Below are 144179 nucleotides of genomic sequence, written 5' to 3' on the forward strand. Positions count from 1 at the left end.
TAGGGCTAAATCATCCATGAAAAGCCTCTTTCCAAAACTAAGCTTCAAATTCCGTAATACTACTTCAGAGATTGAGACGGCTGCAATCCTAGCTTTGGGAGATTCACCAGCAGACACATGGGAGAAGCCTTTAATTCGGAGGACATTGTCTCTTTCAAAACTTTTCACGCCCAAAATGAAGAGAACTTCATCTTTACCTGTTACCCCAATTGCACACTCGAATCCGGAGTCTATGCATGGAGGCAACACAATTGATGATTATGTTGTAAGTATTTACCCTGTGTCGCCTCAAATCATATTATTTTCTCTCATCTGTATAGTTTCTCTGTGTATAGAAAAGATGAATCATGCTATATACTTTTTGTGTCTGCAAGGTGTTCGACAAAATGTCACAATGGCAACTGAAATTTGCATTTTGTTTAGGTGAGTCTTTTGACTGAAAATGGAAACACCAAGGATGATTTGAGGCTCGCCACTGATGATGCTCTGTTCACCCAGGTATATGGCAAGCACTCATCCAGAAGTCACTTTGTTTTTACCCTGCGAATATCTGGAGTAAATGTGGTACATTTCTGAATTTTGTTTGTTTCCATAGAAAATCTCATCTCCCTCTAATATGCACATTCCATATGCTGATTTACTTCACTTGTTAGAACACCGAGCAACAAGTACAGGGCGTGTTGAACCTCATTGATCTGGCTGGCAGTGAAAGACTCTCAAGGAGTAACTGGGGACCGACTGAAAGAGACTCAGGTCTCTGTCTCTGCCTCGCTCTTGCTCTCTATAATAACTAAAAAAGAGAGTATTTCTTTACAGATTATTTTTATTCTTTTGATTTGGTTAGATGTGTTTATTGTTTTGTTTTGTGTATTTTATTTATTTATTTATTTATTTAAGGAGCAGCAGGATTGGATAATTATGAAATTTGATTCATCTTTTATTTTTTTTCTTTTTTTTCAATCACAAAGTTATTGTAATGATAATGATTGATAAATGACAATGATGATTGATAATGATTTACAAAACACTCATAGGTTGTTAGCATTGCCTTGAATCACACCAATCTTTTGTAAAAAAGTGACAGTTTTGAGCTTCTGCTTCCAAGCTAACCACACAATGGATTTAGCTCTAGGAGGGGATACATTATGCCACATCATGTTGGCAATAACTCCAAAATCATTTGGTTGTATATTGTTTTCACACCATCTGTACATTGAGAATACACTGAAGCACCCAGAATTTTCTGCCATCCACCTTAAATCGTCATCGTTATCATCTTTAAGAGCATAGGCATTGGTTATCAGATTAACAAGTCTAGCAACCTCTTCTTTTTCCCAATCTCTCAGCTCTCTTGTAAACCCCCTCATCCCACTCTAACAGACCCTTTTGAGTTCAAGGACTTCCTTAACAGATCTCTACCTATCAAGTCAAATTCTAAAAAGTCTAGGGAACACTTCCTTTAAACAACTAGCCCTAATCCACCTATCCTCCCAGAACAGAGTCCTAGCCCCATTCCCAATCAATATGTGAGTATAGCTAACATAGAAATTATGAAGATCAGGTTTAGAAACTACCACTACTAGTATATCCTTCTAGATTGTAGATTGAACATAGTATACTATTTATTTATTTATTTATTTTTATTTTTATTTTTTTAAGAAAATTGTTGTCCATTATTTTATTATGATAAGATAAAAGCCATTCCACTCATTTCTTCTAGCATGTCCAAAACTTCTCTACTTTGAAAGGTTCATGAAACACTTGAATGATTTTAATTTGAGAAAAAAAAAAATACTTGAATATAGAATGATTAACATGTTCTATTCTGATTATGATATTCATATTTTAACCAATATAGTCCTTGAAGTGAATGAATTGTTGTTGATGCTACACACATTTATGAATAGCAATGAGGAATCATTATATATATTTTTTATTATTATTTTTTGTGAGAAAATTGTTGTCCATTATTTTAATGCTTGTATACTTGTAATGTTTTCTTGGCCTAATAATGTGATTAGAGAAAATACAACATTGAATTTTGCCCCTTTTTTTTGTTGAATCCAAATACACAACTAAAGAAGAACTTTGAAACATCCCACCCTTTTTACTAGTTTAGCAACCATCATACAAACCCAAATTCATATCTTCAGAATGTGTTAGGCATATGTAACCCATAGAATCACTGTTGTTTATGGTCTTAGGAGTCTTGACAAGTACCCATTTTCGCACCATACTTCACAAAACATGTAGAAAAATGAATAGCAAAACATGTAATTTTCGCTTTAAAGTTGTAAAAGAACTTACAGTTTGTCTTAGTGTTCTTATCTAGCGAATATTTATTTTCATATTAGTTGTAAAACAAGTTGCTTCCTTTTTTTTATTTTTTTTTGTTCTATGTTTTGTGTTTCTTAGGATACGCATCTTATGGATCATCATTGCCTTTTTCTTGCACGAATTTGATTTGAAACTAAATATGGTATAAAATAGCAAGTCTAGAAGTTATCAAAGCAGGTTTAGGTAGTGCCTTTTTATGTTACTATATATAACTCTATACAAGGGGTTAAAGAATTTTGGAGTTTGCTTCTCACAATGTATCTAATGATGGACAATTTCCATGTCCATGTATGAGATGTGTGAATTCATACGTGACCCTAGAAGCTGTACATGATCACATGGTATCCTATGGAATTAGTCCGAGTTATAATTGTTGGTATCATCACGGGGAAACTATCCAAATGATGTATTTATCATATATTATCATTTTCTAAATTTATGCAAACTCATGTGAATTTTATTGTATAAATAAGGCGACAAATGGATCTAGTGGCATTTCGGACCAAGCTTCTCCACAAACACATTAGAGATCCTCTTTTAGGAGTCATGAAATGCAACCTTTTAATAGGGGTATTAACTAGAAATTTACAGCTCAAATTGGTGAATCTTTTGACTACACTGCGATGTGTACTGTTTTCAAAATAATAAAGACGAAATAACTAACAAATATAGGACAATTGAAGATGTTATGTTAAGACATTTTATGGGAAGAACTTGGTGTAAGATGTTATGGGAAGAAATTTTAACACTAGTCTCAAATTTCAGTAGCGTAATAATTGAGCCACATCTACTATGTAATCACCACTTAAGGCAAAACAAAAGCAATACTAATGTACTAAAAAATGAAGAGAAGGTTGGAGGAGATGAACAAGTTCACATCTTCATTTCATTATTATGTTTGGTATGCAATTAGGTGCTAAGCTTTCCTCTGTTCTTTCTTTACACTACCATTGAGATTATGCTCATTTTTCTTTCAATTCCTAGATGATGAAGAACAAGAAACCAGCTAAGCTCCCAATGAGGCTACTAGGCATTGTTTTTTTCTTTTTCTTTTTTCTCTATGCAAAAACCTATGTTAGTTAAACCTATGTTATGTAACAACTGTATTAATTTGTTTTCTATCCAAACTCGGATCGGATAGATGTTAGTTGTTGCTGTAAAGTGAGAAAATTAGAAAGATTAATAACAGAGGATGAAATGATTGATAACCATAGAGATGTGGACAGCAAAGTAGGTTTATTTTCTGTAAGGTTGTCATAGGTGTTTTCTATTAATTAGATGGTTTTATATATATTCTATCAACATAATTGTTGAATTAATCATTGAGAAATGAGTTATAATTGATAATGTAAATAGAGTCTTAATGCTCAATATTTGGTACATCATACATATGTTTTTAAAAAATAAAATGAGATTAAGAAAAAATGTTCAGTGAGTGGAGGGAGGAGGTACGCAGGGGATAGGGAATGAAAAATTGTTTTGAAAATAATATTTTTTCTTTAGATTTTGAAATTGAAAATTGTTGTCTTTTTTTTTGGAAACTAAAACAGTTCTCAGATGTGTTTTTTCATTTATAGTTTTAAAAATTCTTAAAAAAAAAAACTGGGCCCTAGAAGATTTGAGTCCTAATATTGTTCCAGAGACATATTTTAGATCTTGTGATGGATGTAAACCTCCTTCCGAACAAATTGTCCTACAATTGGCATTTGATTAAGTGCAACTTTGGATCTTGTGACCATTCTGGTTGAATAAGTTGGTATGATTCCTTTTATTTATTTTTTTGTTAGTGCACATCATCCAATAGTGATTTCCCTATAAGCCATGCTAGTCAACTTTCAAATCCGTTCCTTAGTTTGCCGCTTGAATTTGGAAAATGTGAATCATATGGTGCTGCAGAACCCGGGACATGCGAAGGTATTTTTCATGTTTTAATCCTTTTTATTTTCTGATTACACTGAGAAGTTTGAATGGTCATGACCGCTGGACACATTGAAGTATTGCTAAAGTTTTGTTCATTTTTTTACCTTTCAAGTCACTTTGGGTATATAGAATTACCATTTCCAGTATATCATCCTTCCCATGCGAGCGAACTAAAGCGGTTGTTGAGCCTGGTTTGCTTTAAGTGCTTGAAGTTGAGAAGTGGGAAGGTAATGGATATGTTTATAGAAGGCTTCACGTAAAATCTATTTGTCATAAGTAATTAAATCCTTTTGCTTTCTTGATTGAGAGGGTAGCAGATTATTGTGTTGTGTTATGGAAAGTGTAAGTTTCTGCCACTGCATCCTCAGAAGTCATGCTCTGCCACTAATATTAACTTCAATACTGTTTACTCCTCTTAGGACTGCCAACATTGCTTTATACTTGTCTTTATAAGTTTCTATTACTTTTTTGGGGTTTATTAGTTTGCATGCTTCTATTACACTTCGTGCCATATCCACTGGAGCTTGTTGCACAGAATCCTGCTTTCTTTGTGTCTTTTCATTGCTCCTTGATATTTGATTTCCTCTCTTATGTGGTGAAACATAATGTCACTAAGATATATGCCTATGCTAGTTGCTCATACTATTGTTTTGTGCTTGGACCAGTTTATGCAGATGGAAGTATTTGTCTGGATATTCTACAAAATCAGTGGAGTCCAATATATGATATAGCTGCTATACTGACATCTATCCAGGTATGATGGAGTGTATATATGGTTCAAAAATATCTATTGCTAGGAATGGTCAGATGATATTGCTCGTAGTAAAAAATCACCCTTTGATTTTGATTTAAAGATACTAGTTTCGAATGATTAGTGAAATGGTAAACTGAAGCTGTTACAGTTAATTTGCTTGAAAAAGAGTTATTCAAAAGAACTTTTTCTGTCAATTTTTTGGTGGAGTATGACAGACTCGTGTTTGTTGATTTTGAGAAAAAAGGGCGTCAAGCCTGAAACCAATTTAGAGTATGCTAGCACAAAACATATCTCCTTTGGCTCTTGTGCTATTTATTTTTTTCTTTATGGTTTCCACTTTCCTCTATGTAGGTAATATAAAATATGAGAAATCTAGAATGAAATACAAAAATATTTGAGAGCAGCAAAATAAAGTTGATTGGTTTGTGCATACCTATCTATCCACTTTATTTAACAGAACTTTTACTTTTCTTTTTTAAACAAATTTTCATAAGGTAGCAGAATTGAACCCATGTTGGCCACTCCATGCATACTATCCGTTGGATTTAGTGTGGCAAAATAGCGGCCAACCTTTCATTAATTGTTAACAGGCTCATAGATATAACATAACAACTTGGGGCACGTGTTTATGCGTGGTGTGTATTAAATTCATACTGTGCAATCATTTTACTAATAAATAAATGAGCAAAACTGGCAAATGCATGTAATAAACTCAGCAGTTTGTCAATTGTTCAAGCATGACTCTACCATACCAAATAGATATAACTTCTAGGAATGTTTTGATTCCACAAAGCTACTGGTCACTAGTTCAGGTATGATGTTTTTTGATTTTTCCCATTTTTCTCATTGCAGTCATTGCTCTGTGATCCAAACCCAAACCCAAGCCCAAATGCAGGTTTCCCCTTTTTCTCATTTCAGTGAATGCTCTGTGATCCAAATGCAAACTCACCTGCAAATTCAGAAGCAGCATTGTTGTTTTGTGAGAACAAGCGTGAATACAACCGGAGGGTGCGTGAAATTGTTGAGCAGAGCTGGACAGAAGACTAAATCTCTCTTGCTTTGGGTGTTATAGGACGTAATTAAGCTGCTTCAAATCACTAATCTTCCTCGTTGTAGGTGGCTGGTCTGATTTTCTCTGGTGTTTGTGTATCATTGCTGTATTAATTACAAATGTAATAGAAAGTATTATGTTTACAGGTTGTAATTTAAATTATTGACGTTAGTTATTCATGTATTATGTATGTGATTTAAATCATGGTTATTCATGTATTATGTTGAATGCTTTAATGGTTGATAATATATTTTAGTGTTGATGGATTATATTGTTTATACAGGGTACATGTAATATAAATGAATACAGGTTTACAATTTTTTTTTTTTTTAAAAAACAGAAAATTATTTGGCCACCAAATGTTTTGGTAGCCAAATAGGTAATCAAAAGTTTTGGCTACTAATAATTTAGTAGCAAAAACATAACTCAAAACGTTTTTGCCACCAAATAATTAGTAGCTAAAAAATTTGAGAATGAGAGAAATAAACTATTGGCTACTAAATTTTTTAGTCACGGAAAAAATGGTATCATTTGGCGACTAAAACTTTTGGTGGCAAAAAGTAAAGAAATGAATCTTAATAGGTTTTTGGCTACGAACAGTTTTAGTCGGCAAAAGTCACCACGCCTAAGGTAGAACTTTTAGTGACTAAATGGTTAGTAGTCAAAAGTTTAACAAAATGAAAAATGATATTTTTGGTGACTAAATTCTTTAGTCCCTAAATGTAGTAATGTTGTCACTAAAACTTATTCCCGACAAAAATTTTAGTCGCTGAAAATTTAATTTATTTTATTTCAACACTTTTGGCGACTAAATATTTAGTCGCCAAAACATACCCTTTCCCGACTACTCAGAGTTTGGTAGCCGAATGTTCACTTTTGGCGACTAATATTTTAGTCGTCAAAAGATAACCTTTGCCGACTAACCAGAGTTTAGTAGCCAAAACGTTCACTTTCAGCGACCAAAAATAGTTTAGTCGCCAATACTATCGCCGACAGCGTATAGGCGACTAGTTTGGCGACAAAATATTTTAGTCGCTAATTGTTTCGGCGACCAAAAATGGGGCTTTTGGCGACCAATATTTTGGTCGCCAAAAGTGGCATTTCCTGTAGTGAATTTTGACGATGCATTAAATATTTTGGAATTTTTATTTATATATACAAATTATGTATAGTTAGCATTGCCCATACTCTAAAATTATTATTAGTCCATACGTTTTTTTGCACTTTTGTGTTCAATTTCCAACTATTTATGTGAATGTTAATTTGAAGGGTTTGGCCTGGTGAATAAGATTTAGGATCTAGAGGTTTTTTGTTTCTAAGATCTTAAGTTTGATTCCTCTCGTCAGCAAAAATTATTAGGGCCACAGATTGTAGGGCATAAATCTTATTTCAAAAGGTTTGTTCGTGTTGTAAGGATTTAAGCACAAGCTGGCTTAATTACGTGAATGTTCGTGATTAATTCTTTATTTAAAAATACTTTAAACGAAATAGGTGAGGGGAAAAAATATCTCGCCACCTAACTAAGGGTTATTTTGAGAATTGACTATTTTAATTTTTTATTTATTTATTTTTATAACAAGATGTGCAAAAAAATAAAATAAATAATTGACTTTTTCATTGTAATTTTTTTTAAAGGTATTTTAACGTGTTGCCAAAACATGCTTAAATTTATAAAGGAAAAAAAAATATTTACTTTTGAGAGAAATATCTTTTCTCCACCTTTAGGCAAACAGTACCTAAAGAATTTCTTTTTTGGACTCAATTAAAAAATATTTATAAATGATAAATTTTATAAATATTAATAATTAAAATTATATATATTTTTAAAATATATATAATTACTTTATGAAAGTACTACTGAGGGTTTCTTTTGAAAAATGACATTTTAAAGAAATTTTTGACATTTTAATTAAAATATAAGTATGCAAAAACAGATTTGTTTAGAAATAATTTCGAAAAATGTGTAAAAAGGAAAGTGAATACATTTCTTTTCTGAACCTTTCATTTGACTTTTTACCTTCTAGTTTTTCTAATAACTTTTATAACTAATTTAATTGAATAAATTATACCAATAATTTCTATATTTTGCTTATTATATCATTTAATCTCTACACTTTTAATTTATCTTAATTTGAGCTGTGATTTTAGAATTTATATTAATTTGGTCCAATTAATAATCTAATATCGTTACTATTTTCGATGAAGAATTATCTCTCAATTAATTAAAATTAGCTCACTGAATTAAATAAATGTATTATTTTATTTTTAAAAATATAATAGATATCCGTTATGCACATATTTTTTATTAAAAAAAATGTAAGAATAGTAATTAATAAGATTAAATTAAAATAAAATTATAATTTTAAACTTAAAATCGAACTAATTAAAATGATAAGTACTAAAATAACATAAAAAGTAAAGTAGGAAAAACGTAATTTACCCAATTTATTGTGAAACCATCCGTGAATAGTATTTTTTCAAAATTTTTCTGATCGGACTAGAGAGTCTATGCGTTGAACTTTTCTCAAAGAAGAAAAAATCTAAAATATGGAAAGTACGAAGACATGCCTCGCAAGCTTAAAAGTCTTTTGGACTCCCCCAAAAAAAAAACGTAGTACGAAATGAATACATTTCGTGGGCCTTTTTACTGCGAAATGAATACATAGTATGAAATAAGTTTAACGGAAGTTACACGTTAGAGCATCTCAATTGTTTATTTCTTTTTTCATTAAACTTGAATAAAAAATATGTTATTTTTTAATTTGGTACGACTTCTTCTAACAGTGAGTATCAAATTTGTCGAACAAAATATATGTAAAATTGAGAAAAGGGTCGACTGGTGGGTCGACCAGCCGATCGACCTGTAAGACTAATTTTTTTTTTAAGCCTGTTTGAACCTTTCGACTTGTTTGAACCTACCTATTTGAAAGGGAACCGGTCGACCGGTTGGTCCACCGGCCGGACAACCGACTGGTTGACCGGTTGGTCTCCCCAAGCGGTAAAACACAGTAAAATAGTGAAATGTGGAGCCTGTTCTCACTTTGATGAATTTTTTGTTCTATTCTCATTTTGATACCAATTTGCTAAAACCATTGGAGCTCCAAAAAAGTGACTTTTTCACCAAATTTCAAATATGATGCAAGGTTTGATGAACCGTTAGAGATGGTCTTACCCACTTTATATTTGGTTATTTCTTATTTTATTTTAATTTTTTTCTCATCTTAACTTTTCATTTTTTAAGTTTTTTTCAATTTTTTCAATTTACTTTAAAAACTAATTTATACATAAAATTAGACAGAAAATAACACATTAACAATCACGTGATATTAAAAATATTTCATTATTGTAGACACCCCATTTTTGACCGTCCTCAAGACTTGGACGTCACTGTTTGAACACACGGTGATCTTCCATGATTGTGCTCGTTTGGAGTTCCCGGAGGTCTCGGCCCGCGCGCCCTGCCTCAGGATCTCCGAACTTGACCGTTTAGTGTCTGGTTTTGCACCGAACACTTGTGTCTTGCCTTGAAAGGGCAGGGAATGCCTTATGAGGCATCCCCACACACCACCGGCAGTGGCTGGAGGCCACCGGCTGGTCCTTCTCTTCCATCGGCACTTTAGTTTGCCGGTCGGCACACTTTATTGCCGGTCGGCATAATATTTTGCCGGTCGGCACTGTTTTTTGCCGGAATAGCTTTTTTGGGCAGCCGATCACTGTTCATCCACTTTATGGAGATATTTTGTGCCAGCTGTGATAGCTGGCACCAACTCTCTCCCCTTCCATACACGTGTATGGAGGGATTTCCCTCTAGCCAAGCTTGTTGAATAAGCTTTGCAAGAGGGATCCTTATAAGAGAGGGGCTTTCCTCTTGGTTCTAGGTTAGAAAAACAGAAGCAAAAACCAGCCTTTAGAGATATAGATACATATTATCTCTATACCTCTCTCCCTCTCCCTTCTTGTGTGTGTTTCTTGACCCAAAAGGTGTGTTTTACCTTACTTTTGCACCATTACACACACCATTACACCTTACTCCGAGATTGGGGGACTTGGAGGAGTTGTTTCTTGAGTTTTGGACTGGTTTTGATCAAAAGAAGGAGGCTAGACCATTTGTTCTTCAAGAGTTCTTCAAGGGTGAGCATCTTCCCTTTTATTCCCCAAACTTGCATTGGTTTTCTACCTATTTTGTTTACTGTTTTAGCTCTTGTGTATAACATAAAAAAGGCTCAAATTTTCCTGCTCTAGCACTTTCATTAAGATCATTTTGTGGTTTGAGTGCAAACTCACCCTCATAGGCCTTGTTTGGTCCATTTTGGTACCTTTTTGATAAGGTTTTGTTCACTTCAGCATTTTGGTCTCTTGACCACTGAAAATCAGTGTATTCTAGTGTTAAAAAATGGATGGTTTGAAGTCTTGCATAGGGGAGGGACACCCCTCTCCCTTCATGGTTTGTTTCCTTGCTTTTTGGGCTCAAAAGGGTAGCATGTGTGCTTGATGTCTCTTGGCTTCATTTCAGCATTTTTTTAGGCATCTTAGGTCATATATAACCTCTGTTTTTGGTCGGATTTGGGCCTCTTTATATGCTTGTAATACTTGCTTTGTATCACTCCATCTTGCTTAGAAATACATCTCATGGTTAGGCCATGATCCTTGTGTAAGTTGGCTTAGTTCCATGAAGTTTCTAGTGTTGTTTTTCCATGCTTAAGGTTTGTTGGTTATCCATTTAGTTATGCTTGACATGTGTGTTAAGGTTGCTTTGTATTTTGGCTTAAAACTTCCAACCTGAATGGCCAATTGGAAAGATCATATTGCTGGTTAAAGCGAGTTTGATCACCAAGCAGGTGGAGTTCTGGGTGCTGAAGGTCCCGTCAACATACAATCTAATCTTGGAGAGGTATTGGTTACATGCAATGCAAGCAGTAGCGTCGACTTATCACCAGGTCATGCACTTTCCTGGACCAACTGGGCAAATAGAAGAAGTCTGGAGAGACCAAGTCATATTGAAACAATGCTTCGCCATGGTCAACGGTAGCCTAGTAAGGTTTTGTACAGCTGATAGAAGGACCATAAAGTAAGGAGGTCCTGGAAGATATGGGAAGAAAAGCCGAAGAAAATTCAGTTGAAGACTTGGTGAAGGATCAGATTAACGAGAGTGACCCGAACAAATTCTTTCTCTTGGGCTCATCATTGTCCAACACAAAGTGGTTGGACTATGTCAACTTTTTGGTCTCCAATACTGAGGTCTTTGCGTGGACGCCTTACGATATGCCTGGTGTCGACCCAAGCTTCATTTGTCATCAGTTAAACGTCTTTCCCAACGCCCAACCAGTCATATAGAGAACACGGCACTCAGCATTGCACCATGCTGAGGTATTGGCAGAGGAGGTCAAAAACTTGCTAGAGGTTGGGGCAATTGAAGAAGTGCAATACCCCAGATGGATCTCTAACACGGTGGTAGTGCCGAAAAAAAATGAAAAATGACAAGTATACGTCGATTACAAGACGGCCAACTGTACTTTTCCTAATGATAACTTTCTGCTCCCAAGGATTGACCAGCTGGTGGATCTTATCGCCGGTCACCGGAGATTTAGCTTCCTTGAAGCATACCACAACTACCACCAAATCGCCATGTACGAACCGGACAGAGAGATCACATCCTTCACCACACCGAGAGGCTTATATTGTTACAAGGTTATGCCATTTGGTCTTAAGAACGTCGGGGGCAACTTTCCAAAGGATGGTGACCAAAATGTTTGCTTCTCTTTTCGACCACACTATGGAAGCCTATATTGACGACATTGTAGTGAAGAGCAAAGATGAGTCCCAACACCTCTCTGACCTAGCTAAAATGTTTGCAATCCTCAAGTACCATTAATTGCGCTTAAACGCTTCTAAGTATGCTTTCGGTGTGGGTACAAGAAAGTTTTCGGGCTTTTTAGTAACAAACCAGGGTATAGAAGATGACCCTTCACAAATCAAGGCAATCCAAGAGTTGGAGCGACCAAATTCCACAGAGGATGTGCAGTATCTCGTCAAAATGGCAGCTGCACTAAACAGATTTATTAACTGGTCATTAGATCGCTGCAAGCCTTTCTTCAAAAGTTTGAAGGACAAGTTTTTCTAGGATGTAGAATGCGACCGCGCTTTAATGGACTTGAAGGCCTATCTCTCTTCCACCCCAATCCTGGTCAACCCACAGCCCGACGAAGAGCTCTATCTATACTTGGCTGTTTTTCAACATGCAGTATGCGCGGTGCTTGTCCAAGCTGAGGGAATTCAACATCTCCCCATCTTCTATGTTAATAAGACACTACTCCCAACCGAATCAAAGTAATTGCCGGTAGAAAAATTGGCTCTAGCTCTTATGATGGCCTCCAGAAAATTGGCACACTATTTCCATGCCCACACAATCGTGGTGCTGACCGGATTTCCACTCAAGGTGCTCTTCGAGAAAGCGGATTTCATGGGTAGAATTTTGAAGTGGGCGGTAGAGCTAGGGTAATATGACATCAAGTTCCAACTGTGCACAGCCATCAAGGCACAAGCCCTGGTCAACTTTGTGGTAGAATTTTCCCCTGGCACTCACCTTGTTTATCTTATTGATTTGGCTAGTACAGATTTGGTACAGCCCACAGTTTCGATGACACAAAAAAGGATGAGGAACAAGCAATAGAACGGAAAGACAGTATTGGACTAGCAGAGGAAGAGCCGGTCGATTTACCGAATGAAAAGATAGGTGAAAATGCAGGAAAGTAGCTGGCAGAGCCGATCAGTGCCCTAGATTTGAGAAAATCTCAAAACCCCTTTGACTATTGGAAATTGTTTATTGGTAAGATATGGAAGCTCTTCGTTGATGGAGCCTTCAACAGATATAGCGCCGAACTGGGGGTCGTGTTGACCTCGCTGGATGGAACCATTGAGCATGCTATCATGCTTGGATTTCCATCATCCAACAATGAAGCAGAATACGAAGCCCTCCTTGCCGGCCTAAAGAGCGCTCTATGAATGGAGGCATCAAAGCTTATGGTATTCAGCGACTCTAAACTGGTGGCCAATCAAGTCTCTGCGAAATATGAGGCCAAGGATGAAAGGATGTCCAAGTATGAAGCGCTGGTACGCGTCGGGGTCAAAAGGTTTGCCGCAATAAGAATGGAAGAAATCAATCGTGAAGAGAATAGTCAAGTTGATGAATTGGCCGGCCTAGCATCCATACAAACCACCTTTCTCAATCCTTTGATGATAGAATTCTTGCCCCGACCAAGCATCGAGGAAACAGAGGCGCCTGAGGTACTTTGCGCTGACTTGGAACTTTCTTGGATGGATCCAATCATCACCTTCCTAAAAGATCGAGTCCTACCCACCAAGAAGAAGAATGCCAACAAGATAAGGGCCAAGTCTGAGTAGTTCTGGCTCTCTCTATCTAACGCCTTATACAAGAAATCCTTCACTAGACCATAGCCAAAATGCATCCACCCTAGCAAGGTTAATGCCTTCCTTTTTAAAATTCATGAAGACGTGTGCGGCAGCCACATTGGGGGAAGATCATTAGTGTATCGAGCAATTTTCCAAGGCTATTGGCGGTCGTGCATGCAGGCCAACGCGTAGAAATATGTCCGCAGATACGAGAAGTGTCAAAAATTTGCTCACCAGATCCACCAGCCAGCCAAAGAGTTGTTCTCCTTAACCAGTCCTTGGCCATTCGCATTATGGGGGCTGGACATTATGGGACCGCTTCCAACTGCGCTGGGCAATCGTAAATTTTTCATTGCTGCTACTGACTACTTTACCAAATGGGTTGAGGCCAAGCCATTGGCCATCATCAAGGAGAAGGATGTCAAGAAGTTTGTTTGGCAGAATGTAATTACTTCGTTTGGTATCCCAAAGGCCCTCATCTCGGATAACGATAGACAGTTTGATAGGAAACTATTCCGTGAGTTTTACAAAGAGTTAAAGATTGAGTTCTACAATTCAACACCAGCCTACCCTCAATCAAATGGTCAAGCTAAAGCTTCAAACAAGACTATCTTGGACGGGCTGAAGAAACGGCTGGAGAAAGCCAGAGGGAGGCTGTAGACACCCCATTTTTGACAGCCCATAAGACTTGGGCGTTACTGATGGTTTACTTGGTGGAGAAAGGTGTGCAGGGCAAAGGTTCAGTTTCTTCGGCAAGAAGAGAGACAAATCTCAACTTCACACCCCATTTTGGACCAAAGTTATTTTGGACGGTTTTTAGACCATAAAACCCTTTCTTTCAAAACATTTTTGAAATAAAGTTTCTACAATGTTTCGAGGCTCACATTTTGTCAAATGATGCGCTTTTCGATAAACCGAGCAAAGACAAAGTGGAAATTAATAAAAGAGAGATGAAATCTTTGAAAAATCTTTCAAAACACCTTACTTAGGGGTTTGAAGTTGAAGAAAAGAGGAGAAGAGGAGAGAAACCAAGTTGGAGGAGAAGACAGACATGAATCCGGGTAGAAGCGAGTCGAGCAGCCCTCGCTGAATCGGCCTTATCTGTCTGTACACTTGGAGTTTAGCTATCGGGCCACCACCATCGGAAAGCTTACTTCCGGGGCTTCATTTTGCACTCAAGAATCTCTTAAAGACAAGTCCGGGTGGGGGAGATATGATCCGTTGAAGTTGGGCATCATCCCGGTTGGATCGAATCTGCGCGGCTTCACCAAAAAGGGCATAACTTTTTTCACAGGAGGAATTTTAATGCAAGATTTGTGCCATTGGAAAGCTAACTTCTGGGGCTTCAATCTGGACATCCACCGGCACTTTTGGACCTCATCAGCCACTCATTGGCACTCTATTTATCCGACCGGCTAGTATAAATTGCAGGTCGGCAATATATTGTGCCGACCGGCCATTTATTTTGCTGATGACTCCTTTCATGGCTGATATGACCCTTTTGCACCCCTCAAGCATGGTTCATGCCAGCTATGCCAGCTATTCTCCATTCAAACCCTCTATCCGAGATTTTGCCTTTTGGGGGGAAACTTGATTTGTTTTCCCCCCCTTTTTTCCCCCCTCTTTTCCACCCCTTTTGCTTATATATACAGCCCCTCCCCTTCAAATTTTAGGGTTACAAAATTTGTTTTGAGAGCCTTGCATCAATTCTCCCTCTCTCTTTACTCTAAGCCTCAAAACACCAAGTCCTACACCCTTTTCTTCATCACCACCTAGCACCACACTACCACTTCCATTCCAGCAGCTTGGAGGTCTTCTCAGAGGCTAGGAGGCAGTTTTTCTTGGTCCAAGAAGCAACCAAGGGTTGGTCTTCAAGGGTAAGTGTCAATTCCCTCTTTTTGAGCTTAATTTTGCAACATTTTTCTAGCTAGTTTGCTTGCTGTTTTGAGCTCCGGCCAAAACTGAAAGTACCCTTTATTTGAGCTCTATTTCATGTTTCATTAAGGGACTTTTGTCATTTGAGGTCCCCATCTTGCACTTGCTTCATTATCCCCCTTGTGTGCCATAATCTTGCATAGTATTTTTGGCCTGTGTGTGATCTGTTTTGGAGCATGATGTAAACTGTAAGTGAGCTTATTTTGAGCCCCTATTCAACATTGAAGAAGGGCTCATCACTGTTTGAGACCTCCATGTGCCACTTGTCATTATATCCCTCTTTGGTCCCCATTTTTGCATGATTTATTAGCCCATTATGCTTCTGTTTTTGGTCATTTTACAGAACTGAAAACAGTCTTATTTTGACCCGATATTCATGTTTCATTAAGGGTCTTTGGCTGTTTGATGAATGTTTTGTATACTTTGTGTTTTGACCTCTTTTGGGCCCTATCTTGCATGGCATTTTGAGCATACTTGTGTACTGATTTAGGCTTGGCCATCAACTGTAAAATATCATATTTTTGGCCATCAACTGTAAAAATGGCCCCTAATCTGTTTGGGGTCAGCAGCTGTGAGTTGTTTCATTATCTCACATTTAGGGCCATTTTTGCATGCTATTTTTGCCCTATTTGTGTTTGCTGTTTGGCCATGCTTTAAACTGTAAAAATGCTTGTTTTGGAGCTGCCTAGCTTCTGTATTCATACTTCATGTTCAAATTATGCTTGCATTGCATAGCTATAGGCCATTTCATGCACCAAAATTCATGTTTCGGGACTCGTTCCATGCATTAGGTATCATTTTGCCATGATTCAGGGCTGTTTTGCATCTCATTTTGCCTCTGAAAATTGCATGATCATATTCCATATTCCATGTTTTGCCATGTCTTGTTAGAGTGGCATTCCGTGCCGTAGGTTCGGTCCTCGGTTTGCGTGCACACGTGCATGCACTTCGAGTTGTCTCATTTTCATCTTATGGCCACTGATGTGGGTGTGGCTGAGGTCCACTCACATTGGTGTAAGTCCATCTTGCATTGTGTATGCCATGTTTCAATGCGTTGTGCATGTTATGTTGTTAGCATTGTGTGTGCCATATAGTTGCATTGCATGCTTGTATGTTTGCTTGCATGCTTAGGTCGCATGTGCATTGTTGTGCATTGCCTCGCCTCTTGATCAACCATGATTGAGGTTGGGTCCCTTGTATGTTTTGTGTGTATTGCATTTGACATTGAAATGCATACTTGACTCTTTGGCCATCATGCATCGAAATGCGTGATTGGTGGCCCGAGGGTCGAGGGCCATGCTCCCTTGAGTCCATTACATGATAGAGAGTGTGTCCATGCATACATTTGCCTAAAAATTTCATGCCATACACTGCTTGCCCTCTGCTGCTGCCAATTGCAGGTTCTGCAGGAAGATTTGGCCGGTCGGTTAAATACAGTGCCGACCGGCAATCCATAAATGGCCGATAACTTCATCAGCGGCCGATGACCATTTCCCATGGCCGGTGGCCATCCCTCCCAGCCGGTGGTATTCCCCAACATCCAGAGAGCATGCCCTTAGACTTTGGCAGTCCTCAGAGGAGCAGGGCAGTGAAAAACAGAGGCAACAGTGCTATGGCAGCGAGTTTCCGGGCAATATGGGTCAAGCATGCATCATTCGCGCATCCCAAGGCGGGGGCCGTGGCCACATTCCCTTTGCATTTAATTTGTTAGTTAAATAGGAATTCTGTAATAATTAATTAAGTAGTTAGTTATTTATTCGAACTGTAATATTTATTCGGTCCCTTTGAGTGAGGGCGTATTTGTAATAAGTGTGGGTGCGTGTGTGCATGTCTTCCAATCCCCACTCCTTTCTCCCTTTTGCTTACCTGCTTTGATGGTTAGTATTAGGACATGTTTAATTTAGCATACCTTATGCTATGCATGCGTGCATCCATACATTTGTCTTACATGCACCGGGCTTGGCGCATCATACTAACTGCATTTGTATTTCAAATTCAAAGTTGAATACTTGTTAGCTGTTGCATCTCATATGCCATATTTAGAATATCCGAGCCTACTATAGTTACATTTTGCATGTGTTGTATTAGGCATTCTTGTATAATTAGGATCATGCATGGATTTCTAATTAGCTTCTGTTTTGGCTTGGAGTACTCGGTGAGTTTTATGCTTTAGCATATCGCATGCGTGTGAATGTTGCCATGATAGCATGATTACCATGAGGCTAGCTGCTTATGTGATATAACTGCTTGAATGCCTGTGGATGGAGGTCAAATTACCTAAATTGGAATAATGCATTAAAACTGTGAGTTTTAAGCCCACTAGATAGTGGAAAAACCATCTTTTCTAAAGCCCACTTGAGGGTGGCAAAACCTGCATTTTAGCCTACTTGTGAGTAGCAAATCATTTTCAAAACAAACATGCTATGTCTCGTTCCAATTTAAGCGATTTGGTCTATACTTGTTTGCTGTGCGCATAACATAGTAATTCTAGGCTAATAACCGGAATAAGAACACATAACGTTGTCAAAACGGGATATCATGGTTAGTAGAGGCCGATCTTCGAATCGGGCGAGAGGGGGTGCTCATAGCTGACCTTCCCCAATCGTACCCAAGTTCCCGACCCAAGGCAACTTTGGTGATGACGGACACGTGGCCTTTGGCACCGAGTCAGGGTTTCCTAAATTCCCCCAAAATAAAATATTTAGGTGGCGACTCTGTATCTGGCAAAGCAGTCCATGTTTGGCACTTCTTTTTCTAAAAATCTGTTTTCTCAAAACGATTTTCGGATTTGGACTCTTTGGTTCAAGATTAAGAACCGTGACAATTAATCGAGTCCGAACTGTAGCGCGGGGTCCCTCGCGGACGTGCTACAGAGGCAGGCCGAGGAATTCTCCAACGAACTCTGGACATATTGAACCACCCCGAGACATTCAACCGAGAAAACTCCATTTGCCCTGGCTTATGGCATGGAGGCCGTCATATCCTTGGAGATCGGCATGCCGACCATCCGATCTGAAAACTTTGAACCTGACTTGAACAGTGAGGCTATCACCCTGGAGTTAGACCTAACTAAAGAAAGAAGAGAAAGGGTGCTAATTCACATGGCGGCCTACCAACAAGAGCTCTCCAAGAAATATAACAAGATTGTACATCTACGTCTATTCAAAGTTGGAGATTGGGTCTTGAGAAAGGTGATGGGCAACACGTTGGTCCCTGGAGAAGGCAAGTTGGGTGCAAACTGCGAAGGGCCATACAAGATAATTAGCCTCGCTGGCAAAGGGGCATACCATCTGGAGGACTTGGACGACAAAGCCATACTAAGGCCATAGACTGCGGCCAACCACAAGTTGTTTTACTTTTGAAATGTAATCTTTCTCCCTTTTTTATTTAAAACTTGGTCTTTTGGCTCTACATGTAATGTTTGATATGCAATGGGAAAAAAACCACTTCTTTCTCTTGCATTATGTGTTTTTGTATTAAATTATTAAGCTACTGAGTGCTAGGGGCAATTCGGCCATAGCTGTGATGGTCTACCGTAGAGAAAATTAAGGCTCAAGACCGGGCTGACTTTGCTCAAACTAGGTTGACTTTTCCTGCTGTGCAAACAGTTGGTGCCATCCCCAACCTTGTTCGCTTGTTCTGAGTTGATTTTGCTCATATTTTCCTGAGCTGATTTTGCTCACCTCCTTCGAGCTGAGTTTGCTCACATTAATAGAAAGTTGGTGTTCTACCTAACTTCTGTGTTTGAACCAAGCTGATTTCGCTTGCAAAAAAAGGGTTATGCCCTCCTGGATGATTTTTCCCCGCCAAGGAAAAAGTTGGCGTTCTGTCCAACTTTTGCTATAAAATCGAGCTGACTTTGCTCGTTAACCTAAGCTGACTTTGCTCGCCAAAAAATGAGTTTGCAATTTGTCTAATTCATGGATTGTTTTTGCCCATAGACCGGGCTGAATTTGCTTGCCGGGGAGACAGTTATGCTTACCCAATTTTGAAAGGGAATTTTACATGTGTGCAAATTCAAAAGTTGAACTGATCAGTTTTAAATCATTCAAACAAGGTAGACCAATTGAAGACACATGCACATGATGAGCAAAAAGATGGTGATTTTCATTACTGTAGAAGTTTGATTACAAAAGGTGGGGTCGCCAGCCCGATTACACAAAAAAAAAAAAAAAAACGCCTAGTCTATGTTCATGGTATCCTCCTGCTTGGCCAGATCTTCCTCGGTCTCATTCACCGCAGCCTCCTCTTCGACAATAGGGCTCAGATCGGATTCTAGCTTGGCAATGTTGCCACCCGGCAACTCTTCTTCTTCATTGACTGGCTGTCGACTCTCGTCAGCTGGTGGATGGAATATTGCCTCACCCGTGCTAGCTGCTGTTACTTCCTTGATCAACCTCTGCTGCACGCCAGCTGCGTAAGGTTGCATATACTGTGGGATGAATGCAAGTGTGGGGTTTTTGGCAAAGTCTGAATCTGGTGTATGACCAAGTTTTTCAACTGCAGCCTTCCAACCGCACTGGAAAAAGATATCCTTGGTCCCCTCCACCTGCTGTGCATAGACCCTCTCACCATCAGCAAAACCACGGCCTTCAGCCTCGTCAACTTTTTTCTTTAGCTGGGCTTTGTGAACAGCGTGATGCTTCTGCAACTTGACTAGATACTGTAGACACCCCATTTTTGACCGACCTTAAGACTCAGACGTCACCGATTGAGCGCTTGGTGATGTTGCATATCGTGCTCATTCAGAGGTTTCAGAGTCTCGGCTGCGAGCCTTGCCTCCGGACTTCCGGACCCTTTCATGTTTTGCCTCGGTTTGCGAACCAGGCTCTATTTTATCTGTTTTCTCTTCCCAAAGGGAGGAAGAGGTCTTGTAAATCATCTCTTAGTGGCCGTAGGCTACGTTTCGTGGTCGTAGGCCATTTTGCCCGTTTGGAGTCCGGTTTCTAGTTTTTCGGAGCCGTTGGCCGTGTGCCTCGGTTCGGGACCGCTTAACCACCTCCGCTTGATCCGGTTTTTGGCGTGCATCTTATTTGCTCCCTTTTGAGGGACACTATGGCCCGAAAAACCAACTTCATGGTCGAACAACACCTCCGGTGCCTAACAATCAGTTTTCGGGGCCTCGGGCTGCGCGTTTCGGCCCCCGAACCTTCATTTTGCATTGGTTTGGGTTCATTTTTGGCAGGGACCTCTGTTTCACTGTTAAGGAGGGCGTAGAAGGGTGGGAGGCCAGTAATTGTTCTGACAACCAGTTTTATTCCTCCATCGCCCTCCATCGCCCGTTTTTCTCACTTGAAAGCCAATGTTGACCACCCTAAGGCCACTTTTTCTTGCCCCAAACCACATATTTGTGTTGTACACACCTGGGAGGCCACCAATATCACATGGCCGGCCAGTAATTCTATGTGACCCTTTTGAACCCCTCCTAAAAGTGACCTTTTCTCTCTCCTGGTTCACTTTCTCCAGTTTTTGACCACATGGTTATGTTGTGCACACATGGGAGGCCACCAATCTGGGGTGGCCAGCCACTAATCATGATTGACCCTTTTGACCCTTGGCCGACCAGCCATGGGGAGAGCCGGCCGGCCACCTAAACCCTAGAAAAGCAGCCGACCATGATCCTCTCTCCAGGTACTTTACAGATATGCATTCTGTTTCCCCCCAGATTTTGTATCCGGGGGGCTGCACTTTTGGGGGGAAACTTGAATTCTTTCCCCCCCATTTTCCCCCCTTTTTCTCCCCTCTTTTGTCTATATAAAAGCAGCTCCAGCTCCTATCTGAGGGTTACAAAAATTTGCTCTAAGCCTCTTGCATTGATCCTCCCTCTCCTTCTCTTCCAAGCACCAAATCCTTCAAAACCTACACCATTTTACACTACACCTCATAGCACAAGGCCTCCATACTCCATGCCAGTAGCTTGAAGATGTTTTCTAGAGCTAAGGAGCCACCAAACTTGGTCCAAGAGTTGTCAAAGCTTTGTCTACAAGGGTGAGTCTTCATTCTCCTCTTTTTGGCTCTATTTTTGCATACAATCTAAGCTATACTTTCTTGCATATTTGGGCTCCGACCCTAACTGAAAATAGCATTATTTTGAGCTCATTTTCATGTTTTTTTAAGGGCCTCTCCCTGTTTGAGGCTTCCTTTTTATACTTGCTTCTTTACCTCTCTTGTATGCCTATTTCTTGCATAGTATTTTAGGCCTATTTTTAAATTGTTTTGAGCTTTGATATAAACTGTAAAGTGGCTTATTTTGAGCCCTTATTCAACATTGTTGAAGGGCTCTTCACTGTTTGAGGCTTCCTTTTGTTACTTGCCTCTTTATCCCTCTTTTGGCCTCATTTTTGCATGTTTTGTTAGCCCCTTGTGCTTATATTTTTGGGCTCTGGTCCGAACTGTAAATAGCCTTATTTTGACTCTCTCTTCATGTTTGATCAAGGGTCCTTTTCTGTTTGAGGCTTCCTTTTTGCTCTTTGTGTTTGAACCTCTTTTTAGGCCTTATTTTGCATAGTACTTTAAGCTTGCATGTGCACTGTTTTGGGTTTGGTTACTAACTGTAAAATGCCATGTTTTGGGCCTGTATTGAACTTTTTTGAAGGGTCCTCCTCGGTTTGAGGCCAGAAACCATCACTTGCTTTTTTGTCTCCCTTTTGGCCCATTTCTTGCACATTGTTTTATGCCTGTTTGTGTTTAGATCTGTGGCTTGTTTTGAACTGTAAAGTACATCATTTTGTGCCCATCTTCAACTTTGTTGAAGGGCTCTTGGCCATTTAGGGCCAGCAGCTGCTACTTGCTTCATTATCTCTCTTTTGGGGCCATTTTTGCATGCTAGTTTAGGCCTATTTGTGTCCATTGTTTGGCCTTGATTAAAACTGTAAATATACTTGTTTTGGGACTGTCTTGATTCTGTCTTCACACTTCATGTTCAAATAATGCATGCTTTGCATAGCCATAGGTCATTCCATGTACCTAATTTCATGTTTCGAGTCTCATTTCATGCATCGGGTGCCATGCTTCCATGTTTCGGGATCATTTTGCATCACATTTCAGTGCTAAAACTTGCATGTTTTTATGCCATATTTCGTGCCTTGCCATGCCTTGTTAGAGTGGCATTTGTGCCTTAGGATTGGTCCTCGGTTTGCGTGCATGTGTGCACGCATTTCGAGTGTCTCATTTTTCATCTCATGGCCTCTTATGTGAGTGTGGCTGAGGTCTACTCATGTTGGTGTAAGTCCATTATGCATTGTGTATGCCATTTCATTTCATAGCATTGTGTATGCTAGGTTGTATGATAGCGCATTGTGTATGCCATGTTATCTCGTGCATCGTGTATGCCATTTCATAGCATTGTGTATGTTAGGTTGTATCTTAGTTGCATTCATGCATGTCATGCATATTGCATTGTGCTTGGGATAGGAGTTATCCCGAGCACGGGAAACAAGAGACGTTTCGTACTTCGAGTGACGGAACGTGTCTCAATTCCCAGTCACCGACACTCTGGATTATCCATGATGGAGTTTAGGTTTTGTTGTGTTTATATGTGCATTCATTTCATATTGAGTTGTGCAATTCAACTCCTCGGCCATCATGCATCGAGATGCGTGATTGGTGGCACGAGGATCGAAGAATGCATACATTTGTGAAAATACATTGCCATGCTCCTTTCTTACTCTCTGTTGCAGCAAATCAAGAATCAGCAGTCTTCTGGGACTTGGCGCGCTTTCCAAAAAGTTATTGCAAAACAGAGGCTAATTGGGGCATCACAGTGGATTTCCGTGCAAAGGCAACCCGGATATGCATTATTCATCATCTGAAGAAGAGTCAAGGTAGTCCCTGGCTTGCATGCCAGTTTATTGTTTTCTTAATTAATTTGGTAATTAATTAGGATTTTTGTACATATTTGGACTGTACTATTTATTTGGGACTGTATATTATTCTATTCGGACCCTCTGCGCGAGGGCACAACTGTAATAAGTGTGTGTGTGTGTGTGATGTATGCCTTCCAACCCCACGTCTTTCTCCCTTTTATTTACCCGCTTATGATGGTTAGATTAGGGCATGTTTCAATTAGCATACAGTATGATAGCATGTTTGAATTCATTCATTTGTTTTGCATGCACCGGGCTCGGTGCATCATACTAACTGCATCGTATTTTCAATTCCAAGTTGAATACATGCTAGCTATAGCATTTCATATGCCATGTTTAGAATAGCCGAGCCTGCTATAGTTGCATTTTTGCATGTGTTGCATTAAGCATTTCTGTATAGGTAGGATCATGCATGGATTTCTAACCTAGCTTCTGTTTTGGCTTGGAGCACTCGGTAAGTTTTATGCTTTAGCATCCTTGCATGTGTGTGAGTGACTGCCGTGAATAGCATGCTTACCATGAGGCTATGTGCTTATATGATATAACTGCCTGAATGCCTGTGGGTGAAGGTTGGGTTATTTGGATTGGAACAATTCATTCACTGTGTGTTTTAAGCCCAGTAGATAGTGGCAAAATCATGTTTTCTAAGCCCACTTGAGGGTGGTAAATCCACATCTTAGCCTACTTGCGGGTAGTACCATCAAACCATTTTCAAACAAACGAGCATGAAATGTTTTGTTCCAATTCAGGCGACCCAGTCTATACTTGTATGCTGTGCGCATCACATAGTAATCTAGGCTAATAACCAGAATAAGAACACATAATGTTTTCAAAAATAGATATCATGGTTAGTAGAGGCCGATCTTTGATCGGACGAGCGGGGGTGCTCACGAAGTGACCTTTCCCAATCGTACCCAAGTTCCCGAGCCGAGGCAACTTTGGTGATGACGGACACGTGGCCTTAGGCAAACGAGTCAGGGTTTCCTAAATTTCCCCAAAATAAACCATTTAGGTGGTGACTCTATATCTGGCAAAGTAGTCCATGTTTGGCACTTCTTTCAAAATCTATTTTCTCAAAATGATTTGCCGGATTTGGACTCTTTGGTTCGGACTTAGAACCGTGACAATTTGAGAGTCCTGAACTGTAGTGAGCCCAATATCGAACGGAACGGGGGGACTCGTTCATCCCCGGGGCGTTTGGGGGACGTCTACAGATACCTCGCCTTCTTGGCTTGGACATCCTTTTTCTTATCTTCCTCGGCCTTGGAAACTCTTTCGGCCAGTTCGTCCCACTCGGCCATCACTGCCTCATGTGCATCCTTAAATTTATCCAGCTCGACAGTCTTGTTGTCCGCGATGGCATCTTGCAAGCTTTGCCGGACAGTGATCATGCGCTCGTAGGCCAAGTAATTTTTTTGCATGGCCTGCAACAAAGCCAAAGTCAAAATGTTGAAACCGAGCAATAACTTGTAAGAAAATGGTACATCTACTTACCAGAACAATGGACTTGGCAGCCGACCTTAGAACTTCTTGGTCGAAAAGCTTTTCATGCTTCTTCATATCTATTGGCAAGAGCAGACCCTTGGTCATGTTAACACCAATGGAATAATCATTGTCAGCGTAGACCGAGTCAGTCGTCGTCACTTCTCGGCCTTTGTACTTCAGCTTGGGCGATTAGATTTGAGGGGCAGTGAAGCAACTGGGTTGCTTGGACAGGGTTTGTTCAGTCTGCTCTCCCTGATCAGCGGAAGGAAGCTCGGTGGAATGTTCATCGACTAATGTTTCCTCGGTCGGCATCCGTCTCTGCCTCTTCTTGGACTAACCATCACCTTGTTCGCTCGCGAGAGCCAGCACTGGGCCAACTTGTCGAACAGCCTACTGGGGAGACTGCCCCTCTGCCATGTTAGACGACGGAGAATAGATTGGTTCGCCAGTGATCATGGATTTAATAGCGCGGATTTTAGCTCTTTCTTCCTCAACAGTTAAAGGAATAAGTCTGATCGCCAGAAGATTTGGAGTCGACTCTGGAGAGGGGGCATATAGGAAATCGGTGACCCCGTTTTTCTGCAATGTCGTCTGCCGGTAGTTCGGCTTGTATCCGAGTAATTTATGAGACTTACATTCTTCGATCGGATGTCGCAAAGCAACCCTGATAGCCTCTTGGTTGGCGTGAGAATAGTCGTCCGTCAAGATTTTGTAATCTGCAAAAATAAAAGAAGCGTTAGATCGGCAAAGATAGAGCAAATACAAAATTAAAAGCGTGCTGAGCTATTCCCAGTGCTTCCAAAGTTTTTCCATATGTACCAGCCCGATATGGACGCTTTGGTGTCTTCGTAATGGCCAGACACCCATAGGAAGTCATCATCGTTCAACGCTTTATCTAGGTTACCCTCTATAAGCTTTGCTCGACCTTTCTAACTTCAGGTACTAGCAGAAGCCCCCTTTATTCTAACTAAGTGTGTACTGGTAGAATATCTCGGCAAGGTCGAGGTTTAGACCGAGTATCTGGTTCAGCGCGGCCACGTTGTTTATTATTTTGTAAGTGTTGTTGGAGACCTGGGTTGGGTACAATCTAGTCTGCCTAAAAGACTCGCAGACTAAGGGCTGGACCGGGAAACAGAGGCCGCCCTCGACTATAGATACCACGGTGAAGGGGCAAGCATCCAATTTTCCCCATGGAGTGTCTTCTTTTTTGGCCAACTCTAAATGGACGTCGTTTGGAATGTTGAATTCCTTATGGAACTTGGCCATGGCCCCAGGTGAGCTAACCATAAAACGGTACTTGCCCATTTTTCCTGGCTCTATTTCATTATTCAATCTATATTATTGCCCAGCGGATAACTGCTTGGTCTGTGAGCGTCACCAATTTCCAAGGATGAGGTGTGGCTGGTTGGCCCTAGTTCGGTTGGCATAACAGAAATCAAGTGCAAGTGTTAGCATGGTATATTCTACACAGCTTTAAGATTAAAGAGGGTTTTGGTCTGGCCATCAGGGTGAAACTTGGTATCTCGGTTTGAGACCTAGGAGTATTAGGCCGATTTGGGCATTAGTCTGGGGTATTCGATTTCCTATCTCGGTTCAATGCCTCCACAACCCTTATGCAGTCACCGCCCATTGGCAGATCCACAAATTAGTTTCAGCCTTGCTCAATCATGTTTTTGGATCTAAAAGTGGGATTCTGCTCATACATTGAAACTAAGGGGAACGAGGGACATGATGGCTGCATCTGTTTCTTTGATTTCAGTCCTACCTAATGTCTACAAATACCTACTAGTTCTACCCCAAAGAAGGGGCACTGGTAGGGTATCAACAGTCGCAGACAAGAGGAACACGAAGAACAACAATAAGAAAGAGATAAAAGTGAGAAGCAGTTACAGATTTGGGTGCCAAATCAAGACCCAATCAGCCTAGACCTTTGTTGTGATGTTCGTGAAGGCAAAAAATGTTGGGAATGACATCAACAGAAGCAATGGCAGCAACGACGGTGGGCTAGAAAGAAGATGAACAATGATGGGGGTTTTTTGTCTTCTTGTGCGTATATATGGGAGGGAAAGCAACGAGGCGACAATCTTTTGAATTTTCGGCATAAGGATGACATCTATGGGGTTGCACGGAGCGAATGAAAGAACGCCACATGGCATAGAGGTAACAGACAGTTAGTACGAATGATGGGCTATCAGTGCGGTTGATTGATGGATTATGATACTACTAGCATAAGTCTCGACGACCGACCAAAACGAATAGCTCGGTTCGAAATGATAATCCCAATTACGCTCAGCTCGGATGGGATTAAGGGGCAATTGAGAGGGATATTTGTGCCGAACAATGGGCCGAACTATGCTAGTATGGATTCTAGTGTTGGGTAGTGTAGGTTGAGCCTGGGTGCATTGTGAGGCCGAGTTAGGTCCACACTGGGTATGGTGGCACACATGTGCTTAGCCGAGCTAGGATCACGCGAAACAGGGTATTTGATTATGTCCGCACGGATGCACTGGGCAGAGCTATGGACGGTTTAGACTGTAGATGTGGAGACTGAGGTGGCCCATGAGATCGCTGTGTGAGGCCGAAATGCCGAACAGCGCGCCCCGCATTCAGTCGGTTCTGATAGACCAATTTGGTTTTGCTCGGTAATAACTATTCAACGTAATGTTTATGTTTCACCAAGTAATAGCTCGGTACAATATTTCACATGGACCAATGATGAAGAGAGAAGAATCTACTCATGGTATGCGCCAATACCATTTGGCAATGCGACAAACACTAGTTGGAGGTTTTGGCCTCTACACGTGTAAGAAATGTAGAGGGGAGCACACCCGCTTGTCCAGAGAAGAATAGCAAAGGTAGTGCACACACAATCTCTGAGGCTGGCCATGCAGCCTTGAAAAGGAGGAGCATGCAGATGTTGGTGGTAAGCAATCAAAAACTCTCTCTCTCTCTCTCTCTCTCTCTCTATAGTGCTCGCGCTTCTCTCTTCTCCCAGAAAGCTAATTTGACCGTCGGAGGGGTTTTCTGGCAAATCCACCCGCCGAGTAGCTCGCCTTTGTTCTGTTTACAGTGCGACAGAGTTCCAACGGAGTGATACGAGCTTGGTAGCAAGGAGGTATGGAGCGAGGCGAATAGTTCTCTCCCTTACAATTTGCAAGTGATATGATTATTGGTGATTAAAGAAGATATAAGAGAGAGTGATGTCTTAGATATCTGAAGCCACATTATTGGGCTTGAGAAGTGGGTTTAATTTTTAGACTTGTATAACAATATTCATTTTTTATATTATGTGGCAGTTAACGTGACATTTTTCGTCTAATTTTGAAGAGAAATTAGTTTTAGAAGTATATTTGAGAAAACTTAAAATATGAAGGGCTAAAATAGAAAAAAAGAAGTTAATTATTGAATTTTAAGGATCAAAGTGAGAAAATAGCCAAATATAAAAGAGGCTGAGTATAATTTATTCTAAGTTTAATCACATTTTTTACGTTTGTAATTTGATTCAAAATTTATTTTAATTTTAATTGTTTCAATTTAATTTTCATTTTAAATTTCTACTAATTTTATCTGCATATATATTTTAGAAGGTTGACAGACGTTTTAAAAATATTAATTTTAACATTCAAATTGGACAAAAGAAACCAAATGAAAACTACAATTAAAGTATAGTGACTAAGCTATAAGAATGAAAAACATAACCCAAACAATATTCAACGTAGTTTGGGACTGAAATGAAGTATTTTAATGACATTAAAGTGAGGTCTCATTAAAAGATGAAAATGTAATTTCTATTTGTATTATTGGGGTTCTAACTTTTTTTTGTTTTTTATTTAGCTAATGATTGTATGAGGTTTGATCAAAAGATAAATGATGTATTTGTAGTCTTGAGTAAGTCTTTTTTCAAATCAAGATTTTAGGAGGTTTCATCAAAAGGTAAAAGATGTAGTTTATACTTGTAGTTTTGTGATAGTAATTTATTTTTGGAATAATTATTAAACAAAAATAATAGGATAGGAGCGTTTTAACAAAATAAATTTGGAATTCTTAATTTTATCAATTTAAAATCTTATATTTTGATTTATTTTGAATTTAATTAAAACCAACAGGAAAAAAATATTTTAGTTATTAAACTCAATGTAGATATACATAAAATGCTTAAAATATTCTTTTTTATTGAGTTTAATTTACAAAATACTCATTTTTTTATTATCAATTTTACTTAACGAAAATAAATAATGGTTTAAATTAAAAATAAATGAAAAGTTTAGATTTTAAATTAATAAAATTAAAATTAAGAATTTATTTTATTATAAGAGTCAAACTTTAGTTTTTTTTTTTCGGTAATTTTAGCTTTATTATTTTATTTTTAATAAGAAAAACTCATGCAGCTACAATATTCTTGCTACTTTTGGCATTCCGATGTATGAGGCTTGAGGTCACCCGGTTAAAAATATAAATAATGAAGTTGTTTTGTTGGAAAAAAAAGATTGGAAGTTCTAAATATAGAGTTCTAAAAGAGTTTTAATGAGTTGTCCTCACTCATGATGTGATGTTTGTGTTTTGTTTTATTATTTTATTTTATTTTTGCAATCAGAGCTTTAGATTTATAGCTCTATATCAATTTTCATTTTGTTTGATTGGTAGTTTAGATAAAATTGTGATAAAGTCATTAATTAATTGGAATTAAATTAAAGGGACTTACGTAAAGGTCCTAATAGGTGGACTTATTATCAAATTGATCCTATAACAATTAATGACGTTTTTCATTAAACAATATTAGAAAACGTCACAAATTATTAATATTCAGCAATAGTTTGAAAATTGTCACACAAAAAAAACAATATTTAATTATAAGTTTTAGCGACAGTTTTAAAAAATTGTCACAAAAGAGTCACTATTTTTCAACTTTCAACAATAGTTTGAAAAATTCATCACAGAAAAATATCACTATTATAAGTTTTAGCGACAATTTATAAAAATCGTGATAGAAAAAGTCACTAATTGTCAATTTTTAGCAACATATGCAAAAAATCATCACGAAAAATTATTTTTAGCAATAATTTTTTTAGAATTTATTCTCAATAGGACTTGATAAAAATTAAATCAAACTATTAGAACTTATTAATCGTTTACCTTATACGAATAAAATTACAAGAAAGTTCTCATTATATAAAATACGTTTTTTTTTATTTAAATTTTGTAAATTATAAGTAAAATGATATTTTCACTTCTAATCGGATGAGATTGAATTGTTAATCCCAATCCTCTATGACAAAACTTATTCAACCCTTTTGAAGATTAGCAATTTTTTTTACCAACTAATATGATTTACACGAGCATTAAGGGGCATTTATGTGGTGGGATATAAGCATAGGATTGATTCTCATATTTGGTAGAACCTTTAGTTGAACATTTGGTTGGCAAATAACCTTAGTACAAATTGTCCCATTTGAGCAATGTACCCTCTATTTCAGGGATAACTCAATCCTAGGAAAAGAGATGGGACACAAATCAATGGCATGAGGAGACCTTATTAATAGCTTTCTAAATTACCAAAATAACCCCCAAGTGTACATATTGTCCAATTTGGGCAATGTATCCTCTTTCTCTTTTTCTTTCTCTCTTTCTTCACAAAACGATTTATTTTTATCCATTCACAAAATTCAATGAACATGTAAATCTCATATATATATATATATTGATACTTTTAGGCCTCGTTAGGGAACATACTATTTTAGTAACTTTTTAATTTTTTTGACTAAAAATGAGGTAAAAAAAACTAGTATGTTTGGAATAATTTTTTGATTTTTTACGAAAATATGTGTAAAAAGTAAAAAAAAAAATATAATCTTAGACATTTTGGTATAAGTTATAGGATTTTTAGTTTTTTTTAGTAACTTTTTGATTTCAAGACAAACTATTCCATGCTAAATGATGCCTTAATCTCAGATTGTATGAATCTCTTTCACAATGAATTTTTATGTTTTATTAGTCAAATTTTTATTATTATTTTGTATTCCCATTGCATAGTAAACAAATCAAAAAGGCAAAATGGTCTAGATATTATCCATCTATATAGTTTCATAACCAAACATGAGATTCAATAGAATAAGTCATTCCAAGATCAAGAGAGATGAGTGCCACAGCAGCAGGAGCTGGAAGATCAAGAGGATGGCAGCCAGTTCTATATGTGAAACGAAGACTTGATCGGAGGAAGGGTAGTCGTAATAGTGGTAAGGGGATCTTTACTATCTTCGTAGACAACATTCCATGGTCAATGAATCCTAAAGGGTTATTCTCCTTATTTTCAAAGTTTGGAATTGTTAAGGATGTTTTCATTCCTAGTAAGACTAGGAAATCTACTAGAACGAGGTTTGGGTTTGTCCGATTTGATTGTCCAGTGGCAGTTGAGGTAGCCATCTAGAAAACCAATGGTATATGGTGCGAAGACAAGGAACCCCGTGTGAAGAGGGCAGAGTTTGAGAAGGTTAGAGGTTTTGAGAAAGGAGGAGGGTTGAACAGTAAAGTGGTTGATCCAAGAGGTAAACCGAAAGATTATATGGCCAGAAATGATGTTGGGGGATGTTTGAAGATGGTGGCTTATCAGTCATACGCAGAGGTTGTACAACAGGGGAACGAGAGAGGAAATGAAGGGCATATTATAGTGGGGGTGGAAGCTGGTAATAGTTGGTTATATGATAGTGTCATTGTCACATTGGAAAGCCATGACGTGTTCTCAGAATTTCAGAATGCCGTATTACAGATTGGCTCTAAGGATATTGTTGTTAGGAAATTAGGAGGTAAGACAGCTGTGGTATCGTTTATGTTGGTGGAAGACATGAAGGCACATATGATAATCTTGGATGACTATTTTAAAGAATGGTGTGAGTTTGTCACGGAGTGGAGAAAGGGATTATGCTTAGCCCAAAACAGAGCAGTGTGGCTGAGCTACTTTGGAGTGCCTTTAAATCTCTGGAGCAATGATATTTTTGTGAAGATAGGTAGATTAAGGGGAGATATATTGCGAATGGATGAGGCTACATCAAATCAGTTAGATTTTAGTTGTGGGAGGATCTTGATTGAAACTAATGTAATGTATCTCATTAACACCGCTATTTAGATCAGGTGTAGTGATATGGTTTATCCAGTTAGAGTTTGCGAAGAGCACGTCATAGTAACCAAAACACTTGGTGAATCATGTAAGTGTGTATCAGTCCAAAGGAGGGAGGATCTTTGCAGTGTAGTAGGGTCGGAAGGTCAAGATGATGGACATGGTATGCTTCCAGAAAAGGAAGCTGATGTGGTGGAAAATTCTATCCAAATTAAGATGAACACGTGTGCTGATGGGCTAAAATCTTCTACGGCTGAGATGGTTCACAAAGTAGTAGAGGTGGCACAAGTTTTACCTGTTGATTGCTGTACATCGGTAGTGGAAGAAACGGCGGGCGTGGGCTTGCAAAGTCGTATGGTGGTTAATGCATGTGAAGGAATCAACCAACAGATTTTGAATGCTGAACAGCTAATTAATGAAGTTAGTGAGGAAAAAGACGAAACTGTTAATGGGTGTAGAAGAGGGTTCAAGAAAGGAGTTGGAAAATTCGAAGATCTTCAAAAATCCTTGAAGAACAACTTCGAATTCTCTAGAATATGATGAGAGGCTTAGATTCTTCAATAATCTCAACTTAGGAACACAACAACAAAGGAGATGATGGAGATAAGAGATTGGGTGAAGAAGAAGGCAAAATGGCTAGAGAATAGAATAATGGCAAGGCTCTCCCATTGATCTCCCACTTTCACTCTCAAGGTTGATAATGGAGAAGGGAAATTAGTTCTTTCCCAATAGTTAAAAATCTCCAAAATTCATCCCTTGTAAAGCTATGGGTGGGTGCTATTTATAGGCACCTCATGATGTAGGATGGAGCCCATGTGCAAGGCACATGGGGGATATTCTCTCTAACCACTTTGTCCGAGGAGGTGACCTCTCCGAGGAGGTGACTTCTCCGAGGATGAGAAAACCCCGAAGAGGAGATCACTCCCTCGGCGAACCCTTCTTCTTAGCCACACCTAACCAATGATCTCCAATCATCCCAAAGGGTCAGGGGTAGTCCCAGAGGACGTCCTGCCGCAAAATATTGCCGAGTCTCATGGACCCCCCGGGGTCGTGCCACCTCGACCCGGGTATAGGCTAGTTTAACTGAAGAGTGAATTTATCTCCACTCACCGTCCTCGGGATCGGGTCCTTTGTTCGAACTCCATTACGCCCATGGTTCTGGTGCGTAGATCCCGGAAAGCTCCGAGCCCGCAAGTGTTCTGGGACTCATTAACGGAGCGACTTCTAGATTGCGTCTGAATCCGTTCGAAGCCAAGTGTTTCGGACCTCTAGGTTCGTGGATCCGAACTCTTTCGAGTCCGAATGCCTCGGATCTCTAGGCTTGCCTAATACCCTTTCGAGTCCGGGCCCGAGTAAGTCTCTAGGTTCGTGGATCCGAACCCTTTCGAGTTCGGGCTTGAGTAAGTCTCTAGGTTCGTGGATCCGAACCCTTTCGAGGCTTAGAGCCATTCAGCTCGTTTGACGGCGATAAATCCAAGCCCACCAATCTTGGACTTGCGATAAATTCGGGCCCACTAATCTTGGGCTATTAGGCCTAAATAATTTAGTGGGCTTAAATTAGCTCCTCTTACATTTGCCCCTTGCGTGTATGAGAAATTGTAATTTTCTCGGACATGCATAATTTCACCTTATCAGCCATGCTTCACATTATGTCTTCGAGAATATTTGGCCTTGATAAAATCTATGGATAAAAACTGAGGACTCACTGTAAATTACGGAAAAAATTGACAACTAATAAAAAATAAATAAATAACTCTTTTTTTTTTTTTTTTGGAGCTTTTTTTTTTTTTTTTTTTTACAACAATATAAAAACATATTGCTTTTTGGACACCAAATAAATATTTGTGCTACGCTTTTCTTCATAAACAAATCCTGATCCTTTAATTCTTTAAGAGCCTGAATAATTCCAAGTCTTCTAGAACATTTGAAGGTGCATTGTTTTACTCCAAGTCAAAGCAAATTAAAGAATCTATTTTTTTTTTTTCATTCTCAACAAGATATGGCCACACTTTCTTTTACAATACAGCAGCCCATTTATTTTTGAATCTTGGAGAGATAAGGCCCACCACTTATATATATATATATATAATCTTATTCTCTTTTTTTTTTTTGTCAAACCCTACTCCTCTCTCTACAGCTTGCTTTGCACTCTATTTGAAGACCACCGCCGCTGCTTCTCTAAATCAAGAAAGCAGAGCCACAAATTTTTTTTTTATTTTATTTACAGCTACCAAACCAAATCGTGGCCAGCTGGTTCTCCCTCTACAAGACAAACCCAGCTCTCAACATTTTCAAAGAGGCTCTGTTTCTGCCATTTACTTTTCTTTTCTTTTTTTTTTTTTAAAGAAAATTAAGAAAATAATAATCTAAATTTCACTCCTCTTTTTGCAGCAGAGTTTCGTTTTGCCTCTACAACAACAACGGGCTATCCTTGCTTGCACACCATTTGCTGCCGCAACTCCGTCGGAACACCAATCTTTCTAGTGTTTTCCAATACACCGTCGCCCAAAACATTATCTGCAGATCTACCCATTCCATGCGAGAACCAGATGTGGATCTGTCTTGTGCGCGCGACCAGTCAACTCGTACGGCCTGTGTGCTTTTCATCCGTCACTTGCAGCCTCGCTACCGCTTCCAGTCGCTCCTGGCCAACGCCGACCACGCCGCCCACTCAACGCGGCGTTGGTTTGCCCAGCTGCTTCGCCAATTTGGAACCGCCGACTTCGACGTTTGCTCACTCCGGCGGCGCTTGTGACGTTCTGCTCTTCCTCGGCTTGTCTTCATTCGATTGGCTTCATCTTCTTGATTGTCCCAGATCTGTGAGTGAGCTCTTTATATATATATATATATATGGGTTTTGATTTTCACTCAACTAATTCCATTCCCTTCACTGTTTCAGATTTATTGATCTTTGGACTTCAAGATCTAGTTGAATCTTTGCTCAAAACCTTCTTCATTTTTCTTCTTGCATTTTTGGATCTGCGGGTATTCCTTCTTATTGTTTTGATGGACTTTTGTGCTCAAAATAAATATGCACTGATACATTTTCTAATTTGGGAATTCTGGTGATAATTTATTTCAGTCTTGAGGCTTGCAAACAATCTTGAACTAGTGAAGACAATACCTACGGCTGGCCTCTCTCTGCTGAAACTCTTCCTCCGGCTTCGACGGTCCAATGCAAACCACACACGTTCGCCCTCTCAACGCAACGTGTGTGGTTGCTGACTCTTCTGTGGTACCAGTGTTGCTTCCGGCTTCAACTTATCTGACGCCGACCACGCACGTTCGCCCACTTAACGCAACGTGTGTGGTCTTGCCAAGCCTAGCCCGGTCTTGTTGATCTTGATCGACGCCGGCTCCGCTACGTCTTCAACACTGCCTTCGTCCTCAACTGTCCAACGCCGACCACGCACGTTTGCCCACTCAACGCAACGTGCGTGGTCTTGCCCAGCCTAGCTCAGTCCTGTTGATTACAGTCTATAAAACCTTTCTGATTTCAACTTGAATTTCCAACATCGGCTTCGGACTTCACCCCTCTAACAGTCCCAAATTTGTGAGTATGAAATTCGGCTCCCTCTTCCTCTCGTTGAATAATAAAGATGATATATTGTTGTTTGTTTAACTTGTGGATGCTTGGGAAAATACATAGCTGATGCCAAAATTTTGTGTGACTGTTGTAGTTTTACGTCGGCTTGAGAGAAACCAGCCCGGAGAGACAAAAACTTGATTGTTGCATTTTCATGAACTTGCTCAGAGTAATAAAATTGTTGTAGCTTAAATAGATAATTATTATTTGTTGATGTTGCCCCATTCTGATAATGCCTGAATCATGATCTGAAATTTATATTGTTTGTCTCAGTTGTCGGTTTTGCTATTTCAGGCAAATGAATTCTTGATTGAAATCCACGACCTCAGGGCCCTTGGAACCTGCACTAATGAGAGCAAGGGCTGTTCCTCGGAAGTCCAAACAGAAGCAAGACTGTCCCTCGGGAGTCCGAAGGTAGCACACACCCTACTTTGGCAAGAAAGATTCCTCTGAAAGATAACCGAGTCTACCAAGCTTGCACCAACAGAAATAAAGATTGTCTCCCAGAAGTCCGAGCAGAAGCAAGGCTGTCCCTCTGAAGTTCGAGCAGAAACAAGGCTCTCCCTCAGAAGTCCGAGCAGAAACAAGGCTGTCCCTCGGAAGTCCGAGTGGATGTGCACTTCTACTTTGGCAGCTAATGGAAGCAAAGGCTATCTCTCGGGAGTTCGAGTAAGAGTCCACTCTACTTTGAAAAGAAAGATCCTCGGAGCTCGTATTGATGAAATCAAGGGCTGTTCTTCAGACCCGCACTAATGAGAGCAAGAGTTGTCCCTCGGAAGGCTCTCCCTTAGAAGTCCGAGCAGGAACAAGGCTGTCTCTCGGAGGTCCGAGTGGATGCGCACTTCTACTTCGGCAGCTAATAGAAGCGAAGGCTATCCCTCGAAGCTCGCACTAATGGAAGCAAGATCTGTTCTTCGAAAGTCCGAGGCGGAGAACACACTCTACTTCAACAAGAAAGATCCTTAAAGCTTGAACTGACAGAAGTAAGGGCTATTCTTCGGAGGTCGAAATGGGAACACACACTCTACTTCAATAAGAAAGATCCTCGAAGCTCACGCTGATGGAAACAAGATTTGTTCTTCGAAAGTCTGAGTGGGAGCACACGCTCTACTTCAGCAAGAAAGATCCTTGAGACTCGCACTGATAGAAGCGAGGGCTGCTCTTCGGAAGTCCGAGTGGGAACACACACTCTGCTTCAATAAGAAAGACCCTCAAAGCTTACATTGATGGAAGCAATAGCTGCTCTTCGGAGGTCTGAGTAGGAGTATACTTCTACTACGTCAAGAAATGTCTCTTCAGGTTGGTAACCGAGTCTACTATTCCTCTTTCTTCTTCGAGGGGCAGTAAAAAAATTGAAAACTGTTTCAAGCAACATAACACAATGAAGATATACAATATAGAGAAAATAACTTCTAATGGAGATACATAATATGGAAGAAATAAATTTCTTCATAACATAAGAAAGATAGAACTTCTTGGACAATGTAGTAAATGCAAACTGTAAATGTCATAGATAGACTTCTTCCATGGAATGTTGAAATTTGCCCCTAGAGTTGCAAGATCATTTGGAAAGCTTTCACCAGCTGCTCGGGTTGTGGCCATCATGTACCATCAAAGCCATGTCTTTGGATCTTTCTGTACAGACTGATATCCATATCCCTGCAAGACTTTTCATGGATTTGTTGTAGTCGGAAACTTGCTTCTTGTTGGCCAACACACCAGGCTAGGAATCCGGTACCTTCTCGGAAATAAAGTTCACCTTGAATAATTATGAATTGGGCAAGCTTGGCCATAGTCAATTTTCCAACTTTGCTTCTAAGTTGTTCGAGGACTTCTCCTGTCCAGTCCTCCGGAAGGCCTTTGTCTTCAGGTATTATCGAAGGCTCTATTCTCTTCTTGATAATAATTGTCGCCTCCTCCTCTGGGATATCAACTCCTGCCCCTAATGTTGCGAGGGCATCTGAAAACTTGTTGTCGGAACGAGACATATGCTCTATTTCGACCTTCTGAAATTTGTCAAGAAGCCTTCGGACTGTTGTTCGATATGTGGCCAAGGCAGGCTCCTTTAAGACGAACTGTCCTGAAACTTGCTTCACTATCAACTTTGAGTCCCCCCGAATCCGAATCTTCTTGATACTGTGCTTCTCAGCTGCTATCAAGCCTAAAATAAGAGCCTCATACTCGGCTTCTTTATTCGAACAATGGAAATCCAGTTTATAAGATAAATAAAACTTTTCCCCACTTTTACTTGTAAGGACTATCCCGGTTCCTCTTTTACCTCCGGCTGTTGCTCCGTCAAAGCTCAATGTCCAAAAGCTTTCCTCGGAAGCCATAGCTGCATGCACCTCTCCTCTTAATTTTTCATTCACTGGTTCATAGTCACCACTTGGAAATTGAGCAAGGAGGTCAGCGAAGGCTTGGCTTTTGATCGCCTTGGGGGCTACACATGTGATCTCGAATTCACCTAGTGCTAGCAACCATCTTGCCACCTTCCCGGTTAGAGCAGGCTTGCTGAGGAGGTATCAGATTAGATCACTTCTAGTAACAATCTGAATTTGATGTGCTGAGAAGTAATGTCTGAGCTTTTGGGCAGTGAATACCAAAGCTAAACAATGTCTCTCTACCGGAGTATATCGGACTTCTGCTCCTCGAATCTTCCGGCTGATGTAATACACCGGGCGTTCTGCTCCATCTACATCTTGGACCAATAATGCCCCTATGGACTTGGGGGTTGAAATTAAGTACAACAGTAGAGGTATCCCGGGCTGCAGGGCTATCATGGTCTGAGGCGAGGTCAAGGCCGCCTTGATTCTCTCAAAGGCCTTTTGGTGCTCCTGGTTCCACTCGAACTTGGCATCTCCTTTTAACAATGAACCGAAAGGGGCAGAGATCTCTGTAAGTGCTGGGATAAACCTCCGAATATAAGACACCTTCCCGAGGAACTTCTTTAACTCCTTCTGAGAATGCGGGGAAGGCATTGCTCTGATAGATTTGACCTTGTCTTCATCTGCCTCGATACCATGCCTATGTACAAGAAACCCGAGGAACTTCCCGGCCGTCACCCCGAAAGCACATTTGAGAGGATTCATCCTCATTTTGAATTTCTGGCACCTCTTGAATACCTTCTCAAGGTCTCGAAGATGGTCTTCTTCTTTCTTGGATTTCACCACTAGATCATCAACATAATCTTCCACCTCATGATGGATCATGTCATGAAAGATTGCAGTCATAGCCCTTTGGTAAGTTGCACTGGCATTCTTGAGTCCGAAAGGCATGACTGTATAGAAGAAGTTTCCGAGAGGTGTTTTAAAAGCAGTCTTTTCTGCGTCCTCTTCAGCCATCTTAATCTGATTGTATCCACTGAATCCATCCATGAATGAGAACATCTGGTGTCCCGAGGTAGTATCCACGAGGGTGTCGATGTGAGGAAGAGGGAATTCATCCTTCGGGCAAGATTTGTTCAAATCTTGAAAGTCTACACATACTCTGATTTGGCCATTCTTCTTGTTTACTGGCACGATGTTTGCTAACCACGCGGGGTACTGTATTGGCCGGATGAAACCAGCCTGTTGAAGTTTTTCAATCTCCTCCTTAATCTTCTCTTCGAGATCTGGATGATATTTTCGAGCAGCTTGCTTAATTGGCTTGGAGTTTGGAAACACATTAAGATAGTGGGAGACTAGGTCAGGATCTAGTCCGGGCATTTCCTTATATGACCAAGCAAACACATCTGAGTATCGGCTTATCAACTTTAACAACTGTTCCCGCTTCTCTGGGCTAAGGCTCGAACTTACGAATACCGGCCTCGGTGCATCTTGTGGTGCATCTTGTCCATCACTCAGATCTATTTCAATAAGTTGTTCGGGCTGAGGCTTCGGTCCATCTTGCATGCATTCTGGAGCCACTTCAGGCTTTATTACTATATCATTGTCAGGAGGCTCTTCTTTTGACTCGGAGTCGGTGACTGAAGAAACCGACTCCCCGCACCTTCATAAATAGTACACCATCTTGCCTCCTTCTCGAACTTTCATCACCTTCCGAGGAATAGGCGGACTTTCTGTTCTAGACATTGCCCGCTTACTTGACTCTGCCATCGGCTCCTTGTCATCTTTGATATCCTCCCAACGAGGAATTTTGACCCCTCGAGGCTTAGAGGTGGTGGGAACTTCTTCGACAGCCAGTTCGGTAAAGTAGATGGCATCAGAATAATGAGCTTCATGGATCTCGAAAGGCCTTTCTGTAGCCTGAATTGTCACCGTCTTCTTTCCCCATTTAGCCTTAACACACTGATGATAACTTGATGGTACAGCCCCATATCTATGCATCTAGGTCCTTCCTAAAATGATGTGATAATTTGCCTCAGAATCGATAATATGGAACTTGGTGGCCGAGCGAATCTCTCCGACAGCTAAATCAACTGTTACACATCCGATAGTAACTCTCCTTTCTCCACCGAAGCCAGTGATGACTATCGGCTGTTTCACAATGCGTTCTTCAGAGATTCCGGCCTTTTCTAGAGTAGCGCGAGTCATAATGTTGATAGAGGCCCCACTATCTAGAAAGGCCCTTTTGAACTCAACCCCGTTAATAAAAACAGTCACATAAAGCGGGCGATTGTGAGAAAAAGGATACTTTCGATCAGCCTCGGAGAAAGTAATGGCACTAGATTGCTCTTTTGCCTTCCTCGGGATAGACCCCTCAGTCGACATGCATTCCTCATGGTGTGCCTCGGCTATATTAATGATAGACTTGGTGATTTCCGTTCTTGCCTCCCTGGAAAGTCCAAGCTGGTCAAAGAACTGTTTGAACTTTACACAGTCTTGCAGGGTTTTGGCATAGTGATCCGGATCTTTTTCCACTCTTGGAGGCTCGTAGTTAACCATCTCCTCGGTCTCCTCAAAATAAGATGCCACATAAACATGGTGTCCTCCTCTTCCATAGTATTCTTCTCCTCCTTCTGGATCAAAGGGATCTTCGCCATGAGTTATAAATGTTCTGCCCTCTAGATCGAGAGCACTTCCATAGTAAACTTGCTCACCCTCTAGCTCGAGGATGTCGTCCAGATAACAGTCATCGTCATCAAGATTAGCGATAGCCTCGATCATTGGGCCTTCATAAGCTATCATAGCAACATTCTTGCCCTTGTCTCGGTGTTGAGGATACGGTTGTTCTCGGATGTCTTGAGTCCCTCGCTTTTTGAACCTCAATTCGTCTGCCTCGACTTTATCTCTGAAGATTTTCCTGAGAGTCCAACACTTCTCTGTCGGATGTTTCAATGTACGATGGTAGACACAAAATTCAGGGCTCTCACGGTCCTTTTTTGATGGCATTTCTTCAACATAAGGCAATTTTAGCTCTCCGTCAGCCACCCATTCCTTAACTAGAGCTTTCACTTCCTCGATTCCACATGGATAAGAAACATTCCCCTTTTCACCATTATATTGCTTTCTTTTCTGGCCTCTATGACCTCCTCCTTGTGAATTTCGGGTATCCGGGGCAGAGGCAGCAGCAACGGTAGGTCCACGAGATGACTTGAAACTAGTCTTGTAACTAGCTTTAAATCCGGACTCCTGAGCCTGAGGAATGCTAATGTTCCGAGCTGCTTCTATTAATGCCGAGAAGGTGGGTAGCTTGTGGTTAACTAGAAACATTTTGTACCTGCTCAATGCCCCTTCTAGACAAATTTGAACCAGATAACTCTCCTCAACTGCTTCATGACAATCCACGGCCTTGTCCTGAAACCTTTTGACGTAGTCAAGGATGTCTTCACTTTCTTGTTGCTTCTCTTTACACAATGTAAGTGTGGTCACCTTCTCCGCCACTTGAAAGAACTTGGAGTGGAATTTGTTAACCATTTCCTCCCAACTTCGGACAGAGTTTGGGGCCAAATTAACATACCAACTATATGCTCGGTCGGTGAGGGACTTAGAGAATTCTCTCAGTCGGAGGACGTGGTTTGAACCATGAATACCTAGAGTCTCGATGAATCGCACAACATGTTCTCGGGCATTTCCTTGTTTGCCGTCGAACTTGATGAACTTTGGCACTGTATACCCCTCAGGGTATGGATAGCTCAGCATCTCAATGGGGTAAGGCGGCTTGACGTCTGGATCAGGCAAAGAGGGTAAGGTCCTCTTGCCCCGTTTGAGATCGAACATGGCCTGCACATCGGCGAGAGTGAGAAACTGCTGAGGGAGAGAGTTTGATGGAGGTATTCCCGGGACTTGGCTTATGGACCCGAAGACTGAACTAGGGGCGACTTGGCCATTCTGGTGCTGCGAATTCATCATTGGTGAGGACATTTGACGATACTGGCCATCAGCGCCTATAGACAAGCCAGTTGGTGATGGGACATTGAATTGAGGCCCATAAAGTCCACCGTACGGCGCCGCTATACCGGGTTGTGCTTGCAGATTTGTTGTCGGCACCAAAGGAGGCCCGCTTGGTGCTTGGGTAACATTTACTGATGGCGTAACAAGATTAGGTACGGGCATAGCTCCCTTTTGCGCCATCATGCTCCTTATGTTTTCCTGGACACCAGCAGTCGTTGGAGCGCCATTCATTACACCAGAAACTCCCCTAGTCACCATTGGATCTTGGCTTGGCACGCCATGGAGCCCGGGCATGGGCAAACTGCTGCCGCCTACTGTGGTTTGCGCATGTGTTACTGTGGTCGTGTTGCCATGAGCCATAGGCTGATTGGGGCCTACTTCTCCTTGGATTTGATTTTGCGCTCCGGCGGGAATAACTCCACCACCAGTTTGATTTCCGTTTGGCGCCGGTGCAAAGTTAGAACTCATCACCAACATGGTGTGAGTGAGATTCTGAAGAGTGGTAAGAATCTCTTGCTGAGTATTCTGAAGTCCTTGAATGGCTTCAAGCAAAAGTGGTTGATCTGGAGCAATGGTTCTGTCATCACCACCATTAGAGGATCCTTGTTGGTGAACTTCATCTTCTCCCGCCATCCTTGTTGGAGTTGTGTGGATTCCAGATCTCGTTGAGACCATTAACCAATCCGCCTCCCCAGTGGAGTCGCCAAAATGTAGAAGAGGGTTCAAGAAAGGAGTTGGAAAATTCGAAGATCTTCAAAGATCCTTGAAGAACAACTTCGAATTCTCTAGAATATGATGAGAGGCTTAGATTCTTCAATAATCTCAACTTAGGAACACAACAACAAAGGAGATGATGGAGATAAGAGATTGGGTGAAGAAGAAGGCAAAATGGCTAGAGAATAGAATAATGGCAAGGCTCTCCCATTGATCTCCCACTTTCACTCTCAAGGTTGATAATGGAGAAGGGAAATTAGTTCTTTCCCAATAGTTAAAAATCTCCAAAATTCATCCCTTGTAAAGCTATGGGTGGGTGCTATTTATAGGCACCTCATGATGTAGGATGGAGCCCATGTGCAAGGCACATGGGGGATATTCTCTCTAACCACTTTGTCCGAGGAGGTGACCTCTCCGAGGAGGTGACTTCTCCGAGGATGAGAAAACCCCGAAGAGGAGATCACTCCCTCGGCGAACCCTTCTTCTTAGCCACACCTAACCAATGATCTCCAATCATCCCAAAGGGTCAGGGGTAGTCCCAGAGGACGTCCTGCCGCAAAATATTGCCGAGTCTCATGGACCCCCCGGGGTCGTGCCACCTCGACCCGGGTATAGGCTAGTTTAACCGAAGAGTGAATTTATCTCCACTCACCGTCCTCGGGATCGGGTCCTTTGTTCGAACTCCATTACGCCCATGGTTCTGGTGCGTAGATCCCGGAAAGCTCCGAGCCCGCAAGTGTTCTGGGACTCATTAACGGAGCGACTTCTAGATTGCGTCTGAATCCGTTCGAAGCCAAGTGTTTCAGACCTCTAGGTTCGTGGATCCGAACTCTTTCGAGTCCGAATGCCTCGGATCTCTAGGCTTGCCTAATACCCTTTCGAGTCCGGGCCCGAGTAAGTCTCTAGGTTCGTGGATCCGAACCCTTTCGAGTTCGGGCTTGAGTAAGTCTCTAGGTTCGTGGATCCGAACCCTTTCGAGGCTTAGAGCCATTCAGCTCGTTTGACGGCGATAAATCCAAGCCCACCAATCTTGGACTTGCGATAAATTCGGGCCCACTAATCTTGGGCTATTAGGCCTAAATAATTTAGTGGGCTTAAATTAGCTCCTCTTACAATGGGTACATGAGAAGCCTAAGTGGAGATGGGCCTGACAAAGGTGGAATTGAATTGGAAGTTAAATTGGTTGGGTTAACAAATGGGCCTATTGAAAGTAGAAGTAAGTCCATCAGAGTGGGCTTGGATAACTCAATGTCTTTGGGTCAAGACATCGGGGTTGATTCACCATCTATTCAACCCACTTTTATCCTAAGAAATACTGGTTTGAAAAGGAAAGAGGCAAAACAGAGGAAAAAGCTGGTTAGGAGTAATGGAGGTAATATAGCTATTCGGCATTTGGTGGATAACCAATGAAAAGGAAAGGGTAGTAACAGGGATAGGGAAGGAGGTGCAGCGATCATGGGTAGCTGGAGTAGAGGAGCTGTGTTCAGAGAAAAAGCTGGGATGAGTGCAAGATCGGGGTCATTTGGTAGAGGCTCAAGTAAAGATCTGCTGTAGACACCCCATATTTGACCGACCTTAAGACTCAAACGTCACCAATTGGGCGCTTGGTGATGTTGCATAATGTGCTCGTTCAGAAGTCTCAGAGTCGCGGCCGTGAGCCCTGCCTCCGGATTTCCGAACCCTCTTCTGTGCCTTGCCTCGGTTTGCGAACCAGACTCGGTTTTCTCTGTTTCTTTTCCTGAGGGGAGGGAGAGGTCCCATAGACCATCTCTCAGTGGCCGTGGGCTACATTTTGTGGCTATAGGCCATTTTGCCCATTTCGGAGTCCGGTTTCCGGTTTTTCGGGACCGTTGGCCGTGTGCCTCGGTTCGGGACCGCTTAACCATCTCCGTTTGCTCTGATTTTTGGCGTACTTCCTTTTTACTCCCTTTTGAGGGACACTGAGGTTTGAGAGACCCACTTCGTGGTCGAACACCACTCCTGGTGCCCAACAGCCAATTTTCGGGGCCTCGGGCTGCGCGTTTTGGCCCCCGAACCTTCATTTTGCATCGGTTTGGGCTCATTTTTGGTGGAGACCTTATTTTCACTGTTAGAAAGCTTGTAGGAGGGTGGGAGGCCAGCAATTTTTCTGAAAAGCCAATTTCTTTTTGGTCAAAAGTGGTTCAGCATGAATCCGGGAAGGAGAAAAATTTGCGCGGCTTCACCGAAACGGGCGTAACTCTTTGAACAAGAGGAATTAAGATATGAGGCCACCACCATTGGAAAGCTTACTTCCGGGGATTCATTTTGCACTCAAGAATCTCCCAAGTCCAAGTCCGGGGGGGGGGGAGATGTGGTTGGTTGAAGTCTGGTTGGACCGAATCTGCGCGGCTTCACGGAAAAGGGCATAACTTTTTCTACAGAAGGAATTTTAATGCAAAGTTTGCGCCATTGGAAAGCTAACTTCTGGGACTTCATCCTAGGGGGCGGCCGGCCACTTTTTTCCCTTTGACCTAGCCGGCCGGCTAGGGGAAGTGGCCGGCCGGCCACTTGTAGCCAAAATGTCAGGCTGGCCTGCTTCTTCAGGTTGAGTGCATTCCAGCTGTGCCTTGGTTTTCCCCCGAAAATATCTATATCCGAGGGACCCTTTTGGAGGGAAAAGAAGCCTCATTTCCCTCCACTTTTTCCTAGACTCTTCTCTCCCTCTCTTGCCTATATTGCTGGCCTCCCAACTCAAGAGAAAGGGTTACAAGAATTGGCTTGAGGATATACATACATATCACTCCATTTCCTTCAAGTTTTGGCTCCATTTTCTTCATCATCTTCAAGCTCTACCATCACCACTCCATTCTAGCAGAAAAGGAAGGGATTCCAACAGCTTAGAGTCATCAAATCTGGTCCAAGAAGCAACAAAAGTGTTGGTCTTCAAGGGTGAGTACCATTTCCCCCTTTTTGAGCTTATTTTTGCAACATTTCTTTTCCATATATGCTTATTGTTTTGAGCTCCAGCCCTAACTGAAAGTGGCCTTCTTTTGAGCTGTTTTTCACTTTTTCTTAAGGGCTCAACCCTGTTTGAGCCCCCCATCTTGCACTTGCTTCAATATCTTCCTTGAATGCTGTTTTCTTGCATGCTTTGGAAGCCCATTATGCTTCCATTTTTGGGCGTTTTACAGAACTAAAAATAGTCTTATTTTGAGCCCCTCTTCAACATTGAAGAAGGGCTCATCAGTGTTTGGGACCTCCATGTGCCACTTCATGTTATATCCCCTCTTTGGTCCCCATTTTTGCATGCTTTGGCAGCCCATTATGCTTCCATTTTTGGTCATTTTACAGAACTGAAAATAGTCTTATTTTGGCCCATTCGTCATGTTTCATTAAGGGCCTTTGGCTGTTTGATGGATATTTAGTATACTTTGTGCTTTGGCCATCTTTTGGCCCATTTCTTGCATAAGAGAGCTTAGCCATATCTATGTTTGTTTTTGAGGTTTTTACAGTTCTGTAAAGTGGCTTATTTTTGGCCCCTCTTCAATGTTGTTGAAGGGCCCTAACCTGTTTGGAGTCAGCAGCTGTGAGTTGCTTCATAATCTCATATTTAGGGCCATTTTTGCATACTAGTTTTGCCCTATTTATGCTTGCTGTTTGGCCATGATTTGTACTGGTAAAATTCTTATTTTGGGGCTGCCTTTCTTCTGTCTTTTCATTCCATGTACCAATTATGCATGCTTTGTATAGCTATAGTTCATTCTATGTGCCTAATTTTGCATTTCGGGAGAGATTCCATGCATCGGGTGTACTTTCGCCTCATTTCGGGGCTGTTTTCCCCGACATTTCAGTGCTGAAATTCCATTAGCATGTTTGCATATCATTTTCCATGCTATTGCATTGCATATGCCATTGCCTCGGTTTGCGTGCCCTTGTGCATGCATTTCGAGGCACTTCATTTTCATCCATCGGCCTCTTATGTGAGTGTGGCTGAGGCTCTCTCATGTTAGTATAAGTCCATGTTGCATTCTATATGCCATTTTAGCCATAGTGTATTGCATATGCCATTGCCTCGGTTTGCGTGCCCGTGTGCACGCATTTCGAGGCACTTCATTTTCATCCATCGGCCTCTTATGTGAGTGTGGCTGAGGCTCTCTCATGTTAGTATAAGTCCATGTTGCATTCTATATGCCATTTTAGCCATAGTGCATTGCATATGCCATTGCCTCGGTTTGCGTGCCCGTGTGCATGCATTTCGAGGCACTTCATTTTCAACCATCGGCCTCTTATGTGAGTGTGGCTGAGGCTCTCTCATGTTAGTATAAGTCCATGTTGCATTCTATATGCCATTTTAGCCATAATGCATCGCGTATGCCATTGCCTCGGTTTGCGTGTCCATGTGCACGCATTTCGAGGCACTTCATTTTCATCCATCGGCCACTTATGTGAGTGTGGCTGAGACTCTCTCATGTTAGTGTAAGCCCATATCACATTTTCATGTCATTTGCATTGCGTATGTCATTTTCTCGGTTTGCGTGCCCGTGCGCACGCATTTCGAGGCATCTCTTTTTTACAGCATAGTGCATACTAGGTTGTATCTTAGATCGCATTCAGTCATTTTACTCGGTTTGCGTGCCCTTGTGCATGCATTTCGAGACATCTCATTTTCATAGCATTGTGCATGCTAGGCTGTATCTTAGTTGCATTCATGCATGTCATGCATATTGCATCGTGTTCGGGGTAGGAGTTAGCCGGGGCACGGGAAACGAGGTATGTTCCGTACTCCGAGTGACGGAACGTATCTCAATTCTCCAGTCACCGACACTCCGGATCATCCATGATGGAGTTAGGTCTAGTTGTGTTTTCATGTGCATTCATCCCATATTAAATTGTGCAATTCGACTCCTCGGCCATCATGCCTCGATATGCGTGATTGGTGGCACGAGGATCGAGGTATGCATATATTTGTGAAAATACATTGCTATGCCCCTTTCTTGCTCTCTGTTGCAGCAAAATGAAGAATCAGCAACTTTTCGGAGTCTGGCGCGCATTTCAAGAAAAGGTGTAAACAGAGGCTAATTGGGGCATCCTAGTGGATTTCCGCGCAAGGCAGCCTAAACATACATCATTCATTAGAAGCAAGGCAGTCCCTGGCTTGCACGCCAGTTTCACAGCTTTCTTAGTTAATTTGATTAATTAATTAGGAATTTGTATATTATTCGGACTGTATTATTTGGACTGTAATATTCTTTTATTCGGGACTGTATATTTATTTGGACCCTCCGCGCAAGGGCACAACTGTAATAAGTATGCGTGTGTGTGTTGTATGTCTTCCAACCCCACGTCTTTCTTCCCTTTTATTTACTTGCTCATGATGGTTAGATTAGGGCATATTTCAATTAGCATACAGTATGATAGCATGTTTGCATTCATTCATTTGTTTTGCATGCACCGGGCTCGGCGCATCATACTAACTGCATTTGTATTTCATCCCAAATTGAATACATGTTAGCTGTAGCATTTCATATGCCATGTTTAGAATAGCCGAGCCTGCTATAGTTGCATTTTTGCATGTGTTGCATTAGGCATTTCTGTATACTTAGGATCATGCATGATTTCTAATGTAGTCTTTGTTTTGGCTTGGAGTACTTGGTGAGTTTTATGCTTTAGCATCCTTGCATACGTGTGAGTGCTGCCATGAATAGCATGCTTACTATGAGGCAATATGCTTATGTGATATAACTGCCTGAATGCCTGTGGGTTAAGGTTGGGTTGTTTAAATTGGAACAAATCATTGACTGTGAGTTTTAAGCCCACTAGATAGTGGCAAAACCATTGTTTTCTAAGCCCACCCGAGGGTGGCAAATCCACGACTTAGCCTACTTGCGAGTAGCACCATCAAATCATTTTCAAACAAAAACAAACATGAAATGTTTTGTTCCAATTTAGGCGACCCAGTCTATACTTGTATGCTGTGCGCATCACATAGTAACCTAGGCTAATAACCGGAATAAGAACACACAAAGTTTTCAAAAATAGATATCATGGTTAGTAGAGGCCGATCTTTGATCGGGCGAGCGGGGGTGCTCACGAAGTGATCTTCCCCAATCGTACCCAAGTTCCCGAGCCGAGGCAACTTTGGTGATGACGGATACGTGGCCTTTGGCACCGAGTCAGGGTTTCCTAAATTTCCCATTAAAAAATATTTAGGTAGCGACTCTGTATCTGGCAAAGCAGTCCATGTTTGGCACTTTTTTTCTAAAAATCTGTTTTTCTCAAAACAATTTGCCGGATTTGGACTCTTTGGTTCAGACTTAGAACCGTGACAAATTTGAGAGTCCTGAGCTGTAGTGACCCCAAAATGAACGGAACGGGAGCTCGTTCCTCCCGGGGGCGTTCGGGGACGTCTACAGTTTCTGGCGACTCCGCTGGGGATTTAGAGAACTTGACTCGAACTCATGGTATCTGTTTTTGACTACACTTGTGTGTTTCTTTGCATTGCATTTGCATTGGTGCGCCTAGGACACCGTGTTTGCCATTTGCTATTCCTGAACGGTTTGCCGGAGGCTTGTCTTGTCAAGGCATGGCCATAAGGCTGACCGGTTGTGGGCTCTGCCAGTATGGGAACACAAACCCCGGTTTTACTGGGGCACCCTTTTTGACCATTCGACCTAGTGCATATTCGGAATCCATAGTGACCATTCCAAACTAGGACAGGTTGCTTACCCGATATAGGTTGTTTGAAACCGCTGCGTGCGTAGTGAAACCCTAGCTCCTGACAAAATAGGACAGGAAAACCCTACCCCAACATAGGGGTGTTTTGGCTCTCATTTGCTTGTTATGTGCTTTTAGAGTGTGCCTCTACAGGAATGCATGTAACAGTCTGCAAATCTGAGTATCAAGCCTGCGGGCATCACTATTTAGGGAATCAGTTTTACCCGAGGGTATCAGATTTGAGGCAGATTTTTGTGGCAGAATTCAGTAGAGAGCACACTCATTCAAATAGGCTCATATCTGTTCAGGTGAAATCAGACTGAGATGCTGCATGTTTCCCCTTTTGCTAGGTAGTCTTGGAACTATAGCTTCAGAAGGCTCCGATATCCCCCGGGTACATTGGATCCGTGTCGATAGACTTTGTCAGGTCGAAAATTCAGTTCAAGGGCAAATCAGTGTTCCTTCACTGAGGTAAGGCAAAGGAGGGCCAGATAGGGTTCATTTTGTTCATCTGATCCGACAGTCACCAGTCACATCATCAGCAGACCCGTGATGGCACTGGGTTCAGAAGAATTTGTGGCCGTGATAGCAGCGCTAAATCAGGGAACTGCAATGCAGGACAAGACCAGTGCTGAAACACAACGCCCATCTGGGGTATCTGTTTCGTATCCAGCTTCGGGACCCCAGCCGAACTTTGACCCACTTCTACCAGCTGAAGATTTGCAGGGTCCAGATCCCCGAGAAAGGTTGACTCAAGCTCGAGTTTCCACAACCCCGGTGTAGCCTACTGAGAGGCTTCCTCTTTCTGATGTTAATGAATTCAATCCGACTGCAGTGAAAATTGTGAACCTTGAGAAGCAATTCAAAAGGGCACAGGGCCTTAACTCCATTCACGACATTGAGGATTGGTCCACCGAGGTTGCCGTAAGGCTCCCAGCCGAGAGTACCAATGCTGGTGGTAGCACTATTTCCAAACCTGCTGAAGTCAACACAGTCGCCATAGCCGACCCTTTTGCCAAGGCCAGCCTACAAATAAGCCAGCCCAGCCCGAGCTCAGGGTAGATTTTTCACCCCCCTCCATATGAGCCTAACCAGGGCATTCAAAGTTATGATGGAAAGAGGGCACCTCAAACCCCTTAATCCTCAACCTTCGCCAAATCCACTCCCTGCCAGACATAACCCCAGCAAATACTGTGTATATCATCAACAGCGCGGCCATGGCACCGATGGTTGCTACCGCCTTCGTCATGAGATCCAGAATCTCATTGACAACCGGACAATAGTTCCACCTCAAAACCCCAAGGACCAAGTACCTCATCCACATCTCAACCTCAGCCAAACACTGCCACCCACCTACAACCCCAGTATATACACCCCGACCCATATACTCAAACCCGAGATGTTTATCCCGGAAAGCATGGGCTTAAGCACGATGGATGCACTTGAACCCCAATCATCTCAAACCCGTGAGCCCACGACTTCTGAGCTGAAGAGAATGATCGAAGATCTTCAGAGAATTGTGATAGGTTTGGCCTCCGGGACATCGGCTCCGTCATCAACCACATCACATGCCAGGGAGTTCATGTCAAAAGGCTCCCCAATTTCAGAACGGGCTATATTTGAGGAATGCCAATCCCATGGCAAAGTGGACGCGAGTGGAAGGAATGAGGTAGGGGTGGACATGGATCCTCATAAACATCTTCTGTTGGCTGTTGAGGCTTTGAAAGCCGAGGGACTGAACAAAGAGCAAGTGTTCGCAGTCTTTGCAAAAACTGTGGACGACATTTTCGCCACTCAAGTTGGGGGCAGTTTGAATCAAGGGGCAAGCCGGGAGAAGGGTCGTTGTATCAGAAACGTTCCTTTCGGCTATAATCCTGCACTCGGAAAAGATCAGCAAACTAGGCCAGCACCTGCTAATCCCCCTGCTGGTGCGTCCAGCAAAAATCCACAAACCTTGAAGTACCAACCCCGAGGTCGGAGGGTTTTCCATGCCCTCTATATGCCTTTGTCCAAAGCTCTCCAAATCCTTATTGGGCAAGGCCATCTCAAACCCCTTGAGCCTCGGCCTCTCCCGAACCCTCTTCCGGCTACACATGATGCTACCCAGTACTGCGCGTACCATCAGCAAACAGGCCATACTACCGACGACTGCTTTCGTCTGCGCCATGATGTACAAGATCTGTTTGACAATGGGGTCATCCCCGCACCAGGTCCTGCAAAGTCTATCGGCACTTGATCAGTGAATTTGTGGGGGGATAATGTAATCTGATCAGAGATTGAACCAGCTGCGGGTGGCACTCGATTTACTCTAGACGTGGGAATGGCACGCACTGTTCTGAGCAATGTGCAAATACCAGTTTTTGCGCTTTCTAACTTGGGTATTGGGTCAGTTTTGTTGTTTTGTTTTGAGTCTGTCTTTTGGTTTTGAGTCAGTCTCTTTTGTTTCGGGTCTGTCTTGTTGTATCGAGTCAGTCCTGTTGTATAGGAGTCGGGTGATTCCGGGGGGTGTTACCTCGGGCGTCACCATTTTGTTTTATGTCTGTCTTTTCGTTTTGTTTTGAGTCTGTTTCTGCCAGGGAGCCAGTTGTGCCAACAGATTTGAATGAAACAGCAATGGTTTTTCACGCTCTTGTGTTTGCCTCGGCCGTGTGCCAATTGTGCCAAAAAGTTTGAATGAAACGGCAGTACTTTTCGCCTACTCTTCTGCACCCCAAAATCATTGCACCGACCTAAGTTTTTCAAAACCTTTTGAACACTGCGGTGAAAACGAAGGGGAAGGGATTCCTCGGGTTTTGCAAAATTTTGATCAATTAAGAGAAAGAGAGGCATGCTAAGCCCTTAATGATTGAAATCATGCTTGTTAGCGTGAGTACTGAGAAGGACCCTGGCTTGATCCAGACTGGTTTCACACTACCTTCAGCGTGAGCGATTTGTCGTTTTCTTAAAAAAATTTCAAAAACAAAATGTTTTGCGCGGTCCTGCGAAGACCTGTGTGGAATCGCTCTTGAGATTGTACAGCCTAGGATCGCTCTCAGCCTCGAGACTCAACCCCTTCGCTTCTAAACCTTGAACTTGAATTCAGAAGGTTCGACGGTCAACTACGATGTGAGGCCTGTGTGGCTAGATTTGAAGCAGCCCTCGAACAAGAGGCACCAAAGTCAGATCAAGATGATCAGACCTCGTCAAAAGAAGCTTGCGAAGCTAGAACAGAAACACCCCTAGAACTAGGGGCGAAAATGTCCGATGTGCTCGAAGAGCCAAAGACGGATCCTTCTGCAAATCGATACAGCAGCCACTCTCTTGGATACAGATGGCTTCGAGATCCTAAAACCATTGGGCATGGACTTGTTACACTTTTACCCTTGAGAGGCTCGCTGGGCCGAAAACCCGGAAGGGCGACCCAGGCAAAAGTTAGAGCAAGAGAAAAATACAAAAAAAAGAAGAAGAAGCAAAAAATGCAAAAGGAAAAAAAAAAGAAAAAAAAATGAAGAAAAATGCAAAGAAAAGAACAAGAAAATCAAAAAAAAAAAAGAGAAATGAAAAAGAATGAAAAGACACAAAAATTGAAAAAAGAAGAACAAAGCTCGCAAGGTCGAAAACCTGCAACGGGCGCCTTGGCAAAAGTTAGAGCCTAAAAAGGAGAGGTTAATACCCGAGTGTACCTAAACCCCGAACTACGTAAGGCTTGATTCCCATCTTTGGGATACGTAGGCAACTTCATTCTGAAGTCCAGCCGTAAAACAATTCGATTGTGTCCATGTGATGGTTTTGATCATCTTCGCTCTCTCTGTATCCGAGAGTTTGGTTGTGTCCGTCGCTCTGAGGACTGCCTACAATGCGCTGCGGTGCCATCCAAACAAGGGGCAACTTTCCGTCGCCATTCAATGCGCCGTGGCGCCGTTCAAACAAGGGGCAACTTTCTGTCGCCATTCAACGCGCCGCGGTGCCGTTCAAACAAGGGGCAACTTTTCGTTGCCATGCAGTTCCCCTTAAGCAAGGGGCAATTTTCCTTTGAATCCGAGGTTGTGCATCTCGAGAGTAGGTTCCGTGCTCATTGAGCAGTGGTCGTTTGCAAAAATAGTTTTTGAGAATTTTTACTGAGGTTGACTAATCTTCTCGAAAAGTACTCCATTTTTCAAAACTGGACCATTTCTCGGACCCAAAAAAGGAAAACTCTCAGTGCTCATAGCCCAACTTGCATGATTTTAAATCAAAAAATCGAACAAGCGCGTTAATCTAACTCTCATGTTGGTCAAAACTGTTTTAGTAGAAAGAAAAATAAAAAATGGTCAAAATGATGAACTAGGGGCACAGTTGAGTCAGGTGTTTTGTCTTTTCCCCTTTGTCAAAATACTTGCCAGAAAGGGCGCTCTACTTGTCGGAAAGGGCACCGTATTCGCCAGAAAAGGGCACAACAAAGGGCAGAAAGCTCTCACATCCTCCAAGCAACGAGGTATCATGCAAAGTGCGAAGCACGAACTAGAATGGGGCAAGATATTCCACTCCATCATCTGGACAGATCTTATCACGTCCAAACTCCCCAGCAAAGCATCATCAACTGATGTTAGCTGCAGACTTGCTACACACCCAGTTGTAGCGCAACCTTTCTGTGGGAGGAATTCACTAGCTGTGAGTGGAAGAAAGAGAATCCAGCAGAATGCTAGGGGCACGAGCCCATAATTTGCTGTTTATCCATCAACCACCCAGGGGAGGGATGAAAAATGAGAGATTGAAGAATAGAGAGATGTGCGCTGAGAGAAAAAGTGAGGAAAAAGGGTTTTGTGAGAAAATCCGGACATGAGGGCCGAGTGATGTGAGAATCACAAATGAGAAAGGGTGGGAAACAATATCCGGAGAAACTGGCTCCTCGCGATCTGAGAGGTCTGTCGTCTTTATGATACGTCTGTGTGTCGTGTCTTTTGTTTTGTTTGTCTCGATTCCTGCTTTGAGTTGTCCCGAGCGTGTCTCGTTGTGTTTAGGTTGTTTACCTTTTTGTCTTTCGTTGTTGAGTTGTCTTGCTGTGTTCAGTCGTAGGCTCGATACCCGGTCAAGAGCTCATTTATCAATTCCAAAATAAAATCGTTTTGCGCTCCGAGTGCCGTGCCGTTCTCCACATCTGCGCAAAACAAGATTCGTTCTTTCATAAAACCGCAGGGTTCAACCCAAGTCACGTCAGAACAGTAGAACCAGGATCTATCTGAAGCTATATATGGTTCTGGACTGCAAAGCAAAAGCAAAAGAGGAAATGTCGGGTATCTGAGTTTGTTTCAACTTCAGTAAGTTCCAAGACTACATTCCGTGTGTACCCATTCAAGCCTTGCCAAAGCTCCGAAGTATGAGTGCGCCTCTACCTCAAGCTCAAACTCAAGCCTACTTCAGTGCCAAAATGGTAATCAAAGTGCTCCCTCAGAAAACCAGCCCCCTGCCAGATACATCTTGGCTGTGTTTGCAATGAGTTCCTAGGAGACCAACTGCGACGGTGGAAACTAGAGTTCGAACGGCTATTGCCCAGAACGCAAAGGTTCGGGATTTCCGAGACTAAAGTCTGGTTTAAATACCCAGGGGTGTATCCTCGACTTGAAATCTGTATGGCAGCCCCATAGATTGAGATAGCATGTGAATGCGCCTCGATTCTGGATACTGAATCAACCTAGTCTGTCACCCCGTTAGAGAATAGGGAAAGTTGTGAACATGGCCAGGAAGGAAAGGTAGTAACTGCGGTTTGGAAGTACAATCAAGAAAGTGCAAGGAGAACCCACTCTTTTCAACTCAAAATGTTTCTGCGGAATTTTCAACTCATGTCTTAGATGTGTAGCTCATCGTCAGTCGGCATGCACGAGGTGTATCCTTTTTGGAATATATCGTGACCCCTCCGAGAGGTAAATCGGAGGTTGCGTTTGGAATTTGGTCTACTTAGGGCTTGTATTCCCTTATTCGGTATTTTTGTTTCAAACGGGTGTTGTCACGCGCGTTCCACTGGCATTGTTATGCTCATTCATTGCATTGTTATGCACATCTATCTGGCATTGTTATGCTCATTCGTTGCATTGTTATGCATATCTATCTAGCATTGTTATGCTCATTCCTTCCATTGTTATGCGCATCTATCTTGCATTGTTATGCTCATTCCTTGCATTGTTATGCGCATCTATCTAGCATTGTTATGCTCATTCATTGCATTGTTATGCCCATCTATCTAGCATTGTTATGCTCATTCCTTGCATTGTTATGCGCATCTATCTAGCATTGTTATGCTCATTCGTTGCATTGTTATGCACATCTATCTAGCATTGTTATGCTCATTCCTTGCATTGTTATGCACATCTATCTAGCATTGTTATGCTCATTCATTGCATTGTTATGCACATCTATCTAGCATTGTTATGCTCATTCATTGCATTATTATGCACATCTATCTAGCATTGTTATGCTCATTCCTTGCATTGTTATGCACATCTATCTAGCATTGTTATGCTCATTCCTTGCATTGTTATGCGCATCTATCTAGCATTGTTATGCTCATTCGTTGCATTGTTATGCACATCTATCTAGCATTGTTATGCTCACTCGTTGCATTGTTATGTACACTTCACCTGCGTCGTTATGCACCTTTCACTTACAATTGTCGTCTTTTCTCCTCTCGCATGCGATGCGTTAGGGCATCTTTGGTTTCGAACATTCGGATGAGTTCCGGTGTTCATTCATCCCTTTTCTCTCTTGCATGTGATATGCTGAGAGGTTTTCTCTTGCGTGTGATACGCTGAGAAATTTATCTTTCCTCTCTTGCATGTGATATGCTGAGAGGTTTTCTCTTGCGTGTGATACGCTGAGAATTTTGTCTTTTCTCTCTTGCATGTGATATGCTGAGAGGTTTTCTCTTGCGTGTGATACGCTGAGAAATTTATCTTTCCTCTCTTGCATGTGATATGCTGAGAGGTTTTCTCTTGCGTGTGATACGCTGAGAAATTTGTCTTTTCTCTCTTGCATGTGATATGCTGAGAGGTTTTCTCTTGCGTGTGATACGCTGAGAAATTTATCTTTCCTCTCTTGCATGTGATATGCTGAGAGGTTTTCTCTTGTGTGTGATACGCTGAGAAATTTGTCTTTCCTCTCTTGCATGTGATATGCTGAGAGGTTTTCTCTTGCGTGTGATACGCTGAGAAATTTACCTTTTCTCTCTTGCATGTGATATGCTGAGAGGTTTTCTCTTGCGTGTGATACGCTGAGAAATTTATCTTTCCTCCCTTGCATGTGATATGCTGAGAGGTTTTCTCTTGCGTGTGATACGCTGAGAAGTTTTCCTTTTCTCTCTTGCATGTGATATGCTGAGAGGTTTTCTCTTGCATGTGATACGCTGAGAAATCTCCCTTTTCTCTCTTGCATGTGATATGCTGAGAGGTTTTCTCTTGCGTGTGATATGCTGAGGAATTTGCCTTTCTTCCCTTGCGTGTGATACGCTGAGAAGTTTACCTTCCCTCTTTTGCGTGTGATACGCTGAGAGGTTTACCTTCTTCCTCTCCTATGTGTGATACGCAGAGAGATGTTGTGTGTAAGACTCCGGGTTTTCTCGGTAGTCGCTTTTAGCCTTCTCCGCGTGAGACGCAGTGAGAATTACATAATTTTCTTTCATCCTTTCTGCATGAAATGTAGTTAGATTTGTATTCACTTGCTTAAAATTGTCGCATATTTGCTTCATTACAGCTCTCTTTGCATGATCATGAGTGATAACCGGCTTCGCGTAGCGTATAAGTCCAACTTTCAAAACCGGCTTCGCGTAGCGTATAAGTCCAATCTTCAAAATCTTCTTGCATATCATTTTGCACTTTGCCCCCTTTGCCTGCAGGCATGCCTGCGGGCACATCTCTGTTTATCTTGTATGTTTGTCTAAGTCTTCGGCCTTGTCAAAAATGGGTCGTCTCTGGGCTTTGACATTCACTCCCGTCACTTGTGACTTCCGAGTTCTGTCAAAGAGGGGCAACTGTAGACACCCCATTTTTGACCGACCTTAAGACTCAGATGTCACCAATTGGGCGCTTGGTGATGTTGCATAATGTGCTCGTTCAGAAGTCTCAGAGTCGCGGCCGTGAGCCCTGCCTCCGGATTTCTGAATCCTCTTCTGTGCCTTGCCTCGGTTTGTGAACCAGACTTGGTTTTCCCTGTTTCTTTTCCTGAGGGGAGGGAGAGGTCCCGTAGACCATCTCTCAGCAGCCGTGGGCTACATTTTGTGGCTATAGGCCATTTTGCCCATTTCGGAGTCCGGTTTCCCGTTTTTCGGGACCGTTGGCCGTGTGCCTCGGTTCGAGACCGCTTAACCATCTCCGTTTGCTCTGATTTTTGGCATACTTCCTTTTTACTCCCTTTTGAGGGACACTGAGGTCTGAGAGACCCACTTCGTGGTCGAACACCACTCTCGGTGCCTAACAGCCAGTTTTCGGGGCCTCGGGCTGCACGTTTTGGCCCCCGAACCTTCATTTTGCATCGGTTTGGGCTCATTTTTGGTGGAGACCTTATTTTCACTGTTAGAAAGCTTGTAGGAGGGTGGGAGGCCAGCAATTTTTCTGAAAAGCCAACTTCTTTTTGGTCAAAAGTGGTTCAACATGAATCTGGGAAGGAGAAAAATTTGCGCAGCTTCACCGAAACGGGCGTAACTCTTTGCACAAGAGGAATTAAGATATGAGGCCACCACCATTGGAAAGATTACTTCCGGGGCTTCATTTTTCACTCAAGAATCTCCCAAGTCCAAGTCCGGGGGGGGGGGAGATGTGGTTGGTTGAAGTCTGGTTGGACCGAATCTGCGCGGCTTCACGGAAAGGGGCATAACTTTTTCTACAGAAGGAATTTTAATGCAAGGTTTGCGCCATTGGAAAGCTAACTTCTGGGGCTTCATCCTAGGGGGTGGCCGGCCACTTTTTTCCCTTTGACCTAGCCGGCCGGCTAGGGGAATTGGCCGGCCGGCCACCTGCAGCCAAAATGTCAGGCCGGCCTGCTTCTTCAGGTTGAGTGCATTCCAGCTGTGCCTTCGTTTTCCCTCGAAAATATCTATATCCGGGGGACCCTTTTGGAGGGAAAAGAAGCCTCATTTCCCTCCACTTTTGCCTAGACTCTTCTCTCCCTCTCTTGCCTATATTGCTGGCCTCCCAACTCAAGAGAAAGGGTTACAAGAATTGGCTTGAGGATATACATACATATCACTCCATTTCCTTCAAGTTTTGGCTCCATTTTCTTCATCATCTTCAAGCTCTACCATCACGACTCCATTCCAGCAGCAAAGGAAGGGATTCCAGCAGCTTAGAGTCATCAAATCTGGTCCAAGAAGCAACAAAAGTGTTGGTCTTCAAGGGTGAGTACCATTTCCCCCTTTTTGAGCTTATTTTTGCAACATTTCTTTGCCATATATGCTTACTGTTTTGAGCTCCAGCCCTAACTGAAAGTGGCCTTCTTTTGAGCTCTTTTTCACTTTTTCTTAAGGACTCAACCCTGTTTGAGCCCCCCATCTTGCACTTGCTTCAATATCTTCCTTGAATGCTGTTTTCTTGCATGCTTTGGCAGCCCATTATGCTTCCATTTTTGGGCGTTTTACAGAACTAAAAAAATAGTCTTATTTTGAGCTCCTCTTCAACATTGAAGAAGGGCTCATCAGTGTTTGGGACCTCCATGTGCCACTTCATGTTATATCCCCTCTTTGGTCCCCATTTTTGCATGCTTTGGCAGCCCATTATGCTTCCATTTTTGGTCATTTTACAGAACTGAAAATAGTCTTATTTTGGCCCATTCGTCATGTTTCATTAAGGGCCTTTGGCTGTTTGATGGATATTTAGTATACTTTGTGCTTTGGCCATCTTTTGGCCCATTTCTTGCATAAGAGAGCTTAGCCATATCTATGTTTGTTTTTGAGGTTTTTACAGTTCTGTAAAGTGGCTTATTTTTGGCCCCTCTTCAATGTTGTTGAAGGGCCCTAACCTGTTTGGAGTCAGCAGCTGTGAGTTGCTTCATAATCTCATATTTAGGGCCATTTTTGCATACTAGTTTTTCCCTATTTATGCTTGCTGTTTGGCCATGATTTGTACTGGCAAAATTCTTACTTTGGGGCTGCCTTGCTTCTGCCTTTTCATTCCATGTACCAATTGTGCATGCTTTGTATAGCTGTAGTTCATTCTATGTGCCTAATTTTGCATTTCGGGAGAGATTCCATGCATTGGGTGTACTTTCGCCTCATTTCGGGGCTGTTTTCCCCCACATTTCAGTGCTGAAATTTCATTAGCATGTTTGCATATCATTTTCCATGCTATTGCATTGCATATGCCATTGCCTCGGTTTGCGTGCCCGTGTGCACGCATTTCGAGGCACTTCATTTTCATCCATCGGCCTCTTATGTGAGTGTGGCTGATGCTCTCTCATGTTAGTATAAGTCCATGTTGCATTCTATATGCCATTTTAGCCATAGTGCATTGCATATGCCATTGCCTCGGTTTGCGTGCCCTTGTGCACGCATTTCGAGGCACTTCATTTTCATCCATCGGCCTCTTATGTGAGTGTGGCTGAGGCTCTCTCATGTTAGTATAAGTCCATGTTGCATTCTATATGCCATTTTAGCCATAGTGCATTGCATATGCCATTGCCTCGGTTTGCGTGCCCTTGTGCACGCATTTCGAGGCACTTCATTTTCATCCATCGGCCTCTTATGTGAGTGTGGCTGAGGCTCTCTCATGTTAGTATAAGTCCATGTTGCATTCTATATGCCATTTTAGCCATAATGCATCGCGTATGCCATTGCCTCGGTTTGCGTGCCCGTGTGAACGCGTTTTGAGGCACTTCATTTTCATCCATCGGCCACTTATGTGAGTGTGGCTGAGGCTCTCTCATGTTAGTGTAAGCCCATATCACATTTCCATGTCATTTGCATTGCGTATGTCATTTTTTCGGTTTGCGTGCCCGTGCGCATGCATTTCGAGGCATCTCTTTTTTACAGCATAGTGCATACTAGGTTGTATCTTAGATCGCATTCAGTCAGTTTCCTCGGTTTGCGTGACCGTGTGCACGCATTTTGAGACATCTCATTTTCATAGCATTGTGCATGCTAGGCTGTATCTTAGTTGCATTCATGCATATCATGCATATTGCATCGGGTTCGGGGTAGGAGTTAGCCCGGGCACGGGAAACGAGGTATGTTTCGTACTCCGAGTGACGGAACATATCTCAATTCCCCAATCACCGACACTCCGGATCATCCATGATGGAGTTAGGTCTTGTTGTGTTTTTATGTGCATTCACCCCATATTAAATTGTGCAATTCGACTCCTCGGCCATCATGCCTCGATATGCGTGATTGGTGGCACGAGGATCGAGGTATGCATATATTTGTGAAAATACATTGTTATGCCCCTTTCTTGCTCTCTGTTGCAGCAAAATGAAGAATCAGCAACTTTTCGGAGTCTGGCGCGCATTTCAAGAAAAGGTGTAAACAGAGACTAATTGGGGCATCCCAGTGATTTCCGCGCAAGGCAGCCCAAACATACATCATTCATCAGAAGCAAGGCAGTCCCTGGCTTGCACGCCAGTTTTACAGCTTTCTTAGTTAATTTGATTAATTAATTAGGAATTTGTATATTATTCGGACTGTATTATTTGGAGTGTAATATTCTTTTATTCGGGTCTGTATATTTATTTGGAACCTCCGCGCGAGGGTACAACTGTAATAAGTATGCGTGTATGTGTTGTATGTCTTCCAACCCCACGTCTTTCTTCCCTTTTATTTACCTGCTTATGATGGTTAGATTAGGGCATATTTCAATTAGCATACAGTATGATAGCATGTTTGCATTCATTCATTTGTTTTGCATGCACCGGGCTCGGCGCATCATACTAACTGCATTTGTATTTCAATTCTAAATTGAATACATGTTAGCTGAAGCATTTCATATGCCATGTTTAGAATAGTCGAGCCTGCTATAGTTGCATTTTTGCATGTGTTGCATTAGGCATTTCTGTATACTTAGGATCATGCATGATTTCTAATGTAGTCTTTGTTTTGGCTTGGAGTACTTGGTGAGTTTTATGCTTTAGCATCCTTGCATACGTGTGAGTGCTGCCATGAATAGCATGCTTACCATGAGGCAATATGCTTATGTGATATAACTGCCTGAATGCCTGTGGGTTAAGGTTGGGTTGTTTAAATTGGAACAAATCATTGACTGTGAGTTTTAAGCCCACTAGATAGTGGCAAAACCATTGTTTTCTAAGCCCACCCGAGGGTGGCAAATCCACGACTTAGCCTACTTGCGAGTAGCACCATCAAACCATTTTCAAACAAAAACAAACATGAAATGTTTTGTTCCAATTCAGGCGACCCAGTCTATACTTGTATGCTGTGCGCATAACATAGTAACCTAGGCTAATAACCGGAATAAGAACACGCAAAGTTTTCAAAAATAGATATCATGGTTAGTAGAGGCCGATCTTTGATCGGGCGAGCGGGGGTGCTCAGGAAGTGACCTTCCCCAATCGTACCCAAGTTCCCGAGCCGAGGCAACTTTGGTGATGACGGACACGTGGCCTTTGGCACCGAGTCAGGGTTTCCTAAATTTCCCATTAAAAAACATTTTGGTGGCGACTCTGTATCTGGCAAAGCAGTCCATGTTTGGCACTTCTTTTCTAAAAATCTGTTTTTCTCAAAACAATTTGCCGGATTTGGACTCTTTGGTTCAGACTTAGAACCGTGACAAATTTGAGAGTCCTGAGCTGTAGTGACCCCAAAATGAACGGAACGGGAGCTCGTTCCTCCCGGGGGCGTTCGGGGACGTCTACATCTGCCTGGGTCGAAAGCTTTGCCAGAGCTTAATGGAAGGCTTTCTAATGTTGACAAGGCGATACAAGAGGAGGCAGAAGCAACAATTAGTATGGGCAAAGCACTAGGTATATGTTTTGGTGGAAAGGAAGAGGAAGTGATTAAAAAAGAAAAGGATATGGAAGTCAATGATAAAGAAAGGGCATTACCCAAGAATGCAAAAATTCCTGTGGTGAATAGTTTGTCGAACTGATTTGCTAAGCAATTGGGGCTTCATGGTGTGTTGCAAAGTGGATTAATGAAGCTTTTATCATGGAATGCAAGGGGTTTGGGTAAAGCCGAAAAGAGGAGGAAGGTCAAGTCTTTACTTAAGGAAAGGAAAATTGATTTTGCTTGCTTCCAGGAGACAAAGAAATCTGATGTTTCATCGATATTCCTCAAGTCTCTTTGTTCTGATGATGAGTTGGAGTATATAGTTGTCGATGCCGAAGGGAGGGTAGGGGGGCTGTTATGTATTTGGAAGCCATATGTGTTTAGACTTTCTCAGTACTGTAGTACAAGGCAATGTATTATACTTTCAGGTACTTTTTTGCCAGATTTCAATTATGTTATTGTTAATGTTCATGCACCAAACGAAGTGAATGAGAGAGGTAAATTTGGAGTGTTCTAAGTAGGTTAAAACTTATGCTTCGCAGCCCCTGGTGTATAATTAGTGATTTCAATGAAATAAGAAATCTTGGGGAAAGAAGGGGGCGTTCAAGAAGAAATAAAGGGATGAAGGAATTTAATCAGTTCATTGAAAATTTGGAGCTCATTGATTTACCCATGATGGGACGACAATTCACATGGTGTAATGCTAATGAAGGAGAAAGGCAGAGTAGGATTGATAGAGCACTAATGTCAAGTGAATGGTTGAGTTGGACTAACTTAAAATTATAGGGGCTAGAAAGAAGGGTATCGGATCATTGCCCTCTGTTATTGCAAGATGATGGTAGGGATTGGGGTCTAAGGCCGTTTCGATTCCTCAATGCTTGGACTCTTCATCCTAAATTTGAAACTATTGTAAAGAAATCTTGGGAGGAGTCTACATTTACTAGTTGGGCAGGTTTTGTCATAATGAATAAACTTAAGGAGCTTCGATCAGTGTTGAAAAAGTGGAATATGGAGGTCTTTGGAAATGTCACTTTCGCTTTAAAAGCAGCAGAGGAGGAACTTCAAGCCATGGACCTAGTGGCTGAATCCAGAAGTATTGAAGAGGTTGAAATTAATAGAAGAAGAGAGGTTCGTAAGGAGGTATGGTCACTAAGTATGAGAGAGGAGTGGATGTGGAGACAGAAGTCTAGAGTGAACTGGTGTTTAAATGGGGACAAAAATATAAGATTTTTTTTCATATTGTTGCTACCAGTAGGCAGAACAAGAATTTGTTGAACTCAATTGAGGTGGATGAGGAGCTTTGTGAGGATCCACTTAGGGTTAAGCAGGAGGTGCCTAATCATTTCAGAAGGAGATTCTCAGAGGATTGGATATCTAGGCCTAAGCTTGAAGGTATTTTTAGATCCATTGGCCAGGATATGGACTCCGCTGGGTTAGTTACACCATTCTCAAAAAAGGAAATATGTAGAGCTGTGAAGGAGAGTGATGGTAATAAAGCGCCGGGTCCAGATGGCTTTAACTTGTCTTGTTTTCAAAAATGCTGGAGGGTGTTTAAAAAGGACATCTTGAAGTTCTTTGACGAATTCTATGATAATCGGTGTTTGGCTAAAGGCATCAACAGCTCTTTTATAACTCTGATTCCTAAGAAAGTGTGCCCAGATGGTATTTCTGATTATAGACCAATTAGCCTTATTGGTTCTTTATACAAGATTCTTTCTAAGGTCCTAGCTTCTAGGCTAAAAAAGGTGTTTCCCAAAATAGTTGGAGAATCATAATCGGCTTTCATCGGTGGAAGGAACATATTGGATGGGGTGTTAATAGCAAATAAAGTTGTGGATTGGTGGAAGAAGAAAAAACAGAAGGGGGTGATTCTAAAATTAGACTTTGAAAAAGCCTATGACACTATAAACATGGAGTGCCTTTTTTCCATGATATCAAACTTTGGTGTTCAGAATAAATGGATCAGGTGGACTAAGGAATGCTTACAATCTTTTAGAGTTTCAATTCTTGTTAATGGCTTGCCCACTGCTGAATTTAGTCCTGAAAAAGGACTCAGACAAAGGGATCCAATGTCACATTTTCTCTTTAATATCGTGGCTGAAAGGTTGAATATGTTATTTCAAAGGGCTAAAGCATTGGGGTTGATTAAAGGAGCTATTATAGGTCATAAGGAAACTAATGTCACACACTTGCAGTTTGCAAATGATACAGTAGTGTTTTGTAAGGCAGAGGAGCAGGAAATTTTGAATATGAAAAGAATTCTAAGATGCTTTGAAGTGTTGTCTGGATTGAGGATAAATTCTTACAAAAGTCATGTCTGTGGGGTTGGAGTACAGGAGGAGGTTCTGGCTGATTTTGATGAGAAATTAAATTGTCAAAGTAAAAAGTTGCCATTCATGTATCTTGGTCTACCACTTGGTGCTAGCCCAAAGAGGAGGAGTATATGGTTGCCTGTGATCAATAAGTTTAAATCTAAGCTTGTTTCTTGGAAGAGAAAGCTACTTCCTTATGGGGGTAGGTTAACTCTAATCAAATAAGTGCTATCCTCATTACCAGTTTACTACCTTTCCTTATTTAAAGTACCTGTTGGTGTGGCTAAACAGATTGATAAAATTCAAGCCAGATTCTTGTTGGGGGGGGGGGTTCGGAAGTTAAAAAGAAGCTTTATTTGGTAAAGTGGGAGGAGGTTACAATGAAGAAAGGTTTGGGAGGGGTGGGTATTAAAAGGTTGAAGGATTTTAATGAGTGTCTTCTAACTAAATGGTGGTGGAGATATGGTACTGAAGATACGACATTATGGAAAGATATTGTGATTAGTATGTATGGCAGCTTTGGTGGGAGATGGAGACCATTCTTGGCTAATGGTGCCCCGTGCTCAAAAATTGGGGGAGATATACTTAATCTGGAACATAGCAGCCCCAATCTATGGAGCTTTTTTTTGAATAATTCTATAATTAAAGTGGGAAATGGGTTGCGGGTTAGTTTTTGGGAGGATCCATGGGCATCTGATAGGTGCTTAAAGGATGAATTTCCCAGAATTTATGACCTATCAGCAGATAAAGAGGTCACCATTAAACAGATGTTGGATAGGAGAAGTTTAGCAGCTGGGTGGTCCTTTAATTTTAAGAGATGTCTGAGGGCTTGGGAGGAGGATGAAGTGGGAAGATTTAGATCATATCTTTCTTCTCTTGAGCCCATCTTATCAGATAGAATGGCTTCTATGGTTTGGAGTGCTTCATCCGCAGGTGTATTGACTGTGAACTCAACTTATAGTAGGAATGATGTGGGTCAAGGGTTAGGGTTTACAAAGTGGATCTGGAATAATATTTTCCCACCAAAAGTGAAATTTTTTGGCCGGCTTGTTTGGAAGGGTAGGATTAAAACAAGAGATTTTCTTCAAAGGGTGGCTTATCTCAGTCAGGATGATAGCACAAAGTGTGTTTTTTGCGGATGTGGTGTTGAAATTGATTGTCATGTTTTATTATAGTGCTAGTTCTCTTGGAGGGTTTGGACAAATATCCTGAATTGGTGGGGTATGCAATGGGTGGTACCTGCTAATGCTAAAGGTGTGATGGATTGGTGAAGAGGAATCAAATGGGGTAAGTTGGAAAATAAAATATGGAATGCAATTCCATTTGCTGTTTTTTGGTCTATTTGGAATATGTGTAATGACTGCATATTCAATGGAAAACATCATCTTTTGGAGGAAGTCCATGAGTTAATTAAGATTAGAGTTACCATGTGGATCAAAGGGAGTACTAGTGAGTTGCAATACCCTGTTCATGATGTGGTGGAGAATTTGCAACAGATTAGACAGTGTCTGAGGTGAAGTTTGTTTACTGGTGTTGATGTTGGTGTTATGATGCTGTTGTTTGAGAGGTGAAGTCTGTTTTTTATTTTGTTTTACACTGATATGTGTTGTAAGGCTGCTGTTTGAGTGGTGAAGATTGTTTGCTTTGTGGTTTGGCTCATATGGCAGAGTGGTTTTGGATCCTTACCAAATTAAAGGGCTACGAAATTCAGTGGGATCTACTGATATGTATTGTATCATGGGCTGCTGAGAGGCTGATATGCTCTGCTTTGTTTTGTTGCTGTTTATGGTGTTGTGATGCTGTTGACGCTGTTAGCTATGATGATGGTAGAGTTTTGTTGCTATGCTATTGATGTTGTTAGTTGGGTGGGGTTGATAGTTGGGCTCTGCTGCTGATCCTGGGGCAGCAAGGGCTATGATGTGAGGCTTGGGAGCTGGTGGTGAAGCTGCAAGGTTTGGTGGCTGCTATTCAGTACAAAAGTGTAGATGCTGTGGTTGGCTGTTGTTCAGTACAGAAGTGTAAAGCTGGTGGTGAAGTTGTAAGGTATGTTGGCTACTGATGCTATTTTGTTAATGATGCTGGTTCTATTTGGTGAAAATGAGTATATACTCTGTGGTGGTTAATTTGTGCTGTTGCTGATGTTTTTGATTTGAGGCCCATTCCTATTGATTGGGTTTGCTGCTTGTTTGTGGAGGAATGATTTTTTTTAGGCTGCTACAGCTGTTATTATTGTTGTTGTCCTGTTGTATTGTTGTTTGCTAGTTTTGGGTTGTCTGGTTTGTATTAGGCTTGGTTAGATTTTACATAGGTGAGGTTGTTTTGGGTGTTTGTGGTTGGTTCCTCACCAACTCTTGATGATGTGCTAATATATGATTAGGTGATCCTAATGGTGCCAACCTAGTTGGGATTAATTTGGTTCGCTATGATGCTTTTTGCACTCATCCTCTTTTTCCTTTATTGATGTATTAGTTTTTTGCTTCATCAATAAAGTTCTTTTTTTACTGATAAAAAAAAAGTCATTACAAGATATTTAATCTTATGACAAAATAAATATGGGATTCACATCATTACCGACTAAATAATCAAGAAGTTATTTATTCAAATAACAATAGCCTATTGCATTACAATCCCTTCTTATTCTGTCTAACGTACAAACATGGCCTTATTATATTACTAATCCAATCCACCACTTGGAGCAAAACAAATATGGCCACTTAATATGGTATCATAAAACTTTGTTTAGTTTAGAATTTTCAAAAATAGTTTTTTGAGTTTTTAATCCATTTTTTTAGTGATTTTTTTTAACATTTTAATCAATTTCTTTCACCTTTTAGATCAACTTAATTTAGATATACTTAATAAGTATGAAATTTGTATAAAAAATCTTTAAACATTCACTAAATACAACAAAATATCAAAATATACTAAAACATTTTAATTTTTTTTTAAATTTTAGTTTTGTATTCAATAAATTTTTTTAAGAGATCTTGACCGGTCTACCTAATAACTAAGGGGGAAAATTTTGCCCGATCCAACTGGCTCATCTCACCAGGACCTAAGCTTAGGTTAGCCCACTGTAGGGCCATGCGAGTTCCCACCGATATTAGGGTTGGGTCAGGCCAGCTTGCATTGAAAAAATCTAGGCTCAGGCCCAAACCCACGCCCAAGCCCACTCAAAATGGGTTTGGGGATTGGGCCATAGGCCTGGGCTCAAGCTACAAGCCGAGCCAAGCGGGCCTGTTTTTTGGCAAAAAATAATTAATAAACATTATATATAGATTATTTATGAGGGATAAAAAAGAAAAGAAAAGAAAATTTGTACTAAAGTATTTTAGTTATGATTGATGAGATATTTAGTTATATTTCATGTGACATTTAGTTATTACGACTTATGCTTTTTTAGTTATGACTAAAAAAGTATGAAATTACGTAATTTTTTTATTTTGTTATGACATTGTTTCAGTTATGATTTATGAGAGCTATTTGGTTGTGTCTCGTGTGATGTTTAGTTATGACTATTTTTTTTTTTATATAGTTATGGCTAGGTATCAAGTTATGTTGTTTTGTACTTTAGTTATGATTAATTTTTTTCTTAAGTTATGACATTATTACAGTTATAATTAGTGAAATATTTAGTTATGTTTTGTAATTATAACTCAAAAAGCATAAAATTATATCATTTTCTAATTTAGTTATAAGGTGCATACATAGTCTTTCTTTGGGGGAAAAAAAAAATTGAAATGCAATGAATAATTTTATATATATATATCAAAATGTAACGAAATATTACAATCATTAAATTAAATAGATAATATTTAATGAAATATATTTATTTCAAAATGAAATAAAATATTATAAAAATTTATATTATGAAATAAAATAGATAAATATTATTAAAAATTTATTTTTCGGGCCAATTAGGTCGGACTGCAGACCGGGCTCACTGGCCGGGCTGGACTTCAAAACAGAGGGCCCAGTGCCTCAGGTAGGGCATGGCCCCAGGCCTGGCCAAGCCTAGCCAGGTTGGGCAGCACCGGGCCGCTAGCCACCTTTAGATGGGTCATGGGCCAGTGAGCCAAATTTACATCCCTGCTAATAACTAACAAGGGAGAAACCAATTTGGTATTGATGAAATGTGTGTGCTTTTATATTGCAAAAGCTACAATTTACGATTTTGCTTTTAACCATTTAAAAGACCATGATATATGGATAGATACGAAAATTTTTGTATTATGAATTAGGATATTCAAATTATCCAGTGAACCGAAGGACTAAATTAAATTGATCTCTTGGGTTGGGATGGGTTGGGTTGGTTTTTGAATTCACTGGTTTGGTTCTAGATCTTCAAATTGTCAAACGTATAGGTTTAGGTTGGTTCTTGGTTTAGGACTTACTTAAATCAAACCAACCCGATTACTGAACATACATATATATATATATATATAATTATATTGAAAGATTTGAGCACTTTTGCAGCGTTATGTAACCAAAATTCAAATTATTGTCATGATTGACCATACCAAGAGATTACTTGGAATTGTACGGCAGTGAGAAACAAACATTGAAAAATGTATTGACTAGTAGCTCAATCCAAAGAGCTTGCTTCACCACAGATTTGTGGACTTGTCTGCAAAACCTAGGTTATATGTGTCTCAAAGTTAATGATTATTTTTTTTAAATATAATTTACTTAAACTATTTTATTTTGATTTTCAAGTTTTAAATAATATTTTACGTTTTATTTATATTATGTTTAAATGCTTCCAGTGTGCAGTGTTTCAGCTTGGGTTGGTTCCTTACCAACTTGGTGGCATGCAATCTTATGATTGAGGCTCTCTCTCAAATGCAAACTTGGTTGGAATTAGTTTGTCAGTTTTGATGCTCTTTGCATCCTCTTTATTTATTTATTTATTTATTGATTGATTGTATCTTTGTTTTTCATTGAAGTAATTAATAAACTTTTCTTTTACCGATCTAAAAAAAATGTTTCAATGTTAAAGATTTATTTATTTAATTATTTATTATTGATCTATTCAATTATTTTTAATATAATGGAACTTGATTTTAAACCTAACCAACCAAAGCTACATTGGGTTGGTTTGAGTTAGTTCTAGTACATGATTGGTTTAGTTCTGAATTTAAAAATTTGAAACCACTCAGATTGGATTGGTGCCAGATTTAGTATCAAATCAAACCAAACTGACCTATAAACACCTCTTAGAACAAGATTTTCAATAAAGTCAATTATTATTATTTATATAAAAAGATCATATCTTTTGAATTACAAAGTGGTTACAAGTATTTTTTCTTAGCACACAATATGTGTGCCTCCCATTTTAATAAATAATAAAATTTTCATTTCTCTAATCACTATACTTTTAAATTAGATAGTAACGATTTCACATCATTGCAATTGTTAGTTTCAGTGAAAATCAATTGTATTCATCGCTAAAAATATTTTTTTGGTCTAATTACCTACAACTAAACTCCGTCGCTAAAAACCGAAATTAACTTCGCAAAAAGTGGTGACAACAAGTAGTCCACCGGCAAAACTATCTGTGACGGCCAAATTTGCATCGTTTAGTTCATGACTAAGAACATCTCTCCAACAACAATTTGAATTTAATTTTTTTAAAAATTTTAGTTAAAAAAAATAAATTTTCCATTTTAGAGGTCACTTTTTTCAACTAGCCCAACGATCGGGCATTCCTCCCATGCCTAGCCACGACTTTGCCTTTCCCTCCCCCATATGTTTTTTTTTTTAATCAGCAAAAGAAAGTTTTATTGATAAAAACATACAAAGTATGATAAATTACATCAACAAAGAGGAGCTAGGAGCTAGCGGAAACTCCCTCCCCCTTACGTGTAGCGATGTGCATGATGTTCTTAAATTCTTCATTATTGGTTTCTTTTCTTTAATTAAATTTTAACAACCCATGAATTTTACTACATTGTTTTGCATCAATAAACTTTTCTTTGCACCAATAAAAAAAAAAACACACACACACACACACGCACACACACACATATATATGGGATGCAATACTTGGATGTCCTTAATGAAGTTCAGTTACATGTGTTTCATACAAGTGCCTTGCATGCCTAAATTGCTAATTAAAATGGAGGTAGCACTTTTGCTCGAGAATAAGTATGATACAGGAAATTTCACAAAAAAAAAAAAAAAAAAATTCCAAAGAAGTTATTTATGTTTTCAAAAAATAAAAAAGAGAAAAGAAAAACACAACACCAAACAGATAAGATTGGTTAAATATGATCAGGTCCATTGGATTAATGTAACTTACCCACCACCAACTTTTTTCTTTGGGCCAAGTGAGATTTATTACCACAAAAAAGGAAAAAAGAAAAAAGAACAAAGTATGCAAGATAGTTCAAGGCAAAGACCTAAAGAGCTACAAGCAAACCTCAGAGGAAATCCTGACAACACTATCAAAACCAAAACTTAAACCTCTAAACAGGATTCCAACATACACTCATAACTAGGTTAATAAAACTTAATTTAAGGAAACATTTACTTAAGAGCATAGAAACAACTTCAACTACATAGTAGTAGAGCTTAAGCTTTCATAATTTTCTCAGCCTTAGTAAAGATTGAGAAATCATCATCTTGATGATCTGGCTTATAGTCCGTCAATTTCCAAGAGTTCAAAAAATCATCTTTGAGATGATCTGGTTCATGGTCCATCAACTTCCAAGTGACGTCCGCTTGTTGAACCATGACCTTGTTCTTTTCAACCCGCCATGAAGTTGGTATTAAATATTCATCCTTTAAAGCATCCACCAATTTGTTAACAAGCGCAATATCCCGATCAATTTCCAACTTGAACCCTCCTTTTGATCCTTGTGTACCTCCAACACCATGTAGGTAAGCTTCCAAGTTATGCCAACTTTTCAGAGTTCCACATTTCTTCAAGTACTCCGACTTCATAGTGTCAATTGCTAATTTTTCACCCACGTTTTTGTAGCTTATGAATGGAACCTTTGGAACAATATCTAGGGCATTACGAACACGTAGAACACAGAGATTTTTGAGCCCAGACAAGACCTTTTTGAAGTCTGAATCACCAACTCTTGGGCTAGCAAACACAAGGGCAGTCACAGGACACGCCTTGTCTGGCTGGTTTCTAGGAATGTTCAATCCGTTGGCAGCTATGTCAAATGCATTTAGGGTTGCAATTACTGCACCCAAACTGTGACCAACTACAGTTATGCTGATATCTTCATTTTGGTATTCTTCAACAAGCCTTCTGACCTTTTCAAGAACCTAAAATATATTATAAATGATGAAACAACAATATTAGTTTTGGCATTGTTCTGCAAATTAAGAACTTACTATGTACTATCTTTTCTTGAACTACAATGTTAGGAAGCCCGAAAAAGTTATCTGAAAAAATGAAGCGCCGTGCACTAGACGTCTTCTTAGTGTGCTCACATCACACAAAGTTTGAATCTATATATGATTCATTTTTTGATCAACTTTTTTAGGTTGGGTATGTTTTTCCTTACTTAAGAAGTATAAGCTTATATGTAAATAGTTTATCAAAATTACCTGGTCTCTAGCACTAGTCTTGGTGAATGGTGATCTTGGATCATTTGAAGTGTAGATAGAGTAAAATCCCTGATGCACCTTAGTATCATCATCTTGCTCTCCAAGTATCTTTGAAGGTGAAACGAGAAGAATTTGCAAATCATTAACCCATTCCAAGGCCTGGTGTGTTCCTCTCCAGGCAACCACAATGTCTCTCCTCCTCAGCTTAGCCACCCCTTCGTCTGTGGCCACAGCGACATATCCCATCCAATTCGATTCTTTGCTCCATGCCTCCCTTGATAGAGACTTCAAGATGAATGCATCGATGACTGGGGTTGATGATGTTGTGTTGCGTACAAATATTTAGTCACGCGATACCTCGACGGATCTAGACCCAATTTAGCAAAGAGGTCTGTCTTTGCATACCTGCTGGCTGCTTCCTACATATTTTGACAACTTATCAGAGATGAAGTTGTCGTAAGTTGCTTGAGTCATTTCTCCATAGTGAATGATATACCCCCAAAGATCAATATTTAGAGAGTCTAGTAGGCCCTTCCAGTTTTCTTCACCGCTTAGAACCCTCCATCTTTTAGCAATGTTGCTATTGGTGTCCATCATATTTCTATTTTTCTCACTAAACCAATTTGTATATCAGTTTGTTTATATGAAAGTTATACTCAATGTGCTTGTGCTGCAAGCTTTATATAGTGTGCTTGAGAGGTACCATGCTACACTGCGTTTGGTTGCATTGACTGTTTGGTAAGTCTAGTCTCAATGCATGACTGTTTGGTTAATAGATTCTTGTCAAAATGACCATCTCATGTATTCAATAAGGAGGCTGCTTGGATGATTCAATCCATTCAGCAATTGGATAAATAGTTTGAGTAAAAAATAGAACAATAATTTGTTTGGCTCAGTCGTAATGAGTTTGATTTCTTTGAATTACGCGTAGGAATGTGTTTGGTAATTAACTTAAGGTAGACCTGGACTATGTTATACTTGTTCAAATTTATTTGGTAATATGCACGCACATGTGTGCTTATCCATTTTATCTTTGTTGACAAAAAAAAAAATATAGAAAATCAAAGGGCTCTAACCTAGTTAGCTTGTCCTTTGGCACCAAGTCTCTTTTAAGAGAGAGACCTTTGGGTTCCACTAGAATGAGAAGGCAAGATTTTCTTACAAGGTGTATAGGTGTGAGTGTCAACTCCCCCAAGGTACTAACTTAACTACTAACCATTTACTTTTGCCCATCAAAAAATAAATAAAAATATAGAAAAGGTTATATATCAATAGATTTCTTTCTATTTTTTCTTTTGGGATTTAAATTCTTTGCAATAGATCTCTCTAGAATGGTCTTACACTTATTATCCAATTGTTTATGTTTAAAGTTAAAGTAATTTTAAGGTGTTTAATATTAGTGTTATTTTAATTTTAAATTTGAGTCATTAGATTAGGACCACTAACTATAAGAAACAATGGCAGGGAATCGTTATCTATTTTTTTATCATTAAATATAGTGGCAACGTTCTACATTCGTTTATTAATGTAGATTTTGCTACATTTATCTCTAGGGGTAAAAAAAATTAGTGACTAATTAGTATGTATATACCATTACAACATGCCATCAGTTTTTGTCTTTTTGTATTTGTTAGCTTTTTTGACTTTCGAAGGTTGGTATTGTAATTTGAAGCGTGCCAGAAAGGATCAATCAGTCCTTACAGAAAATTAATTGCCAACCAATTATCAGGCGATTGTGTTTTAGTTCTTTCAGCCTTAATGAAGAGAACTTTTACTGGTGGCTTGTTTAGGAGAATTTAGCAAATAACAACTAAATGAAGAATAATTTCATAATTTCAATAATTAGAATGAAAAACTTACAATGATCTGACCCAACCTCGTAGAGATTTACAGTTGTAGACACCCCATTTTTGACCAACCTTAAGACTCAGACGCCACCGATTGAGCGCTCGGTGATGACGCATATTGTGCTAGTTATGAGGTTGCGGAGTCTCGGCTGAGAGCCTTGCCTCCGAACTTCGGGGCTCTTTTGTGTTTTGTCTCGATTTGCAAATTAGGTCCTGTTTTCTCTATTTTTCTCTTCCCGAAGAGAGGGAGAGGTCTCGTAGACCATCTCTCAGTGGCCGTAGGCTACGTTTCGTGGTCGTAGACCATTTTTCCCGTTTGGAGACCAGTTTTCGATTTTCGGAGCCGTTGGCCGCGCACCTCGGTTCGGGACCGCTTAACTACCTCCGTTTGCTCCAGTTTTTCACACACACGTTGTTTCCTCTCTCTAGAGGGACACTGTGGCCCGGGAGACCACCTTCGGGGTCGCGCGCCACTTCCGGCGCTTAACAGCAGTTTTCGGGGCTTTCGGCTGCGCGTTTTGAACCCCGAACCCTCGTTTTGCATCGGTTAGGGTTCATTTTTGGCATGGACCCTAGTTTCATTGTTAGAAAGGTGGTAGTATGGTGGGAGACCACCTTATCTTCTTAGAGACCACCTTTCCCCGGTCGCCCGATTTTTCTTGTTAGAGAGCTGGTCTCCCTCACTTTTGGGCCACAATTTATGGTCTCCCATACCACCACTGAGTTGCATTCACCTGGGAGACCACCAATATGGGTAGGCCGACCACCTTTGAGGGTTGACTCTTTTTGCTTTTTTGTCTCATTGAGTTAAAGCCAGTTGTGCCAGCTGGAAGCCTCAGAATGCATCCTCCATACACGTGTATGGAGGATGCTTGAGCTTGGTTTTAAGCTTCTTGGAGAAGCTTTAGACCTTCTCCTCTATAAAGGGAAAGGCCCTCTTCCATTGCTAGGGTTCAGAATTTTGTTCTCATGCATACACATCTTCTTGTATCTCTCTCATTAGCTTCAAAGGTTGAAGTTCTTGGCCCCATTTGCACTACACCTTCAAGCACAACACCTCCACTACCATCCTAAGTACCTTGGAGCTGTTTTTCAGAGGTTGAGGGCTCACTTTCTCATTCCAGAGCTTGCTGCATTACTGGGCTACAAGGGTAAGTCACCATTTCCCTCTTTGTAGCTTTATTTTGCTTCATTCTTTAGCCTTATTTGCAAGCATTTATGGGTTTTATCATAAACTGAAAAAAGTTTTGTTTTGAGCTTATAAACATGTTTGTTTAAGAAATTTTTTCTGTTTGGGGTCATCTTCCCCTTTGCATGCTTCATTTCCTCATGTTTAGGGCTATGCATTAGAGCATTTGTGTTGACCTTGGTTTGGCCTTTTAGCCACTGAAATCTAGTGGATTTTCAGTGGCTAACATATGTTTTTGAGCCCTAAAATCAGAGAGGGGTGACCCTCTCACCCCTTGATTTGTTTACTAGCTTTGTTGGCCTTCCAAAGGGGCTCCTACTTGATGTTTCAAAGCCCTATTTCAGGCCCTATTTGGTGAGTTTTAAGGTCTACATAGGATCTTTCCAGAGCCCATTTTTCCATATAAAGTGTCTATTATGCATGTGTAGAACAATCCTATTCAAGGCCTTTCAAAAGGGCTTTCACTTGCATGCTTCCTAGACTAATTTCAGGACCTTTTTGGTGGGTTTTAAGACCCTCATAACCTCTTTCCAGAGGTGGTTTTGCAATTTTGTATGTCCATCATACATGTGTAGAATAACCCCTTGCATGGCCTTCCAAAGGAGCCTATCATTCTTGCATGCATTGACTGAGTTTCAGTGGATTTTTGGACATATTTTGGCATGGCATACTTCCGTTTTTGGCTGGTTTGGTGAGCTCTCATATGCTTCATATAGTTGTAGCACAACTCATGGTTCACTAGCTTTCTTTGCATGCTTTGTTGACCCTTGATTTTAGCACTTTTTGGCCATGCCTTAAACTGATTTTGTGCATATTTTGGACTGCCTTAGCTCTATTTTTGGGTCTCATGGTCGAACGATACTTGTTTTGCATGCTTGTAGTTCAATGTCCATGCTTAGCTTTGAGTTTTGAGGTCCACTACATGCATATACTGAGATGTTTTCTTGTTTGGGGCCATTATACATCATATTTTAGAGCTTATGTGAATGCCATATTCCCATGTTTTTTACTCTTTAAATGCATTTGAGAGACGGGCTTGTATGCGTCGTTTACTGACCATTGAATGAGCTCCATTTCTTTGCATTCCGAGCCATCATTTTAGGCCATTTCCCCATTATTTCAGACCTGCCTAGGGTCTGTTTAGGGTTGGTTTTACTATTGGTGCATTGCTTTGTGTACCTATAGTGTAACCCGCTTCACTAGTTTCGGTACCCGGGCCATCTAGCATGCATTGTGTGATATATTCGCATGATTCGGGATCATCTTTTATGCCATTTCAGAGCTGTGTCATGTGTGTTTGTATGCCATACTTCATCCCTTGCCATGCTTTGGTAGAGTGGCATTTGATGCCTTAGGATCAGTCCTTTGCATTCGTGAGAATGACAAATGAGAGAGGGTGGGAAACAATACCCAGAGAAACAGGCTCCCTGTGCATGTCTGAGTGTCGTATCTTTTGTTTTGTTTGTCTCGATTCTTGTTTTGAGTCGTTTCAAGTGTGTCTCGACGTGTTTAGGTTGTCTACCTTTTGTTTTCCGTTGTTGAGTCTTTCCTTTTACTGTGGTCAGTTGTAGGCTCAATACCCGGTTGAGAACCCTTTTCTCATTTTAATTTCAAAAATGGATCGTTTTGTGCTCAGAGTGCCATGCCGTTCTCCACATTTGTGTAAAACAAGATTTTGTTCTTTCAAAAACCGCAAGGTTCAACCCGGGTCATGTGGGAACAATAAAACTAGGACCTATCTGAGGCTATATGGGTTCCAGACTGCAAAGCAAAAGAAAAGAAGGAAAATCAAAGCATCTTAGTGTGTTTCGACTTCGACACGTGCTGTGATTGTATTCCGTGTGTACCTCTTCAGGTCTTGCCAATGCTCCGACGTATGGGTGTGCCTCTACCTCAAGCTCAAGATCAAGTCTGCTTCAAGCTAGAATGGCGATCAAAAGTGCTCTCCCTGAGTACCATTCCCTGCCAAAGGCATCTTGGATGTGTTCGCAATGAGTTCCTAGGAGACCAACTGCGACGGAGGAAACTAGAGTTCGAATGGCTGTTGCCTAGAATGCAAAGGTTTGGGATTTCCGAGACTAAAGTTTGGTTTAAATACCCAGAGGCGTGTCCTTGGCTTGAAATCTGTATGGAAGCCCCATAGGTTGAGATAGTGTGTATGCACCTCAATTTTGAATACTGAACCAATCTAGTCTGTCACCCCGTTGGAGAATAGTGAAAGTTGTGAATATGATCAGGAAAAAAGGCAGCATCCAAAGTGTTCTACGTGAAGAACCCTTGTCAGCATTTCAGGGCCTTTGTACTGTAAGTTGAAGGTAAGTGTTCGAAGAGCACAAGGGAAGATCCTCATCGGAGACGAGCGGTTCACCGGCACTCACCACATGAGGTGCTTTCTAAAGCGCTGCTTTGTCCATTTATTGCTTTCCTTAAGCATCATGCATTGTATTGCATTGTATCTATGAAGTTTCTTTCTCATTCATGCACGATATTGTATGTACGGTTCATTCAAAGAAGTTTCGTTTAAAATCATTCACTTAGTGTATCAAGTACACTCTCACACTTCATTCATTGTGTATCTATCACACACATTCTCATTTTGTGTATCTATCACACACATTCTGTGCATCTATCACACACATTCTCATTTTCTGTATCTATCACACACATTCTCATTTTCTGTATCTATCACACATATTCTCATTTTCTGTATCTATCACACACATCCTTATTTTGTGTATCTATCATACACATATTCACTTCATTATCTTTAGTATATCAATCATACTCTGTTCACTAAGTGCATCTATCACACTTCGTGTTCACATTTAGTATATCAATCATACTTTGTTCACTCAGTGCATCTATCACACTTTGTGTTCACCTTTAGTGTATCTATCAGACTTTGTTCACTTAGTGCATCTATCACACTTTGTGTTCACCTTTTGTGTATCCATCACACTTGTTCGCTTAGTGCATCTATCACACTTTGTGTTCACCTTTAGTGTATCCATCACACTTGTTCACTTAGTGCATCTATCACACTTTGTGTTCACCTTTTGTGTATCCATCACACTTGTTCACATAGTGCATCTATCGCAGTTTGTGTTCACCTTTAGTGTATCTATCATACTCTGTTCACATAGTGCATCTGTCACACTTTGTGTTCACCTTTAGTGTATCTATCATACTCTGCTCACATAGTGCATCTATCACACTTTGTGTTCACCCTTTGTGTATCTATCACACGCTCGCTTTGTGTATCCATCACGCGCACGCTTTGTGTATCCATCACATGTTCACTTTAGTGTATCTGTCACTACACTCGCTTTGTGTGTCTATCGCACATGCTTACTCACTCTGTGTATCTATCACACCTCGTCCACTTTTGTGTATCTATCGTACATGCTCGCTAAGATTGCATAATCTTTTTATATCCTTTCTGCATGTAATGTAGTTTGGTTTTTATTCGCTTGCTTAAATTGTTGCATTTATTGTGTATATATGCTTCATTACAGTTTCCTTTGCATGATCATAAGTTATGTTCGGCTTTGTGCATGTCCCTTGCATTTTGCCCCTGCCTACGGGCACATTTCTTTGTTATCTTGCCTGTTTGTCTAAGTCTTCGGCCTTGTCAAAAATGGGTCGTTTCTGGGCTTTGACATTCACTCCCGTCACGTTTGAACTTCGAGTTCTGTCAAAGAGGGGCAACTGTAGACACCCCATTTTTGACCGACCTTAAGACTCAGATGTCACCGATTGAGCGCTCGGTGATGACGCATATTGTGCTCGTTCTAAGGTTGCGAAGTCTCGGCCGAGAGCCTTGCCTCCGGACTTCGGGGCTCTGTTGTGCTTTGCCTCGATTTGCGAACCAGGTCCTCTTTTCTCTATTTTTTCCTTCCTGAAGGGAGGGAGAGGTCTCATAGACCATCTCTTAGTGGCCGCAGGCTACGTTTCGTGGTCGTAGACCACTTTTCCTGTTTGGTGACCCGTTTCCGATTTTTTAAGCCGTCGGCGGCACACCTCAGTTCGGAACCGCTTAACTACGTCCGTTTGCTCCAGTTTTTGGCATACGCCTTCTTTCCTCTCCCTAGAGGGACACTGTGGCCCAGGAGACCACCTTCGGGGTCGCGCGCCACTTCCGGCACTTAACAGTCAGTTTTCGGGGCTCCCGGCTGCGCATTTTGGCCCCCGAACCCTCGTTATGCATCGGTTAGGGTTCATTTTTGGAATGGACCCTAGTTTCATTGTTAGAAAAGTGGTAGTATAGTAGGAGACCACCTTTTCTTCTTGGAGACCACCTTTCCCCAATCGCCCGATTTTTCTTGTTAGAGAGCTGGTCTCCCTCACTTTTGGGCCATAATTTCTGGTCTCCCATACCACCACTGAGTTGCATTCACCTGGGAGACCACCAATATGGGTAGGCCGACCACCTTTGATGGTTTACCCTTTTGACCCCTTGGTCTCCCTCACCTTTGAGCCATAATTTCTGGTCTCCCACTATACCACTGAGTTGCATTCACCTGGGAGGCTACCAATATGGGTAGGCCGTCCACCTTTTCTTCTTGACCCTTTTGACCCCTGGTCGGCCAACCAGGGGGAGTGGTCGGCCGACCACCTAGACTGGTTGGCCATCTTTTTGCTTTTTTGTCTCATTGAGTTAAAGCCAGTTGTGCCAGCTGGAAGCCTCAGAATGCATCCTCCATACACGTGTATGGTGGATGTTTGAGCTTGGTTTTAAGCTTCTTAGAGAAGCTTTAGACCTTCTCCTCCATGAAGGGAAGGGCCCTCTTCCATTGCTAGGGTTTAGAATTTTGTTTAAGGCTCATGCATATACATCTCTCTGTATCTCTCTCATTTAGCTTCAAAGGTTGAAGTTCTTGGCCCCATTTGCACTACACCTCCAAGCACAACACCTCCACTACCATCCTAAGTACCTTGGAGCTGTTTTTCAGAGGTTGAGGGCTCACTTTCTCGGTCCAGAGCTTGCTGCATTGTTGGGCTACAAGGGTAAGTCACCATTTCCCTCTTTGTAGCTTTATTTTGCTTCATTCTTTAGCCTTATTTGCAAGCATTTCTGGGTTTTGTCATAAACTGAAAAAAAAAAAAATTTTGAGCTTATAAACATGTTTTTTTAAGACATTTTTTCTGTTTGGGGTCATCTCCCCCTTTGCATGCTTCATTTCCTCATGTTTAGGGCTATGCATCAGAGCATTTGTGTTGGACTTGGTTTGGCCTTTTAGCCACTGAAATACAGAGGATTTTTAGTGGCTAACATGTGTTTTTGAGCCCTAAAATCAAAGAGGGGTGACCCTCTCACCCCTTGATTTGTTTACTAGCTTTGTTGGCCTTCCAAAGGGGCTCATACTTGCATGTTTCAAAGCCCTATTTCAAGCATTATTTGGTGAGTTTTAAGGTCTGCATAGGCTCTTTCCAGAGCCCATTTTTCCATATAAAGTGTCTATTATGCATATGTAGAACAATCCTATTCAAGGCCTTTCAAAGGGGCTTTCACTTGCATGCTTCCTAGACTAATTTCAGGACCTTTTTGGTGGGTTTTAGGACCCTCATAACCTCTTTCCAGAGGTGGTTTTTCCATTTTGTGTGTCCATCATACATGTGTAGAATAACCCTTTGCATGGCCTTCCAAAGGAACCTATCATTCTTTGCGTGCATTGACTGAGTTTTAGTGGGTTTTTGGGCATATTTTGGCATGGCATACTTCTGTTTTTGGCTGTTTTGGTGAGCTCTCATATGCTTCATATGGTTGTAGCACAACTCATGGTTCACTAGCTTTCTTTGCATGCTTTGTTGACCCTTGATTTTAGCACTTTTTGGCCATGCCTTAAACTGTTTTTGGGTCTCATGGTCGAACGATACTTGTTTTGCATGCTTGTAGTTCAATGTCCATGCTTAGCTTTGAGTTTTGAGGTCCACTACATGCATATACTGAGATGTTTTCTTATTTTGGGGCCATTATACATCATATTTCAGAGCTTATATGAATGGCATATTCCCATGTTTTGTACTCTTTAAATGCATTTGAGAGTCGGGCTTGTATGCCTCGTTTACTGACCATTAAATGAGCTCCATTTCTTTGCATTCCGAGCCATCATTTTAGGCCATTTCCCCACTGTTTCAAACCTGCCTATGGTCTGTTTGGGGTTGGTTTTGCCATTGGTGCATTGCTTTGTGTACCTCTAGTGTAACCCGCTTTACTAGTTTCGGTACCCGAGCCATCTAGTGTGCATTGTGTGGAATGTTCGCATGTTTCGGGATCATCTTTTATGCCATTTTAGAGCTGTGTCATGTGTGTTTGTATGCCATACTTCATCCCTTGCCATGTTTTGGTAGAGTGGCATTTGATGCCTTAGGATCGGTCCTTCGCATTCGTGCACGTCTGCATGTATTTCGGTTGTCTCATTTTCATCGTATGGCCACTGATTTGAATGTGACTGAGGTCCACTCATATTGGTTTAAGTCCACCTTGCATTGTGTATGCCATTTGGTTCATGTTGTTGCATGTTTGACCATCGCATTGTGTGTGCTTTGATTATGCCTTTGTGTATGTCCATCTTCGTATGTGTGCATTGTGTATGCCATATAGCTCGTGTGCATTGTGTATGCCATTTTAGTCCATAGCATTGCGTATGCTAGGTTGCATGTGTGCATATCATCCTTCGCATGCCAGCATGATTAGGTTGCATTGCATTTAGGGTTGCACGTTAGTCGCATTGTGTATGTCATCTTATTGCATTGTGTTTGGAGTAGGGTTAGTCCAAACACGGGAAACGAGGGGCATTTTGTACTCAAAGGGACGAAACGTGTCTCAATTTCCGGTCGCCGACACTCCGGATTACCCATGATGGAGTTTAGGCCTTGTTGTGTTTATATGTGCATTCATGTCCCATTGAGTCGTGCAATTCGACTCCTCGGCCATTATGAATCGAGATGCGTGATTGATGGCACGAGGATCGAGGACTACACTCCCTAGAGCTTGTGCAATGACGGGGAGAGTGGCTGTGCACACATATGTTGAAAATACATTGCCTTTTCTCTCTCTTACCTTTGTTGCAGAAAAACCAGAAACCAGAGGTGGAAACTGGTCGGCTGACCAGATTTTCTGGCAGGCCGACCACCCTCTTTGGTCTCCACCACAAAGGGTGGTCGGCAAGTGGTCTCCCATGCTAATAACTGGTCGGTGGCCTTCCCAAGGTGGAGTTTCAGCCTTCTGGAGCTTTGTGCAAGTTTTTGAGATCAATTGCAAACAAAGGCGAGGCGAGGCGTCGTGATGGAATTTCCCGACAAGGCGACCCGAGTATGCATGCATCTTCCGTCATTCAGAACAAGAGCTGAGGCAGTCCATTTTATAGCTTGCATGCTAGTTTATTCACTTTCCTAGTTAATTTGCTAATTAATTAGGGTTTTGTAATATTTTATTAGCTAGAGTAGTTAATTATTTATTCGGACTGTATTGTTTATTCGGACCCTCCGAGCGAGGGCACAATTGTAATAAGTGTGCGTGTGTGTGATGTATGTCTTCCAACCCCACGTCTTTCTCCCTTTTATTTACCAGCTTTATGATGGTTAGATTATAGCATGTTTCAATTAGCATACTCATGCTTGCATGTTTGCATCATTCATCTGTATTGCATGCACCGGGCTCGACGCATCATACTAACTGCATTGTATTTCAATTCCGAGTTGAATACTTGTTAGTTGTAGCATTTCACATGCCATCTTTAGAATAGTCGAGCCTATTATAGTTGCATTCCTGCATGTGTTGCATTAGGCATTTCAGCATAGTTAGGATCATGCACGGATTTCTAACATAGCTTCTGTTTTGGCTTGGAGTACTCGGTAAGTGTTTATGCTTTAGCATCCTTGCATGTGTGTGAGTGACTGCCATGATAGCATGCTTACCATGAGGCTATGTGCTTATGTGATATACCTACCTGAATGCCTGTAGGTGAAGGTTGGATTATCTGAATTGGAATAATGCATTAACTGTAAGTTTTAAGCCCACTTGAGAGTGGCAAACCAACACGTTTTCTAAGCCCACCTGAGGGCGGCAAATCCACGTCTTAGCCTACTTGCGGGTAGCATTATCAAACCATTTCCAAAATAAACAAACATGAGATGTGTTGTTCCAATTCAGGCGATTCAGTTTATACTTGTATGCTGTGCGCATCACGTAATAAATCTAGGCTAATAACCGGAATAAGAATGCATAATGTTTTCAAAACTCAATATCATGGTTAGTAGAGGCCAATCTTTGATCGGGCGAGCGGGGGTGCTCACGAAGTGACCTTCCCCAATCGTACCCAAGTTCCCGAGCCGAGACAACTTTGGTAATGACGGACACGTGGCCTTAGGCAAACGAGTAAGGGTTTCCTAAATTTTCCCAAAATAAACATTTAGGTGGCGACTCTGTATCTGGAAAAGCAGTCCATGTTTGGCACTTCTTTCTAAAAATTTGTTTTCCAAAACGATTTGCCAGATTTGGACTCTTTGATGATTCATCGGTCTTGCATTGCACTCTGCGAGATTAGATACAGGACCATGACTTTTGAGTCCGAACTGTAGTGAGCCCAAACAAACAAAACGGGATTTCCCTCCCAGGACGTTCGGGGACGTCTACAATAGCAACAAGCTATTTGAAACTACTCCTATGAATGAAGTGTAGTATAGGAATTTGAAGTACAGAAATGTAAAGAACTGTAAAAACTGGAAGGTAAAACAAAGTAAATAAAATTGGTTTTTTGATCTGAGTCTAGATCCTCCTTTCTGGGGCCTTTTCTGCTATTTATACTTCTCAATGATAACCGTCGAAGTGGGCTCCTAACTGTCGAAATGTCCCTCCATGATTGCTGTACATGCTCTCTCACAATCAACCCCACTACGTTATGTTTGCAGTTAGGCTTCCCTCTGGATTTTGAATTTGAACCTTGTGAGTAACCGTTAGGCCACATCACCTTATATCCCTCAATCATTCCAATGCTACGCAGACCCATTATTACCAGTATGGATTGACACGTGTTTGACTATAGTTGGCAATTTATATTAGCTCCCCAAATTGCCCTTTTCATGCCACGTGTTGAATTGTGATTGGCTTATACAAATTATACAACCAACATTACCCCCCGCACTAATATACGCAATACATGGTGATATTAGTGGATCAAAGCACTTTACCCACGTCCTAGGACGTGCATGGGTTTTGCATCTTCTTAGAACTGCAACCGACTGCATTAAATTCTTTTCTACACCTTGAACATTTCTCACTATCTGAGCATTCAAAAAGACTAATACAGTTCACATGGCCAAACAAACCTTCTTCGGCATAGATCAAGCATACGAGGAGTTGTTAGATAACGATGTTCACCCTCGAAAGAATTTTCATGCATTTATTAGCCACACCTATCCATCTCCATTTATTCAAGTCATGGAAGCTTTTGCAAATCATCGACCTTTGGATCACGAACCTATTGTTCATAATTCTTTAGCCCAAGACTTTGCAAAAATAGATATTGGAAGCTCTTCTTCTACCCCAAAACTTTCTCCTTGGGATGAGGTTGTGGTTTCTTCTTCTTCTTCTTCTAAAGCTTATGGCTGGGGAAGTTGGCCAGAACCTGAGGAATCCAAGCTAAGAGAGTGAATTAACCATTGATTCATCAAATTCATTGGCCCTTTGTTTTTTCCTCCTTTTGCTCGGAGCTCGGTGGTTTACCCCTATGTATCCACGATCGCTGACGCAGTTTGGAAGACAACTTACTTATAGCATGGTACACATCTTCCATGCCTACGAAGATAATGCAAGCCACTCGTCATCCAGAGGAAGCCCAAGGGTACAGCCCATCATTCTTAGCCTAGAAGGAAAAATTTTGCTCTTCTGATTGGCTTGAATGCGTAAACAACCCCCAGTTCCCTTCTTCCTTTGGGGAGGATCCTCCTGCACTTCCTCAAAGCCCTCATCGGATGGAAGAACTAAGACTTACTCTTTTTGAGAATCAATTTCTTCCTTCTTACCAACCTCTAGCTCCCCCCACTATACTTGAGCGATATCAAACTCAACTTCTGCTTGCAGCCTTTTCTCACTTGCCCTTCAATGTTCTTGGGGGTGATATTCCTCTCAAGAACTTTCGATGGGCTTGTGACATCATGACCCAGGGTCATATCCTCAACCCTATTGCTCAAGCAAAACTTCAGATGTTTTTGGATCATCTCCCACTGCTTCTTCATTGGTACCAAACTTCTTTAGCTACCACTAAATCTTTGGACAAAATCTCTGCCTGTTGAATTCAAACCCAGTATGAAGCAGAGAACCTTATCGATGAATATAATGACTTCAAAAATAAAGATTCTGCATACTGGGATGATGTAGATATAGATGAGATGGAACAAGGATTAAAAGAAATAGAGTTCGAAATAAAAGTTGAACGACTTTTTTATCAAATAAGAGCATATCAGCTACAACAGCCTAGTTTGGAGCAGATAGAGGACAGAATAAAAGGAGAACATAAATTCATTGACCACTGTTGGAATAAATTTCATGACCTTGTTATTTTTTCTATTCCTTATTTTTATGAAATTGAATATGTAGCCAAGAAGGCTTTCTGATGTAATTACTTTCATATTAATAAAGCTAAGTTTTCCTTTCTTTATTCAACATGGTCTGATTTTATTCTATTCGCCCAAAGCAAACAAAATCAGAGCTTCGAATTTATCGATGTTGTCCTTCGAAACCGGATTTGAACATTTCCAATGCAACACTGGAAACCTAATTTGAATTTCCCTAACATATGGAGTGTAATTGCCAATCTTTGCCTTAGGTCTTCTCATTCCAATCATATGTTTAACACAATCAACAATTTCGAATTAACTAATTTTGCTTTGAAAAAATAGTCTACATTTTTCAAAGTATGGAAACTTCCCTTAGGGATTGCCCTGTTTTACTTTAAAAGAGTGAGTCCCTTTGTATCATTCACTACTTAACCAAATATTGGTTTTATGTCACTTCGAAGTCTAGAACATACAAATTCTAACTGCAGAGTATTTCAAATTTTACTTCGAAGGATTTTACTTTCACCAAGAAACCTAAAAGCAGGTCTTTAATCCCCTTGAAGTAAACAAACACCTAAGTATTCTTGTACTCTTAGGTACGAAATGTGCTCCGAAGTCAACTTCCTAATTTTGAAGCCCTAGCTGGATGTTTGTCATCTGACTTTGGAGCCAACGCTTGGCTTCGACGCCAAATATTTGATTTCAAAGCCAATATAAGTGTTTGAGATACGTTTCCCTCCCAAATTATTAATATTGAGAGAAACTTTTCGTATCCGTACCTTCAGTACCTCTTTATGAATTCTACTCATTTAAAACAATTAGGCATTTTTCAGATAGAGAGGTTTAAAAACCCTTTCATTTCGTGCTTTTAATTTACTTGCTAGCCCAACATACAAACCCTTCATCTCTATTGACCTCTCGTTTCCTTTACCCTCTTTCTCAACTTCGTCTTCTGAAAACTCCTCTCAATGGCTTCTTCTACCTCGAAGATATCAGTCGTGGAGCTTGTAAGTCCATCCGTAGCCTTAAAAAGGATCATTGCTGACGAGTGTGAGAAATACAAAGCTGGCGAGAAAAGTGCTATTGATGGACGTATTTTCATTCCCCGTCGCCATGAACAACAAGAATATATGCTTGGACCTATTTTTAAAGAGGTCCTGGAATAACTTCCAGCTTTGTACCTGCGTTTGGAGGATCATGGTCTCATTTATGAAGGCGGTCTTGATTGGGGAAACTGGAGAGTGAACCGACTCCATCGCTGCTGGCCCACAGTAAGACCGGAATAGGAGGAATGGTATGATCGAGTCGTCCTTGCTAGGACACTGGATCTTCAGGAACTTTTCCTTTTCAATGCCCTTCAATTGTCCAAGTTCACCATTTCGGAGGACCCATTTTTAATACCTGCTGCTCTTTGTTTTTGGAATTCTGCTTTCAATTTCTTCCAATTTAGATGTGGGATGATGGCTCCTACTGCTCTTGACATTTGCCATTTGTTAGGATTATCCCCTATTGGTACTCCATTTGGTTCAGACTACCCTGATCTCAGCATTCCTTTTTCTCTTCCCCTTCCAAACTCATCCTATAGTGACTCTATTAAGACTGAGAACCAAAAGGAAGGCCTTATGACTGATAGGGAATTCTTTTCCTTTTTATTATATTGGCTCTGCAAATTTATCTTATGTACTTCTTCTCAGAGGATTATGCCTGAGTTTGCCCCTCTTGCCAAAGCCTTTGTTTTGCATAAGCAGGTGGCCTTAGCTCCTTATGTCTTGCGCCATGTCTACAGAGGTTGTTCCCTCTTTTGTGAAAAGCTTATGGATACCAACTAAGGAGGCCCATTTTGGATACTCCAACTCTAGCTTTTTGCATACTTCATTGATTTGCATTCTAAGTGTCTAAGGTTTTTAGTACCAAACCCTACCACTTATGGCATGAAGCTAGCCAATGTCTCTCTTTATCATTCCAAATTTGCCTTCTACTTTTCTTTCTTTCACCAACTCCCAGCTGTCCCTTCTTCTCACACCTTTTTCTACTCCTTCGAAGCCAATATTGGCCAGCCTGGTTGAGGACCTTTTTGAACGATAAATCCTGCTCTAGGCCTCAACACAAAGTATGTGGGCTTTTATTTTGATCCCGAGGGAGCTATTCATTGGCACTATGAGCACCAGGGCTTATAAGTGTCTCTCTGAGCCCTATTGCCCTGCCCAATTTGCTAGGCAATTTGGACTCTCTTAAGGGATCCCTATCCCCCTCTGCAGTCAGTCCAATTCAAACCTTGTGAATAGAGAACTGAAAGTTCCAAGATCCAGATTAGAAGAGGCAACTTCCAAGTTCATCCAAGACTTGATTGACTTTAAATACCTACCCTTCATTTCTCAAAGCAACACATTGAAAAAGGTACCAAAATTGGTGGATGGCTAATATGGAGGTGTACTTGGCCATTTCTCCTCAAGATCTATTAATGGTACTTGATATACCCCAAGCCAAGTCCAAAGGGACTGGAGTTGTTACTTCCTCCACTACTTATGCTACCCCAACTCTTACATTTGCTAACACAAAGTCTGCTCTTGCTGCCTTACCTCTTCCTAGAGTCACTCGAGCTGCTTCAAAGAAAAGTATGCGCTGCTACTTCTTTTCTTTTCTCCTTCTTTATGATGTTTTTTCTTTTACTTATAATTCTTTTTTTGGCGTAGGTGGTGTAGGTGCCTCACAGGGAGACTCTTCTCAATGAGTTCAAGCCTTAAATCTCCTCAAGAGCAAGCAACAACGACAAAGGAAAAGAAAGCTCTTGCTTGACCCTGAAGAGGAGGTACTTGAGGTTCACGTGGAAGAAGAGGACGCAGAGGAAGAGCAGGAGGCACCATTAAAAAGAAAAAAATAAAATGACATTCTCTCTATCTGATTTCACTGGGGATCCCATTCATGAAGCATCTGCTAAAGCAGTGGAAGCAGAACACTCCAAACAAATCATTGTATTCTAGAGGACTAAGAAGAGGAGACAAAAGCAAATGCTTAGGGATGAAGTAGCTGCTGCTGATGCACTCCAAAAAGAAACTGCAAGGAGGCAACAAATTGCTGAACATTATAGCCTTCGTAGTTCTCCAACCTTTGCTACCACTTCTGAAACTCGTAATTTCCTTTTGTGTCTTTAATTTCATTTCTCAAGTTTTGATACTGAAACTTAACATTGCTTCATATTTCTTCTTTTGCAGCAACAACTACTCTACCTTCTGCTTTGATAAGGACTTCTTCAGTTTTATCTAAAGTTGAAAGACTATTAGAAGCATCCTCAAAAAAGAAAAAGAAGACTGGCATAAAAGTGCCTCGAAGTGTAGAGCCCATTTAGGCAATACTCCCACTCCCTGGTTCTACACTTTTCACACCTTTTTTGAGGCAAAGCATTCCTATATCCTTATCCTTCGACGTAACTACATACCTTCCTCTTCTAACCTTTAACTTAGCCCAATTTATTCTCCCTATAATCCTTGCTGCTCCTTCCCCTCCTGAGAAAATCCCAATTATTACTTCATCTCCAGTGATAGCTGATTCTCTTAGAGAAGATACTAGTAGCTCACCAATTCTTTGTCCACCATCCCTATCTACCTCCAGTCCCTCTTCTCTTGACCTACGGGTGGCCAGGACTATGAAACCTACTAGGGACACTTCATTCTCCTCTCCTATCCCTATGCAGCCATCTCTTCCTTCTACTAGAGCCCTTTATGCACCAACAATGTCAATGGAAGAGATAGACAATTTTGAAGCTAGACTAGCTAGCCTTTTAGACATGCCTTCTACCATTCCAACAGCTAGTAATGAAGCTGAGCCATTGGTTCCGACTGATTCTCTGTTTGAAATTTTTGAGAGCTCTTCCACCATCAGTAGAACTTCCTCACCTTCATTGGATTTGGGTGTCGGTTTAGAGTTGCTGACATTGTTCTCGAGGATCTCATTTGAAGCCTTGCAAAGACCTATTATCAAGAATGGTTTCCTCCAGTGCTGCAAGGTTATTGAACAATCCAATATGACTATTTCAAGTCATTTATCTCAGGCAGAAGCTACCATTGACTTTTATATCAACATTTACCATGTTGCCAAAGCTGCAGAGGAGAAATTGTTGATAGACCAAGAATTTGTTTCCTAGATACATGTTGAAGTTTCTGAATTGAAAGAACAATATTCCTATGTCTTCCAATTTCGAGCCCAACTTTTGGAGAACAAAACTCAACTAGAGGAAGAGTTATCAGCAGTTAACCTGGCTTTGGATAGAACTGCCACCAAGCTACAAATCACCAACGAAGGACTGGCTGATCGAAGGCAAGAGATGACTACAGCCATTCAGTTGTTCCCATCTCTTAAGAGTACAAAATCAATTATAAGGGAACAACTGAAACATTGTACTGACTTTTGGACCAATCTATGGCTGCATGTATTTAGCTCCTTATGAAATGAATTCTTTATTTATTATTTGAGTGTTTTCATGTTTAGCACTTACTATACTCCTTGTGTTTCCCACACAGTTGGATAATAAGACTTCATGTACCTACCATTAATTTTCTTAGGGTGTACTTACCCATTCAAATTTCTTTAATGGTATGCTTCCCAAAGCAAGACCCTATGAACTTGATATGATCCTTCCCAATTAGTTGACCACTTGCCAAACTTATGGTTTTTAATTCCTATTAGGAGTATTGTCTTCCATACCAAATCACCTTCATCAAAGCTAATGTGCTTGACTTTCTTATTGTAGTTTTTGGCTGCTTTCTTCTTTTAGAAAAGAATGCTATTTAATGCCAAAATTCTAGCTTTATCCATTTTTTTCTAATTCCAAGAACATGCTCTGATGGTACTACTCAGGAACTAATTGATCCTGGCATGTCACCCTTAAGGACTTGATGTTAATTTCTACAGGTAACACGACCTCATGCCCATATACTAAGGCATAAGGAGTAACTCCTGTACTTGATCTTGGAGAAGTCCTATAAGTCCATAATACATCCAACAGCAAGTTATGCCAATCCCTAGGATTGCTTTCCATAACTTTCTGTATTCATTTTTTCAAAGACTTATTGGATGATTCTGCCTGACCATTTGCTTGTGCATAATAGGGGATAGAATTACCAAGGCTAATTCCAAACTTTACCACAAAAGACTTTACCATCTTCCCATCAAATACAGTCCCATTATCCACAGTTATGGTCTATAGGATACCAAACCTGTGAATCAGATCCTTAATAAATTCAATAACTTCAGTTTGGTCCACAACCTTATATGGTTTAGCTTCAACCCACTTAGTGAAGTAGTCCGTGGCCACTAAAATGAAACAATGATGCTTCGAAGAGGGTGGATATATTTTCCCTATCAAATCCATAGCCCATCCTCTAAATGGCCAAGGCTTCACAACGGCATGTAAATTAATTATTGGTACATGTCTTATCATGCCATGCTTTTGGCATGCCTGGCAACCTCTAGCATACTCTATACAATCTTTAAGGATGGTTGGCTAATAGTAGGAATGTTTTCGAAGCAGCCATCTCATCTTCACACTAGGCTGATAAGCACCACAGATGCCTTCATGAACTTCAGCCATGGCTGCCAATGCCTTATTTGGCCTTAAACATTCCAATAACAACCCATCTGCTCCCCTTTTGTAAAGAGCATTACCATACACTATGTATTGCATAGATTGTAATTTGATCTTTCTACTGGCTTTCGAAGATAGGCCAATTAGGTACTGCATTATTGGATGCCTCCAATCTTGGTCTTGTAAGTCATTATGATTGACTTCTAACACCACATACCTTTTAGTTAAGGGTGGTATTAATTTTGATATGTTGCTTGACTTATGTTCATTTGCGTGTCATCCCTTCTCCTGAAATTCGAAACTTTCTAAGCCACATCATTGGATTTGTTATTCATGAATCTTGAGATATAAGTCACATTTGCTATCTGAAACTGAGAAAGCAAATGTAATGCAACAACATAGTATGGCAACATGCCTGCACTTTGGCATTTGAAAATTCCTTTCACTTGGTTAACCACCAATTAAGAATCTCCAAATATATTAACTGCATAAGCTTGTAATCCAATAACCATTTCTAGTTCCATTATTAAAGCTTCATGTTCAGCTTGATTATTGGAACAAGTAATTTCATCAACTCTGAAACCATGTGTGGTTTCTACCCTCTGTGGTGACTTAATCACCACACCAATTCCAGTTAAACCATTGGCTTTTGATCCATCAAACCACATTGATATGACTCAATATTAGCCATACCAAGATCCATTATTTCTTGGCTTTCTGTATGACATAAATGATCTGCCAAGAAATTAGCTAAAACTTGGTCTTTTACTGCTTTTGGGGGGACATATTCTAGATGAAATTCTGATAAAACTAGTATCCATTTGCCAATTCTTCCTCTTAACATAGGTCTAGATAGCATATATTTAACCAAATCCGTGGTTGCAATTACCAAGACAATTGTAGGCAAAAGATAGTATCTTAGTTTCATTACAGCAAAATACAATGCAAGGCATAACTTTTCTACAGCTGAATAATTACATTCACAAGAATTTAAAAACCTACTAAGGTAATAAACTGCTCGTTCTTTGCCTTCTTCATTGTCCTGGGCTAAGAAAACTCCCAATGAATCTTTTGTTGCAGCAATGTACAATTTCAAGGGCTTATCACTTTTTTATGGCATCAGCACTGGAGGCTTGGCTAAGTAGGCTCTAATTCCTTCGAAAGTAGTTTGATGCTCTGCTATCCACTCAAACTCCTCTTCATCTTTCAACGTTAATAAGGAAAAAATACTTTAGTTTTCCCTACAGTGTTAGAAATAAATCTTCGAAGAAAATTAATTTGTCCAAGGAATTTTTGTACTTTTTTCTTATTTGATGGAGGCTTGGCTTCAATGATGGCTTTGGCTTTATTTTAATCAACCTGTATTCCCTTCTTGTGTACTACATAGCCCAAGAAGTTTCTAGCTGACACACCAAAAGTACGTATGAGAGGATTAAGCTTCAACTTGAACTTTCTCATTCTTTCAAAAGTTGCTTCCAAGTGAAACAAATGTTCCTCCATGGACTGGGATTTTACTACAATGTCATCAATGTAACACTCTAAATACCCTCCAATGAGATCATGAAAGATAGTGTTCATAGCCCTTTGATATGTAGCCCTAACATTCTTTAGGCCAAATGGCATTTTAACCCATTCGAAGGTGCCAATGTTCCCAAGACATCTGAATGCTGTCTTATGGACATTCTCCTCTGCAATGCATATTTGGTTATAACCAAAATTCCTATCCATCATAGATAAAATCCCGTGCCTTGCTGAACTATCCACCAATAAATCTACTATGGGCATAGGGTACTCATCTTTTGGAGTTGCTAAATTCAGGTTTCTAAAATCGATGCATACCCTTATTTTACCATTCTTTTTAACCATAAGCACAATATTGGATAGCTATTCAATATATCTAGCTATTCTAATAAAGCTTGCCCTAAGGAGCCTAAGAATTTCCTCATTGACCTTCGGAATCACTTCAGGACTCATTCTTCTTGGCTTCTGCTTATATAGCTCGAAATTAGGCTTCGTAGGGAGCCTATGTTCCACTAATGACCTATCCAACCCTGGCAGTTCATTATAAGACCATGCAAAACAATCTTTATATCTCTTTAAGACCATCAATAACTGGTCCCTGTCAAGAGCACTTAACCAAGCACTGATGTAAGTGGGTTGCTGTGTAGAACCTTTCCCTAAATTAACTTATTCCAAGGGGTCTTGTATTTGAGAACTCACTAATGCTTCTTTTTTGATTTCTTTTGTCTTCGAAGCAATTTCTTTGCTTTGTTCTGCTCCCATTTTCTTTAATTCAACATCTTTGCCATCTTTCTCATAGACAAAGTCTGTCCATAAGGCTTCTTCTTCTTGTGTTTCCTGGACTTTGTTTTGATGTCCAATGCACAGTATTTATCAAAGGTCAAAGGTTTGACCTGTTGTTGTTCATGCTTACAGCCAACTACCATGGCTTCCTTCTCTTGTTCCTAAACTTTTTGGACTATTACTTTTAAGTCCAATGCTGAAAACTTGACTAAAGCCAAGGGTTTGACTTTTTGGGTTTCATCTTCTTACCTACAACCAGGCATCATTATCATCTTTGATGACGAATTCTTCATCAGCACTCTCTTGTACCAAGTGCTTTAGGTGTGCTACTTCCTCATCAGCCATCACTTCGGCTGAACCATCAGGTTTTCTCAATATATTGAGTGGTGTTACTCCTTCAGTATACAACTTGACCTCTGCAAAATTAGCACAAACGACAAAGGGTTGAGGGTCTGTATTGATCTCCTCTATCTCTCCATTGCACAAGGCCATCATTATTTTCTAATGTAGAAAGGAAGGCATACATTTGTTACTGTGAATCCAATCCCTGCTAAGTAAAGCATTATACTTAGCATTACTATCAATAATAAAGAATGCAGTCATGCAATCTCTGTTTCCTGCACTTAGGTTAATGGGCAAAATACCTTGAGCCATTTGTTTATCTCTAGCAAAACCAGCAATGGTCGTGCTAGTTGGGATCAATCTGGGGTTCCTTTTCCCTAGTTTCTTCAAAGAGGATTTCAGAAGCAGGTTCACTGTTGCTCCATTATCCACCATTACCTTATTCATTTGTATCACATTGAAAAAAAGCCTTGATGTACAAAGGCTTGACATGCTTTGTCATGGATGTTGTAGGATACTTAAAAGGATATGAGAGATTAATACTCACTCTCGTCCTCAGTTTCCATCAGTGTGGCCACTTCGGATTCATCTTGAACCATACTAACCTGTGAATCTTCACTAGAGACTAGAATTGGGTTAATCTCTTGACCTTCTTGGTTTCCATCTTCAGCCTGGAAGTCCTGTGGTAGTATATGCATCATATTCACTGACACTGGAGGAAATGAGCCAAACTGAACTACTGGCTGCACTTGCTTCTTTTCTAGGTTAACTTGCTCAGTTATTTCAGAAGCATCTTCCATGTTGTATTTTGGCACTTCAGTACTAGTGACTTCCTTCGAATGGTCTGTTCCTGTTGGTTTTTTGACTAAAAATATCTGTTCAGCCATGAAGGTTTCAAACATCTCCTCCTCAACCATTTCTTTCGTTTAGCATAGGTTAACTTCTCATTCTGTCTCACTGTCATTTTCTATCAAAACCTTTTCAAGACCTACTAAGTTGGATCTTTCCTTGGCTTTTAGTTCAGAGTGAACTTTACCCAACTGCTCTTTGCTGAAACTTCTTCTGTTCTGAGGAGCCGATTTTCGACTATGGTCCAATTTTGGACTTTCTCTTTCCTCTGTCTGGTCTTTTGGCTGGGCTAGTGAAGAACTCTCCCCACTTTCCCTCAGATCCTTTTGGTACTGAGTGTACTTTCGCTGGATCTTCCTCCGTTGGGACCCAGAAATTACTGGAACCGTATTTGGTTCCTTTGTCTTTGGATGCTTCAGTAACACCCAATTATTTGGAGCCACCAAGGGAGGTTTAACCATCCTACCCTGGTCTCCAACGACACTTCTTTGGGTAGGCATTTTCTTAGGCTTGTTCTACATGACAAACCAATCTGGAACTCCAAGTACCCATGAACTCACTAGCTCAGTTATTGAACTAGCTCTTTCTGCCTTTGAACCCAGCTTCGAAGCTGCCTGCAGAGGCCACTGCTTGGCCTTGATCTCCTGTCTTGAGCCTAATTCAGGCCTTCTATCAGGGTGGCTACCTTCCATCTTGTGTGAGGTAGGTCTAGGAGGCCAATCTCTGGCTCTGATTCCATAACTTGAGTCCACTTCAAGCCTCCCCTTAGGATGATTGACCTCCATCCTGTAGTAGTTGGGTGGTCTGAGCTCATGTAGAGGTCTCTTGCCCTTGGAATGCACTCTAGTGGTTGTTGATCCAACCAAGAATGGCTGTTGTCTAGGACTAGTTCGGTATGGCCTTTTGTTGTAGGTACTGGTTGGTTTAGGGTGTCTCTGCACATCCTTATGATACTGTTTCCCATCAATTGGGAGCCCTTTCAACCATTTGTAACTTAACCTGCATTTGGGACACATCCTTTGCATGACAATTGCCTCTAAAGAGTCATCATCCAGTGTCACCTCACTAGAGTCCTCTATTTGGTCTGCAAAGCCCTGCCCATTCACTAGTGAACTTATGGTATCTTTCTTGATGGTAGTCTGGCTGGCAACATGCATATGCACATTAACCTCTTCCAATTCCTTCAAGGATAAGTTCTGGAAGTCTGGCACAATAACATTGGCTGTAACTTCTCTAATTTCTAGGAATGGATTACTGTCAATCCCCATAGCTTTCTTTGCTTTAGCTGGGAATTTTAAACTCCCCTTTCGAATCTGTTCTTGGATCCTGTCCCGAAAAACAGTATAGTTTTTAGTTGAGAGAGACCAAAAGTTGTGCCATTTACAATACAGTTTCCCTTTAAGTTTTTATGGAGAAGGAATTTTAACTCCTTTTGGTAACTTTAGGAAATTCGCTACAAGCAAATGATCAAAAATGTCATCTGCCTTTGCTAAATTGAAAAAGTATTTCCTATGAAGGTCTTTTTTTTTTTTTTTTTTTAAACTGTTGATCTATTGTAGTGTCTTTATGAATTAACACCTTACAGATCACAGGCTCTTTCCCTACGATCTCTGTTGCATCAATCTTATAATTAGGATCTCTATAATAAGTCTTGTATGATGCATTACTTCAGTCTTGTTCTTCCTCAAGTAATGATTCATATCTAGATACATTATAGGTTAATTCCACTAAGTCTCGAAACTCAGTTGAGTCAAACTTCTTTCGAAGCCTAAGCTCTAAACCATTCTGAGTCAATCTCGCAAATTCAGGCTCTGGTAGAATGACCCTACACTTATTTCGTACTTTTTTGAATCTAGAAATAAATTGAACAGCCTTCTCATCAGGTCTTTGACTCAACCTTGCCAGGTTTACCATAGAAACTTCTGGCTCTGTTCGGAAGAATTGGGCATGAAATGCCTCCTTCATTTGCTGCCATGTTTGGATAAAGCTAGGTGTAAGGATAATATACCACACAAAAGCTGCCCTAGTTAGAGAATTTGGAAAAAGTCTTAACTTCATGTAATCATTATTGGTAAATTCACCACATTGGGCAGCGAACCTAGCAATGTGTTCTATTGTTGACTGATTCCCATTTCCATAAAAAAGAGCAAAGTCTGGTATTCTAAACCCCCTTGGGTATTCATGTATCCTATCCACTCATTCTGGGTATGGTTTCTTATACACAGGAGTTTGAACCCCCCATGCCATAGGTCCACACATTTCTCTAACAGTACAAACAATTTGGTCCCTGGGAACCATATTTTCTGCTTGTTAGACTACCACTGGAGGAATAAACACAGGATTTGGTGGAAAATCTTGTGCTTGAGGTCCTCTTGGTCCATAGGGAGGTATATTTGGGATTAGCTGCCTCTGTGGTACTGGCTACTATTGAGGGTATGGTTGACCTTTCTAAGCCTGTCCTAGGAAAAGACCTGCGAAAGGTGCTGTAATAGGAGGAACAGGTGTTGTTTCTCTTCCAGTCGCAGGAAACCCTTCCAACCCCCAGAGTGCGAATTCGAACAAAGGATTAGTTAACCCCCTTGTGCCAGGTATGGCTTCGAACATGGGATTTGAAACATTCTCATGCCATTTTCTTGTGTTGGCCTAGATCCACCAATTTGTGTGGCATCACTGTTAAGTAATGAGGCATTTTGATTTACCATAGGCCTCGAAAGAGGCTCATACCAAGACTGAGGTATAGGTGATGGTTTTTTATAATTTTGATTACTAGTCTGACCATTAGTTTGTCCATTACTTTGCATAGGCTTTCATCTCTAATGAATCTTTGCTAAGGAACATTTGACTTTTCCTCTATATGCCTTGTGTTAGTTTGTTGATGGGCATTCATTTGATCCATAAAAGAAGTTGCCCATCTTTCCATTGAGTTCATTAACTGCTGTTACATGGCATTTTCTAGGCCTCATCATGGATTCATTGGCTGAGCAGATGGAACAGTGGATAGTCCAACTCCATGGCCTCGTCCAATATTCTGGACATGTGGTGCATGTTCTGCATTACTGGTTTGTTCAACCATAGGTTCTGATGAGATAGGTGCTTCCATAGGATGTGTTATCACATTATCCCTCTGAGTCAAGTACATCTACCTCTCCTTCCACACCTTCTTCTAGGCATTCATTTTCTCCTTGTCTCCAATGTCTAGCCATTTCAATTGGTCCCACTGGGCGTGCCAAAAATATATGTTGGCTTTTTTGGCTTTCGAAAGTTAGTATTGTAATTTTAAGCATACCAGTAAGGATCAATCAGTCCTTAGAGAAGACTAATTGCCAACCAATTATCAGACGATTATGTTTTAGTTCTTTCAGCCTCAATGAAGAGGACTTTTATTGGTGGCTTGTTTAGGATAATTTAGCAAATAACAACTAAATGAAGAATAATTTCAGAATTTTATTAAGTAGAATGAAAAACTTATAATGATCTGACCCAACCTTGTAGAGGTTTACAACAACAAGTTATTTGAAACTACTCATATGAATGAAGTGCAGTACAGTAATTTGAAGTACAGAAATGTAAAGAACTGTAAAAACTAGAAGGTAAAACAAAGTAAATCAAATTGATTTTTTGATCTGAGTCTGGATCCTTCTTTACTATTTATACTTCCCAATGATAACCGTCGAAGTGGGCTCCTAACCATCGAAATGACACTCCATGATCGCTTAACATGCTCTCTCACAATCAGCCCCCACTACTCCATGTTTGTAGTTAGGCTTTCCTCTTGAATTTGAATTTGAACCTTGCGAGATACTGTTAGGCCATATCACCTTATATCCCTCGATCATTCCAGTGCTACGCAGACCCATTATTACCAGTATAGGTTGACACGTGTTTGACTATGGTTGGCAATTTATATTATCTCCCCAAATTGCCATTTTCATGACACGTGTGAAATTATGATTGGCTTATATAAATTATACAGCCAACAGTATCACAACGTACCTATATGAATACACGTGACTAATTCCTTATAATTTATCAAAAATGGGTCACCGAGAATAATATATTGTCATCTAACTAAAGATATAAAAATTTAATAAATTAAATTAAATTAAATTAAAAAAGGAAAATATTTGAGAAGACAAAATGTCCATGCGTTGAAGTTTCAAAGTAGAATGATGCTTCAAGTTTAATCTTTTGGACTCACCAAACAATACACACTGTACACAGTACAAAATGAATATGTTTCGTGGAACTTGCAAGCAAATAGTATTCAAATACAGTTTTCACTTTGAAACTGCTATTTAAATAAAATAAAAAAAAAATAAAAAAAACACTTTATTTATTTATTTATTTATTTGTGACATTATAGGATGTTTCATCAAAAGCTTTTATATTTAGGGTAAATTACAAAAAATTTCCTTCAATTATGACTTGTTTTCACTTTATCCACTAAACTTCAAAACTCAACAATTAAACCACACAATATTATCTTATTACAATTAACTATTTTTGTTAGAATTTTATGAAAAATCAGATCATGTATAAAGCACATGACACATTTATTGAATTTTTAGGACAACAATACCCATTATTAATTATTTTAGAATAATAATACTTGTATCTAGTGATTTTATGTGTACTTTGTCTCTCTTATTTTAGTAGCAAAATGCAAACATGATCACCAAATAAGGGCATTATTGCCTTAAAAATTTAATAAATGTGTCATGTATGTTCACTACAAGAAATGTCATTCTTGGCTACCAAAATATTGGTCGCCAAAAGTCCAATATTTAGTCGCGGAAACGATTTAGCGATTAAAATATTTTGTCATCAAGCTCGTCGCCTTTACCCTGTCGGCGATAGTATTGGCGACTAAACTTTGTTTGGTCGCCGAAAGTGACTACATTTGGCTACTAAGTTTAGTTTAGTCGGCAAATGTTATGTTTTTGCCACTAAAACCTTTAGTCGCCGAATGAGGCTTTTTGGCTACTAAGTTGTTGTGGTCAGGGAAGGTGTCACTTTTAGGTACTAAATAATTCGTCGCCGAAAGTACACATTTGGCTACGAAACATTATTTAGTCAGCAAAATGTGAATTCGGCGACTAAAGTGTTAGTCACTAAAAGTGCTACCATAATTTGAGAATGACTATTATAGACCAAACATTTTTGTCACCAATAGAGTACATATTTTTACCGACTAAGTAATTTTTGTCGTTGTTACTTTTTCCCTCTAAAAGTTTCGTAGCCAAAAGCCTCCTCACATTCACTTCTTCACTTTTTGCCACCAAATGTTTTGGTTGCCAAATGATACCATTTTTTTTCCGCGACTAAAAAATTTAGTGGCCAATAGTTTCTTTCTCTCATTCTCAATTGTTTTAGTTACTAATTATTTGGTCGCAAAAAGGTTTTGGGTTATGTTTTTGGTACTAAATTTTTTGTCACCAAAACATTTGATTACGTATTTGGCTACCAAAATATTTGGTGGCCAAATACTTTAACGTGTTTTTTTTTTTTAAAAAAAAAAATTTCTAAACAACCTGTACCCTATATAAACAATACAGTCCATCAACGCTAAATATGTTATCAAGCATTCAACAACGTGGACACATTTCAGTTCCAACCATCCAAAAGTTTAATATTGAATGTCCAATTATATATATATTACAAATTCCATAAGAACCAAGTCTAATCCAACATCAATAATTTAATTTCATACATAATACAGGAATAACCAAATTAATTGTACACCTACAACTTCTATACCACAACAAAAATTATATTCTGTACTGCCCCAAAACTATTTTGTACCGCATGCTATGTTCATTTCTACCATGCCAAATAAGATGATATTTACCACACAAAAAAAGTAATTTGTACAAACCACTATATATACGGATAGAGATATAAAAACAATGCCCTCCCGTACTTGTCAACAAAAACACAAGGTCATTTGTATGTCCAAAAACATCTGCAAAAAAGGGGAAACAAAATCATTAGTTTGGTGCGTGTAGAGGCACTTCTGGACGACATATATATATTGTAATAATTTCAAACATTAAAACACAAGGAGAGTAATATCTATTAACTAATGAAAGACATCCAAACATGGACCCATCATGAGTTCTTGTTTTAGATTTTTAATCTCTAAATCTATCTAAGTAAATTTTAGTAGTTAAATGTGAAACTAAACTATGTAGGTATTACCAAATTACATAAATTATGGGTGTACTTACCATTTCATCCAAAAATTATTTGTTATAAAAATGTTAGAGGACCCATCATTAGAGTTTCTCTGGTATCCATAAAACTCACTATGCTTATGCTTTTGTGACCTCCATGAAGCTTCCATTTAGGTTAAAACAGTGCTTTCCTGACCTCCACAGATGGAAATTGGTGTGTACTTTTTCTTCATAAAAGATTCTAATTTATTCGATATAATCATAGTGAGTTTGGAAACTTTTTCCTTAAAGAAGAAACTAAGTGAACAATGTAATGAAATCATAATACTATTCATTTCTATTTAACTAATTAGTGGGTTTATAGATGTAGATATACTTCTATTTGTGAGTGAGTAATGCCTTGGGTTCTTTACAGGCTTATGGGGACAAGAGCTGAAACAGATTATGCTTAACTATTCTTCCAAAACAGTGGCTCGGGGGGACAGTTTTGCATTTTCGCCCTCCGAACCCCTTTTTTCGACTAAGTTTATGACATTATCAACCCTAACTCCCAACTTATGTGTCCTACTTACATACCGTCTGTCCCTACATGTCACATTTATCACCGGGAAGCTTCCCGTTACGAAAAAATAGTGGCTCGGGGGCAGTTTTGCATTTTCGCCCTCCGAACCCCTTTTTTCGACTAAGTTCATGACATTATCAACCCTAACTCCCAACTTACGTGTCCTACTTACATACCGTCTATCCCTACATGTCACATTTATCATCGGAAAGCTTCCCGTTACGAAAAAACAGTGGCTCGGGGGCTGTTTTGCATTTTCGGCCCCCAACCCCTTTTTTCGACTAAGTTTGTGATATTTTCAACCCTAACTCCCAACGTACGTGTCATACATACGTACCTGTAGACGTCCCCGAACGCCCCGGGAGGGAATCCCCCCGTTTTGTTCATTTGGGCTCACTACAGTTCGGACTCAAATTGTCACGGTTCTTAATCTAATCTCGCAATATGCGATGTGAGATTGATAAATCACTAAAGAGTCCGAATCCGGTAAATCGTTTTGAAAAACAGATTTTTAGAAAGAAGTGCCAAACATGGACTGCTTTGCCAGATACAAAGTCGCCACCTAAATGTTTTATTTTTAGAAAATTTAGGAAACCCTGACTCGTTGCCTAAGGCTACATGTCCGTCATCACCAAAGTTGTCTCGGCTCGGGAACTTGGGTACGATTGGGGAAGGTCAGCTATGAGCACCCCCGCTCGCCCAATCAAAGATCGGCCACTACGAAACATGATATCTTGTTTTTGAAAACACATGTGTTCTTATTCTGGTTAATTAGCTAGAATTACCATGTGATGCGCACAGCAAAACAAGTATAGACTAGATTGCCTAATTTGGAGCAAAGCATTGCATATCCGTTTGTTCGGAAAAATGGTTTGAGTTTTGCTACTCGCAAGTAGGCTAAAATACAGATTTCAATGAATTGTATTAATTCAAGCAATCCAACCTTCACTCACAGGCATTTAGGCAGTTATATCACATACGCAAATAGTCTCATGGTAAGCATGCTGTCATGGCAATTCTCACACATATGCAAGGATGCTAAAGCGTAAATTCTTACCTAGTAATCCAAGCCAAAACAGAAACTAGTTGGTTATCAAATGCATGATCCTAGTTCATGTTAAGATGGCTAATGCAACACATGCAAAATGCGACTAGAAATAGGCTCAGCTATTCTAAGATGTCACGTGAAATGCAACTTGATATATGTATTCAAATTGAAATTGAAATACAATGCAGTTAGCATGATGCACCGAGCCCGGTGCATGCAAGACAGATGAATGAATGCACACATGCATAGCATAAGGATGCTAATTAAAATATGCCATAATACTAACCATCAAAGCATGTAAGTAAAAGGGAGAAAGAAGTGGGGGTTGGAAGACATGCATCACACACACGCACGCTTATTACATAATTTACCCTCTCTCAGAGGGACCAAAAGAATAATACAAATTTAACTAACTAACAAGCTAATTAAATAGTTACAGACCACTTAACTAGTTAAGCAAATTAACTAAGCTAATAAAGCAGTAAAACAGCCTCGGGAAGAGGGTCCAATGAATGCATGCTCGGCTTCACTCGGAAATCCACCACCATGCATAAGCTGCCTCTGTTTACCCTGCTCGGCTCCTCTAAAAATTGTGCAAGTCTCAATGATGCTCCAGAATCACTTCCTGATCACTGTGGAAGGTCACCGACCAAGAGGAAACACCATCGGCCAGGGAAAACTGGTCATCGACCATTGGTATGGCTCTCGGCCAAAGATATTTAGTCGGCTGGCACTCAATGTGGTCGTTCGACCATATCTTCCTGCAGAATCCTGTTTTGACAGCAGCCGAGAGCAAACTAGGCATGTCAATGCATTTTAAAGCAAATGTTGCACGACCAACCTCGTCATCATGTTATGAACACAAGGGAGTGTGGCCCTCGACCCTCGGGCCACCAATCGTGCATTTCAATGCGTGATGGCCAAAGAGGCCAAGTGTGCCATTTCAATGTCAAATGAAATGCACACCAAACAAACAAGGGACCCAAACATGGAGCATAAGACTATAACTCTTCAAGACATTGAAAGGGTGGTAGATGCAAATATATAAGCATAAAACATGGACTGAAATAGAATGATAAGTGATTCCAAATCACTGAAATGGCTCAAGCAAAGCATGCTCATGACTCACACACTCAAAGCCTACAAGCTAGAATGCAGAGAAGCTACACAAAGCATGGCAAACATGGCTAAGACAATCAAAGTTAGACCTCAAGCATGGTAAAATATGACTAAAAACTTCACAAAGCTAAGCCAAAACATGTGAGCATGGTGGTCCAAATGCAAGACGCATGTTATGACAATAAAGGGGATTACAAAGCAAGTGTATGATGCATGCAATGGACTATCAATCCGACCAAAAATAGAGATATAATATGACCAAATAACACCCAAAAGCCTCTGAGATGGAGCTAAAACCAACTAAGCATGCATGCTACCTTTATGAGCCAAAAACACAAGCATATGAGACATAAGGGGAGAGGGGTGTCCCTCCCCTATGCAAGACCTCAAAACCCCTTCACCACCACTGAAAATCCTCCAGATTTCAGTGGTGAGACGGCCAACACACGAAAGTTCCCAAAGCTCAACAAAGAAGGCACAAAAAGGAGCCAAACAAGGCCTAAAAGAGGGAGGACAACCCCAAACACAAAAGTGACCTTAATGAAACATCTTAAGCATGAAAAATCAGAACTTTTACCAGTTATACATAAAGCTCAAAACAACATTCAAGGTAGGTTAAAAGCTTGTGCAAGAATGGGGAATATAAAGCAACATTGCTCACCCTTGAAGAACACTTCAAGAACAGCAACTCCAGCCCCCTCCTCTGATCAAAACTAGCTCAAAACTCCAAGAACAACCTCTCAACACCTTAACAACCCAAGTATGGTGTAACACTAGGTGTCTTAGTGCAAAACTAAGAACAAAACTCACTTTTGAACACTCTAACCCACACAAATGTAGAGAGAGAGAGATATAGAGAGAGAGTGATATATATGACATATATATCTCTGATTTGCTGAACCCCTCTAATGGAAGGACATGCCTCCTTTTATAGAAAAAAACAAGGACCAAAGCTTCATAGAGAAGCTAAGGCAAAGGGGTCAAGCTTCCTCAAGAAGCTAGACCAAAGGTCCAAGCTTCTTGGGGAAGCTAAGACAAACGGTTCAACCTTCTGGAGGAAGCTAAGACAAAGGGTCAAAGCTTCTTCAAGAAACTTAGAGAAAAAAGGGTGCAAGTCTTCCATACACGTGTATGGAGGACAAGTCCGTGCACTCCAGCTGGCACAGCTGGCATGCACAATGCCTGAAAAAGGCAAAAAGGAGGCACCGGCTAGAAAAAGAGACAATCGGCCAAATAAATGGCCGACCGACCAAATATCTGTGCCAACCGACCAAACAATTGGTCGGTAGACAAAAAGCAGGGCCAGTGGCTTCATGCCACGGCCGGTGGGTTTAAGGGATGGCTAACAAGCCACTTCCTACCCTTAGGTGCAAAAACCACAAGTCCTTGGTCCACAACCAAGTACAAAACAGTCAAGTCGAGAGATCCTAAGGAAAGACGCGTAGCTGAGTCTTTCGAGATCTCAAAATGAACACGAATATGGATGATCACCAAGTGTTCAAACGATGACGTCCGAGTCTTGAGGACGGTCAAAAATGGGGTGTCTACAGTATCGTCTGTCCCTACATGACACATTTGTCACCGAGAAGCTTCCCGTTACGAAAAAACAGTGTTCCGGGGGCTGATTTGCATTTTCGCCCCCCGAACCCCTTTTATCGACTGAGTTTATGACATTTTCAACTCTAACTCACAACGTACGTGTCCTATTTACGTACTGTCTGTCCCTACATGTCACATTTATCACCGGGAAGCTTACCATTACGTTAAAACAGTGGTTCGAGTTACTATTCAAAATACCACTGTTAAAGTTTACATGTTACTTTAAACGAAGATTGAAATTCGCTATGTTTTCTTAACATGTTGCTACTATAGTTAATCTTAATCAAGTAAATATTTTAAATACAAGTTCATTGTTAAGAAAACTCAATACCAAACTCTAGTAACTACACAATAAATCAATTGCAGAAATAACACTTGGTAGTTTAGGAGATTTGAGTTTTTATTAATTTATAAAAACTCATAAATAAGCTTTAACCTTCTAGGTAGTAGACCGTTTTATGAAACTTTAAACTTGGTTAGTAGAGTGTTCAATGAATTGTCAAGGCATCTTAAATGTCTCCTAATTGTCACTTAGCAGTGCTCTTCCTTTACAACTTCTCATTTGAAGTATTCTTTTGACTTGTGGTTGTTCAGTGAATGAGGGTCTTGGGTGGTAATGATACAATGTCAATTATAGTTGAAAATGCAAAGGTTTTTGTTGATGGTTGGTGGGTATGAACAAAGGTTTCAGTGAATGACGGTCTTACTTTGTAATCCAGGAATGAGTATAAAGAATTTGCCCAGAAACTTATGAACAAAAGTTAAAGCGAACATATTTAAACAACTCCCATTGAATTTGTGAGGCAGATTAACTCCCAAATTGATGGCATTTTCAAGTCTTAAAGCAAACATATTTAAACAAAGTAAGTGTGACATTAATGAAATTGTTCTTACCAAAAAGCAAACGTCGGATGCCCAACTTAGATTCCCAAGAGTTGTGACAGTTTGGCGACTACATTATTAAGATGCTCGACCTTTGTATTTGTCTCCTCCCTTGCCTTTTGTACCTCCTCCCGCTCTTTCAACATCTCATTGGATAATTGAATGCGCTCCTCTCGCTCTTTCAATAGCTCATTGTAACATCTCTCGCGCTCCTCTCGCTCTTTCATTAACTCGTCATGATCTTTTTGCCACTCCTCACGAAGTGCCTCCACCTCAGCTCTCATTGCCTTCATGTCCTTATCGTGTGCTCGTGATGCAAATATGGTAAAGGGTTGTGGGCCACTCCCAAATCCAAGCAAGTACCTTTTCTTCTGTCCAAGCACTTGCCTTGAAATGTCCTCCTGAGTCAATGACGTCCCCGACTCGATGGCAGCCACTTGTACATTGACCATCTCTTACTATCATTGCAAACAAATAAGACGAAAAAAACTTTGGCAACATATATGTATTATTGGGTACTAAGTACAAGAAAATATTGAATACATGTATTTCCTTGTCACATACTTACATGCAGCTCATGGCATTTCAGATGGATCTAGTCATTCGTTTTCTTTGAAGTGTGGCTGTCCTTATAGAACTTTGGGAAATCCAACTCTTCATTTTTTGCTACCTGTTAACACATCAACGTATAAATCAATGACACATTAAGCATATTTTTGCAGACAGATTTGTATGATAATAGAGTTTTTGCAGACAGATTAATAGTTTAGACACATTTCTTTGCAGACAGATTTGTATAGACAAATTTCCATTAACACATTTTAAAACAAAATTTTGGACAGATTTGCAGCCAGATTTAGAAATCTGTTGCAGACAGATTTGTAGTTTATACAAAGTTCGAATTCAAAGAGATTATCATTAACAGATTTATATTTTTTAGACAGATCTTTTGCAAATTTTTTCAAACACATTTGTACCTGAATTCAAACAGATTTTAAATTAAGAATTGAAAAATTTGTTCCAACAGATTTTTTTTAACACAATTTTCAGATTTTGTCAAACAGATTATGTCCAACAGATTTTTACAAACAGATTTTCGTAGATAGTCACTTCTAATCACTTCTAATCACTTCAGATTATGTGTATTCTAACATGTGTGCATATAGGAATATCTATTTTTTGTGAATGTATTTACTTAAATCTAAAACAAATAGAGCTACAAGACTAATACATGCATATACAACCAATATTCCTTATTCGGTGTGGATACCAAGATGACTAGCATAGATTTTTGAAGTTTCTACTCATAGCCACTTTCTGTTTCTACTCTGGTCCAACTATAAATATCATTTGTTCACATTTGATAATCCTATTAACAACAGGGCAGTCCATGCCAAGCATTAGGTTCAAGGCAGCAAAACAAGTACCTAGACCAATACCAATGCAGATAAATTAACATAACAAACAATCCATGCCAAGCATTTCACTCTAACATAATATCTGTGTCCCAGTCTCCGTTTGATCTATGTGTGCTTAGCAGTACTGTAAAAATATTACATATAAGTCACATATTGCTTCCAACAGAAATGTATACATCATCGGTTAAGATTTATAATTTTTCAATTAGAGTATCACTAACAAAATTTCCCAGACAGATTTTCAAACAGATTTTCCTAGACAAATTTTGAAACAGATTTTCCCAGACAGATTTTGCGAGATAGATTTCGAATGAAAAATAGAGTATAGTCCTTGGACAGATTTCGAATGCAAACATGTGGCAAGGGTATCATTAACATAGTTTTTCCACACAGTTTTTTTTTGCAGACAATGGATGTTTAGTAACAGAGTTCAACATATATATATATATATATACATATGTATCACAACATAACATTTTCATATCCAAACAAATATAATGGATTCAAGTTTTAAAAAAATCAAACTCACCATAGCAGCCATTGCGATAGGAAATGAGCGAGACCCATTGGTATGATTGTACGGCAATTGACTCCTATTACTCTTCCTAGTTTTTGACCGTTTCTAAAAATAAGACAAGCAGATAAACAATTTTTTGGTAAATATTAAGGCATATCACATTTTCACATAGATGTATGTACTCTATGTAGTCTATTATTTTACCTGGTGAGATGCATCTTGCCATGCCACATCGATCAAATGCTTCCAATCATCTAAACTCACCCCTATGGGCGGATGAGCATAGATCTCATCATGTGGAAGTCCCTCTGACAATTCGAATTCTTGCTTCAAGGTGTACCTCCAATCTTTGAACAACCCATACGCCTTCTTATTCACAATCTCTTGTGCTTGTAAGTCATTGTGGAAATCGTCTCCAATTTGAAACTTGTCCTACAAGCATAACAAATTGAAATTGTAATCATTAAATAATAGTCTTTCTTATTAGCATACATAATACAATTACATCTTGTGGACAAGTAATATTAGTTACAAGAACAGCTTGGATGACGGCAGCTTTTGTAGTCTCATCAAGATCCAGCCATGACTTCACATCTTCCAAAGGGCACAAGGTTCTAATTTGAATTCCTAACTCGTTAGTTGCTGGAGTGGCATACTTGCCAGTCATTGCATTCAACCCCCAATCGAGGTGAACATAACATTTTTCCCCTTTCTTGGCTCTAATTATTTTTTGTATGCCTTTGCCAAGTGTCGGTCCACGTACATGTAGGGGCTTCGAAGTCCCTGTTAACAAAATAACAACACGAAAATTGGCTACAAATTGGCTACAAAAAAACAATGGCAATGGCAAGTGATAATTGACAAATTTGATACACTTTAATCTTACATATGCCACTCGGCTGCGTTTCGGATGGGGCTTGTGTCTCATCAGAATCAACCATTGGTTGGCTAGTGACATGATGAGATATTCCCACATTTGATTGGAAGGGGAGAATATGAGACGGAGCAACGGGTGATCCTAAAGGAATAGCAGCTGGCGAGTTTGTTTCTGGCTGCGTGAGTGTCTTCTTCCGAAGCCGACCAGTCTTTAAGCCAGGAACCATTTTCCAATCTACAATAACACAAGTAACACTATAACAACAAGCAGGTAAAGGAATACAAAACTTAAGAACATGGAGAAACTTTCTGATACATGTGAAAACTTGCATTGTAAATCTTATAATGCTATATCTTTTGCAAATAATTGTGAAACTATGGTTCTAAATATCAACACCAGGATCACATCTATTAGGAATCAAGATGTTACACATCATTTGTAGAGCCATTGTGTCAGCTGATACAGAATGACATTCAAATGTGATGAATTCTAAATTTGTGAAGTACTGCTGTCGGATAGTTGATACTTGGATAATAGTCTCATTAACAAAAAGATAAAAAACCAACTTCAACATCTAAGTTGATCAATTCCATTGTCAAGTAACTTAATTTTTATTATCAGTAACACTCGTTACAGAAGTAAACTTGATCATCAAAAGGAACATGCTTATCAAAAAATCATCACAAGAAGATTTGCAGGGTTCATATATAATAGTTCAAGTAAACAAACAATGATGAGCCCCAAACATATTCCACATTGATGAACTTACGAATCAAATTTCATATTTGACATGAAATACACACAACACATGATGTTAAATTACAAGAAACAAACAACCGGAAAGCATAGCCTTTACCTGCATATGAGTTAAGCTGGTCCAAGTGAAGTATATGTAGCCATTTAGGAATATCAAGATTGAAATGTATACCTGCAATATTCTGCATTCAAATAGTTCAATATTAGAGAAGATCAATTTATGTTCTGACACTATAGATCAAGTTATCAAATTAGATACACCTTAATCTTTTTCTAATTATCTATCCGAACAAAGAAGAAGAATATGTAGATATATATATATATATATATATAGAGAGAGAGAGAAAGCAGAGAATAATAATAAGCCACATCTATATTAATCTCAAACCCATTAGTTACTGGTTGAAACCAGAGAGACGAAAAATACATTTCTTGATGCCCTCAAGATACCTAATAAATTCAACACAAGATGCATGGAATGCAACTTTGGTTAGAACCTGATAAAGGTTAACTACTTTAGAAGTGTTACTGCAACTAACCAGTGCTAAACTTTAATGAAACTCAATTTAGTTTCACAGACTTAAGAACCAATGAGACAAACACCAAGCATACAAAATGGATTTAGCTAAATTGAAGTATAACCACCCAAATGTTCCCACCAATACTAAAATGAAAAGTATAAAATGTAGATATGCCAGATGAGAGAGAAAAAGATGAGAAAGAATTAGAATGAACTAAGACTGCAAACCCCACTTAGTCTTAGTATGAATTCATTTGTTGTTTCTTAGTATATAGACTACAAACTCCACTTATGCCAGATTTAGGGCTTCATCTTTTCATAATAGAAATCTGAAACCCAAATAACAACCATGATGCCTAAAATTAAGGGTGCCAAATCTTAAAAGACAGAGATAAAGCTCAGTTATGAAATGCGCTGTTTACACTCAGGCACCTCTAAAGTTCCCAAAAGACTAATATAACATCATTAATCTTATTATTTTTACACATAATGATCAAAAAAGTATTCGCTTAAACAAACTTAGTATCGATTCACACATATATTAGATAGTTCATAATATGTACTTTGTTCGATCCTAAAAGCCCAGCTTCCTCGTTTTCTCCACATTTTGAAGATTTCAAATCCAATATCTTATATTCCTAACCCATGATAGATTCTGAAGCTCATCTTTGAGCACCAAAACCCATATTATCTTGATAAGTTTTCTAACAATCAGCATTCTTATGGAAATTCGAAATCTAGGCACATGCAAATGGGAAAAGAGCATGATACCCCTGTTAAAGCCTAAAATTTCCGCAATTAAGGATCCCCATAAGGATAGCAAGAACAAGAAAATAAAATCAGCAACTTACTAGGGTTTGTTAGATGAAAACAGATGGATTTCACACTTCCTCTGTGCCCTAACAGTGTTGCAATACATTTCTTTTCTTGTGCATCCCACACCTTTATCTGTTCATAAGCAAAAGAAATATGTAATTGACCAATAAGCATGGAATGATTATAAACTAAATGCAAGTTGTTTGCGGATTATAATTTTAGCTTCTTGCTGATTTTACTGATGTGTTTTCATTTTGAATAACATGAAGCCTTATACTGTAGCAAGACTATTCAACATAGGTTTTTTTGTCACTTACACTGTGATCACCTGAAGCTCTTAGAATATTAGCATCTTCCTGCACAAATTCAAACCATAACTAATGTTAGAAAATTACAAAAGGAGGCCAAAAAGGAGCAAGATTATTCAACATAGGTTTTTTTTGTATCTTCGCTATTGATTGCCGCCATTTATGCATAGCATTCTAATCAACTCTGAGAAAGAAATATCATTCGGGCTATCCCAGTGAAATTTTAAAATACCAGTGATGTGAAGAATATAAGATAAGGGTATAGTGACAAACTTAGAAACATAGCACCCAATCCAGTGTTTTGGATGGTCCTAGAAGCAAGAACTGACAATTGATTGAATAGAAACAGGAGGAAATAGTTAATGTATAAATAGTCTTTTGAGTGTTGATCTAGTGTTGATCCATTTTGAACCATTTTTTTGATTTCATAGTCTTTTGAGTAAATAGTTAATGTATAAATGCGTGTGTTGTTTTTATTTCTTATAGTGCTTTTCTTCTTGTGTATATGGGTGACACTCCCTTGGTGCCTTCTTTCTAATATAATTTTACTCATCAAAAAATAATAACAATAATTATTAAAACTGTACCATGTAGGCATTACATACACCTAGACATAACGCCAATGAGAACCTATGAAACTTAGCTCCTGTATAGCAAGCATACATTCCATGCATGTCCTTTACGTAAGCTTGTCCATGAGATTGGTGTGAGGAGGGTGAGGGCTGTGAGGCCTCTCTTTTAGAAGGGGCATGGGATTAAAGTTTCACTAAGCATAGGACATTTTTGACAGTAATATAACTACTTAAAAAGTAGCTTACTTTTGCAAATTGTGCGGATTTATTTGTGAACAATTGGAGTAGAATATTAGAACTAGAGCCGTAATTGGAAATTAGGAATATATCATGCCATTCACAAGGCTGGGATGGCCAGCTTGATCCAAGTAGAAGGTGCCCTTAAAAGAACTAGAATAGGGGTGAAGGAGGCTACCTAAACTCTCGTTGAAATTTTAGCTTGATGATGCATTTTTATATGATCATGTGAGGACATAAATGGCGTGGCATAGTATAAAATCCACTTATCCTGATCCCTCCTAAACCTGTTTCAGGTTACATTCATATTTCCTTTCGCTGGTTTTACCTATCCCATCCTGGCATCCTGTTTTTGGGTCAAATGTTATCCCTAATGATAGAATAGGCCTTTTTTATGCTCCATTCATACCTCATGGTTGTTATTTTGCTTATGAGCACTTGAAATTAGAAAACATATATAATATCTCCTTTATGAAATTGTATCACACCAATCTCATGTCTGACATTCTAGTGTTTGGTTTGCATTATCCTTGTTCGTTTGTCATGTGTTTTCCTGGAAAAATGATTTATTTATATATTATGTTGGTGTTTCAGAGGGATATTTGTTGCTAGACTGACGGGTTTTGGAATTTTTAGTTTTCTCTTCTAATTGCATGGCTTGACCTTTAATCACAATGCAAATTAACAGCTTTGGAAGAAAGTAAAGGCGTAGGATATCATTCTATCATACCTGATGCTCTATGAGTAGAATCGCATCCCTTAACCAAGGCATTTGGAGAAAAAGTTGGTGATTATGTAGTCTAATATTTTGAAGCTATGGAGAAGGTGATTGATGCCCTACTTGCCAATCTGGTGTTCTTGCATGCAGTTGACCTGGAATATTACTTTACAAGGAGGACCAACTTTCTTGTTCAGTAGTTATGAAGACTTCCGCTGGACTAGTATATCTTCTTGCATGTCTGTTAGGACCTTTTATGCCATCCTTTTCCATTGAGGTATTCACTGCATGTGGCTCCATGTAACATTTTTGGAATTTTTGGGATATGTTATTTTCATCAATGCCTATATGCTTTTGCCTCGAATGCCAATACAGGTATTTAAGCAGCTCAATTTGCCTCCTGAAATGCAAGTTTTACTTTCTGATGAAAATGGAGATATTGAAAGGGCAAAGAGACCCTGGGATAGTGTTTTATATCAGCAGCACAGATTTCCAGATTTCCAGATTTTCTTATTATAACTATAGAATTTTCATAATAATAGCAGTTTGACGAGCACCAATTGTTCCAAGATAATAATAAATAAAAAAAACTCATTCATGATAGTGTTTTATATCACGACATATTGACATTTACAAAAATAGATCCCCCTTTATTATAATGAGTTTCCTTTGCATTTGTGCACCAATTGAACATTCACATTGCTCTAATTATGACATGCACTAAAGCATGATATACATCAAGATTCTAAATCAACATCTGTATCAAAATCACTTTGTAGGCCATATTTTTCGTCCGTGCCGTCACCCCTCCCTTATTAATCCATCTTCATCATCACAGATGAAGGAATCATCTGTAACACCCTTGGCTTCTACACCTCTGACAGATTGCAACACTTCCATTGGAATAATTTCAGATTCAATGTCACGTCGACGCAAAACCACATCATCATCAATAGCCATAGTAGGTACGACCTTGGTGGTTTCTTTTTGTTGGAACACATCATCAGGTTGTACGACATCCATCTCTGGCACATCCAAAATTCCTCGATGTTGGAACTTTTCTACGACTCTCCAATTGGTACCTAATTTGGTGTCATTAACATAGAATACTTGTTCAACCTGACTTGGTAATACAAATGAGTCATCTTTGTACCATCGACTTGTTACATCAACTGTTGTGAAATGTGGTTCTACACGCATAGTTCTACTACTACTGGTGTTAAACCATTCACATTGGAACAATACAATCCGACGTCTGAACAAATAGTTTAGTTCCCACACTCGGCACAAGTGTCCATAGAAGTGTATCAATTGGCCTTGATGCTCCCCTTCCACGACTAATCCACTATTCTGACTTTTTCGACGGTTGTCACGGTCGATAGTATGATAACGGACACAATTACAAATACATCCTGAATATGTGTTCACTAAGCCACTAGGACCATTGGCTAATGACCACATATCATCAGTTGCTTCGGGGGAAACTTGGCTCCGCAATTCATTCATCTACATGAAGAACATGTGTCGTGTTACTAGCATGCGTGACATTTACGTAACGTACGATCTATGGTAGGATATGAGAATACTAGCTTACATGATCTTTGAACCATTTAGGGAATTCTTTCCGATGTCTGTTTTTGATGTCGAATGCACCGGCTCTTTGGTGTAACAAGTTCTTGTTCTCCCTAGTTACAAGAAATGCGATTCAAAAATATGTACTAAGATAAAGACTAATCAATTTACAACAAAAAGATTATAAATACGTTTGAAGGATTCATACTCTACGTGTTTATCCACTTCTGTGCTATTGTGTAGGACAAACCAATGAGCCAACTCGCGTTCAGTTACGGACACATTGGACGCCCTTGTCATTAGACCAAAGGGACGTATAGTTTGAGTGAATACCGCCAACCCTGGGCCACGGTCACCCATGTCATAATTCCTTTCTGGGCGGTTAAAGAATGTTTCAACTCCATCCAAATACATTGAACAAAATGTTGTACATTCTTTGGAAATGTAAGCCTCGGCAATAGAACCTTCGGGATGAGCTTTGTTGGCCAGAAACCCTTTTAGACGGCCAAGCAACCTAATTTTGCAAGCCGATGACAATGTTATACTGCAATCTTTGTATCACCAGTAAAGCGTTAATTAAAATTTAACAGTAAAACCATTGGCTGAGTTAATACCTCTCAATTGGGTACATCCATCGATATTGCACTGGGCCTCCAAGCATAGCTTCTCGAGGCAAGTGAATTGCCTAGTGGACCATGACATCAAAAAAAGCCGGCGGGAAAATCATCTCAAGCTTACAAAGTATGAGTACGATTTGTTCACCCAATTTATGCAAATCTGAATGCTTCAATGTCTTTGAACACAATTGTTTGAAGAAATTTCCCAACTCAAAAAGTGTCGTTCTGATTTCCTTATTAAGGTAGCCACGCATCCCAATTGGACGAAGTCGTTGTATAAGGACATGACTGTCATGACTTTTGAGGCCAGATAATTTTCTAGCTTGAGCGGTCACGCAATTGGAGATATTTGCGACATAGCCATCAGGGTACTTCATTGATTTCAAGAAATCAAAAAAGCCTTCTCTCTTTTTCACAGACAATGCATACAATGCTGGAGGCTTCTCAAAGGACCTATTCGAACGCCTCTTCAAGTGTAACTCTTTACGTATTTTCATGTCCTCCAAATCTAAGCGTGCTTTGTCCGTGTCCTTGTTCTTTCCATCTACACTCAAAAGTGTCCCAACGACATTGTCACATATATTCGTTTCAATATGCATGACATCAAGGTTATGTCAAAGCTTCAACGTTTTCCAATAGGGCAAGTCAAAGATAATGCTTCTCTTGCTCCAATTCAAATTTTGATGTTCATTCCTTTGTTGTTTTCGATTTTGTGGGTGCTTTCCATACGGCTTGTAAGTCCCAGAATCAATTTTCTCTAGTATTTGGTCCCCCGATAAGTCCAAAGGTTTGGACCTATGCTCTGTTTGACCATTAAAGAGCTTACTTGTTCGCCAAGTGTTGTTCTCAGGCAAGTGGCGACGAGCACCCATATACCATATTTTACTTCGTAATCCCTGGGACGATGCATTATTGTTACAATTAGGGCAAGCCAAGTAACCCTTTGTACTCCACCCTGACATGTTACCGTACGCAGGGAAGTCATTTATGGTCCACATTACCGCCACATGCATTCTAAAAATTTGCTCGTTCGATGCATCATATGTTTGCACACCATGCTCCCACAAATTCTTCAATTCTTCTATTAGTGGTTGCAAGTAAACATCAATGTCTCTTCTAGGTGCAGAATGTCCGGGAATAAGCAATGACATCATGCAATATGGCTCTTTCATGCACTTCCACAGTGGGAGATTTTAAGGCATTAAGATTATGGGCCACATGCTATATGATGTGCTCATATTTCCAAATGGATTGAAACCATCTGTTGCTAGCCCTAGCCTTACATTTCAAGAGTCATCAGAAAACGTCGGATGTTGCTTATCAAAGTCCTTCCATGCTTCACCATCGGCTGGGTGCCTTAATATGTCGTCATCCACATGCTTCTCATTGTGCCATTTCATATCAGCGGTTGTTTTTTTGGAGATATACAGTCTTTTCAACCTTGGTGTCAAAGGAAAGTACCGCAATACCTTGTGTGGAATCTTTTTACCAACATCATCGTTCAACTTGTATCTACACGCGTCACATGTAAGGCATTTCTCCAAATTAGCAGTCTCCTTCCAAAAGAGTGCACAATCATTCTTCTACGAATGAATTGTTTCATATCCCAAACCCAAGTCACGTAAGAACTTCTTAGCATCATAGAGTGTCCATGGAACTATTGGATCACATTCTGGTAGAATGTCCTTGAATACCTGCATAACTATATCGAATGACTTGTTGCTCTATTTGTTGTACACCTTCACATGAAGCATCTTAATGACGAATGATAACACATAAAACTTTTCACATGTCGGGTAAACTTTGCGTTGTGCATCTTTGAATAACCTAGTGAACTTATGCAAATCCTCCCTCTCCAAACCATTAGGTTCCTCGTCGGTATGATCATCCATAAGACCACTCACGTAAATTTCTTCCAACATAATAGGCAATTCATCCATGGGCGGATCATCGATATCTGTCATACATTTGCCACTACCTCCACATTGGTCATTTGATACACTAGGACGAGACACGAGAACATGTTCCCGATGATGCACCCAAGTTATATACGACGATGCCATGCCTCTTTGGATCAAGTGCATCCACACAACTTGTCTGCTATATTTTGTGCCATTAATGCAATCGACACGCGGACACCTAATTTCATCCTCTACGCCTATATTTGCCGTAGCAAAATTAAGGAATGACTTCACCCCTTGTTGATACTCTTTACTTGTCAGCCTATTATTTATCGTCATCCAACTCTTGTCCATTTTGTCACCTACAACTCACACAAAGATTAACCGAGGAACAAATGAGAACACACATTTCAAGTTGAGACACAATTATGTTATTTTTCATTCACTGTTTGGCTTGTCACATAAATCACTTTTAGGGTGGAACTTTATGACATGATTTGTTCTAAAACAATGTGTAATTATGGAAGTTAATTTAAGAAATGACCCATAATTTTGGACCACTAGATAGCATAACTAGTAGAGCACTAGTACTAGTGAAACCATATGGTCAATAATAGAATGATATATCAAAAGAAACAAAACCATTTTCATGCTTTTCATAGTATGTGTGCATGACATGTTATTTATTAAAAAAAAAAAGCTTCATGGGTACTCGTGAGGTTGAGGCAGTAAAAGCAAAATTTACAACATTGGCTGCAAACACATGAGCTATGCATTGTTGCGACGGCTGAAATCAGTCGTTGCACATCCAAAAAAAAGGAAGTGAAGAAGAGAATAGAAAATAGAAAAGTAAAGACAGAAACACCAAAAAAAGAGAAAAGAACATTCATCCTATTCTGAAAATCACAAAACAAAAAATCATACATGTTAGCTATGCAAGTCCGCAACATGCATATTCACACATTTTCAACCTAAGCTTTGGGCATGAACAAGCTTTCTCCTTCATTGAAAATATGGACTTAAATTACTAAGGAGGCAACATCAACAATATTCCGCCATGATGCAAGAATCATAAATTTCCAACCTGAACTAAAATGGAAGCATCGAGGTTATATTCTCCTCAGTTCCCATACCAAGAGCAGCTTCCTTGTAGTTTTTTATGTAATGATGTTTAAATATTACTATAATGTAATTATCATGTTTGCCAAGTAGTTTCCAAGAATTTAACAAGTCAATGCTATCCATTCAAGACAAGGCAATGCTATCCATCCACAAACTACGATGCTTATTTATAGCGCAAAAGTAAACATTTACGCTAGGCAATGCTATCTATATGTATGATTTAATTTTAAATCTAGCTCAAAACCATAAAAATTCCTTTTGAAAAGGTCATGCTTACGAAAATAATAAACGTACGAAAACAATTAAGTGTAGCAAATGGCTTGATTCACCCCAAGCATAGTAGAGGTGCACTGTTTTTCCCCTTCCGATATTTTTTTTTTCTTCCTTCAATTTGAAGTAGTTAAGTGTGTTGCATATTGAAATAGGTAATACTAGAATGAAGACGTGATGCCTCATATGTTAAAAGAGTTTAAATTGTATTCCTGCCTTAATTGTTAAAGGATGTTGATTGTTCAAAACAAGAGTAGATTTATTTTTCACACTAGAACCATTATCTATAACCAATGCTTTGATAAATGGTTGAGTTTAACTACATAGATGAATCAATCACTGCACTAGAAAAAATAGTTTTGAGATTTGGATTAGATTAAGTAGGAAAGAACAAATCATATGGGAGGGCAATGGAAGCCTACTTGAATAAATTTCCAAAAAGAGACTGTAGTAAGATTGTTGCATTTAAAAAATTGCCTTTCTGGTGACTAAAACTAGATCTATATAAATAAAAGAACTACACAAATTAAACAACTTATTTTATACGACATGCAAGGCCTATACAAATAAGAGTGAAAACAAGAAGATACATATTAATTTTATACAAAATGATGTGGTAGACTGAGACAAACTTTAACATAAAAGACCCATTAATATGGGTTATAATTTGTAGAATGAAACAACTACATCATTCTGGTGTGAAACATAATGGTACCAATAATACATTGGTAACAGAAAATGAGATATTTGGCAGAGCCTTGCCACTTTTTTCTTTACTCATCTTTGGTAAAGAAACAATTGTGCCCTCATTAAATATGTGGGTGGAATTAGAAACATAATGGACAAGCCTCTTTCAGTACACTTTAATGCGATTTTTAAAAATATTAGGGGGTGTAGACACACCATTTTTGACCGTCCTCAAGACTTGGACGTCACCGTTCGAACACTCGGTGATTACTCATGTTTGTGTTTCATTTTGAGTTCCCGGAGGTCTCGGCTACGCGCCTTGCCTCAGGATCTCTCAACTCAACTGTTCTGTGTTTGGTTTTGCACCAAACACTTGTGTTTTTGCTTCTGAGGGTAAAAAGTAGCTTGTTAGCTACCCCTGACACCCACCAGCCTTGGTTTGAGGCCACCGGCCATGTTTTGAGGCTACTGGCCATTGGTGAATTATACCATTAGCCGGTCGGCACTCAGTATGGCCGGCCGGCCATCTATTTGGCCGGTGACCTCCTTTTTTGGCCGATAGCCCCTTTTTACCTTTTTCAGGCATGGTGCATGCCAGCTGTACCAGCTGGAATGCACCAAACCTGCCCCGGGGCATACATGTGGCTGTTTTGCCCGTTTTGCACCCTTTTTGGTCAAAGCTTCTTGAGGAAGCTTTGGCAGTTGTCCTAGCTTCCTCAAGAAGCCTTGCCCCCTTTGCCCCCTTTGATCCCTTTTTTTGTTTAGCTTCTTTGAGAAGCTTCAAACCTTTGTTTTGTCTATATATAGAGCCCCCCTCCTCCATTGTTGGAGGTTGAACGAAAAAAACCAGAGCTTATACATATATTCTGATATACATCACTCTCTCTATATATATTTCCCTCTCTCTCCTCTTTTGTGTGCGTTTTGTGGCCTAAAAGTGTGTTTTGACCTTAGTTTTGCACTAAGACACACACCATTACACCACACTTCGACCTTGAGAGGCTTAGAGGGTTTGTCCTTGAGTTTTTGGATTGGTTTTGATCATAGGAAGGTGGCTAATCTTGCTGTTCCTTAAGGGTTCTTCAAGGGTAACATTCTTACTTTAGATTCCCCAATCTTGCACTAGATTTTTGCCTCCCTTGCTTGCTGTTTTAGACTTTGTGTATAACTGAAAAAAGTCTTGTATTTTCATGCTTGAGATCTTTCATTAAGGTCATTTGGTTTTTTGGGGCCGACCTCCCCTTCTTAGGCCTCTTTTGGCCTCTTTTTGTGCTCTTTTGTTAGGCTTTGGTTACTCTTATGTATTGGCTTTCTCACCACTGAAATCCAGTGGATTTTCAGTGGTGAAGAAGAGGTTTTGAGGTTTTTCTTAGGGGAGGGACACCCCTCTCCCTTGCTCTCTCTTTTGTTTGCATATTTGGCTCAATATGGTAGCATGCAAGCCTAGTCTTGTTTGGCTTTATTTCAGAGCTTATTTGGTGCTCATTTAGCATGTACTGTCTTTGCCTCGTGTTGGTTTTTTTTGGCCTTTTGCATGTATAATACACTTGCTTTGAAATCCCATCATTTGGCTTAAAGTGTATCATGTTGTAGCATATCATTTGAGCATGTTTTTGGCTTGGTCCTAAGAATGTTTTAGCACTATTTTTCCATGCTTAAGGTCTATTGGTTACTGATTTGGTCATACTTGACATGTTTGATGTGGTTGCTATGCATTTTGGCTTGTGAGCCCAAAGTGTGTGAGTCATAAACATGCCCTAGTTGGCCTATTTCAATGAGTTGGAGTCATTTGCCATGTCATTTTAGTCCCCAAACCATGCTTGTATGCTTGCATTCATCACCTCTTTCGTGCTTTGAAGATGCGTCCTTTTACGCCTTGAAATGAGCATTGTGCATGCCTAAGTGTTTAAGCCTTCAGGGCTGCCATATCAGAGGGTTTTAGGACTTATTTCAATGCATCCAAACTCTGTTTTTGGTTGTATAGCTCATGCCATGTTGGCTTGGGGTGGTGGTAGCAGAATACCCCTTGGTTATGCCTTAATCTTGGGCCTATTGGTGTGTATGCTTACATGAGTATTTGTTCGTCATTTTAGGCATCTTTTGTCACTGTTTTGGGGTGGGCTGAGGTTTGCCCCTTCACATTGCATTATTCAGGTTGCATCTTTGAGCCAAATTTGTATACATGCATTGCATTGTTTGGTTTGGGGTGTCAAGCGAAACTTGAGGGCTGAGGAGTGTTTGCACTTCAAGTGACAAAACACGTCTCAACCCTCGGTCGCCAAGCCCCTTGACCCCAACATGATAGGGTGTTGGCATTCATCTCCTCTTTGTTACATGCATTTTTATATTAAGTTGCAAACATGGCTTATTAGGCCATCATGCATAATTGATGGCCCGAGGGTCGAGGACCACGCTCCCTTGAGTCCATAACATGATTGAGAGAGTGGCCATGCACACATTCGCTTGAAATGAATTGGCATGCTATGTTTTGCCCTCTGCTGCAGTCAAAAACAGATTCTACAGGAAGATTTGGCCGACCGGCCATCTGCAGTGCCGACCGGCCATCCATAAGTGGCCGATGGATTAATTTATGGCCGATGACCATTCCCCATGGCCGACTACTATTCCTCACAACCGGTGGTGCTCCACAACACTCAGAGAAGCAACCCTGGGATTTGTGCAGTCTTCAGAGAAGTAGAACAGTCAAAGTAGAGGCAGCTTGTGCATGGCAGTGACATCCGGTGTTGAAGGCTTCACATGTTGCGAAATTCATCAGAAACAACATCATCTGCCGCTATGGGGTCCCAAACGAGATTATTTCAGACAATGGTTCCCATTTCAAGGAGGTGATTGATTTGTTAAAGAAATACAATGTGGCTTTTCATAAGTCGTCCACATACCGGCCGCAGACCAACGGAGCAGTTGAGGCCGCCAACAAGAACATCAAGCACATGCTGTAGAAGATGGTGGAAACCTACCGGGACTGGCCAGATGAGTTGCCGTTTGCTCTGTGGGGCTACCGGACTTCAATTAGAACTTCTACTGGGGCGACTCCGTACTCATTAGTCTATGGGATGGAGGCCGTTCTACCTATCGAAATTGAGGTTCCGTCATTGCGAGTATTGGCTGAGTGTCAAATAGCCGAAGCAGATTGGCAGCAGAGCAGATTCGAGGAACTCATGCTCTTTGATGAGAGAAGACTGAAAGCATTGTACCATGTTCAAGGTTATCAGCGCAGAATTGCCCGGGCTTTCAACAAGAAGGTTAAGTCCAGGAATTTGAAAGAAGGAGATTTGGTACTCAAGGATAACCAAGCTCCCATCCATGACCCAAGGGGCAAGTTCAGACCCAATTGGACTGGTCCCTACATCATTAAGTCTATTTGGTCGGGTGGAGCTGTTGTTCTGATGGACCTAGATGGCCTAGAGTTCTCCCAACCGATCAACATGGACAAATTGAAGAAATATTACACCTGAGAGGCTTGCTAGGCCGAAAACCCGAAAGGGCGACCTAGGCAAAAGTTAGAGCACGGAAAATTAGAAAATATAAAAACTAAGCTCACAAGGTTGAAAACCCGCAAAGGGCGGCTTTGGCAAAAAGTTAGAGCGCAAAAGGAGAGTGAAAATACTCGAGTGAACCCAAGCCTGAACTACGTAAGGCTTGATTCCCATCTTTGGGATACGTAGGCAGCTTCATCCTGAAGTTCATCCATAAACATTTCCCTGATCAACTCTGTCCATTTGATCATCTTGGGCCATCTTTGTCTATTCAGTATCCAAGAGCTCAGTTATGATCTTCGGTGTAGTGCTTGGCAGACTAGGGGCAACTTTCCAGTTGCTGGGATCTGGGGTTTGTGCATCTCAGTGACAGATCTCAGGCGTGTCCAGTTCTGATCCATATCGAAAATAGTTTTGAAAAGTTTTCATAAAAGTTGACTTTGTTCAAATTAATCTTTTTACAACTAAGACCATCTCTGGACCAAAACGGGAAATTTTCAGTACCACAACCTTCAAGTTCATTGATTTCAGTACAGAGTCCTCCTGGTCTTGCATACAAATTGAAGTTGCTTTTTATTACATTCATAAGGAAAACTTGAAAGTACTAATAAAGCAATAAATCCGGGGCATAGTCAAGTCAGGTGTTCCTGCGCCCCCTCCCAGAGCTGGTCGAAGCCCCCGGTGCCAAGCTAGGCCCGATCTGTGCCTCCTCATTAAGCCAACCTATGCACTCATCAGACAAAGTACAACTGAAAGTAGGAGCGGGGGTCAAGAGTTCTTTTGTCCTCCACACTGTGGCCTGCCGAAGAAGCTGCGCACCTTGAAACAGAAAGGCAGTAGGATATTCTATTCCCTCTGCAGGGCAAATCTAGTCATGGCCGAACTGGCATCGGAACCGGAATGGGAAATAGAACACACAGTGAGTAAAGCCAATCAACTAAATCCTAATCTGTCAGGACATGCTGTAGCCCATTGCCGGTAGATTGAGCCAAGAGCACCGCCAATCAATGACGTCGGCAGATAAATTGCACATCCGGTCGAACCACCAACCCTCATCAAGGGCGTCGACCAGACGTTGCCTGAAGAAGTAGCTACGAGCTGAGTATGCTGGGCAAGAGTCCACAACCTGCGACTTGTCCATCAACCACACCTGGGAAGGGATGAAAAATGAGAGAATAAAGAATAGAGAGATGTACGATGAGAGAAAAAGTGAGAAAAGGGTTTTGTGAGAAAACGAGTTTGAGGGCCGAGCGGCGTGAGTAGTACACATGTGAGATTGGGTGGGAAACTTTACCTGCAGCAATAATAGACTCCCCGCAAATCTAGTCGTCTCTGGACGATAAAAGGCGTCTGACGCCATCAATGTCTCAGCCAGAGTCATGACAACGCAACTCTTGCCCTCTTTCAAGCCCTGGGTAACCTCGATCAATCGAACGGAGCCTGAGACAAACAGAAAATGAGATAGCATGCACAAACAGAGGGCGTGTCGCCAGAAGCCTTGCCAATGATGGTTGTTGCGATCGCCAGCATCGGAAAACCGATAGATCAAACTGGGAATGTCCAGCATTCTGTCATAAATCAGAGACCGAGCGTCACGCATAGTGAGTCCACACATTCGCCCCAAGGTTTGGGCATGGCCAAAATTAAGATGGGGCAAGATCTCCTCGTCACGCTCAGATTCCAGTAAAACTCGAAAATCTTCAAAGGTAGGACACACTTCTTGCCCGCTAAAGCTAAAGACATGTGTCACCGGATTCCAAAACCTTGCCGCCGCATGGAGAAACGAGACGTGTAACGGGGTACGACCCAGAGTGAATAGTGCGTTTATGCCGAAACCCCAGAAATTCATCTTTTTCGAGCCATCCAAGTTGTTAATCGAAGTTGTGAGATTTTGGGCAAGAAGCGCTTCCATTTGGGGCAAATCAGTGTTGAATTGGGAAGAACCACGAAGCTGAGGCCTTTTTGTAGAAGATAAGGTTGAGTGAAGGACAGATGTCAGCATTCTGCTGATTTTGACAATTCATGGCCGACCGGCCAAATATAGTGCTGACCGGCCACCACTTTTGGCCGATTGATCAAAGTTTCTAGCCAATGGCCATTTCTCACGGCCGATGGCCTTTATCTCTGGCCGGTGGTCTTCCTCCTTGTTCTCTGAGCTGTTTATGCTGAGGATTGGGGAATTCCACCACCTCCAATGCCCTCCGGTGATCGATTCTTGTGGAGTCACGCCTATTTGCTTATTGAGTTGTTGTACATTTGCTTATTGAGTTGTATGTCACTCTCTTCAAGTCTTTAATTTGCTTATCGAGTTGTACTCACGCTTGGTTGGTTATATCGAGTCTCTCTATTTTGCTTATCGAGTTGTAAATTGGCTCACTAACTAATTATTACGACGCGAATGCTCTATTTTTAAAACGAATCTTATTCACATTGTTATGTGATGCCATGCGATGCAATGCATAGAATGTACAAATGCAACACCTTTTTGAACAAAATAGAAGTTTCATTCCCATCACATGCTTTGCAAAAATATGCAGTTTTGAGAAAAAGTAAAACCTGCCTGAGACAGTGCAATGTGTTTAGACTACCAGTAAAAAGGAAAGTAAAGCAAAAAGAAGGAGCAAGGCAGCAAAGTATCAGGATTGATGCCGGTAACCCCTCCCTTGTGGTCAATACATCTCTCGCGTCCTTGTTTGGATCAATTGTATGGTTCGGCACCTTCATTTCTCGAGGCAGTGCAAGGAAGTACGCCTTCGAAACATTCATAGATCTGCGAGTTGACCTCAAGTTGTGTTTTCTATTAACAATGCTCTGTACATACGAGAAACATCCCTTCCCGTATCCTTTATGTATCTTGTGAACTTCATAAATCCTTTCAATCATACTGTGTTGCAGTACTTTGCATTTCAGCATCATGAATAGCTCGTCTTTGTTCAATTTCAAGTTTCTATACACATTGCGTGCATACGTGCATTGCTTTACTTACATGTGTTCAATTTCAAGTTCCTATACACATTGCGTGCATACGTGCATTGCTTTACTTGCATGTGTTCAATTTCAAGTTTCTATATACATTACGTGCATACGTGCATTGCTTTACTTACATCTATTCAATTTCAAGTTTCTATATAGATTGCGTGCATACGTGCATTGCTTTACTTAAATGTGTTCAATTTCAAGTTCCTATACACATTGCGTGCATACGTGCATTGCTTTATTTACATGTGTTCAATTTCAAGTTGCTATACACATTGCGTGCATACGTGCATTGCTTTACTTACATGTGTTCAATTTCAAGTTCCTATACACATTGCGTGCATGCGTGCATTGCTTTACTTACATGTGTTCAATTTCAAGTTCCTATACATATTGCGTGCATACGTGCATTGCTTTACTTACATGCGTTCAATTTCAAGTTTCTATACACATTGCGTGCATGCATGCATTGCGTTACTTACATGTGTTCAATTTCAAGTTTTTATACACATTGCGTGCATACGTGCATTGCTTTACTTACATGTGTCCAAATTCCTTTTATACACATTGCATGCGCTATCGCGTTATGCTTTACTTACATGTGTTCAGTGTCCATTTATACACATTGTACACGTTATTGCGTATGTTTTATTTACATGTGTCTACATCCTCACACATTGCGCACGTTGCCCCATGTTCTTTACTCACATGTGTTTGTGCTTTCACAACATTGTTATGCATCCCGCTTGTTTTGCGTTGTCACGCTCTTTCAATTGCATAGATGCGCATGTTACTAACAATATTGTATCTGTTAAGTTGTTTTCTTTTGCAGACACGATATTGTATGTATGGTTCCTTTGAGGCTGGCACAACTAGACGAACCGCATAGGTATTGTACTCTCTGCGTGAAACGTAGCGAGAATTGTATAATTCTCTTACATCATTTCTGTATTGTAGTGTAGTTTGGTCTATGATTGCTTAAAACTGTCACATGTTATGCTTCGTTACAGCTTTCTTTGCATGATTATAAGTTATGCTCGGCATAGTGCATTGTCTTGCATTCTGCCCCTGCCCTTGGGCACATATCTTTATCTGCAGCTTCTATGCCTTGTCTAAGTCTTCGGCCTGATAAAAATTGGGTCGTCACTGGGCTTTGACAATCACTCCCGTCATTGTTATGACTTTCGAGTTCTGTCAAAGAGGGGCAACTGTAGACACCCCATTTTTGATCGTCTTCAAGACTTTGACGTCACCACTCGAACGCTCGGTGATTACTCATGTTTGTGTTTCGTTTTGAGTTCCCAGAGATCTCGGCTACGTGCCTTGCCTCAGGATCTCTCAACTCGACTGTTCTGTGTTTGGTTTTGCACCAAACACTTGTGTTTTTGCTTCTGAGGGTAGAAAGTAGCTTGTTAGCAACCCCTGACACCCACCGGCCTTGGTTTGAGGCCACCGGCCATGTTTTGAGGCTCAGTATGGCCGGCCGGCCATCTGTTTGGCCGGTGACCTCCTTTTCTGGCCGGTAGCCCCTTTTTACCTTTTTCAGGCATGGTGCATGCCAGTTGTGCCAGCTGAAATGCACCGAACCTGCCCCAGGGCATACATGTGGCTGTTTTTCCCTTTTTGCACCCTTTTTGGTCAAAGCTTCTTGAGGAAGCTTGACCCTTTGTCAAAGCTTCCTCAAGAAGCTTGCCAGCTGTCCTAGCTTCCTCAAGAAGCTTGCCAGCTGTCCTAGATTCCTCAGGAAGCCTTGCCCCCTTTGCCCCCTTTGACCCCTTTTTTAATTTAGCTTCTTTGAGAAGCTTCAAACCTTTGTTTTGTCTATATATAGAGCCCCCCTCCTCCATTGTTGGGGGTTGAACGAAAAAAACCAGAGCTTATACATATATTTTGATATACATCACTCTCTCTCTCTCTATATTTTCCTCTCTCTCCTCTTTTGTGTGTGTTTTGTGGCCAAAAAGTGTGTTTTGACCTTAGTTTTGCACTAAGACACACACCATTACACCACACTTCGACCTTGAGAGGCTTAGAGGGTTTGTTCTTGAGTTTTTTTACTGGTTTTGATCATAGGAAGGTGGCTGATCTTTCTCTTCCTCAAGGGTTCTTCAAGGGTAACATTCTTACTTTAGATTCCCCAATCTTGCATTAGATTTTTTCCTACCTTGCTTGCTGTTTTAGACTTTGTGTATAACTAAAAAAAGTCTTGTATTTTCAGGCTTGAGATCTTTCATTCAGGTCATTTGGTTGTTTGGGGCCGACCTCCCCTTCTTAGGCCTCTTTTGGCCTCTTTTTGTGCTCTTTTGTTAGGCTTTGGTTACTCTTATGTATTGGCTTTCTCACCACTGAAATCCAGTGGATTTTCAGTGGTGAAGAAGAGGTTTTGAGGTTTTTCTTAGGGAAGGGGCACCCCTCTCCCTTGCTCTCTCTTTTGTTTGCATATTTGGCTCAATATGGTAGCATGCAAGCCTAGTCTTGTTTGGCTTTATTTTAGAGCTTATTTGGTGCTCATTTAGGATGTATTGTCTTTGCCTCATGTTGGATTTTTTTGGCCTTTTGCATGTATAATACACTTGCTTTGAAATCTCATCATTTGGCTTAAAGTGTATCATGTTGTAGCATATCATTTGAGCATGTTTTTGGCTTAGTCCTAAGAAGGTTTTAGCATTATTTTTCCATGCTTAAGGTCTGTTGGTTACTGATTTGGTCATGCTTGACATGTTTGATGTGGTTGCTATGCATTTTGGCTTGTGAGCCCAAAGTGTGTGAGTCATAAACATGCCCTAGTTGGCCTATTTCAATGAGTTGGAGTCATTTGCCATGTCATTTCAGTCCCCAAACCATGCTTGTATGCTTGCATTCATCACCTCTTTCACGCTTTGAAGATGCGTCCTTTTACGCCTTGAAATGAGCATTGTGCATGCCTAAGTGTTTAAGCCTTCGGGGCTGCCATATTAGAGGGTTTTAGGACTTATTTCAATGCATCCAAACTCTGTTTTTGGTTGTATAGCTCATGCCATGTTGGCTTGGGGTAGTGGTAGTAGAATACCCCTTGGCTATGCCTTAATCTTGGGCCTATTGGTGTGTATGCTTACATGAGTATTTGTTCATCATTTTAGGCATCTTTTTTCACTGTTTTGGGGTGGGCTGAGGTTTGCCCCTTCGCATTGCATTATTCATGCTGCATCTTTGAGCCAAATTTGTATACATGCATTGCATTGTTTGGTTTGGGGTGTCAAGCGAAACTTGAGGGCTGAGGAGTGTTTGCACTTCAAGTGACAAAACACGTCTCAACCCTCAGTCGCCAAGCCCCTTGACCCCAACATGATAGGGTGTTGGCATTCATCTCCTCTTTGTTACATGCATTTTTATATTAAGTTACAAACATGGCTTATTAGGCCATCATGCATAATTGATGGCCCGAGGGTTGAGGACCACGCTCCCTTGAGTCCATAGCATGATTAGGAGAGTGGCCATGCATACATTCGCTTGAAATGCATTGCCATGCTATGCTTTGCCCTCTGTTGCTGTCAAAAACAGATTCTGCAAGAAGATTTGGCCGACCGGCCATCCATAAGTGGCCGATGGATTAATTTATGGCCGATGACCATTCCCCTTGGCCGGTGACTATTCCTCATGGCCGGTGGTGCTCTACAGCACTCAGAGAAGCAACCCTGGGACTTGTGCAGTCTTTAGAGAAGCAGAACAGTCAAAGCAGAGGCAGCTTGTGCATGGCAGTGACTAGGGGTGGGCGCGGGTCGATTGCGGCCACGAAACCTCTAATCCACCATCCGTCCGCCAATCCGGTGGATGTGGATTGAGTGGATTGAGCGGATTGGCGGTTTGGCGGATGGATGCGAATCGGCTTGGCAGTTTGAAATTTTATAAATTTTCAACATAATTCAACTTGTGCACTTCCTCAAAAAAAAAGAAAAAGAAAAAGAAAAAGAAAGTATTACAGTCAATAATTTTAAAAAAATATTACAATTACTACATGCATCATTCAAAAAAAGAAAGGTTGAAACTTTAGAATATCACAATCACTGCATGCCTCATCCACCTATTACAATTATAGCATGCCTCATCCACATAAAATATTACAATCTGTGGTTCTTAAAATATAAAAACAATTCAAACTACCAAAACCATGAACAGAGCAATAGTAGAGATTGTGTGTCTCTGTATTGTTACATTTATATATGTTTTTGAAAATAAAAACCCACCCAGCATATGTTATATTTTCTATTTATTACTTTTAGAGTTAAATTTAAAAATCAAAAAATATAGATAAATAATACGTTTATTTTTTTCAATTCAAAAAATATATTCAAGTTGAAAACTTTTTTTCAAAAGAATATTTGAACTCTTTTTCAATTGAAAACACAAACAAAATATTTAAACAAATTGAAAACACAAAGTCTTATAAATTACTAAGGGTGCTCACAGTTTGGCGGTTCGGTTGCGGCCAATGGAACCTCAAATCCGCCATCCGTCCGCCAAATTGGCGGATTGGAGAAAATCAATCCGCAACCGTCTTCTCGTCATCACGCATCCGTCCAAAATACGGTGAATTGATTCGGTTCGGTCAGTTTTGGTGGATCGATATATTCGCTGCTCACCCCTAGCAGTGACATCCGAGCGGAATCGAGCACGTATCGCATTGGACCCTCTTCCCGAGGCTATTTATTGCTTAAATTACATTAATTAATTTGCTTAATTAATTAGGTGGTCTGTAATATTTAATTAGCTTGTTAGTTGGTTAAATTGTATTATTCTTTCGGTCCCTCCGAGTGAGGGCTAACTTGTAATAAGTGTGGGTGCGTGTGTGCATGTCTTCCAACCCCCACTTCTTTCTCCCTTTTACTTATCTGCTTTTGATGGTTAGTATTAGGTCATATTTGATTTAGCATACCTTATGCTATGCATGCGTGCATCCATACATTTGTCTTGTATGCACCAGGCTCGGCGCATCATACTAACTGCATTGTATTTCAATTCCAAGTTTAATACGCGTTAGTTGTAGCATCATGATATGTCATCCATAGATTAGCCGAGCCTATTGTAGCTGCATCTTGCATGTGCTGCATTAGCCATCTTAACATGAACTAGGATCATGCATATGATTACTAACTAGTTTCTGTTTTGGCTTGGAGTACTCAGTGAGCATTTATGTTTTAGCATCCTTGCATGCGTGTGAGTGTTGCCATGACAGCATGCTTACCATGAGGCTACTTGCTTATGTGATATAACTACTTCAATGCCTGTGGGTGGAGGTTGAATTACCTAAATTGGAATAATGTATTAAAACTGTGAGTTTTAAGCCCACTAGATAGTGGCAAAACCATCTTTTCTAAAGCCCACTTGAGGGTGGCAAAACTTGCATTTTAGCCTACTTGCGAGTAGCAAACCATTTTCAAAACAAACATGCAATGTTTTGTTCCAATTCAGGCGATTTGGTCTATACTTGTTTGCTGTGCGCATAACATAGTAATTCTAAGCTAATAATCGGAATAGGAACTCATAATGCTTTCAAAACAAGATATCAAGGTTAGTAGAGGCTGATCTTTGATCGGGCAAGAGGGGGTGCTCATAGCTGACCTTCCGCAATCGTACCCAAGTTCCAGAGCCGAGGCAACTTTGGTGATGACGGACACGTGGCCTTTGGCACCGAGTCAATGTTTCCTAAATTTTCCAAAATAAAATATTTAGGTGGTGACTCTGTATCTGGCAAAGCAGTCCATGTTTGGCACTTCTTTTTTGAAAATCTGTTTTTCTCAAAATGATTTGCCGGATTTGGACTCTTTGGTTCAGATTAAGAACCGTGACAATTTGATAGTTCTGAACTGTAGTGAACCCAAAACAAACAGAACGGGACTCGTCCTCCCGAGGCGTTCGGGGACGTCTATAGGGGGAAAGAAAAATATCTTTTTTGCCCTTGAAAGATGGCTGCACTCTACTATAAACGGAAGGGGAAAAATAGTGCACCTCTGTTATATATACTACTAATACAAGACTTTGCCCTAGTTTATGTAGCAAATGGCTTGATTCACTCCAAGCGTTGCCCTAATTTTTAATTTGAATCACATTTCAATAATAATCCCTAATTGAGGGAATTTCCTACTTCATATTCTGTGTGTTTTCACATATATATATATATATATATGTATGTGTGTGCGTGTGTAAACAGAGACAGAGAGAAACAGAGGGAAATCGAGAGGGAGATACAGAGAGAGAGAGAGAGACAGATGCGAAATGAAGGATATGGAAGCCGAATCATGGCAAAATCAGAAGGTGCGTACCTTAGAAGACTGATATTAATCAGCTGTATCCTACGAGAATGGGAAGCCGAATATAATACATGTGTCGAATAAGTGTAGATCCTTAGAGTCGAATAAGAGAAAGGACAATGATTAAAAAGTAGGCCCTAGCCCCAAGGATCAAAAGGAACAAGTATAAATACTGGAACAATGGATTGAGAAAGGTATGTAACAATCACTTTTTGCTTAACTTAGAAGACAAGCTATTTTGAGTACAAGAACTGACTTGTCTGTCGGAGTGCTAATTCCGGCACCCCCGACCGGAGTGTTTATGTCTTTTCAGGTGACTAGCTGAGGATCACTAGCGTCTCCCAAGATTTGAATAGTATTTTCTAAACCACTTCTCAACAATTGGTGCCGTCTATGGGAATACTCAAATACATCCATGGCAGGCGTGACTGAAGATCCTCCGATAGCCACTGACGAGACCGCATAGAGAGATGACCTCACTCCAACAAATATGCTCGAAAAGGAAACCATCGCTGCAAGACGCACCTTGAACTTCGACTCACCAACAACCTCAGCGCAAGAGACAATGCAAGCGATCATGGAACAAGCAAAGAAGAATGAACAAAGGCTGGAGAACCTGATCGCTGAAAATGAACATCTCCGTCAAGAGTTGGCCTTGGAAGTAGCAAAATCCAGAGAAGCCGTGTGCCAAGATCCCGAACGACCTCCGAGGGCAGGTGGACATGACCTTGAGCTTGACCAAAGGATATCGATAGCGACTCCAGCTCATTACCCACAGAGCTTAACAAGAAGGGATGATCCAAAACTTCCAGCTCCTCCGAAAAGAGTCTACATACAAGGAACAAGCGCAGAAGAAGCAGTTTAGACGAAGAGGACCAGCACGATCCTTTTGTCCGACGGATTGCAAGGGTGGCCCTGCCCAAGAAGTTCAAAGCTCCATCATTCATACTTTACGACGAAAAATCAGACCCCACTGATCATATCCGTCACTACAAGCAGGCTATGACATTGCATGCAGACAACAAAGCCCTCATGTGCCGAATATTCCCCAGCAGCCTGGGGCCATTAGCTGTCAGGAGGTATTACAAGCTGGAGCCGGCTTCGATCAAAAGCTTCCATCAATTACAGAAATCCTTCAGGGCCAGGTTCATCACCAACGAGGTACAGCTGAAACAGGCCGAGACTCTCTGGGCTATGCAGATCCAGTCAGGAGAAACGCTCAGAGCGTATTCGGCGCGCTATTGGAAGTGCTTCAACCTCATCGACGACGCTTGCAACGACTCTATGGCCATCACCGCCTTCAAAATGGGACTACATCCTGACAGTGCTCTTCGCAGTTCCCTGACCAAAAGACCCCCCAAAACAGTCTGGGCGTTGATGAAGAAAGTTGAAGAGTATTGCAAAGTGGAAGATGATGCCTTGAGAATAAAAACTGGACAAATGTCCAACAAAACGGCCCCATTTGAAATTGCTCAACCAATAAGTTTTGTGCCACCTCCGAGCCCTAAGCCACGTCAACGCACTAAACGAGACAAAAGGCGGGACTCTCGCTGATCAAGCGATCAATGCTCCCACCAGACGAATGAACAACTGCAAGTCGACAGCAGACGCTCGAGGCATGCCGACAAGAAGTACACAGAGTTGTCAGAACCAATCACTACAATAATGACCAAAGTCCAACACCGTCCATTCTTCAAATGACCATCAAAGATGATGGGGCCACGCGACACGCGAAGAAGGGATAGGCAGTGCGAGTATCACAAAGATCACGACCACAAAGATCACGGCCACGAAACCGAGAGTTGTTACGCATTAAAGGATCACCTGGAAGAACTGGTGCAAGACGGCCGACTGCAACAGTACGTGAGAAAGGGAAAGCCAATCAAGGTATTAGCCTTGAGGCAGGACTCACCTTAACTTGGCATGATCCGTATAATCTACAGCCTGCCTGCATCCCCAACCGTGCACACAATTCAATCGCATCCAATCCCCCAAAAGCAATGTATTCTGACCGAATGGCCCAGAGAAGCTCCGACAATTACTTTCAATGACTCAGATCTTAGCGGCACAACAGCCTCCCACATTGATCCGTTGGTCATCAAATTACGCATAAATCGGTTCACCATTAAACGCATTCTCATAGACCCAGGGAGTAGTTTTGAGGTTATGTATTACAAATCTTTCATCAAACTCAGCTTGAACAAGTCAGATCTGTCACCGGTGCCTCACCCATTGTTCAGCTTTAATACGAATCCTGAGTACCCGTTAGGGAAGATCATACTACCTGTTCGAGCGGGCTCCAGAACAGTCGAAGTAGAATTCCTGGTCGTAAAGCTCCCTTCGCCGTATAATGTCATCATGGAGCGAACCTGGTTACATATTATGAAGGCCATTCCAAGCACTTATCATCAGCTTGTGTGCTTCCCGATAGCCCATGGCATTGAACAAATCCGTGGCTCCCCGCAATCGGCACAAGCAGAGATTTTATGAAAACCCTATCACTGACCCGACCTGTGGGCTTTGATACTTGTATATATATCACTTTTGCAGTGCAAACCATTTTTCTTCGTCGCTCAATTCATTTCTCAAAGCCCCCCTTTGGTGCATGACACCTTAGGGCCGATTAAGCCTCTGGGTTCGGAGCGCCCTTCATGGATATCACGATTGGCCACATTAAGTCTCTGGATTCGAAGCCCCCTTTGGTGCATGACACCTTAGGGCCGATTAAGTCTCCGGATTCGGAGCCCCCTTCGGTGCATGACACCTTAGGGCCGATTAAGACTCCGAATTCGGAGCGCCCTTCGAGGATATCACGATTGGCCAAACTAAGTCTCCGGATTCAGAGCCCCTTTTTGGTGCATGACACTTTAGGGCTGTTTAAAGTCTCTGGATTCAGAGCCCCCATTGGTGCATGACACCCTAGGGCCGACTAAAGTCTACAGATTCGGAGTCCCCTTTGGTGCATGACACCTTAGGGCCGACTAAGACTCCGGATTCGGAGCGCCCTTCGTGGATATCACGATTGGCCAAACAAAGTCTCCGGATTCGGAGCCCCCTTTTGGTGCATGACACCTTAGGACCGATTAAGTCTCCAGATTCGGAGCCCCCTTTGGTGCATGACACCTTAGGGCCGATTAAGACTCCGAATTTGGAGCGCCCTTCGTGGATATCACGATTGGCCAAACTAAGTCTCTAGATTCGGAGCCCCCTTTTGGTGCATGACACCTTAGGGCCGACTAAAGTCTCCGGATTCGGAGCCCCCTTTTGGTACATGACACCTTAGGGCCGATTGAAGTCTTCGGATTCGGAGCCCCCTTTAGTGCATGACACGCCAGGGCCGACTAAAGTCTCCAGATTCGAAGCCCCTTTTTGGTGCATGACACCTTAGGGCCGATTAAAGTCTCAGGATTCGGAGCCCCCTTTGGTGCATGACACCCTAGGGCTAACTAAAGTCTCCGGATTCGGAGCCCCCTTTGGTGCATGACACCTTAAGGCCGACTAAGACTCCGAATTCAGAGCGCCCTTCATGGAAATCACGATTGGCTAAACTAAGTCTCCGGATTCAGAGCCCCCCCTTTTGGTGCATGACACCTTAGGGCCGATTAAAGTCTCCGCATCAAAATGCCGATTACGGAGCCCAATCGGTGCAAGATGTCTTTGGGAGCGCCCTTCGTGGATATCACGATTGGCCAAACTAAGTCTCCAAATTCGGAGCCCCCTTTTGGTGCATGACATCTTAGGGCCGATTAAAGTCTCCGCATCGAAACGCCGGTTACGGAGCCCCATCGGCGCAAGATGTCTTTGGGCCAATTAAGACTCCGGATTCGGAGCGCCCTTCGTGGATATCACAATTGGCCAAACTAAGTCTCCGAATTCGGAGCCCCCTTTTGGTGCATGACACCTTAGGGCCGATTAAAGTCTCCGCATCGAAACACCGGTTACGGAGCCCCATCGGCGCAAGATGTCTTTGGGCCGATTAAGACTCCGAATTTGTAGCGCCTCTGACGTGTAACACCCTAGGGCAGATCATACCTCCGAATTCGGAGCACCCTTCGGCACGAACAAAACGAAACAAAACATGCCAACATTCAAAATAAGGTGCTTAGCTAAGCATATAAAAAATCCAGAGTAAGACGCAAATGTTTGAAATAAAACTATTTATTTGATCAAACAGTTGCTACGTAGACGCAATCCGCGTTCGAACATTACAATATCTATCTTTAACTTCTACGGCGAAAAGGGGAATTAACCACGTTGATACAACGGAGGCCCTGAATCAATGCACGTCGTTTGGAAAGCCTCTGAGGCTCAAAATGCCTTGATCCAACCGTGCTCGAATTAGCGTATCTCTGGACCTCCCTCTGACACCATCGACAATGTCAAGGCCAAGATCCAAGAGAAGGAAGGTTAAGGGCAACGGTCATTGTGTCTCCTTTCGGGGCGATCTGCTTCGACGACTTGGAGGCTGACGCGCCTCCCATTTCTTTTTTAACGACCTACCTCCCACACCGGAGAATTCTCCGCTGCGATCCATTGTGGCATCAAGCTCAGCCAAAGTTCGAGTTTGGCTGATTAAAGAAACTTTGTTTTACATCCACAATATTATATAAACCCACGCAACAAATGGCATTATATTAATGAGGTCACTGGCACGAAGAGTCCATTCCATTTGTTTTTAAATTTTGGCAGTGACACCGAGGCAATTTCATTAACGCCAAAATCCCAAGAGACGAACGTCGATTGACATTCACCACGGCCTAGGTACCCAAACGGCTTTTTGGAACACATGCACTGACTGGGACAGGGGTAGCGTTATCAATCCAACTGGCCAAGCATTTAGACCCCGCGGCGACTGGAATTTGCCACAGCCACTCCACATACTGGCTTTTGGCCACTTGAAATTACAGTGGCCACATTCAAGAATAAACAGCCATCACGATTGGGCCAACCCTGCCTATAAGCCGGCGTATCACTATATGATCAATGTTTGTACATTCATTCAAACATCCATGTAATAAAACGAAACACGTATATGCCGAATATGAACTATGACGAAATATTTATAATAGAACGTTTTTATTCAATCCAACAATAAATTACATAGTTTTTATTGCGATCCAACCTTACAATGCGTATTCATAGGCAGTGTAAAGCCCCTTCACCGCCCCGTGAATGCCTTCACGAAATACTTTGTAGTCCTGTCGACCTACCATCGATTGCTGAACCTCAGGAGGAAAAATTTGTCGAGCAAACTCGACTGCTACATTTGGGTCTCGAACGATCAAGTCCGTCTCTGTCATGGGTCTATTCCCCACAAATACCGCAAAGCTCAATGGGCACGGATTCGCGTCAGATCCCCTCTCGACTTGAGGTTGAGGAGATCTGCCCTGCGACTGCTTGTCCCGTCTGGGCGACCTGCTTCGACATCAAGGAGACTGGCGCCTCTCTCGATCCCTGGAACTCCTACTCCCTGTGCGTGAAGGGTCAGCACCTCGATTCTTGTCTCCACCCAACTCAGCTAGCGTCCTCGCTTCCCCTCTACTATTAAAGAAGAGTCTGTGCGACATTCACACGATACCTTCAAAAGTTGGAGTTAGTTGCTTACTGTGCTCATAAAAGTTGTACCTTATATCATTTATCCTTTACAGAGGCAGCACCCTCGAGGCAATCTCATTGATTTTGAAAACCACAATCACCCGGCGCCGACTGGATCAACCCGCCTGGGGCAAGGGCAGATAGATTTATCAATTTATTCGGCTTAAGTCCTCCAGCCAGCCCATGAATCGACTTCAAAACTCCTGAGTGATCATGCACTGCCTGGGGCAAGGACAGATAGATTGATCAAATATATTCAGCTTAAGTGATCCAGCCGGTCCATGAATCGACTTCAAAACTCCTGAGTTCGTCTCATCCGGCTCCTGAATGATCATGCACTGCCTGGGGCAAGGGCAGATAGATTTATCAATATATTCGGCTTAAGTGATCTAGCCGGCCCATGAATCGATTTCAAAACTCCTGAAGAAAACTCCGAGCTGGATGAAGGCCAAAAGAAAGTATGAAGCTGAGATAGAGAAGGAGGAGTAGATTGAAGAAGAGACAGAGATTGAGATTGAAAAGGAAAATAAGACTCTTCAAAAATAACATGCCTAGAAACAAAGATGTGCCCAGTGGTCACATCAAGACACTTGTATCCTTTGGTAGATGGAACATAACCAATAAAGACACAAGGTAAAGACCTAGGATGGAGTTTGTGAGATGTATAAGGTCTAAGCCAAGGAAAACACCTACAACCAAACACTTTTAGGAAAGAATAATTAAGTGAGTGATGATACAATAGCTCAAAAGGAGTAAGGTTATTAAGCTTAGAAGTGGGAATCCTGTTAATAAGAAAGACTGAGGTGGCAAGAGCATCAAACCGATAGCGCAATGGAAGGGCAGACTGATGTATAAGAGCAATGGTGGTTTCAATTAAGTGTTTGTGCTTCCTTTCAGCTACCCCATTTTGAGCAGGAGTATGAGGGCAACCAAGTTGATGTTCAATGCCCTTCTTTAAGAAAATGTTGAAATTTGTTGGCTAAATATTCCCTCCCATTATCACGTTTGAGAACTTGAAGATTAGTGTGAAACTGAGTCTCAACAAAGGCCTTGAACTCAACAAATTTAGAGAACACTTCACTTTTGTAAGTAAGAGGAAATAGCCAAGTAAATTTGCTATAATCATCAATGAACAAAACATAGTACTTAAAATTGGAAATAGATGCATTAAAGGGTCCCCAAACATCAGAGTCAATAAGATCCAATAGCTGATTTACAATGGAATTAGAGAGATGAAATGGCAACCTATGGCTCTTAGAAACACAACAATCTAGACACAGCTTATTATCACTAGAACTAGAAACATTAGTAGGCAAAAGATGTTGAGATACAAGATATTGCAACTTATTACTAGAAGGATGGCCTAGTCTATTATGCCAAGTGGTTTTGCTACAAGGAGAAGCAGTGGAGGACTTAAAGCAAGTGGATGAATGAGTAGAAGCAGTAAAAGTTGATGAAGCAGATGTAGCTGGTAGATGATAAAAACCAGCTGAATGAGAACCTTTATGAAGAATTTTCTTGGAAACCTTGCCCTGTATAATGAAACAATCAACATCAAAAGTAATGGTGCAATTGTTATCTTTTATGAACTAATGAATTGATAAAAGATTGGAGGAAATGGAAGGAACATGAAGCAAATTAGGAAGATGAAAAGAAGTAGATGGTGTGGGAAGTAGTTCATTACCAATGCGATGAATAGGCAAGGCAGAGCCATCGCCTATAGTGACATGATCAGAACCTTGATAAGACTGATAATGAGTGAAATTGTTCAGATCATTAGTGAAATGACTAGTGGCTGCAGAGTCCAAGAACTAATTTGAATCAAATGCAACAAGAGTGGAATGGTTAGCCTGAGTAGCAGAGGCAGATGAAGAAGAGGCAACATAGGCTTTAGAATGTGCTCCTCTTGCTTATGAAGAAGAAAGTTGAAAATTCTGATCCATTCTGTGCCAACAGTCCATAGCTGAGTGATTTGACTTACCACAAATTTGATAGACCAGTCCATGAGGACTAGAATTGTTGTTCTGTTGATTATAGAAATTAGGATTTGAAGATGATGATGAATTAATCTGCCTTGTCCTCTACTTCATGACTTGTGGTGCAATGAAGAATAGATGTAGAGATGGACGAAGACAATGTAGCAGTAATATAGCTATGTAGATGTGCATGAACTGTGATCCATTGTGTATATGCTCGATTCACCATAGCATTATTCTCATCAAGAACTGTAGAAAGAAGACAAACTTTTGATCCATCTACATATCGAAGTAGATTTGTAGCTCACAATATGTTGTGAAATTGATTCTTCCATACGAGATAATTTGTAGAGTCAAGTTTTGTTAGAACGAAAGAATTCATATTGGAGATAAGCAGAGTGAGATTTGAAGGTAAAGGAGAACTGATAGGAGTAACAGTTGAAGAGGTTGCCATTGTTGATCTTTCTTGAAGATTTGCCATTGTTGAACCTTGTTGAAGATTCACCAGTGTTAACTTTGATATGAAGCTTTGTTGCTCGCAAGAGCTATGCAGGGCTCTGATACCATAAAGAGAAAACAAATCTTATTCAACTTAGAAAATATCCTGAGTACTGATGTATTTATAACCAATACAACTATATTAGTAATTCTATCTACCAGTTAACTAACTATGGTATAGTTAACATAACAACTTCCCTAACTGCCTAATCACTATAGTTATAGTGTAACTGCCTTAGGTGGTGTATACATGAGTGTGATAATGCAGTATCTTCAGTAGCTCTAACGGGTTTGAGCTGTGGCTTTAGTTGTGGTTCTGCCTTGGTCAGCTCATGTGAGGTGTCTTTATCTTTTGATAAGGGAAGCTGAGCTTTAGATGAGTGGAGTTGGAGCTAAGGTACATTATCAATACACACAAATCCATACTATTATATAAAATCCATACCTGAATTTGTGTAGATATGTCACTTAAAAAAAAAAATACTCATAAACAGTAATACAATAGATTTAAAATAAAAATAAAAATGAAAGAGCTCTCAATTGCTTTGATTACAAATTTTACAATACACATGATTTTTTAATTGCACACGGTAGCTTTATATAATCCAACACAAAAAACCACCACTTGGTGGGCACAAAGTGATTTAACTGGAAACTTCAGCATTTACATAAATTAGTGCTTTAATGTATACAATTGCGTAATGCTCACTAGTTTCCAAGCAACAAAAAAGACAGAAAATGGTGGGAAGCATATTCCATGAAGTCGATAAAAAAACTATTTCATTCAGTCAATGGTTCATAATGCAAATAGAAAATTAAAATAGCATACATATAGCACATCAATGGCCTACTTTTTTCTTTTTGCTATTTATTTATTATTTATTTATTTATTTTTTTTACAATTGGGTGTCCGAACCAGTTTATGTACATTTTGATTATGCAGGAGTCCTATTTAAAATCAAAACAAACACCCTGTACAGACTAGTCCCAAAAAACTTATTACAGCTGGTGAATATTGAACCTAAGATTTAAAAGGAGCACATTCCTAGATCTCAAATTGTGATTGTGACAGGCGCCCCCGTGGGCCTCATGCTACAGTTCGGACTCGATTTGTGTCACGGTTCTTAATCTGAACCAAAGAGTCCAAATCTGGCAAATCGTTTTGAGAAACAGATTTTTGAAAAAGTAGTGCCAAACATGGACTGCTTTGCCAGATACAGAGTCACCACCTAAATATTTTAAAATGGGGGAATTTAGGAAACCCTGACTCGGTGCCGAAGGCCACATGTCCGTCATCACCGGAGTTGTCTCTGCTCGGGAGCTTGGGTACGATCGGGGAAGGTCAGCTATGAGCACCCCCTTTCGCCCGGTCCGAAGACCGGCCTCTACTAACCGTGATATCCGTTTTTGAAAACTTTACGTGTTCTTATTCCATTTATTAGCCTAGAATTACTATGTTATGCGCACAGCAAACAAGTATAGACTAGATTGCCTAATTTGGAAATAAACATTGCATATCTGTTTGGTTTGAAAATGCTTTGGATTTGCTACTCGCAAGTAGGCTAAAATACGGATTTCAACGAGTTTTTCCAACTCAAACAATCCAACCTTCACCCACAGGCATTCAAAACAGTTTAACACATAAGCATCTAGCCACATGTTAAGCATGCTGTCATGGTAACATTCACACTCATGTGATATGCTAAAGCGGAAATACTTACATAGTACTCCATGCCAAAACCAAGAACTTGTTAGCAAACATGCATGATCCAAGTCCATGTTAAGTGCCTAATGCATCGCATACAAAATGTCGCTAAGATAGGCTCGGCTAATCCTAGACATGTCATGTGAAAATGCACAATTAACACATAGTCAATTTTTGAATTGAAGTACAAATGCGGTTAGCGTGATGTACCGAGCCTAATGCATGCAATACAAATGCATGGATGCACGCATGCATAGCATAAGGTATGCTAAATTAAACGTGCCCTAATCTACCATCATAAGCAGGTAAATAAAAGGGAAGAAAGACGTGAGGTTGGAAGACATACACACCACCCACACACACTTATTACAGATTTGCCCTCGCTCGGAGGGACCGAATAAATATTACAAATTAACTAACTACGCAAGCTAATTAATATTACAAATTAACTAATTTAATTAACAAATTAAACAAATTAATTAAAGCAGGAAGACGTCTCGGGAAACGCGCCGCCATGCGCAAGCTGCCTCTGTTTTCCTCCCTTTCCTCCTCTGGAGGTTGTCAAAACCTCAGGACTACATCCTTAGACAGAGGGGATCATCACCGGCTAGATGAAATTTCCACCGGCAGTGTTGTATGGCCATCGGCACAAAGTTGAAGCTGTCGGCAGAGAAAATAGTGCCGGTCGGCACATTACACTGCCGGTCGGCAGAGTATTCCTGCAGAACCTGCAGCTCACAGCAACAGAGGGCAAAACAAGGCATGGCAGCATATTTCAAGGCATGTATGCACCAACCATGTCTCTTATCATTGTAATGACTCAAAGGGACATGTGCCTCGGTTCTCGGACCACCAATCACGCATTTCCATGCATGATGGCCCAAGGAACCAAGCATGCAACTTTGGTTTCAAATGCATGCAAACCAATCAAACAAATTAGGCCCAATTCCTATCACCAATTCAAGGAACAAGGCATGCATGCAAAATGCGATGCAACCTAGGCATACAAGCTAGGAATGCAACATGGCATGGCAATTAACTCATGCGAGCATACAAGCATGCATATGGCAATGCAAATGGATGGCAAGATGGACTTATACATGAATTAGGCAACTCTAAAATAGGCCTAAAACAGTGGCCAAAATGACCAAAACAAGAAGCCAAAACACATGCACACATACACATGATGGAAGGCCTACACTTGGGCACAATTTAAACAACCCTCAAGCACACTTGAAAGGGAGGAAACATGGACAATTAGCATGCAACATGAGCCCTAAAATCATGCTATAAAATGATGCCAAACCAAGCAACAAATCAAGCCAAGCATGCACCAAACATGGTCCAAATACTTGAGGCGAATCATGAAGCTTTGAAGCATGTTTTATCACAACAAACATGGCATGCATTGAGCAACTAAAAACAGATTTTTAGCATGTTAAAACAAGGCCAAAGGACTCCTTAGATGGCATCTAAGTGGCCCAAATTCAAAGGCATACACCATGGCCAAAACATGGAGCATTGCAACACATGCTTTCAAAGCATTAAAGAGGCATGCAAGGCAATCAAACAAGCATGGAAATGGGACTGAAATAGCATGTAAAATGATCTCAAATCACCAAAACAATGCAAAGATGCTATGCTACACATGCACATACTCAAAGCCAACAAGCCCAAATACAAAAGAGCTATATAATGCATGCAAAGATCAACCCAAACGACTATGGACAGAGCTAAAACATGGCAAAATAAGCACATAAACTTCACAAATGCAAGCCTAAAACATGCTCCAACAAAGGCTAACAACCTAGAACATGTTAAGGCACAAATAAGGCATTACATGGCAACTATGCTAAACATGCATAAGGTTCCAAAACCAACTTGAAATCATGTTATATCATGGATATATAAGCATGAAAAACAAACCAAACATGCTCAACACACACTCAAGCATAGGCTTCTTTAAGAGGCCAAAATGTGCCCTTTTCAAGGACAACAAGGAGAGGGGGTGGCCCTCTCCTTCTTGGGACTTCAAAGCATCATCTTCACCACTGAAATCCCTCAAGATTTCAGTGGTGAAGAGACCTCAACACCAAAATCCCGGAGCTAGCACAAAATGGCTCAAAATGAGGCCTTTTGAGGCCTAAGGGTGGTCAACACCCCTCAAACAACAAAACACTCTTAATAAACAACAAAGAGGGCTTAAAAACAGAACTTTTTTATGTTATACAACAAGCACAAAAACAGCTCTAAGGTAGGTATAAAATTGATGCAAAAAAGGGGAAAAAAGGACTAGTTTCTCACCCTTGATGCCTTCTTCAACAATGGTGCTCCAATGGCCTCCTTTGGCTCCAAACCAACACCAAAACTTCAAAACACACTCTTTAGAACCTCAGCTCCTAGAGGAAGGTGAAACACTAGGTGTTTGTGTGCAATAGTAATGCACAAAACACCTAGTGTGCAAAATGAGAAGGAAAGAGAGATAGGTGAGTGTATCTAACCCTAACCCTAGAAAACCAGAGCTCTCCTCTGTCTTCTCTCTCTCTAAAATGTCTAAAAACCTCTCTTCTCTTGCCTTAGAGAGAGCTCTCTCTATAAGCCTCTTGTAAAGCTTACAAGACAAGCTTTGCAAGAGGGAGATCCCTCCACACACGTGTATGGAGGGGAGCAAAATCAATACAGCTGTCCTAAA

The 144179-nt window shown here is 40.7% G+C and overlaps 3 protein-coding genes and 2 long non-coding RNA genes across 6 annotated transcripts in view; 4 read left to right on the forward strand and 1 right to left on the reverse strand.

The window, feature by feature from the left end:
• LOC145798554 (kinesin-like protein KIN-14D) overlaps positions 1 to 6331 on the forward strand; it is a 6601-nt gene extending 270 nt beyond the window's left edge. The window contains exons 1-5 of one of the 2 annotated variants that reach the window (XM_082886579.1): positions 1 to 265; positions 424 to 564; positions 654 to 753; positions 4923 to 5011; positions 5864 to 6331. The exon at positions 1 to 265 is cut by the window's left edge and continues 270 nt beyond it. In XM_082886579.1, coding sequence (XP_082742705.1) covers positions 17 to 265; positions 424 to 564; positions 654 to 753; positions 4923 to 5011; positions 5864 to 5932 — 648 coding nt within the window. In that variant the 5' untranslated portion in view covers positions 1 to 16 and the 3' untranslated portion in view covers positions 5933 to 6331. The remainder of the gene's footprint in view (positions 266 to 423; positions 565 to 653; positions 754 to 4922; positions 5012 to 5863) is intronic. The other variant, XM_082886580.1, reaches the window with a different exon arrangement.
• A 6733-nt stretch (positions 6332 to 13064) lies between these two features.
• Positions 13065 to 13463, forward strand: LOC145799358 (uncharacterized). Its single transcript, XM_082888918.1, has one exon. It carries the CDS (start codon positions 13065 to 13067, stop codon positions 13461 to 13463), a length of 399 nt encoding a protein of 132 aa, XP_082745044.1.
• A 20981-nt stretch (positions 13464 to 34444) lies between these two features.
• Positions 34445 to 35096, forward strand: LOC145798552 (uncharacterized). Its single transcript, XR_014339550.1, has 3 exons — positions 34445 to 34687; positions 34768 to 34853; positions 34951 to 35096. It is a non-coding gene; the product is annotated as an uncharacterized LOC145798552 (long non-coding RNA).
• Positions 35097 to 35112: 16 nt separating this feature from the next.
• LOC145798553 (uncharacterized) lies at positions 35113 to 35654 on the forward strand. Its single transcript, XR_014339551.1, has 2 exons — positions 35113 to 35421; positions 35549 to 35654. It is a non-coding gene; the product is annotated as an uncharacterized LOC145798553 (long non-coding RNA).
• A 35343-nt stretch (positions 35655 to 70997) lies between these two features.
• On the reverse strand, positions 70998 to 72611 carry LOC114306276 (phospholipase A1-IIgamma). Its single transcript, XM_082888920.1, is given in 4 exon segments — positions 70998 to 71705; positions 71991 to 72314; positions 72317 to 72400; positions 72402 to 72611. Coding segments are annotated over 4 exon segments (1302 nt in total). The 5' UTR covers positions 72588 to 72611.
• Between the last annotated feature and the right edge of the window lie 71568 nt (positions 72612 to 144179).

This window comes from Camellia sinensis, chromosome 9, assembly GCF_055761805.1.
Source record: "Camellia sinensis isolate YWXY chromosome 9, ASM5576180v1, whole genome shotgun sequence".
NCBI lineage: Eukaryota > Viridiplantae > Streptophyta > Magnoliopsida > Ericales > Theaceae > Camellia > Camellia sinensis.

What these genes read in the sequence shown, in the direction of transcription:
- LOC145799358 (XM_082888918.1), top strand. Translation starts at nt 13,065, where the DNA reads ATGGAGGCATCAAAGCTTATGGTATTCAGCGACTCTAAACTGGTGGCC.